The 105881-nt window shown below is 40.5% G+C and overlaps 1 protein-coding gene and 1 pseudogene across 2 annotated transcripts; one reads left to right on the top strand and one right to left on the bottom strand.

The window, feature by feature from the left end:
• Positions 1-25058: 25058 nt before the first annotated feature.
• On the bottom strand, positions 25059-27213 carry LOC100995717 (uncharacterized; annotated as a pseudogene).
• A 179-nt stretch (positions 27214-27392) lies between these two features.
• Positions 27393-94534, top strand: LOC100996179 (cyclin-Y-like protein 2). Of its 2 annotated transcripts, XM_003828190.5 has the most exons (10): positions 47998-48549; positions 51038-51112; positions 56522-56556; positions 69351-69451; positions 73547-73582; positions 75448-75499; positions 77253-77372; positions 81769-81935; positions 90844-91006; positions 92512-94534. In XM_003828190.5, exons 1-10 carry the CDS (start codon positions 48327-48329, stop codon positions 92620-92622), a joined length of 1083 nt encoding a protein of 360 aa, XP_003828238.3. In that variant the 5' UTR covers positions 47998-48326; the 3' UTR covers positions 92623-94534. The 2 variants fall into 2 exon arrangements, 1 of the variants encoding a protein (XP_003828238.3); XR_010113174.1 differs by lacking the exons at positions 47998-48549; positions 56522-56556; positions 73547-73582; ... (3 more) ...; positions 90844-91006; positions 92512-94534 and adding exons at positions 27393-27515; positions 30485-30678; positions 32458-32644.
• Positions 94535-105881: the final 11347 nt, after the last annotated feature.

The following is a 105881-nucleotide window of genomic DNA, read 5'->3' as shown; positions in this document are numbered from 1 at the left end:
GTCTTTAATTGCTCTAGTGCTGCTGGGTTAGGGTCTCCCCAACTGAGCTGGTCTTGGCAAGTGGTGTCTATCGTGGGGGCTCGAATCCAGGTTGAAGGGTTGCTGGAGCGATGGTTGGAGAATGTGGAATTAAGCAATCCCTGTGGTGAGTAAGAAGGGGAGCTCAGAAGCATCAGGGTACCAATGGGACAAGTGTGGGGTCTGGTTCATTCCACCTTGGAACTTTTTCACACTGATGAGGAGGAGGAAGGAGAGTATAACGAAGTAACAGAAGAGGTTACAAAGCATGTTTATTTACCAGCTAAAGCTAAAGTGGCAAAGGAGGGAGAGGTTCATCCCTACCATTCTGCACCCCCTCATTATTATTTTGAAGAAAATGACCCTCCAGATCTTTCTTTTCTGAGGACACTGGGTAAAAAGTAGTTGCCCCAGTGACTGAGCAGCGCCTCAAGCGACGGCTTTTAGTTCTATTCAGGGAGAAATTCAGCAAGCTAGGCGAGAGGGTGATTTAGAGACTTGGCAGTTCCCTGTTAGAATACACCCCCTAGTTCAACAGGGAAATATTGTCGCTACATTTGAGCTTTTTCTTTTTAAATTACTCAAAGAATTTAAACAAGCTATTCATACTAAAAAAGAATGGAGAAATAATCAGCAAATCAGGCCACCAGATAGGGGAAAAAAGAAAACTGCTGAGTCTGAAATATGTCCAAAATGTAAAAAAGGAAAACATTGGGCTAATCAGTGTCACTCTAAGTTTGATAAAGATGGGAACCTGATTTCAGGAAATGCCATGAGGGGCCCATCCCGGGCCTCATTCTAAACTGGGGCATTTCCAGCTCAGGCCATTCCCTCACCCCTGTGCAATGTCTGTCACCCACCACAGCCGGTAGTGCCGCAGTAGATTTATGCTGCACAAAAGCTGTGAGCCTTCTGCCTGGGGAACCCCCGCAAAAGGTCCCAACAGGATTCTGTGTACCCTTGCCAGCAGGGACAATAGGATTACTTTTAGAAAGGTCTAAGTTTAAAAGGGATACAAATACATACGGGAGTCATTGATTCAGATTACAATGGGGAAATTCACATTGTTATATCTACTTTTGTTCCCTGGAAAGCAGAGCCAGGAGAGCACATAGCACAGCTCCTGATTGTGCCATATGTGGGAATGAGAAAAAGTGAAATTAAATGAACAGGAGGATTTGGAAGCACAAATAAACAATGCAAAGCAGTTTATTGTGTAAATAAAATCACTGATAAATGTCCTACCTGTGAAATAACCATTCAGGGAAAGAAATTTAAAGGTTTGGTAGATACAGCAGTGGACATTTCAATCATTTCTCTACAGCACTGGCTGTCCGCGTGACCAATTCAACCCACTAAATTTAACATAGTTGGAGTTGGTAAAGCCCCTGAAGTATATCAAAGTAGTTATATTTTGCACTGTGAAGGGCCCAATGGACAACCTGGGACTATTCAACCAATTATAACTTCTGTACCTATAAATGTATGTGGGAGAGATTTATTAGAACAATGGGGAGCACAAGTTCTAATTCCAGAACAATTATATAGCCCTCAAAGTCAACATACAATGCATGAAATGGGGTATGTCCCTGGCATGGGACTAGAAAAAAATTTGCAAGATTTGAAAGAACTGCTTCAAGTGGAAAGACAAAGATCCCACCAAAGATTAGGATATCATTTTTGCTGGTGGCCATTGTTAAGCCTCCAGAACCTATACCTTTAAAATGGTTAACAGATAAGCCAATTTGGATAGAACAGTAACCACTAAGTTAAGAGAAACTAGAGGTTTTGGAGAAATGAGTTACTGAACAATTAGAAAATGGGCACACAGCTCCAAAATTTTCCCCTTGGAATTCTCCAGTTTTTGTAATTAAGAAAAAATCAGGTAAATGGAGAATGTTAACTGACTTAAGAGCCATCAGTTCAGTTCTTTACTATCCCTTTAGCTGAGCAAGCCTGTAAGTGGTTTGCATGTATAATTCCTGCAGTAAACAACCTGCAGCCTGCTAAGTGTTTTCATTGTTTCACAGATGGGTCTAGTAATAGTAAAGCTTCTTATTCTGGCTCAAAAAAGTAAAGTTATTCAGATGCCCTATAAAAAGCAAAGCTTGTAGCTGTAATCGAGATATTGGCTGCTTTTGTTATGCCTATTAATGTGATTTCTGATTCTTCATACGTGGTTCATTCCACAGAGTTAATTGAAAATGCTCAGTTATGATATCATACAGATAAACAACTGATGACAAAAAAAAGGGGGAGAAATAGGGATTACAGGACAGTCCATACACAATTGAATCTAGCATTATTAACTTTAAATTTTTTGAGCCTGCCCAAAGGCCAGATGTTATCAGGAGCTGAACAGCATCTACAGAAACCAGCTGCAAAGACAGGAGCAGAACAACTGATTTGGTGGAGAGATTCAATAACAAAAAGTTGGGAAACAGGTAAAATAATAACTTGGGGTAGAGGTTATCCTTCTGTTTCTCCAGGCCAAAATCAACAGCTGATTTAGGTACCATCAAAATACCTGAAACCTTATCATAAGCCAGATGCCAAGGAAGAGATTCCAGGAGGATCCCGAGGACCACCCCCCCATTGCAGCCAGGTTGATACTGATGCTGAGGAGGACTTCAACTGTCATGAGCAATACCCGTCAAACACAGCCACCCACCTGGGGACAGATCAAGAAGCTGTCACTGATGATAAAAGAAAACCTGAGGAAAGTGGAACAACCAGTCACAATGAGTAATTTAATGGTAGCTATGATAGTGATGATCACCACTGCCATGAGTATTCCTTCAGTAAGGGCTGACACAGGGAACAACCATACTTATTGGGCATATTTATCAATCTTGGCTGGCAATAATGCCTGGATATAATCACTCTATGACACAGTTACACATGCTTTCTGATCTCTGGATTTACCATAATAAATCTGCTCCTATAATTGAGGCATATCGCCCTAAAAAACCTATTTGTAAACAAAATTGAACCTGGCCAGAAAAAATGAATGTACTTGCTTAGGAAGATTGCATTGCAGAACAGACAGAGGTGCGGCACAATGATTCCTATGGAATCATTATTGATTGGTCCCCTAAGGGGATATTTAGCATAAATTGCACCTCTCAGTCTGTGTGCCACGGCCACACTATGTTCAGCTGATCTGAACAAAATGGTCAGATGGTAGACATAATAAGAAGTACAGCAAGAGTTCTTATTATCTGGAACCATGGCAGTATAGTGGCATCTCAACCTCAAATGATATGGCCTGCTGTAGGAGCTAAACATTAAGGATTTGTGGAAACTATTAATAGCTCTTAATAAGATCAAAATTGGGGGAAGAATAGAAAAGCATCTAAAAGGACACTCTACAAACTTGTTTTTGGATATTGCAAAATTAAAAGAACAAATATTTAAAGCATCCCAGGCATGCCTGGCCTTAATGCCAAGAACTGGAGTGCTGAAAGGAGCTGCAGACAGATTAGCAGCTATTAACCCATTAAAATGGATAAAAACACTTGGAAGCTCTGTAATTTTTATGATGATTGTGCTTTTAATCTGTGTCATTTGTCTTTGTATAGTCTGCAGATGTAGATCCTGACTCCTGTGAGAAGTAGCTCACCATGACGCAGCTGCCTTTGCTTTTATTGATTTGCAAATCAAAGAAGGGAGACATGTTGGGAACAGGCCACTCCCCCAAAATATGGCCATAAACTGGCCCCAAAACTGACCATAAACAAAATCTGTGCAGCACTGTAACATGTTCATAATGGCCATAACGCCCACGCTGGAAGGTGGTGGGTTTACTGGAATGAGGGCAAGGAACATCTGGCCCACCCAGGGCAGAAAACCACTTAAAGGCATTCTTAAGTCACAAACAATAGCATGAGCGATCTGTGCCTTAAGGACATGCTCCTGCTTCAGTTAACTAGCCCAACATATTCCTTTAATGTGGCCCATCCCTTCGTTTCCCATAAGGGATACTTTTAGTTAATTTAATATCTATAGAAACAATGCTAATAACTGGCTTGCTGTTAATAAATACCTGAGTAAATATTTGTTCAGGATTCTCAGCTCTGAAGGCTGTGAGACCCCTGATTTCCCACTTGGCACCTCTATATTTCTGTGTGTGTGTCTCCAATTCCTCTAGTGCTGCTGGGTTAGGGTCTCCCCGGCTGCTGGTCTCAGCAAGATAATATTTTTTTAAATTCCAGTTTGGTTTATCTATACTGTTTTAGAATCTATGGGTTTCTCTAGACCATTACTTCTGGTGTGACATTTTATGCACGTCACTTGTTGCAGCCCACTGGTGTCCACATTCTGCCATGTGATGTGCAGGATCCTCACCTCCATATAGGCCCATTTCTCCTTCTCAATTTACAACATAATTTACATGCATGAAGAACTATATCAGACCATGGAGAAATTTTTGCTTCAATCATCAAACACAGTTTAGAAAAACTCAAGAAGTCTAGCCTATCATATTTATCCATGCTTTTATTATTTCTATTTTTCTTCATCCCTGATGTTATTCCCTTCTTTTATCATTTTGTTTCTGAATCAGGAATTTCCTTTAGCCACATCTTTAAAAAGGTTGCTGTGTCCTTCCTTGAGTCCCAGGTCCCCCTGGCAGCCGGCACTGTGGATCTAGGATACACAGGGTGGGCATGGGCTGTAGGAGGTCTTGAAATTGTGGCAGGGGGTCTGCACTTGACCTAAAAGATAAGGCACCAGCACTTCTGAAACCAGACAGAATTGGATGGAAGCCATTATTTCAAGGTGATGGTCTGTATTTATGAGGATTAATCTTTTGGATAATCTGGAAGGCCTGGGGGACTCACTGGAAAGATATGGTAATCATTTCAATGGATATTTAAGGGCTAAACCAAGTTGAGGCTAGTAGGACCAGGGAGAAACAGCTCCACACTACATATTGAGTTCATCTAAAGACAGGAAGTTGATGTTTTATATGAGGTTGATTTTGAAGAGTAAGGAGGCATATCTGGTCCCCAGTCTCATCTCTGGAAAGAACTGCACCTGACCCAACCCACCCTAATTATCTGTTCTCTCCTGATTGTGAAGTCTATGAAAAGAAACACACAGGTCATTTTCAGAAAACGAAGACATGGTGTTAGTAGCAAAATCTCACTGTGGTTTGAAGGAACATTTATGAACTGTCAGGAAGGAGCCCTCCATTGCTCTGTTGTCCAGTCAAGAATGGGAGACACTAAGAGCTTGGCCAGGGCTTCAACTTAAGCTCCATGTGAATACCCTTGGCCTATGCTCCCTGGACATGCAGTTTACCATCTGCAGAGTATGGCCAGTTTGCCTGATGGGAGGAATCACATGCACTGCGAGCCACCCCTTGCAGCAAGAAGTCCACAAACAGGGCCTTTCCCTGGCAACAGTAAGTGAGGTCAGCTTGGGTCTGGAGCTGCCCAAGACTGGCCACATGCTCCAAGGATGGGAATTGTAGTGCCCTAGAGGGAGCCTCTACCTGTGACTGCCTTAGGGCTGCCGTGAGAACCATGGTCCATATGGCGCCTCTGAGCAGAGATAGGGGAAAGAGGAGACACAGAGGTCAACAGGGATATGGAAGTGTCTTTTATTGCAATTAAGTTTTCTAGTCATCAAACCTCTTTGAGGTATAGAATCAGCTCTGAAATTGTCAGTGTTTTGATCATAGTATTCAGAGATTTATTTTTTAACTGAGATTTGCATTACTATGTATTTGCAGTAATGTTTTTGTTAAAAGTTGTATCATAATGTATTTAGCAAGAACTCAGCGTCTGTGAGAAACAAATGATACTAGAACTTCTTACTACCTTCTGTGATATAAAGTTTAAAATTATATGATGTAACCAGTGACTTTCCCGTTTTAAAAAATCACATAATCAAAAAATAAACTTATAGTCTGTTTCTTATTGTTTTAATCAGTATATACTCATCCATGGGTATATTAATTTCTCTCACAGTCAAATACAATTATAAAATACATATTTTGGAATAATGTGACCCACAGATTCATGACACAGTATATTATGCATTAGTTCTTTTTCATTATAGTTGTCTAATGCTGCGTCAGCTTCTCAACAAGGGGTCAAGCCCCAAAGGACCTAATGAATACACATGGCTTGAGTATCCAGCACAGCCCACATGGGTGGCACCCCTGGACAACTGAATGTCTGCTGACCTAATTTCTGAAATGTTTCTGCACATCAATTACCTATGTCCGCTTGGATGAAGTTGAAAAAATTCAAAAATCGCATAGTAGAATCTTAAATTCTTTAATGTTTCCAGCAGTGAACCCAATGCCATGGGTGTGGTTTAAAGTACCCCCCATGGTTTAAACCAAGTCTTGTATGCAGCACCACCCAGCTGAATACCAGACTCAAGAATCAGAGGTAAGAAGGTGGCTGGAAGTTGTCCAGATTCTACAACATATGTAGTGCTGGGTCAGTTCAGTTCTAAAACAATGCATTTAGTAAAATGATGGATTTATACAGGAATTTTCCAAATGGGAGGTGTGGGAAATAGCATATGAAGATTTGACAGCAGACACATGGAAAGTTAAAAAGAAAGGCAGAAATGCAAATCCCTTCTCACTCCTTCACACCTGGGGCAGTTTTGAGCGGCTTGGATGCTAAACGTACAGGAGACAAATTCAACAGCTTTATTGACTTTCACACACTCCCCATTTCCAAAACAAAAAGAACAACAATAAAAGCAGATCCAGGGGAAAAAAGGATCGGAATGCCACAAATTTTAACAGAACGTATGGAAATAATTCTGGCTCACACTGCCTGTGACTATTATAATAAAATCAGTCACTAATATCATTTGAAATTTAGGAAGGAAACAAATTGTTTGTTAGGGTATCTAGCTCACCGTACCGACTAAGAGAGGCTGTAAGTGCTCCGAGAGTGATTTGAATTCCACATGTGTCATTTCCCTTTAAATATTTTCTTGCCAGGCATTTTATACTTTAAAATTTGTGTGGGAAATTTTTAACAATGGACCTGTTATTATTTTTTTTCACATTATCTCTACATTTTTCATATTATCTCTACATTCTCACTAGGGATCTTTTCTATCACATGAATGGAGTATAAAACTTTTGGAGTACTAGATTAGGCTTTCAAATTTGTCACTCAGGCACAATTTTCACCCTTTGGTTCATGGGACACTGCACAGTGGAAAACAATGGATGTGCCTATACAGTTCATATTGGCTGGGGGCTCAGTCACTGTAGCAGATTTACTGTGGTAAAAACTAATACCAGAAATGTTCCTCAAGAAATGAGAAAGGATCAGCTGAGTGAGAATATATCTATAAAACTGTTTTTCTCAAGGGGAGACTAAAACTGAGCTGGGCGAGCGGTGGCTCATGCCTGTAATCTCAGCAATTTGGGAGGCTGAGGTGGGGTGATCACCTGAAGTCAGGAGCTCAAGACCAGCTTGGCCAACTATGGTGAAAATTTGTCTCTACTAAAAGTACAAAAATTAGCCAGGTGTGGTAGCGGGCACCTGTAATCCCAGCTACTCGGGAGGCTGAGGCAGGAGAATCACTTGAACCTGGGAAGCAGAGGTTGCAGTGAGCCAAGATCATACCATTGCACTCCAGCCTGGGTGACAGAGTGTGATTCCGTCTCAAAAAAAAAAAAAAAAAAAAAAACCAAAAAGAAAGAAACAAAATAGACTGTGAGATAGTTTTCTTTCCTTGAAATCACTGCCTCTTATCTTGTCATAATTTGAAAAACCCAAGCAGGGAGAAGCCAGAGCCAGGCACATTTCCCTAAGATTTCACAACAGGTGTTTATTTATTTATTTATTTATTTATTTGAAACAGATTTCACTCTTGTTGCCCAGGCTGGAGTGCAGTGGCACAATCTCAACTCACCACCTCAGCCCCCCAAAGTGCTGGGATTACAGGCATGACCACCATGCACAACCCACAACAGGTGTTTTAGTAGTTTATGAGGATATAGATAAACAGCTAGATTGGACTTAGGGATAAATTAAGCCCTTGCCAAGACCAGATCGGTCAGGGAGACCCTAACCCAGCAGCACTAGAGGAATTAAAGACACACACACAGAAATATAGAGGTGCCAAGTGGGAAATCAGGGGTCTCACAGCCTTCAGAGCTGAGAGCCCCGAACAGAGAATTACACATGTATTTATTAACAGTAAACCAGTCATTAGCATTGTTTCTATAGATATTAAATTAACTAAAAGTATCCCTTATGGGAAATGAAGGGATGGGCCAAATTAAAGGAATATGTTGGGCTAGTTAACTGCAGCAGGAGCATGTCCTTAAGGCACAGATCACTCATGCTACTGTCAGTGGCTTAAGAATGCCTTTAAGCGGTTTTCTGCCCTCAGCGGGCCAGGTATTCCTTGCCCTCATTCCTGTAAACCCACCAACTTCCAGCGTGGGCATAATGGCCATTATGAACATGTTACAATGCTGCAGAGATTTTGTGTGTGGCCAGTTTTGTGGCCAGTTTATGGCCAGATTTTGGGGGGCCTGCTCCCAACATGTCCCCCTTCTCTGAGTTGCAAATTGATAAAAGCAAGGGCAGCTTTGTCACGGTGAGCTACTTCTAGCAGGAGTCAGGATCCACATCTGCTGACTATACAAAGACAACCAACACAGATTAAAAGCACAATCATCATTGAAATCACAGCACTTCCAAGTGTTTTTATCCATTTTAATGGGTTACTGGCTGCTAATTTGTCTGTAACTCCTTCAAGCACTCCAGTTCCTGTCATTAAGGTCAGGTGTGCCTGGGATGCTTTAAATATTTGTCTTTAATTTTGCAATATCCAAAGACAAGTTTGTAGAGTGTCTTTCTGGATGCTTTTTTATTTTTTCCCAAATTTTGATCTTATTAAGAGCTATTAATAGTTTCCACACATCCCTATGTTTAGCTTCTAGAGCGGGCCATATCATTTGAGGTTGAGATGCCACTATCCCACCATGGTTCCAGATAATAGGAACTTTTGCCATACTTCTTATCATTTCTACCATCTGACCATTTTTTTTTTCGATCATCTGAGCATACTGTGGCAGTGGCACACAGACTCAGAAATGCAATTCAAGCTAAACATCCTCTTAGGAGACCAATCAATAATGATTCCATAGGAATCATTGTGCAGCACCTCTGCCTGTTCTGCAGTGCTATCTTCCTTAACAAGTATGTTCATTATTTCTGGTGAGGTTCCATTTTGTTTACAAATAGGTTTTTGAAGGTGGTATGCCTCATTTATAGGAGCAGATTTATTATGGTAAATACTGAGATCAGAAAGCGTGTGTAACTGTGTCAGAGTGATTGCATCCAGGCATTATTGCCAGCCAAGATTGATAAATATGCCCAGTAAGTATAACTGTTCTCTTTGTCAGCCCTTATTGAAAGAATACTCATGGCAGTGGTGATTGTCACTATCACAGCTACCACTAAATTACTCATTGTTACTGGTTGTGCCGCTTTCCTCAGGTTTTCTTCCACCATCTGTGACAGCTTCTTGATCTGCCCCCAGGTGGGTGGCTGTGCTCGACAGGTGTTGCTCATGACAGTTGGGGTCCTCCTTAGCATCAGCCTCGACATGGCTGCAATGGCGGGGTGGGGGGTGGTCCTTGGGATCCTCCTGGAATCTCTTCCTTGGGATCTGGCTCATGATAAGGTTTCAAGTGTCTTGATGGTATCCAAATCAGCTGTTGATTTTGGCCTGGAGAAATACAAGCATAACCTCTACCTCAACTTATTATTTTACCTATTTCCCAACTTTTTGTTATTGGATCTCTCCACCAAATCAGTTGTTCTGTTTCTGTGTTTGCAGCTGGTTTCTGTAGATGCTGTTCAGCTGCTGATAACATCTGGCCTTTGGACAGGCTCAAAAAATTTAAAATTAATAATCCTAGGTTCAGTTGCATCTGTAGGGTTCCATATTTTCTGTCTCCCCCTTTCTGCTTTTGTGACTGCTGTTTTAGGGAGAGATTCATTCTTTCCACTATGGCTTGTCCTTGAGAATTGTATGGGATGCCAGTAATGTGCTTAATATTCCACATAGAGAAAAATGTAGCTAGAGCTTGGCTAGTATAGCCTGGGGCATTATCTGTTTTAATGGAAGCTGGAATGCCCATCACTGCAAAACACTGCAAAGGTGACATTTAACACAGGCAGAAGACTCTCCTGTTTGGCATGTAGCCCAGACAAAGTGAGAAAAGGTGTCCACACATACATGTACATAAGCTAGTCTCCCAAACGAGGGAACATGTGTGACATCCATTTGCCAAAAGAGATAGGTTCCAGTCCTCTAGGATTAACTCCTCCTGTAAAAGATGAGGAATGTACCACTTGGCAAGTTGGGCATCGCTGGATAATAGCTTTAGCTTCTTTCCAGGTAATGCTGTATCTGTGTTGAGACCAGAGGCATTAACATGGGTTAAACTGTGAAAGTGTCTAGCATTAGATATTGCAGTAGCAACTAGGCGATCAGCCATTTGATTCCCTTCAGTCAAAGGTCCTGGAAGATGTGTATGAGCCCTTATGTGAGTGATGTAAAATCGGTGCATTCTACTTCTAACTGCTGTTTGCAACTGGGTAAATAAAGTCATCAGTTTTTCTTCTGTATGAAATCGTAACTGAGCATTTTCAATTAACTGTGTGGAATGAACCACGTATGAAGAATCAGAAATCACATTAATAGGCATATCAAAAGCAGTCAATACCTCAATTACAGCTACAAACTCTGCTTTTTGAGCTGAAGTATACAGCGTCTGAAAAACTTTACATTTTGATCCAAAATAAGAAGCTTTACCATTACTAGACCCTTCTGTAAAAACATTCTCAGCACTTTTAATTGGTTTAAATTTAGTTATTTTGGGGAGAATCCAATTAGTTAATTTCAAAAACTGAAACAGCTTCATTTTAGGAAAATGATTATTGAGAACACCCACAAAGTCAGCTAAATGGGTTTGCCAAGTAAGACTATTTATAAAAGCTTGCTTTATTTGTGCCTTCATGAGAGGGACAATAATTTTTCCAGGATCATATTCATGTAATTTAACAATCTGAGTTCTCCCAATCCCTATCATAGTAGTGATTTGATCTAAATAAGGAGTTAGAGTCCATGAATTAGTATGTGGAAGAAAAAGCCACTCTACTAAGTCCTGTTCTCGGACAATAACACCAGTAGGTGAATGCAGAGTTGAAAAAATTAGCAAATCTAGTCTTCTCTGGATCTATTCTATTTATTTGAGCTTTATGGACTTGCTTCTCAATCAGTTGTAACTCTGCCTCAGCCTCCATCATTAATTGCCGAGGGCTAGTGAGACTAGGATTTCCTCTAAGGATAGAAAACAGGTTACTGATGGCATGGATAGGAATGCCTAGAGCAGGTCGTATCCAATTAATGTCCCCTAGTAATTTTTGAAAGTCATTTAATGTTTTTAGTTGATCCCTATGAATGGTTACTTTCTGTGACACAGTGGTAGTGACATTTACTAAGGTCTCCCAGTAGGATTAAGGAGTAGTAGTCTGAATTTTGTCAGGAGCTATAATTAAACCAGTGCAAGGAATCGATTTTTGCAAGTGATCATAACATTGAAGTAATATTTCTCCAGTGGGGGCAGCACAAAGTATACCATCCATATAGTGAATAATGTAACACTGTGAAAATTTTTTACGAGTAGGTTCAATTGCTTGCCCCACATACGTCAGGCAAATAGTGGGACTGTTTAACATGCCCTGTGGCAACACTTTGCAATGATAACACTTAGCAGGCTGCAGTTTGTTTACTGCAGGAATTGTAAATGCAAACCGTTCACAGTCTTGCTCAGCTAAAGGGATAGTAAAGAAACAGTCTTTTAAATCTATGACTATTAAAGGCCAATTTTTTGGAATTATAGCAGAAGGTGGCAATCCTGTCTGTAATGCTCCCATAGGTTGTATAACTGAATTGATGGCTCTTAAGTCAGTTAACATTCTCCATTTACCTGATTTTTTCTTAATTATGAAACAAACAAACAAACAAACAAAAAACCCTGGTGAATTCCCATGGGAAAATGTTGGAGCTATGTGCCCATTTTCTAATTGTTCAGTAACTAATTTCTCTAAAGCCTCCAGTTTCTCTTTACTTAGCAGCCATTGTTCTATCCAAATTGGCTTATCTGTTAACCATTTTAAAGGTATAGGTTCTGGAGGCTTAACAATGGCCACCAGCAAAAATGATATCCTAATCTTTGGTGGAAACTTTTCAAACCTTGCAAATTTTTTTCTAGTCCCATACCAGGGACATACGCCATTTCATGCATCATATGTTGACTTTGAAGGCTATATAACTGTTCTGGAATTAGAACTTGTGCTCCCCATTGTTGTAATAAATCTCTTCCCCATAAATTTATAGGTACAGAAGTTATAATTTGTTGAATAGTCCCATGTTTTTCATCGGGCCCTTCACAATGCAAAATATAACTACTCTGATATACTTCAGGGGCTTTACCATTTCCAACTATGTTAAATTTAGTGGGTTGAATTGGCCACACGGATGGCCACTGCTGTAGAGAAATGATTGAAATGTCCGCTCCTGTATCTGCCAAACCTTTAAATTTCTTTCCCTGAATAGTTATGTCACAGGTAGGACGTGTATCAGTAATTTGATTTACCCAATAAGCTGCTTTGCCTTGTTCATTCGTGCTTCCAAATCCTCCTGTTCATTTAATTTCACTTTTTCCCATTACCACATACGGCACAATCATGAGCTGTACTATGCGCTCTCCTAGCTCTGCTTTCCAGGGAACAGAAGTAGATATAACAATGTGGATTTCCCCATTGTAATCTGAATCAATGACTCCTGTATGTATTTGTGCCCCCCCCCTTTTTTTTTTGAGACAGAGTCTCGGTCTGTCGCCCAGGCTGGAGTGCAGTGGCGCGATCTCAGCTCACTGCAAGCTCCACCTCCCGGGTTCACGCCATTCTCCTGCCTCAGCCTCCCAAGTAGCTGGGACCACATGCACCCGCCACGACACCTGGTTAATTTTTTGTATTTTTTAGTAGAGACGGGGTTTCACTGTGTTAGCCAGGATGGTCTCGATCTCCTGACCTTGTGATTCGCCCGCCTCGGCCTCCCAAAGTGCTGGGATTACAGGCGTGAGCCACCGCGCCCGGCCTTGTGCCCCTTTTAAACTTAAACTAGACTTTCCTAAAAGTAATCCTATTGTCCCCGCTGGCAAGAGTCTACAGACTTCTGTTGGGATCTTTTGTGGGGGTTCCCCAGGCAGAAGGCTCACAGCTTTTGTGCAATATAGATCTACTGTGGCACTACTGGCTGTGGTGGGTGACAGACATTGTACAGGGGTGAGGGAATGGCCTGAGCTGGAAATGCCCCGGTTTAGAATGGGGCCCAGGAAGGGCCCCTCATGGCATTTCCCAAAATCGGGTTCCCTACTTTATCAAACTTAAGAGTGACAATGATTAACCCAATGTTTTCCTTTTTTACATTTTGGACATATTTCAGACTCAGCAGTTTTCTTTTTTCCCCTATCTGGCAGCCTGGCTCGCTGATTTTTTCTATATTCTTTTTTAGTATGACCATGCTTCCCATAGTTAAAACAAGCTCCAGGAAATGGAGTATTTCCTTTGTCCACTCTCAGTCCTGCCATTGCCTGTGCCAACAGAGTAGCTTTTTGCAGATTACCTCCGATACCATCACAGGCCTTGATATAATCAACTAAATGTGCTTTCCCTCTGACAGGTTGCAGAGCAGCCTGGCAATTGGGATTAGCATTGCTGAAATATAATAACTGCAACACTATGTCCTGAGCAGCCGAATCTGCAATCATCTTTTTAAGAAGACTCCTGTAACCGAGCTATAAAATCAAGGTATGGTTCTCTTGGTCCCTGTTTTATAGCACTAAAGGAAGGGTATTGTTCTACACCTGTAGTGATTTTTTTCCCAAGCTTTAATGCCCACTCTGTTAAGCTGCTCTGTGGCATCATCCTGCATGACCCCTTGGGCATCTAAACTAGCCCAGTTGCCAACCCCCAAAAGTTGGTCTGCAGTTATACTAATTTGAGGTTGGGCCTGGGCATTGCAAGCAGCCTGAATGGAAGTTTCATCTGCCCACCAAGTTTTAAATTGTAAGAACTGAGCAGGAGTTAGACAAGCTCGAGTAAGAGCATCCCAGTCAGTAGGAATCATCCAGCTGGAAACAGCAACATTCTTTAACAGTCCCATTACAAAAGGAGAACCTGGTCCATACTGATTTATAGCTTGTTTAAATTCTTTGAGTAATTTAAAAGGAAAAGGCTCAAATGTAGCTATAATATTTCCCTGTTGATCTGGGGGTGGTGTATTCTAACAGGGAACTGCCAAGCCTCTAAATCACCCTCTCGTCTAGCTTGCTGAATTCCTGCCTGAATAGAACTAAGAGCAGTCGCTTGAGGTGCTGCTCAAACAGTCCCTGGGGCAACTACTTTTCGCCCAGTGTCCTCTGGAAAAGAAAGATCTTGAAAGTCATTTTCTTCAAAATAATAATGAGGGGGTGCAGAAGGGTAAGGATGAATCTCTCCCTCCTTTGCTGCTTTAGCTTTAGCTGGTAAATAAATGTGCTCTGTACTGTCTTCTGTTACTTCATTAAACTCTCCTTCCTCATCATCCATGTGAAAAAGTTCCAAGGTGAAACAAACCAGACCCCAAACGTGTCCCATTGTTACCCTGACGCTTCCGAGCACCCCTTCTTACTCACCAAGGAGATTGCTTTAAGAGTATTCACATGTCCTCCAGCTAGTTTTCCTTTCCAAATGTTGCTCCGGTGACCCTTCAACCTGGATTTGAGCCCCCACAATGGACTCCACTTGCTGAGACCAGCTCGGTCAGGGAGACCCTAACCCAGCAGTGCTAGAGGAATTAAAGACACACACACAGAAATATAGAGGTGTCAAGTGGGAAATCAGGGGTCTCACAGCCTTCAGAGCTGAGAGCCCCAAACAGAGATTTACCCACGTATTTATTAACAGCAAACCAGTCATTAGCATTGTTTCTATAGATATTAAATTAACTAAAAGTATCCCTTATGGGAAACGAAGGGATGGACTGAATTAAAGGAATATGTTGGGCTAGTTAACTGCAGCAGGAGCATGTCCTTAAGGCACAGATCACTCATGCTATTGTTTGTGGCTTAAGAATGCCTTTAAGTGGTTTTCCACCCTGGGCAGGCCAGGTGTTCCTTGCCCTCATTCCTGTAAATCCACAACCTTCCAACTTGGGCGTTAGGGCCATTATGAACATGTTACAGTGCTGCAGAGATTTTGTTTATGGCCAGTTTATGGCCAGATTGGGGGGGGCCTGCTCCCAACAGCCCTCATATTTTATTGGTGAAAAGGCAGATCCCAAGAGACAATGAAAAAGATACTTGATTTCTACTGTAGGGTTGATCCTGGAACAATCTGGGCCTGAACTGTGCAGGTCCACTTACAGAGGATTTTTAAAAACAAATGCAGTAGGTCCGTATAGGCAGTTTCCACATTTGAAACGAAACGTGGCAGGAAAATACAGTATTGGTCAGGTTCCAGGCCTACATGCACAGAGGGTTGACTTTTCCTACCCACAGGTTCCACAAGGCTGATTTCAGGACCTGGGCATACATGGATATGTGCCGAGACCAGCTTGGTCAAGGAGACCCCAACCCAGTGGTGCTAGAGGAATGAAGACAAACACACAGAAATAAAGTGCAAAGTGGGAATCAGGGGGATAACAGCCTTCAGAGCTGAGAGCCACAAACAGAGTTTGACCCACATGTTTATTGACAGCAAGCCAGTGATAAGCAGTGTTTCTGTAGGTTATACATTAGCTAAAAGCATTCCTTACGAAAAACAAAGCATACTTAGAGAGGAGCAGAGAAACAGTCTCTGGCCGATTATCTGCAGCAAGAACATGTTGTTAAGGCTCAGGCCACTCATGCTATTGTTTGTGGTTTGAGCAGTTTTCCGCTCTGGGTGGGCCAGGTGTTCCCTACCCTGCTCCAGTAAACTAACAACTTCTAGCAGTGGGCGTCATAGCCATCAGGAGCACGTCACATTCGTGCAGAAATGCTGTTCATGGTCAGTTTAAGGCCTGTTTATGACAGGCTTAGGGCCTGTTCCCAGCAGATTTGGGTGTCCAAAGTGGGTCCTGGAACCAATCCTCTGGATACCAAGGGAAAACTGTGTTTGAACCATGGTTTGAGTTTGGAGAGATTAATGACAACAGTGGCTAAGCATGGGAAGGATTTCTATGGTGGGACTGCATTGGACCACCTCTGAATGTGTGTATTATGACTCACTGGAGCCTGTTGTGTTAGCCCATAAGGAGGGTAATTATTGTTGACACTTGCTCATCCTCTACAGTTTAGTCAATTGAATGTGCAGTTTAGTAAATTAAACAAATCTAAATTATTATTTGATCGGGGTTAGCGGATGCAAATAATAAGATTAACTCAGAGTATCCTAAAAATTCCCCCAGTTGTATTTAGTTTTGTGGAATTATGTCCTCTTTCCAATTTTGCAACATTTCCTTGCATGTTAAAACATTCTTCCCTGAACCCACAATGAGTCTTTTACAACTCTTCTCTGATACAAGAAAAAAAGATATTTCAATGAAAAACAGAGCTTGATTTTGTACATAAGCTAAAAACAAACAAAACAAACCCAGAGGTGTACCTGCTCTGCTCATTCCCTTTGCCCAAGAGAAAAAAAAGAACACACCATCACAGAAACTGATGCCTTAGGAAATCTTTTATTCATCACTTGGAAACTTATAACCAGCACACTGAGGGCAGTAGCCATTTCTCTCAGCTGCTTGTAGATAATTCACATCTTTGCCAAAAGACTCTCCTTCAAAAAATGTGGAAAACTGATTTCAATGAGTTAAGGAAATACAAGTGATGAGGAATGGAGAAAAAAATAACACAGAGATAATCTGTCTTGTCACATTTTATCCCTAGATATTGAGGGTATCAAGGAGATGTGTGCCTGGTGATGAATAAAGACAACCAGCTGATCTTGGAGGCATGGAATTGGGACTTGGAACTGCACCCCCCAGCTCAGATTTTCTGTTATTGACCTTCTGGAGACACAGGCATATTGGCGTCCTTGGTTTACCTACACTAAACTTCTTGCATACAGATGAGCAAACTGAGAGCTAGCAAAATGAACTGGCCCAAATTTACAGAATTAAGTGACTTTGTCACATGAGTCAGTGAAGAGCCTCAAAGATTAGTGAAGTCTACAAGATTGTGGGAGAGTCATCAACTAAGTTATGCAAGCTGTCCCATCCCCTCCCAGATTTCACATGGAAAATTTCAGTGGGAACAGAGGCAAATGAAGGGAGTTGGGTACACATATGAGGGCTGGTGTGGCCATTGAGATGCCTGAGCATTTACCAGGGGAGTTTTTATTTTTAGAAGGAAATATCTGCAGCATCTTACCAAATGCTTTGCCCGGGATCTCAGAGGCTCTGAGAACACTAAGCTCTGCCTGTGTTCCTACATTGCAAAAAACCAAGAGGGATGTCGCCCTTGTGCTTGTGTTTTACTGAGAGGGAGGCTCATGGCCCCATCCAGACAACCTCCACACCCTGCCTTTGATCCCAGAGGCTGATGGAGAATGTCTTAGCCAGCTGCAACCCTAGGTATGGTTCTAACACATGGAGGCTCCTCTGAGAAATCTATAGGGCTTCATTAGGGCCATTAATAGGGTTGTCTTGCCACACTTCTGGGACTTTCAAATTTTTTTAATGGGTAGCTTTAATATTATTATTATTTTTTTTAATGGAGTCTTGCTCTGTCACCCAGGCTGGAGTGCAATGGCACAATCCCAGCTCACTGCAGCCTCTGCCTCCTGGGTTCAAGCAATTCTCTTGCCTCAGCCTCCTCAGTAGCTTGGATTACAGGCACTCACCAACAAAACTGGCTAATTTTTGTACTTTTAGTAGAGACGGGATTCCACCATATTGGCCAGGCTGATCTCAAACTCCTGACCTCAAGTGATCCACCCTCCTTGGCCTCCCAAAGTGCTGGGATTACAGGTGTGAGCCACCACACCAAGCCATATTTGCTTCAATATTTTAACACAAAATGATACTTTAACTTATCATCCAATGTTCCCACTATTCAATAGGATGCAACTGCTGTGCTTTTTTTGAAATAACTATTTTTGAAAATAATTATTTCAAAATGTAGTCCTCCCACAAAGTCCTATTTCTATTGGGATTTTAAAGGATTACATAAAATAGCCATCACATTTCACTTAATGTGCCCTATGTAATGCAGCACCCAGCCTGCTACAGCCACTTGGGCGGCTTTTGCCCACTCTCTCCTCCAGGATCTCTCACATGCATCAAGGCTGTGATCAAATAGAACATTCTCACTCCATCCCCTCCTAACCCCCAATTCAGATTGTAGCCCACCCCTCAGCAGTCCCTATCCCCTTTCCTTCATTTTGTTCCATAAATTTTGACACCTTCCAACATTGTATGGTTGTGCTTTTCTATTTTTTTTTTGGACAAAGTCTCACTCTGTCGCCCAGGCTGGAGTGCAGTGTTGTGATCTCGGCTCACTGCAAGCTCTGCCTCCCAGGTTCACGCCGTTCTCCTGCCTCAGCCTCCTGAGTAGCTGGGACTACATGTGCCCGCCACCACGGCCAGCTAATTTTTTTGTATTTTTTAGTAGAGACGGGGTTTCACCATGTTAGCCAGGATGGTCTTGATCTACTGACCTCATGATTCACCCAATTCAGCCTCCCTAAGTGCTGGGATTACAGGTGTGAGCCACCATGCGTGGCCAGTTGTGCTTAGTTCTTTAGTGAACTATTTGCTCTTCTGCACAAAATTGCAAGTTCCACAGGGACATAATTTTTTTATGGCTTTATTATTTGTGTTATGTCCAGTGCCTAGAAAAGTACCTGGCAAGTGTTGTGAAGTATCTCCTGAATAGAGGCTGAATGTTGTGGTAAGTTTCACTGTGATTCCTCATCTTGTGCCTGCACTTGCAAGTTTCTTCTTGTCTGCCCGGGGAGGTGCACTCAGCACCCTCAGCCCCCCACCACTCAAGGTCCCTGTCTGCATCAGTGTAATTGCCATCGAGTGTCAACAGCACAATCCCTTCCCCCACTCTCATTCAGAAGCTCCTCATCTGCTCTGGGATGGTACAAACTCACTCTTGTGTCATCATTCTTCCAAGTTTATTAAAATTCAAAATGTGAGTGTCTACTCTTTTCTTTCTCTTTGTCCTTTTGTTAAAACTTCCCCTTTGAAAGAGGAGATGCCAAGGTTTAGACTAAATGGGAGAGAAATAGTGGGAAACTGGAGAACAAGGGAGGAAAACCACATTGGTTAATCTATCAAATCATTATATTTCTATATGATTAAGCATAAAATAAAATGTCTTTGAAGAAGTTATGCAGTCCAAGGGGTCTCTAACTAATGAGCAGGTCCTGAAGGACATGGTAAAGCCCATATCAAAGCCGAGTTAATTAGCATTATATCCTAATGAATCTGTGGGGACAAGCAGTTCAGCTAAACTTTCATGAAACAAGGACAGCATTTGGGGGGTCTGTGTCTGACCTTGTCATAGGTGGGACATCCTTTGAGGGGGATCCGTGAGTCTTAGCTAAGTCAACGGGGAAGGGGAATTCTTTGCGGTAAGGCAGGAACACAAGGTGGGGATTTCTTTAACCATCACAGTTTCCCAGTGCCTCAGGGCTCAAGTAGAATTCAACAGTGTCGCTATCAGTACCTGGGCATATATCATGAAAGACATAGCTTAAGACTCCAAATACATATTTGCTGTGGAACTGCCAAACAACCATGTTCATGGATTTTGAAAATATCATGGCATGCTGCATCTTGCCATCTGGGACATGTTCCAGACTCAAATGAATCCCATGGACATAAGATTAGCCACAGATAGAATTGTGAAGAACAACAAAACTCCTTCAACTACATGGGTAATTCAGAACCTAAGTGAAAAAAAAAGAAAACTGGAAGGCATGGGGCCACTCTGTGAGTTATGAGGTGCATGATTCAGGCCATTCCTTTCAACCACAACCACAGATGCAAAAGACGGTGGAACTGAGTAACTTGCAGCCTTGTCATGAGCACCAGAATCAAGAAGATTGATAAATACCTGTTTCTCTATGGAATCAATCATTCTTTTCTTTTTTCTTTTCTTTCTTTTTCTTTTCTTTTCTTTCTCTCTGTCTCTCTCTTTCTCTCTAATTTTGAGACAGAGTTTAGCTCTTGTCACCCAGCCTGGAGTGCAGTGGCGCAATCTCTGCTCTCTGCAACCTCCGCGTCCTGGGTTCAAGTGATTCTCCTGCCTCAGTCTCCCGAGTAGCTGGGATTACAGGCGCCCGCCACAACACCTGGCTAATTTTTTGTATTTTTAATAGAGATGGGGCTTCACCATGTTGGCCAGGCTGGTCACGAATGCCTGACCTTGGGTGATCCACCCACCCTGGCCTCCCAAAGTGCTGGGAATACAGGTGTGAGCCACCATGCCCGGCTCTCTATGTAATTTTCTAATCTTCAATTTTGTAATATTTAATTTTCTTCTATAGAATACTGAAGATTTTCTATAGAAATTAAAGATTTTCTGTAAAAAACTTTTTTTTTTTTTTTTAGATGGCGTCTCACTCTGTTGCCCAGGCTGGAGTGTGGTGGCACAATCTCAGCTCACTGCTACCTCTGCTCTTGGGTTCAAGCGATTCTCCCACCTCAGCCTCCTGAATAGCTGGGATTATAGGTGTGCACCATGACGCTCAGCTAATTTTTGTATTTTTAGTAGAGACGGGTTTCGCCATGTTGTCCAGGATGGTGTTGAGCTCCTCAGCTCAAGTCATCTGTCCCCCTTGACCTCCCTAAGTGTTGGGATTACAAACGTGAGCCACCACGTCCCGCCTTATGTTGTTAGTTTTTAATCTAAAAGAATGCCTCTGTCTTCATAGAGTTTTGCTCAGTGTTAATGACAAAATCCTTGCCAAAGTCCCACCAGGTGCCCCATGTGCAGTGGCAATGCCCTGAGCTCCCGCATGTTGCAGGCTGCTTCACTGGATGCTGAGACTTGGTTATTGCAGAAATGCTGAGACTGCTAATTAAGGAAGGAGGAGATTATAAGTAAATAATCTTCCTGAGGATTTTTTTTTTTTTTTGAGATGGAGTTTCACTTTTGTTGCCCAGGCTGGAGCGCAGTAACGCGATCTTGGCTCACCGCAACTTCCGCCTGCCGGATTCAAGCGATTCTCGTGCCTCAGCCTCCTGAGTAGCTGGGATTACAGGCATGTGCCACGCCGCCCAACTAATTGTTTGTATTTTTAGTAGAGACGGGGTTTCTCCACGTTGATCAGGCTGGTCTTGAACTCCCAACCTCAGGTGATCTGCCCGCTTCAGCCTCCCAAAGTGCTGGGATTACAGGCATGAGTCATCATGCCCAGTCTTTTTTTTTCTTTTCTTTTCTTTTTTAAGATAGAGTTTCACTGTTGTTGCCCAGGCTTGTGTGCAATGGTGCGATCTCAGCTCACTGCAACCTCTGCCTCCCAGGTTCAAGCAATTCTCCTGCCTCTGCCTCCCAAGTAGCTGGGATTCCAGGCATGTGCCACTATGCCTAGTTAATTTTTGTATTTTTAGTAGAGATGGGGTTTCTCCATGTTGGTCAAGCTGGTCTCGAACTGACCTCAGGTGATCTGCCTGCCTCAGCCTCCCAAAGTGCTGGGATTACAGGCGTGAGCCACTGTGTCTGACCTTCATAAGGATTTTTAAAGCTATTCACAAACTTCGATCACAAATCTACCCACAGAAGTTGTTTTCTCTGGGAAACTACATTCCCATTTGTGCATAACACAGTGTGGACATGGTGGCTGCAGCTCTCCTAGGGCCTACTGTGGAAGCTTCTTCCTCAACAGAGCCTCAGGATTTATCAAAGTAAAAAAAAATAAAAAATTCATATGGTATCTGACGGCTGCCACTGCTGAAGGAATGTGTTATTTCTCAACCACTAATAAAACACAGAAACAGTTTCATTAAAGATGAGTTGTTGCTTTTCTTTTGAGTGAGAATATCATTATTCTAAGACTTCTATAGTTGTTGATCTGATCAAGTAAATATAGTGAAAGTTTTTTTGTTTCAGGTTATGAAGCAAAGCATTTTATTAGATGCACCACAAAGGGCATATTAATAGTAAATGGCAACACAATTTTAGATTATTAGCACTAAACTACGTTTTAAAGATAATGTATAATACTTCTACACAAGGCCTGGCACGGTGGCTCAAGCCTGGAATTCTAGCACTTTGGGAGGCTGAGGTGGAAGGATTGCTTGAGCCCAGGAGGTGGAGGCTGTAATGAGCCAAGTTTGCACCACTGCACTCTAGCCTGGGCCACAAAGTGAGACCTTGTCTCAAACAAACAACAAAACCAAAAACAAAAACTTGCCACGGTCCACGGGGAAAGTGGCCATGGCCATGTCAACAGGACACTTCAAACCCATGGTGTTTGTAGGTTTGAGGCAGCCACAACATCAGATGTGTTTTCTGGGCTCTGCTGCAGGAACGGAGGAGCTGTGCTGGGCCCCTCGCCCCACTCTGAAGTTTGGCCATGGGCTGGATGTGCTTTTGCTTAGGGAAGATGCCACAGGCTCCTTCCTCCTTCCCAGAGACAGACACAGGTCCCCAAAGCCTCCCGTACCTGGCTGAGGAAGCCAGGCAGACATGTTCCCTGTCCAGAAGGAAGGCCCCAGAGCTCCTCAGGATCTGGAAGCTGAGGAGGAATGCAGAACAGTGTCCCTGGTCAACCCCACTGACCTTGGGGTCATCAGATTTGCAGAGCTGATACCCTGGCTTGTGGGGGAAGAAACATTATGTGTATTTTGAGATTTGTGTTTGTTAACACGTATTATTATCAAGGCCAAGGAAGTCTACTGAGAAGGAAGGAGGAGGACACTGAATACCAGCCCAGGCTGCAGTGAGGCCTCCAGTAGCCTGCTGTATGACTTAATAAATGCTGAGTCAATGCAGAGTTGCGCTTGAAATCATTTCCCAAATCATTCCATTTAAATGGATCTTCCTGAGTCTGAGCTTTCTGCTTTTGGGAGGGTTGTTAATAATTTGCCCACATATATTCATAATGAATTTCTGTACACATGAATTCCAGAGTAATTATTCAAAGTCTAGAGTTAACATTTTTTCCATTGTTACTTAGATACATGTGGTGTGTTACTCCCCTTCATGCCAAATATTTTCTTATGCCACATACCAACCGCAGAGCTATCAGATTAATTTTGCAGACTTCAGTATGTTTCAAAGACAAGGTATCTGACCAATTCTTATGCAATTGTTTTTTTGTTTTTAGATCTCAAGTTATAGTGTTAAACGCATAACATTTTTTCACTAGATTCAAATTACACAAAGCTTTTGGCTCAGAAAATGCTTAATCAGCATTTGATTGCAGAAAGTTAATAAGCTAATATACAGAAAGTTAATAAGGTAACATACAGAAAGTTCAGTTGCTAACTTATCCTTGCCAGGCCTTTAATTTGGATGGCCACAGTTGACACTCATGAAAGTCACCACTGATGTGGTGCTGGCTGTGTCCTTCCTGCCAATGTTTTGTGGGTATCATCCACGTGGAGACCTCGATTTTCGGTGGAGTGGCTCCTAGCTTTCTCCCCACTGGACATATCCAGCTCTGCTCCCTTCATCTCCTCTTCCAAGATAACAAGTGTGTTGTTTCACCTCTTTCTCCCTACAAAGCCAGACAGCTTACAAAGCAGGGGCTGTTCCATGTACATCTGACTTTCTCACCCAGGTCTGTGTGTGCACATCTGCATGTGCCTGTGAATATGTGTGCACATATGTGCATTCATGTGTATATGTGTGCCTGTATGTGTGTCTGTGCATGTATGCCTGTGTACCAAGAACCCTGCGGTCAGTGGCTGAGTATGAGGAACTTGAAGCTCTTACAAGTACTTTGAATACGGAAAGACACATTTGTGCCACATAGGTGCATTAGTCCTTTGCAGTTGCCTAACAGTCCATTTTATTTTAATGCTAATGTTTGTGATTGTGCGGTGGATTCACAGAATGACAGAGTCGGTGCCTCCCCAGCATCATTGCTCTACATGCATGACATTATCCAGTGTGTGCACATGTGGGCTGCTAGAGTATTTAGAGTAAACTGGGAGTTCATGGAAACCTGGCTGCTCCCAGAAGCACTCAGCACAGCCTAACATGACATAAAGTGTTACAATTAATAAATAAATTAAGCAAAGCTACTGCATACAAGATCATTATCAACCAGATTACTATATACAACTATGAACACAAAGAAATGAAACAACAAAAATCAAACTAGAGAACAAGAACCTATGACAAAAATAAGCCAATAAAGGGCTAACTTACAGATTTTAACAATAAGTCCTTCAATTTAACATAAGGAAAAAAATCCCTAAAGATAAATCAACAAAATAAGAAGAGTATATGAAGAAAAGTAAGGCACAGAGGCCAATAAATATTTTCTAAACTCTACCTCACATGAAACAGGTTACAGCAAGAGGATCTCTGCAGGGCAGGAGTCCAGAAACACTGAAAATCAATCACCTCAACTTCTTCTTTTTTTTTTCTTGAGAAGAAGTTTTGTTCAGTTGCCCAGGCTGGAGTGCAATGGGGCGATCTCGGCTCACTGCAACCTCTACCTCCCAGGTTCAAGCGATTCTCATGCCTCAGCCTCCCGAGTAGCTGGGATTACAGGTGTCTGCCACCACGCCCTGTTAATTTTTGTATTTTTAGTATAGATGGGGGTTTCACTATGTTGGCCAGGCTGGTCTGGAACTCCTGACCACCCACCTTGGCATCCGAAAGTGTTGGGATTACAGGCGTAAGCCAACGTGCCCGGCACCTCAACTTCTTTCTCAAGAATCAAGAAAGAAAAATCAAGTGCAAAGAATGCAGGATGAAGGCAATAATAAAGATAACAAACATCAATGAAATGGAAAAAAAAATAACACAAATAAACCAAGGCTAAAAGTTGTTTTTATAAACAACATAGTTAATAAACCACTAGCAAAACTGATTAAGGAAAAAAGATTAAAGAACACAAGAGACCAGTATCAGAATCAAAACAACAGCCTACGTAACAGTGTTATAACGATAATCAGAGAATTTTGTGAAATTCTCCCCGGGAGGCCGAGACTCCTGCTTGTCCTTCCTCCGCCGCCGGCACCCCAGACTCCCGGTCCACCCTCGGCTGGGTTGCCGTCTCCTCCTTTCAGAGATGGATGCCACAGGTTCCGGGCTTCTTAGGCTCTGGGAGGACGCGCAGCGGAAGGCGAGGTCGCTATATGAGGCCGCTCCAAAGTCGCCTCGCGCTGTTGCTGCCTCACTGCCTCGAGCCTCCAGCATCCAGGGAGAGTGCAGGCAAAACTGATTAAGGAAAAAAGATGAAAGAACACAAGTGACCAGTATCAGAATCAAAACAACAACTCTACATAACAGTATTATAACAAGATAATCAGAGAATTTTGTGAAATACATATGATCAAAAGTCTGACAACAGAGATCGCAACAGATGCTGAAAACCCAACTTACTAAAACTGGCACAAAAATAGCATAAAATAAGAACACTCCTATATATATTAAACAAAATTAACCAACTAATTTTAAAAATCCAACAAATCAACAATAATGCTCCACAAGGAAAACACCAGGATCAGACTTTGAAAATGTTCCAAATATTTAAGGAAGAAAAAAATATTGACACTGCTCACTCTCTCTCAAAGAGAAAGAAGAAAGGGATGGTTTTTCAATTTGTTTCGTGAAGCCAGCATTACATTAATACACAATCTGATCAGACAATAAAAAACCCAGAAATAATAGATGTTCTGTTTCACAGATACAAATATTCTAAGAAAAATGTTGTTACATGAACTAAACCAAGCAAGAAATTAAAAATGAAATTAAACAACAAAGACCAGAGTAGGAAACAACAACCTACAATAGAAATGAACCAATAAAGGACTAATCTCTAAAGTGTCTTTAAAAATGCTTCACATCAATGTAGGAAAAACACAAATGACCCAAGACAAAAAGAACACTATGAAGGAAAAAAAAGGGGGGTGCATGGGCGAATAAATATTTGCTAAGCTGTGCTATGAAGAGGGTTATTTCCAGTTCCAGATGAGAGATACCCACAGGCAGCCCGGAGGGTGGGACCCCAGGGGACAGGACCCCCAGAAGGTGATAGAGATCCTGGCAGTGGGGGACCTGGGGCAGAAGGTGACCGCATCCTCTTCCCGGGCTGCCGCTCAAGGCTCCTGCCGCTCCCGGGCTCCAGCGCCCTCTCACCGGGTCCTGATCAGGGCTCCCTTTCTCACCCCGGGTCAGGCAGAAGTCCCCGGACCCCAGTCCCAAAAGAAACGGAGGCTGCAGGGCTTCCACGCAGGAGAGAAGGGGAGGGCTCCTCTCCGACCCGGGCTCCTCCAGCGCCCACCCCAGCGGACTCTGAGAGGGCGAGGAGGAGGTCGGGGGCTAGGTTCAAGCCGCACTGGGCCCCGGATTCAAGAAAGAAACGGGCTTCTGAGACGCCTGTGCATCAGAGGGGTCCTGGCTCGGCCTGGGATGGGGCTCGGGGAGAGTCAGACGGTCTGCCAGGCTCCCAGCCTGAGGCCGCCCTCCCCGGCGCGCAACCCCCGCCCCCACCGCTGGGGCCCTCCTGCCTTTCCCGGCACGTCGCTCCCCGGGAGGCCGAGACTCCTGCCTGTCCTTCCTCTGCCGCGGGTATCCCAGACTCCCGGACTCACGCGCGGCTGGGTTGCCGTCTCCTTTCAGGGCTGGACGCCACAGGTTCCAGGCTTCTTGGGTTCTGGGAGGAGGCGCAGCGGAAGGCGAGGTCGCTGTATGAGGCAGCTCCAAAGTCGCCTCGCGCTGTTGCTGCCTCACTGCCTCCAGCCTCCAGCATCCGGAGAGAGTGCAGGCAGGCGGCACCCAGTTCTCTTCCTTCTCCTCCTGCCCACGGTGGAGCAGCCTCCAGCATCCAGGGAGAGTGAAGGCACGTGGTGCCTGGCCCTCTTCTTTCTCCTCCTGCCCAGGGCGGAGCCATACAAACCACGCTGCCTGGAGCAGGGTGAAATGAGGAAAGCCCACGGAGCAACTATTTATAATGACTCTTATTTAACTAGATATCCTGTAAGGCATGTTCGGATTGGATGAGAGCCACTGAACAAAACAACTCTGATTGGATAATATGACCCAATCAGGGCTGGCTGAAATGTTCCTTCTCGTCCTATCAGAACCAGGGTATAGATGCTGGGGTGGGGCAGGAGCCAGCGCCCCCACCAGAATCGGAAGCTGTGGGCGCACAGGGGAGGTGGCTTTGTGGCCACTTTGCCTTTGGCTTTGCCTCCTGCCATGCCCCGCAGGCCCGGAGAATGTGGCCCCAGACTGAAATGAGAAGAAGGTGGCCCTGCCGAGGGTGAGTCTGGGGAGGCTGGAGTGGGGGCTGTGAGGGGGCGCCCGGGCAGGAGTCTCGGCCTCCGCTGGGAGCAGCATATTCAGTGTGTAATGTGAATAACAGGCAAAATAGGTCTTAATTTTTTGTATTATTAGTGACAAAGACTTCCGGTCAACCGCAGGCCGCTAGGAGTTATGCTTTGGGGGAGTTGAGAGTTAAACTTGGATTTTTGACTGTGGGAGGTTAGCATCCATATCCCCCACATTGTTCGAGGGTCAGGTGTATTTTAGAGCACTGGCATGAATCACTTTGGGTCCCACTTGTTGAAAATAGGCATTGACATTTGGAGGCGCCTCCTTGTAGCGAGCAGGTACTACTGATCTCTCTCTTCCACGTACTGACCTTTCCCCAGCTTCTGTGGAACCCTGTTTCCTGGAGTTTACTTACATTCTTTAGTCAATTATTCTCTAATTCTTCTGAAAGTGGATTTGGAGCAAGGGAAGAGAAACCTGCAGTCTTGGCTGTGTCCAGGTTTTGGTTCTGATTCTTGTGTGCGGTCCACATTCAGATTGGGGTCCTTAATGAAATCCGTGGCTTCATCTCTCCTTGCATGCCAGCATCACCCAATCGTGTATAGTTAAACTCGAACTCCCTTTGCACCACAGACTCCCATCTCCAGGTGTTTAACAGGAATTGGATACTGAGCATGTGATATTTTTACCTAAACCTGAATACATCTTTTTTCCTTGTTTCCCTGTGTGCTTGTCCCCTGCCCAACCATCAGCACCACAAACCTAGACGCCTAAAATTCATCCACCTCCTTTGTAATGGCACCCAACCACCACATACAATCCTTTTAAATATCTCAGATCTGTATTTGGAAAATTACACATTTTAACTGTCTTTTCACTTCATTGCCTTTCCATTACTCTAGGCCCTGGTGGTTTCTTCACTGTTAGACTAATGAGCTATGAGTGTTTACCCTCCTAATCCTGCATACTCCTTAAAACCTCAGGCAGAAAATGGAAATTAAACTCGTGGGCATTCAAGGACACCCCCACGATTTTCAGGATAAAGTTTTTATGGCTTAGCTTAATGCCCAACGACTTTCACATTCCTCTGTTGATAATTTCAATCTCTTGAAATTCTCTCAAACAAAAATAACTAACACTTGTTAACAACTTAGTGTTTTCAGGAAATACTTTAAGCAATTAAAGTCATAATTAAAGTAACATATGCAAAAACCCTATCAGTACTGCTTTTATACTTAAAGTTTTGTTTAAACGTAACCCTGTTTACTTGTTTATGTGTTGTCTATGGCTGCTCTCATGCTGCAGAGGTCGAGTAGAATATGGAACAGATGACGTGGATCACAGCTCCAAACATGTTTACTGTTTTGCCATTTTCAGGAAAAGTTTGCTGGATGACTCCTAATCTAGTTGAATGTCTGTGTTACTAGTACAGGGAGATCCTTGCCAGCCAATGTCAGATAAACAAGTTGATTTTATGGACAATTTGTCTCATATATACAAGCACATTTCCAGTTTTTGTAACTGTTAACGATTTATTTTCCCACTTAGTTTGCTCCCTGTAACTTTGAGTGGCTCAACTATTCATCTTGTTTTGATTTCTTCATACCATTTACCCTCCTTCCAGATTATTTAATCAGGTGTTTTTATATTATACCTCAGCAGGGTTCTGAGCTTCTTGTTTGTTTACATGTCTCTATGACCCTCTTTGTTGTTTCATAAATGGATTGATGATATGTAAAATGTACATATTCATGGAAATAGCATTTGTTCCAAGTGACAAAACTATTTATAAAATGAGGATTGTAATTATGTGTGCTATTTGAATTCTGTACATGTATATTTCTGTCCTTGGATTGGAGGCAGAAAAGGGGTGGATTTTGGCTTCAGGCATGGTTTTCTCATCAGAATCCTAAGGTTAGTTCCTCTAGGCATGGGGCTGTAGGATGAATATCCCAAGGTGACAGTCATTGTTGATCCTTAGACCTTATTCTCAATGGGATTTTTAATAAGTGTACTAACATTTTAAGAGCTGTATTAGTTATAAGAAGAAATAGAATCAATTTTTATTTTAAAACGTTTCAATTTGAAATAATTATATACTTCAGAAAAATTAAAATAATATTAACAGTATTTCTGCATACCCTTCATCTATCCCTAATGTTAATGTTTAGCATAATCATAGAACAATTATTAAAGGTGAAAAACTCATACTGAGTCAGTACAGTCAACTAATCTTCAGAGCGCATCTGAATTCTCCCTCCAGTACCCGTTTTCTGTCCTCATTGCATGTAGTTCTCATTTTTCGTCAGCCTCCTCCAGTTTGCATAATTTTCTCATTATTTCTTTTGTATTCATGGCCTTGATACTTTTTAAGAATTATATTTATTTTGTAAATATTTTGTAGACTGCACCTCCATTTGGGTTTGTGGAATGTTTTGTCATGAAGTAACCTTCCATCTAATCATGAGGAAACATCAGACAAACCCAAATGAAGGTACAGTCTATGAAATAAATACGATTCATGTGGCAGGAATGTCACAGAAGTAATGTTACATACTTCTCAGGGCATTTTATCAGATGGTAAGTGATGTTGCCATTACTGGTGATGTTAATCTTGGTACAGTGGTGGCTGCCAAGTATTTTTCCCTTTTTAGCTGAAATGTATCTTACGGGGAGACATTTAGAGATATACAAATATCCTGTTTGATATTGTATTCTCCCCCATTAGTCCTAGGACCCATGAGTAGATTTTTACCTATAGCAGTTATTACGGTGGAGGTTGCCTAATGATTTCTTTCCATCATTCCTTCTGCATTTATTTGGAATGTTCTAGTAGGAAACAGCTGTTGCTTCTACACCACTTATTTATTCAATTATTTATATTATTATGGACTCATGGCTGTTTAGTGTATTCTTTGGATTATGATCCAATGCTAATATTATTTATTTTGTTTTCAGGTTGTCTCAACTGTTGGGGTGATCAGACCCAACACCTGGCCATGGGGGCTACTAAGTCTGGCGGAGTCAAAGGAATGAGAAAAGACAAGTTAAAAGAGAAAGTGGGACCATGCAGCCAATGCTAGTGTGGAGGCTGCAAAGGCCCTGAGCTCTGGGAGCCCACACTATTTATTGATGATCAAACAAAGAAACAGGTAGTGAAGATGTGGGGGTTGAAAGGAAGTGGTGTATCAAGTGAATGAGCTACAGCTGTGACGGTTTAGCATTTTCTTTGAAACATATGGCTACTTGAGATAAAGGGAGTGCTAGAAGCAAGGAGCCAGCAAGTCTAGACACATTCCAAAGGCCACGAGGGGTTTTAATCCTGGACCCTGGACATGTCCCAAGCCCTGCCTCAGCTTCTCTCCCAACCCTCAGCTTTTCTCCCAACACTTAACATTGGCCATTGAGAGCCCCTTCAGGTTGGCACCTGTTTCCTTTTGATATGCCTTCATCATTTTTGAGTTCTTCCTTATTTTTGGCATCACAAAGTGTTCCAGGCTTATCATGCATCTTCCCTGACCTCAGCCCTGAAATTAACCCTATTTCTAGGGAGCCCTGGTTCATCATTAACTGGAGAATGGTACTAGAAACCATGATCTGAGCACTAGGTGTGCTCATTAGCACTGGAATGTCATTTACTCTAGGATCTCTCCATTGACAGAGCTAAGAACTCTATGTTGGTGTACTCACACATGCATTGACATTTGTCTATACCTATCTGACTGTGTACCTACCTACCTACTTATAAAAACTGTGAGTTCTTACTGTTGCCTTTGATTCCACTCTAACACCACTGAGTTTATTCTAGCTTTTCCTTCTTTGTAACTTCTAACAGTGAGAACATTGGCTTTTATTTTCCAAAATATGTTCACTTGTTTGTTTGTTCCTGGTGTGTGTGTGTGTGTGTGTGTGTGTGTTTATGTGTGTGTATAGTAGATTGAGAATTGTGAAACTGTATGCTTGTTGAGAAATGAATTTACTAATTAGAAAATAGTATTTGTGGGACTTTTTTTTGTCTTTAGCTTTCAACAATGAAAATAGTTTTCCAAAGTTATTAGGCTAGTTATGTTCTTCCCCACCTCTTTCTGCATGCTCATATTATTAGATTTCCTTTTATTAGATTCCCATTTCATTAGGTTCCTTTTTATATATCTTATGCACAAATGAGCAGATAACATGTATAATTTTTAATATCCCCTTCTCATTATATGAAGTGTAGCTTATACCACGTGTGTGTGTGTATATATATATATATACACACACATATTCTTGCTCTGTGTTTTGCATTTTTTCTTTCCACTTAACAATATAGCCTATATTTTAGAACATATTTAAACTTACTTTCATCTTAGCATGCTGTGATAGCAAACAGTTTCATTATTTTTCAGCCACAGAATTTTGTCTATAAAATATTCACTTCAGAAATGTAGAAGTAAAGCATCAACATTAACAGAGACATTGTCTTTTTAAGGTTTTTCTTTTTTTTCTTTTCTTTTCTTTTTTTTTTTGAGATGGAGTCTCATGCTGTCGCCCAGACTGGAGTGCATTGGCGTGATCTCCACTCACTGCAACCTCTGCCTCCTGGGTTCAAGCAATTCTCCTGCCTCAGCTTCCCTGAGTAGCTGGGACTACAGGCATGTGCCACCACACCTGGCTAATTTTTGTATTTTTAGTAGAGACAGAATTTCACCATGTTGGCCAGGCTGGTCTCGAACTTCTGACCTCAGGTCATCCACCCACCTTGCCCTCCCAAAGTGCTGGGATTACAGGCATGAGCCACCACGCCCAGCCAAGGTTTTGCTTCTTAAAACTTAACATTCTGGGGTCACTCAGGTATTTTCCCACTGTAGACTTATGTTAAAGTAGTATAAATTTTTGGTAGTAATTTAAATGTCTTTATTTATAAATGCACATTTGTGTTTCATTTCTAGCTGGTTGCAGTGTTTGATAAGCAAGATCTACATCATGGAGGTGATGACACCAGTGCCAGCTCCATGCATACCCAGAGCCCAGAGAGATTTACTAGTGCTAGTGAGCTTGGCACCAACAATGTCTCAGCCTTTCAGTCTGATCAAGCAGCAAGTGAAATTGAGGTCACATCTTCAGTACTTCATGCAAGTAAGTGAAAACTCTTTCTTCTCTGCATACTTCATCTTTTTTTTTTTTTTTTTTTTGAGACGGAGTCTTGCTCTATTGCCCAGACTGGAGTGTAGTGGCACAATCTCAGCTCACTGCCACCTCTGCCTCCCAGGTTCGAGCAATTCTCCCTGCCACAGCCTCCTGAGTTGCTGGGCAGCTGCCGCCATGCCCAGCTATTTTTTGGGTATTTTTAGTAGAGACGGGGTTTCACCATGTTGGGCAGGCTGGTCTCGAACTCCTGACCTCAGATGATCTGCCCACCTTGGCCTCCCAAAGTGTTGGGATTACAGGCGTGAGCCACCACACCTGGCCACTTCATCTTCATTTGAGATACAAAGTTTTGTCATCCATTCTTGCTTCTGTGAATGCAAGGAATTCATTCCTTGAACAGATAATAGAATTCATTACCTGTTTTTATCCAGAATTCAGTTTAGAACCTTGGCAAATGTCTTTCAAGAGAAGTAGGCATATTAAAATCACATTTTAGTGAATTAAACCTACTTTAGTCAATTTTTCATGGCAGGGCAGGGTCCATCAAGGCAGGAGGATAGAGAAATACTTAAACACTGGTATGGCCCAAGTCCCAACCAGTTTTAGTATATGTTCTGCTGAAGTGAGCACCCAAGTCCCAACCAATCTGAATGAATCGTTCCACCATATCCAGCCAATATTAATATTATTCATAATAAAATCTTAATAAATGAAAGTACAGTAAATAAAAAATGAATATAAAATACCTAAACATAAATATGTCTTAAAACACTAGTTGAGGGTTCTAAACGTACCAAAAATAACTGTTTCAAGACGCTTTAAAGCATTGCAATTTGTACAACCAAAAGGAAATACATCCTAAGGAAAAAAATGAATTGCCAAACAAGGACCCTAAAACTGTTTGTTGTTGGCATTGTTCATCTTCAATTTGTAGATCGGCATTATAGGATGAAGGAGATGAGGAGAAATAATACTTTAATTCTGTCATTCCTGGTGTCATTGAGGACCTAGGATTCTTGGTATAGGAGAAAGGGGATACAGATAGAAGTTACAAAGTAATAAACAACTACTTTATAGTCCTCAATTTGGATAGGACAAGTCATCATGGATTCATGATTGTTTTTTCTTTACAACCTACACTTTATTGATTTTATAGCAGGAAATTAGAATGGAGAAGATTAAAAGCTTAAAGACATTGAACTGTCCCAGAATGATAACTTTAGAACTTGAATGAATTCAGAAATCTGAAAATTTAATGAATTTAAGTTATATTGTGGAAATTTTGAATTGCTTTAGGACTGGATTTAGTCCATGTCTTTCAATATATCAGTGTGTTGTGGTTTCACAGACCTACAACAATACACAGAAATATTTGATACAGGTTGCTATTTATAGATTTTCTTCTTGTTATTTGGTTTGAAAGTGCATATGTTATTGCACTTTCATGCAGCTAATATGATGGTTATTGGTCATCAGTAATAATTTCTTGAGCTCATGATTGATGCAAAGCATTGTGCTAGGAGTTATGGTGGATACACAGAGGTTTAGAACTACGATCCTGGCTTTAAGGAGCTTGCTATCCAGTTAGGTAGGACTGATGGGAGTTCCCCCCTTCACCCTTTGCACATTTTGCACTGAGAATTTACTGATCACCTAAAGTATATCACAAAACCTGCTGTACATTTTCTGTGTACTAACTCATGTAATCATCAAAATAAATAGTCTGAAAAGGAAACTGAAACTCAGAGGCATAATTTAACTTGATTCGTGTCATGATATGTTTTAACTCTCAAAAAAAAGAGAACCCAGAAGGAAGGAGCACTCCTGTATGTATTCACAGAAAAAGGCACGAATCAAGGACCAACTTAGTAAGGCAGCATTTCTCATATCCAGGCTGTATTCTGGAAATAACAATTTTTTTATAGAAAGAGATCAGAGTTCCTTGGAGAAATACCTGAATTTAGGTCTGGACAGAAGATGTATGAGATGATTCTGGATCAATCTGACATATCATCAAATAAGGATGCTATGAAACATAACTAGGGTATATCAGAGGGCCTAGGAGATGACACGATGCTCCTACTGTCCAAAAACAGGACAATTGGAATTTCAATTGGTATAGTAACAGCAATAAGTGCATGGATTTGTAATTATAATAAATAAGTTTACAAGCAAGAAAAAGGCTGCGAGTGATCCAATTTATTATTTGGAAAGCTGATAAGGGAATAATTCATCTATTCTGCATTTCCTGTGTGGGTGATGTCACTGGATAACTAACAGATCAAGGGGAAGTTACTTTTTATGTAAGTATTTCAGCTAATAAATGAAGGTGTAATGATAGCATTAGAATATTACTATTTTGCAACTCCTAGTGAAATAATAGATCTAGGGATTGATCATTGTATGAAAGGACAATAAAAACTGGGGACCCAATTTACTATGCCAAAAGAAAAAAAGGTAACCTGAAAGCTGAGTCATGCAAGAAGCCACCTTTCCTTGCCTTTGTAAGCAGTTACAGATAAAAGTTGAAACATTTCCACAGGTAGCTACCCCGTTCATCTTTTCTAATTAAGTGCTGATTTATTGAGCATAAGATCAGTACATAATTGACTATTTCCCTACCTGCTCCTTTTCTCTTGCAACGTGAGGATCACCACACACTTCCTATTTCCTCTCTAGGTCACTTTTCCTTTTTAAATATTGAAGCCCTCAAAATCATCTTTGGAGAAAATCAGAGACCACAGACTGTGTCTGTGATTCTGTGTTTATTTCTTCTGGGCATGTTCTTAACCTTGGCAAAATAAACTACTACATTGATTGAGACCTGGCTGGGATACTCTTTGGTTTTACAATTGCTATGGTCTTAATGTATCCCTCAAAATGTATCTGTCAGAACTCTAATCCCTAAGACAGCAGTGTTGGGAGCTGCAGCCTAATGGAGGTGTTTAGGTAAAAAAGCTACATGTTATTTGGAAAACTGATAAAGGAGAGAATAAATTATTTATCTATTCTGCATTTCCCATATGTGGGTGGTATCTACTACCCTGTAGTAGATGAGGGGGATGTTACTTTTTATATACATACAAAATAGTTACGTCTTATATAAGTATAAAAAGAGCTTGAAGGAATCAGTTTACTTTTTGTCACTCTTCTGTCATGTGAGCACATCACATCCATCCTCTCTCCCTTTCACCTGCCTCCATGTGAGGATGTAGTAGGAATGCCCTCTCCAGAGGCCTCTTGATTTCAGACTTCCCAGCCTGCAGAACTGTGAGAGAATAAATTTCTGTTCTTTATGAGTTACCTAGGTTCAGGAACTCAGTTATAGCAACAGAACACTCCCAACTGGAGTTCTTCAGCACACCCCAGTCCATCCCCTCACTAACCCCCTACCTGTCCAGTCTTATCTGCCTTTATATCAAAAGCCCACAGCTAACCTAGAGGGCTTCCACCCTGCCCTGGCTGACTTCCTAGGAAGCCCCCCTCTCCACCCACCCTGATCAGAACACTGTCTGAAGGTTCTCTCTCACCATTTTAAAAAGAAATTTGTCTGACAGAGAGGTTCTCGTGAGGAGGCCAGCTCCCACATCAGAGGGAGATTGCAGTTTGGGCTGGACCAGGATAAAACAGTGCTGTCCTGGGGCTGGCCGTCTGATAAGGGGCTCCAGAAAGTGCAGTGATGGAACCCTGGGAGGCTTTCTGCTCTCCTGTCTGCAGGTTCCTGGTGAAAGGACCTATTGGCCACTAGGGTGTCTGCATATGTGTTTGCATGTGTGTGTGTGTCTTTGTGTGTGTGTGTCAGAGTGATGTGTGTGTTCTTGGCTTGATTTCTTTCAGCACGAAGCCCACTTTTTTGCTGAATGTATCTCATTGTTTGCTGAAACTCAGTGCATTCAGCTGGCTCAAGGGTCCTGGGGCCTCGCCGTGGCATATTTGCACAAGCCTAGTGTCTGTGCAGACTGTACACTAGAGTTCAGTTGTAAGACCCTTTTGATCCCTTATCCTGACCCTGTAATAGAAAAGCCATTTCATTTAATGGAATAGAAACCCAGATCTAATGGAGAGATGGTCTAATCTGCCATACATTGGAGCACTATCCAGTGATTTGGACTTTGTGGCATTGATGGAAATTTCCAGGTTCTCTAGGTGGTGGGCAGAGACCTCACTTTTTAAGAAACTCCCCCACTCCACCCCTGCCAATGAGGACACTGCTTGAGGACATTCCTGTTAATGTTAAGTAGAAGAGATGGTTTCTTTTCTTTTCTTTTTTTTTTTTTTTGAGAAGGAATTTTGCTCTTGTTACCTAGGCTAGAGAGCAATGGCCCGGTCTCGGCTCACTGCAACCTCTGCCTCCCAGTTTCAAGCGATTCTCCTGCCTCAGCCTCCCAAGTAGTTGGGATTACAGGGGCACAACCCCACGCCCAGCTACTTTTTAAATTTTTAGTAGAGACAAGGTTTCACCATGTCAGTCAGGCTGGTCTCGAACTCCTGACCTCAGGCAGTCCACCTGCCTCAGCCTCCCAAAGTGCTGGGATTATAGGCATGAGCCACCACGCCTGGCCAAGAGATCATTTCTTGATGTTGAATTTCAGGTAGCAAAGCCAGCTCCTGCATATCAGGGTGGCGGTGCTTGGGCTGAGACAGGTCTAGACAGCATTGTCTGAAAATGGGCTCAAGGAAGTAGCTGTGAAAGGCCCCTGGGATGTTTTCTGCTCCCCTCTCTGCAAATGTCCTGGAGGGACATCCTGTCACTTTGGGGTGTGTGTGTGTGTGTGTGTGTGTGTGTGTGTGTGTGTGTGTGTGTTCATCACTTGGTTTTGTTTATGTTTTTGCTTTTCTTCATGAAATCTGCAGAGTTGCCAAAAGTACCTTGATGTTTTCTGAAAGCAGAGCCAATGACCACACTCCAGGGACTGAGTCCTCAAATCTGTGGTATTTGCTAAGGATGGGTGTATACCTACAGACAGTGTGATGGGGTTCAGGGCCAAAGAACACTAGTTTCTGTGCCCTGTTTCTATGTTAAAAAGACATTTCATTCAACTGGATAAAAGGGCAATCTGGTGGAGAAAATGTCTACTCTGCCATAGGATGGGGCAGCAGCCTGCAGTTCAGAACACTGGTGTGTGTCTGGAAATTTCCAGAGCCTCCCGTTGCTGGTAGAGGCCCAGAAGGTAGGGGGCATTTGTCTGCAGATCAAAGGTGAGGGTTCTGCTCACCCCATTATCTTGGCCGTGTTTGCACCCTTGAGTTTGAGGGTTGGATGTCCTGACTGACTGTGCCATAGGAGGGTATGAGACTGAGGGTGACAAAGCTATAGGCTGTGGGGATGATGTACATAGGGAGCTTCCCTGCTGCCTGTGGCAAGAGTAAAGAGTGAAATGCTTGGGGCAGGGAAGAGACAACAAAAGTCTACAGAATCTATTGTCCCCAGATCATCTCCCATGGTAGTCCAATCATGGCCTAACATCCTTAGCTACCAATTGCAGAGGAGACTCTGTGCATTTGTGTTCATGTGGCCTTGGATGTTGGCAAATTCAGATTGGTGCCCCAGGCACCTGTGCCTGTAACTGCAGTTTCAACAGGCTCAGGACTAGGCTAAAGAGCCTCCAAGCTTCCTCCAGTTTCCTGGTGCATGCATGTGCAATATACTCCCCTGGCCTGGGTCTTTTCTGCCTCTTCTTGCCAGTTGGGTCAGAGCTAGCTTATTAACCAGTGTTTTCTGAGATTTAATAGAACTGGCTCAGACCAGTTGGAGACTTGAAAAGGGCTATGTGATAGTAATAGATTTTTAAAGATACATTATTATTTTAGAGTAGATTTGAGTGTACAGCAAAATGGAGTGCAGAGTCCAGAGTTCCCATATGCCCTCGATTCCTGTACACTCTTGGATCACTCCACCAATGACCTCCTACACCAGAGTAGACTATTTATTATAGTCAGTGAACTTACATTGACACATCATCATCACCCAGAGCAATACTCTTGGTGGCACACATTCTAAGGGTTTGGAGAAATGTATAATGAGAATGAAATGTATAATGAATGTATCATTATAGCTGTTATGATATCCTGCAGTGTATTTTCATTACTGTAATAATCTTGTGCTCTATTTATCCTTTCTTTTCCTAACCATTGGAAACCACCAATCTTTTCATTCTCCATAGTTTTGCATTTTTCTGAATGTTATATACTTGGAATCATAGTGTAGATAACTTTCCAGATTGGCTTCTTTCAGTTAGTAATATGCATTTAGTGTGTAATACACAGTTAGTAATAGCTCATTTCTTTTCAGAGGTGATTAATATTTCATTTTCTAAATATATCACATTTGTATTTATCATTAAGCTACTTAAGGACATCTTGGTTCCTCCTAACTTTTGGCAGCTATTTTAATAGCTGCTATAAACATCTGTGTGCAGGTTTTCGTGTAGACATAAGCTTTCTGGTCATTTGGATAAAGACCTAGGGAGTGCAACTGCTGGATCACATAGTAAGAGTGTGTTATAGTTTTGTAAGAAACTGCCCATATTAGGAGAGTCTTTAGAATGGTAGAAGAGAACGTGTTCACATACTGAGAATCAGTCCCATGAAGGAGGTAGAACTTGAAAATCCAGAAACAATGACATAACCATGAGAGCTGTTAAAAGATACAATTAGGCTCTTTGAAACATTAGGAAGTATATTTGAGCATTCAGAAATGTATAAACCAAGCAGCCCGAGACTGCAAACATCCCAGAGCTCCAACAGAGAGGCTTAGGGAGGGTGGGGGAAGGCTTTTATATGGTGAATATGGAAGAAAAAGAAAATAATTGATTGGGTAAAGTGCAGCAGTGGCCTCATTTGGAACATTACGGTGGAAAGTCTCTGGTTAGATGATAGTTGGTGGCTTGATTGGTTAAGCTTAAGTTTCCTTTTATTATTTAATTGAGTCAAGTTTTGGTTTGTTGAAGGAGGAACTGAGCATACTGGAGCCACCTCAGCCTCATAGCCATCTGTTTATTTGATCATTTTTAACAGAGAAGATCCTTTTAAAAATATCTGTTGCCCCACCTGGAGTGTGGTGGTGTGATCACGGCTCACTACAGCCTCAACCTTCCAGGCTCAGGTGATCCTCCCACCTCAGTGCTCCCCACCCTGAGTGGCTGGGACTACAGGCATGTGCCACCACACCACCATGCTCAGCTACTTATTTGTTTGTATTTGTTTTAGAGATGGGTTTCCCTAAGGTGCTTAGGCTTGTTTCAAAATTGTGGGCTGAAGTAGTCTGCCTGCATTGGTCTCCCCAGGTGCTAGAATTACAGGCCATCTAACCTTTTATCTCAGATTTGCCTTGTGAGAAAAGGAGAGGTGCTTTTTCTGACATGATGAATCAGAGAAAGATGAGGTGGTTGCATCCTGTGCATATTATTTTCTTAGGTGATGGGAAGATGATCGGCTCTTGCCTAATGGGATATATTTTCTCCTTGAATGATATGGCAAGATATTCAGGTGAAAGAAGTAGAATAAAAGTTAGAGGAACATAGAAAAGATTGGTTATACATGTTGGGTTTCTGAAGAAATGATGTCATTGGAGAAACAAAACTTTTATTGATTTTTGGAAATATTTAGGGCCAATTTGTTATGTAAGTAATTTGAATTTATGATGACACCTCTGACCACTTTTTGATATTTTTCTGGTTCAGCTGAGTGGTGTCATTGAGCCAACACAAAGTGGTGCTCATCCAGGGATGAGATTTTGCCAGAGAAAAGACAAGCATTGAGTCAGGGAGCTTAAAGTAATTAAGAGAAAGTGACTATCTAAAATTGCTTAGGTAGGAGAGAGATTGGATTTTTGTGTATTTGGTATTTGGGAGAAGAGGGGTGTGGGTGTGTACATGAGATGTGTTGTTTATTCTCTTAAGAGAGAAAATGAGGGGATTAATGGACTGTAGTTCTGGACAAGGTGGAAAACTCTTAAAGTGGAAGTATTGGTGCAAGTGCTGTGACAGGCTGGAATGGTGCAGTCAGTCCCTTCATCCATAAATCAGTAGAATATTAGCAGTTCAGACTCAAACCTTGTAAAAAATAGGTGGAGAAAAGGAAGTCCCTCACAGTAACTGGCACCATAATCAAGACAGAATGTTTCTAGAATAAATGGAGTTATCTGCTTTCAGCTCCAGGTTGTAGCTATTGTCTGCCCTGATGACATGTGATAATAATTTGTGATCCCGATGTCTTAAAATGGGGTCACTCATCTCCAGTAGAATTAAGTCCACAATGAAGTTGTCCCCTCATCCCCAAAGAGATAAACATATATGATTGGACTGAGACGATAACAACTACTGCTGCCTGGGATCATGAGAGACCTGAAATGAACTGATAGGAAGTGAAAGTTGGCTGAGAAAATGAGAATGGACCCATCTGCATAGGATCATGAAGCCAGCAAAGATAAGGTCTTGTCCAAGATGCCTTCAGAAGCTTTGTCCATGAGAACTCTAAGGACTTCTCCATACCTGGTGGCTGCTGCTGTGATCTCTGCCCAAAAGGAACCTCTGACCAGTATCTAAAGGGCTTCTGGACCCACTGGACTCTTCTGGAGGTACATTGGTCTCCCGAGTCATTGTTGTGGTTTTTTACTCCCTTTATTACTGCCTGTGTGTAGAATGATATTGCCTAATTGATTATGTGAATAACTCTTGATACATGGTACATCTGAGCATATGTAATTGGCTGCCATGTCATTGTGAAACCTCACAGCTTCACTCAGTGTCAGCACAGCTAGGCAGCCTGCATCTAATGCAAATATCAGTGGGCATAGTCTGCAGGCACCTAATGACTCAGGAACTTTGACAGTCACTAAGAGTGTATCTCCAAGGAATAGTCCAACAACACATGGCTGGCCTGACCCAAGGTAACTATATGTCCAATCCAGGGTCATACTGAGTGGACATCTGCCAAACACAGGTCATTCCCCCTGCCTGCCATTGAGCATTCAAAAGTGACTGGTGTAAGCAGACATGAGTGAGCTTGTTCAACTCAGTATTTGCTTCTTCCGATGGAATCATACTCAGGATCTAGGTCATTGTGCCTTGTTGGAGTCCTACACATTTCACTTGTAAATTATATTTGAAAATTAAATTACCATGTTGCTAGTCATTCACAAAACATTTTTAAAAATTGCATTCTAGAACCCGTGTTAACATCCTGTGACCTGTAGAAAACAATAGAGAAACGTATTAGGCAAAAAGTTCTGGCAAAGACCAGTCTGATACTGGCCTGATTACTCAACCTCAGGCATTGGTCACATTAACTCACAGAGCTAACAAAAATAAAAAGTACTAGTCTTGTTACTCAAGACATTAGGAACTATCAATTTAGATAGATAAAAGATTTTACCTAACAAAATATTATAATGTCATCCTGAAGAATATGTCCCTCTTCCAGAGAACCTAGGAGGTTATCATCATGTCTGGAAAGCCCGACCAGCAATAACAGTGAAAGTTACATAGCTGCCTGAGTGCAGAAATATAATCTCTACTGAAAATAAGTTTTATACTAGGCACAAATTTCAAGACATCCATAGAATTTTTGCTCACAAAGTCAAATCACATGTACAAATTCCATATGGTTTAGAAGTTAATGGTGGTAAATTCATTATGCTTAAGGGAAGCAAAGTAGGACAAATGATTGGAATAGAAAATAACTCCAGGATTCATGATGAATTAATTGCTAGAGCACAAAATATCCAAGACCTTCATGACTTATGCTGCGGATGGGTAACAGAAGTTGGATAAGACAATACCCAAAAGTGATTCCCAGGTTTACCTAAACTAAACAATGGAAGACTGTAGAAGATGCCATTAAGATATCTCATGAATATGGAAGATTATTATTCACTTCTGATGGGACAGGACTTTATAGGGCACCTGGAAAAATTCTCATGAAAAACGACTTTTACAAAATGTCAAGTTATGATATCCAAGATGAAACCAGTGAGTCACAACATTCACATAATATACTGTACAACCCTGATCTCTTGACTGTCATCAAATGTTTCTTACCTCTAAACCGAAGTTTCACTTAATAATTTAATTTTTCTCATTTTTTCTGTCTTCTCAGCTTAAGAAAAGATCATTACAAACTTTTTTGTATGTTTTCATATATGCTTGCAAAGGATTGTAAAATTTTATTGTGATTATTCTTGCTTTAAGCCAAAACTTCCCTAATCTTTCTTTAGAGATTGTGGAATGGCATGCTAGTTTCCTTTCCATATCCAATTGTTTCTTCTGTATTCATTACCCTAGCTATATGATTATGTCTTTTGAACCTCCCCTGCAGCTAGGTGTGGTCTTATGACTAAGTTTTAAGCCAATAATTTGTAAGCACTGTGCTATGAGTACCTTCTAAAAAACCTTCCTTCTTCTTTACTCCCTCTACCCTGTTGTCTGGAATGAAGATCCAATAGCTGGAGATCAGTAGCCATCCTAGGTAAAGCAGGCAACATGGTCTGTTAACTCCCTTACTGGAAGATAAGTTTTACAAGAATAAGAACCTTGTTTATGTTGGTCCAAGCAATAGCCCCAGAACTTACATACAGTGTGCGGCATGTTTGCTAAGGGCTCAGGTACTAAATAGGTATTGAATGAATGGATGAATTAGTTTACTTTGAGCCATAAAGAAACAAGGTCTCAGCTCATTTCACAGAATCAAGCTCCTGATTAATTCAAATCACAGTACTCCAACTTATTTCTCTTTGCTCTCTCAGACTTGCCAATGTCATGGTAGGATAGGATTTTTCTTAATGTACTTCAATATTGTCTTCAACCAAAATGTTTTAAAATCTATTTTCATAACAATGCTTCCCAATATTTTCCTGTTTAGAGAGTTTAAAATTCTTCCTTTTTAGAGTCATGGATATCTGTGGGCCGGGTGCAGTGGCTCACGCCTGAAATCCCAGCACTTTGGGAGGTTGAGGTGGGCAGATCACGAGGTCAGGAGCTCAAGACCAGCCTGACCAACATGGTGAAACCCCGTCTCTACTAAAAATACAAAGATTAGCTGGACATGGTGATGTGCGCCTGTAATCCCAGCTACTCAGGAGGCTGAGGGCAGGAGAATCGCTTGAACCCAGGAGGCAGAGGTTACAGTGAGCCAAGATTGTGCCACTGCACTCCAGCCTAGGGGACAGAGTGAGATTGTCTCAAAAAAATAAAAAGTAAAAGTAAAGTCATGGATACCTGTTTTTGAGTGTGTCTGTTGTTAAGTGCAGGCACTATTTTGTAACTTTAAATAGACATCATTTCAAGTCAACAAAAATTATCCAAAATGGTATCTAATGATATTTCTAGGTCTTCAGATGCTATTAACGCAGATTGTAGCCACTAGGTCCTGAGGGTTTTACTAGATATTGGTTACTGAAACTGAACTTTCTTGAATTCTTTTTTTTGCCACTGTGGTTTCCCACATTTCAACGTATCACCTATTTTTGTCCTCGAACTTAAATATTTTCAAGAAAATTAAATTACATATGAATCATCCCTTCTTCCCTGATTTTTGAAATTACCCATTGCTTCCTATGATGATGATTCTTCTAGTCCTTTTTGTAGTGAACTTATGTTAGAGTTTGTAAATATTCACACATTTTGGAATTGCATATAATTTTCTTCTTCTTTTTTCCTCTTCCCCGAAAGTTGTTGTTACTTCTTTTAACTCTTTGTGGGAAAAATTAAACCCATGTTTCACTTTTTTGATATACTTATTGGTAATTGAACTCCTTGGTTTATGCTCAAATTGCTTTTCCAGTTATCCACTTTTAGGGAAGACATTATTTGGGTTTTGTTTAGTGTATCAAGCTTTTTTGTTGTTGTTGTTGTTAGATGTATCAAGAATTGTAGACTTTTCTATACATAGTATCCTTTTTCCCACAGTAGTTTTTTGAAAAGTCTATTAAAATAGAGGTCATCAAAAGATCTCTTCCTAAACCTTTCCTCTACCAGAAATATCTCTGGAATGACATGGTCCTTTCTCCCATCTTGCTTTTGTAGAAATCCAAAGCTAATCTGCCCTGATCCAGATTGCATGCACTTGTGCCTTTTGGGGGCCCTTCTGCATTTGTTCTTCCTTCTCTTCTAAACTCAAAAATGTATTTTCTCTGTTGACTCTTTCCCTTTAACATAGAAGTATACTCATCCTTTTTGTTGAATCTTGGAATAAAAGACTTTCTTTACCATATTTACCCTTTAACTACTACCTACATCTCTCTTCTCAGCCACATACTTGGAAAGAGAAGCCCTCAGTTTGTGTCATTGTTTTCTCACCTCCAGTTCAATACTTTACCCATTACCTGACATCCAGCTCACTCACACACACACAAGCCCAATCACTAAGTTATCATAGCCAATTTGTAGCTTTCCTGCCCTCCTGGCAACATTTGACTCTGCGCATTGAGATAATACATGTTGAGTACCTATTGACCAGGCACTGTGTTAGGTGCTGCTGTTATAGAAATGAAAAGCAGACATCATCTCCTTTCTAATGACTTACAGAGGCAGCCATTCCTGATTTATATGCAGGTCTCTTGACTCCCAGTGCTCACTTTGGCAAGCTTCACTTAATGCCGTGGAAATCACCCCATTCTCCAGGTTTTTTTTTCCTCCCAATTCTTCTTACTGTACACAACTTCTCAAGGTAATCACTTCCATGCCCATGGCTTCAGTTGCATTCTCTGTTCTCTGAGGACAATAGAATTTTAAATGTTTTGTTTCATGTAGTAGCTTTATTTTATACAAGGTGCCTCATTTGCTATAACCATAGATTCAGAATTGCTCCATGAAAGTAATAAATGAAAAATGGTGATATTATTAGCATGCAAATTTTAGAAAATTTCCCCAGTTACTCTTAATGGTTTGATTTAGTATGTGTGTTATTTTTGAAAACATATGTTGGGATGTCACAAATGAACTTAGCCTACAGAGATTTATATTCAACTTTTGACCATAGAATTCCATTTTATGTGACACTGAGAATAAAAAACTATCTTTTCCTCCTTACCTATTTCACTTCCTACATTCTCTGCCAGGAGGAAGGCACTGCTACATACCCAGTCTTCCCCAGCAGAGCCTGAGCAGCTCTGTTTTCCCTCTACTTCCCCTCTTCTTTCACATCTCTTGACCACACACTTCCTATTCCATCTCTGAAATGAACGGAAAATTTTTCCTCGACTTTTGTCACTGCCACTGCCTTTATCATTATTCTTCTTTTAGATAAAGTCTCTTAATTGGTCTTGTTACTTCCTTCAGTCCTTTCTTATTATACAGACCACTATACACACATCTGACAGAGACTCTTCACCTTTGTATGGTTCAGTGACTCAAATTTTCAGAATAAAATTAAAACCATCCCAGCATCAAATCTGGGGTCAAATAGAGGTGAGTCTGTATCCCAGGTTTATACCCTGTCCAGCAGTGTGGTCTCAGACAACTGAACTCCTTAAGCCTTTGTTTTTGTATCTGCCTATGAGCATTAAGAGTTAGGACTGTTTTGGTCTGGCGCGGTGGCTCATGCCTGTAATCCCAGCACTTTGGGAGGCTGAAGCAGGCGGATCACAAGGTTAGGAGATCGAGACCATCCTGGCTAACACGGTGAAATCGCGTCTCTACTAAAAATAGAAAAAATAGCCCAGTGTGGTGGCAGGCACCTGTAGTCCCAGCTACTCAGGAGGCTGAGAAAGGAGTATGGCGTGAACCTGGGAGGCGGAGCTTGCAGTGAGCCTAGATCGCGCCACTGCACTCCAGCCTGGGTGACAGAGCAAGACTTCGTCTAAAAAAAAAAGAAAAGATGTGAAAGGACTGTTTCACACATACAGTGCCTGGCATGTAGAAGGGACTTAATCAATGTTGAATGAAGGGGAGGCATTTTAAAATCCACATCAAAAAAATGTTTTTCTTTTAAAAATGTACTAATCTACTATGTCACTTTCCCTCCAAGCTTGACTTCTACCTTTGCTTTCTGATATGGTTTGGGCATGTCCCCACCCAAATCTCATCTTGAATTGTAATCCCATAATCCCCACGTGTTGAGGGAGGGACCCAGTGGGAGATGACTGGATCATGGGGACAGTTTTCCCCATGCTGTTCTCATAATAGTGAGTGAGTTCTCACGAGATCTGATGATTTTATACGTGTTTGACAGTTGCTCCTTCACACGCTCACGCTCTCTGGCCTGCCACCATGTAAGAAGTGCCTGCTTCCTTTTCCACTGTGATCGTAAGTTTCCTGAGGCCTCCCCAGCCATGTAGAACAAGAGTCAATGAAGCCTCTTTCCTTTATAAATTACTCAACCTTAGGTATTTCTTTATAGCAGGGTGAAAATGGACCAATACACTTTCTGATAATCACACTTGAGTAATTGGAGAATTCATACTACCTGGGATCAAATCATGGCCCCAGCCTGAGCAGTCGTGTGACCTTGGGGAGATAACTTACCTCTCCATTTCAATGTCTTCTGTAAAACCTGTAAAATGAGATTGTTCTGAGGTTTAAATGAGCATAGCATAGTTAGAACACTGTCAGGCACATACTGATTGCCAGATATTGAATATTCATCTTTATTGAATTAGGACTGTGGTACCCCACTTTACAGCTCTCTATTTTGTATGACAAAATCATGCTTAATGCTTTTTAGTAAAAGAGAGAAAATCTGAAAGTCCTTGCCAAGGAAGGAAGAAACAGGGTAGAAAAGGCAGTTGGTAAGTTTCAGCATTTCAGAACTTGGAGGGACAAGTTAGGTTTCTATTTTATGGAGAAGGAGGTGGAGGCAGGATGGGTCCTAAGGTGTGATTCAAGACACACAGCCATAATTCTTTATTGAGAGTAGAGCTAGGGCCCCAGGGACCGCTATGGTCAAGTTGCAGACAAAAACTACCACTCATTGGAAGACAGGAGAGGAATATTTAGTTACAAAAGCAGTCAACAATTCAGGTGTGTCTACATTAAGTCAGCAAATAAAAGTTGTTCAACTTGGTTGCTAATGGGACCCACTCTACTAACTGAGGGTTTGTATAGAACTCATAGAGGAAGATGGCTTCAAGTAAGGAAACACCTTATGCTTTTCTTAGGACTAAAAAGCTCAGGAAGCTGGTGATGAGTGAAAATCTTAGTCCCACTGGCACTGCATGAGGGGCCAGGAGAGCAGCAGCAGCATAAGTCACAGGGTGGGGCAGCCCAGGCAGGGACATTTTGAGCTGTGGGGGAGGGGTGGCAGCCAGGGTGGGGCATTGTGAGCTGTCAGGGAGGGCACTGTGAAGTGTGGGGCGGGGCATTGTGAGCCACAAGCCTGGGCTCCCACCTGGGCCAGTGGGCTTCAGTCTGTAGGTGACTGCAGAAGGAGGAGGAGCTCCATCTGTTCTCTCTTCAGGCAGTTGTTGTGTGTCTCAGCGCTTGTTGGGTTCACAACCTATTAAATAAGCCGGCTGGTCTTCACCCTCCCAGACAAGTCAACTCAGGGGAGTCAGCAGGGCACGGGCCTTGGCCCGCAGCCCCAGCTGGGGCCATGCCTGGGCTGTGAAGTGGGCAGGCGAGCAGCAGGCAAGACCATCTCTGCAAGTGCAGCATAGCCTCAGCCTAGGGCAGTGGGAGTGTGTGGCCCAAGCTGTGAGCAAAGGCACAGATGGTGACAGGAGTAGAGGCACCCCATGGGAAACATACTGACCTGTTGTGTGTGCCCCAGGGCCAGCCCTGGGTTGCACCAGCACCAGGGGTCGGTGTGTCACTGTGAGTCTGAGATCTATGAGGCAGCAGCTGGGGACCTGATAGCAGGAGTGCCTGTGGCTGCTGCTGTAGAGCCTGGTGAGGTGACTTTTGAAGCTGGTGAGGGCCTCCACATGCACCACATCTGTGAACGGGAGATGCCTGAAGGTAAGGAGGTGACAGGTGCCTTCTGCCCTCAGCACACTTCTGGCTGCTGCTGTCCCCAGGGTCCTCTGGGAGGCATCCCCCACCTCAGGCTCCTTTCTGCCTGTAGCCAGCTATCCTAGGCCTGTCCAGGAACAAAACCTGGCTTGCCTTGCGTTCCCACCCCTTAGTCTTTCCCCACAGACTCCAGTTAGTTTATTTTTTCCTTCCCTCCAAAACTCCCAGTTCTTGCTCCCTCATCTCATTCTCCCCTTCTGGCATGGGACCATTTATTTATGGCTGTTCTTGTCTGTAGCTCTATTTAGTATCCTGTGGGACTTTGTTGAGGCTTCTTTGGAATATTCTCTCCCTTTTCTCAATAAAAACTCAAATATCCCAACTTTCCAGTACCCATCTCATTCTCTTTATACCTATCCAGGTGGTACCTAAGTGAAGGAACCAGGTAAGTGCCTAATTGTTTCCTTTGTTAAAGTAGCCAAATCTCAGGACAATTCATACTGAAATATTTGGGGATTTCTTATTTAAAATCAGAATGCAGGTTGCCATAGGAGAGACTATATGGGTTGCTTTAAGTCACCTTGATAGAAGCTGCTTAGTTTCTTCTACCTAAGTTGAACACAGAAGGAAAGAAAATGGAGGGTGCTTAAAATAATTGGGAAAGGTGTGAAATGTCATGGCCAGGGCTCCAGAAAAATGGGTGTGGGGGGGTTCCCCCAAAGGAGTGTACCTATGAGGCTCTGATTACTTTAAAATTCTTACTTTAACACAAAATGTGTCTGCAGATTTATTCTGGCAACTTAACAGACATTATTTACCTCCTCGTTCTAAAAGAGAGGTGGGGATGATTCGTGGTCAAAACTTTCAAAAGACATAAAACGTAAACGTAGACTTTGAATGTGTAATATAAAGATTGAAGGTTAAAATGTCAGACCTTGCCTGTGTAAGAGTGTTTGTTGCCATGGCTTCCCCTTTGTCCTTCCCCCTCCTGACAATAACATCTTGTTCAAAGATAAGAAACGTAAGAGTTTTTCAGTCTCTACACTGCTGGGAGAGGCGGGGGATGGGAGGGGGTAGAAAAGAGAAAACTCTTAGTTGGTTTGCCTCTAAAATTTTGCGAAGAGGTGAATCTAAGTAAAAAGAATTCTGAGTAACAATATGGTTCTTGAATAAAAACTAAATTTTTCCAAATAGAAAACATTGTATCATAAAGATATTAAATCCACTGGCTCTTTGGTTTCATTTAAATGCCAGAGATTTATTACTGTAGAGGAAATGTCTTATAGCTCTTCTATTTAAACTTTGATTGGGCTTCGTGTAGCCAAGGCAATCCTAAGCAAAAAGAACAATGAGAACACATGGACACAAGGAAAGGAACATCACACACTGGGGCCCATCGGGGGTGGGGGGCAAAGGGAGGGAGAGCATTAGGACAAATGCCTCATGCATGTGAGGCTTAAAACCTCGATTATGGGTTAATAGTTGCAGCAAACCACCATGGGACATGTGTACTTATGTAACAAACCTGCATGTTCTGCACATGTATCCCAGAACTTAAAGTGAAAAAAAAACAAAAGAAAAAAAACAAAAAAAAAAACAACTTTGGTTGGGCTTTTATTTTTTTCAGAGGTAGAATAATTAAGACTCATGATGTGTGACTTTGTAACTTGGAGTACTGTACTCGCTTTTCAAGATATTAAAGAATTTAAACAAATATGTGAATTAATTCATTATACTTTTATACACAAAGCATGTAAGTACTTGTGTAAACATACTCCACTTGGTGGTGTAAGGAAAGCCTCTGAGTGATTTTACACACCAGTTAATAGATGGGTAGTGTTGGATGAGAGCCCAAAAAAGGCTCTTTATTGTCATTCTTTAGGATTACAGCACAGTTTATGTATGTCTCATTTGGCTCTTTGCAATACAAATAAAGGCCTATATGTGTTCTCCCTACATTTTGCTAATGAAGAAATGAGGACTTAGAGATCTCATGTGACTATGGAAGACAGCTACTCAACAGAACTAAGGTTCTGTGTCCTCAGAATGACATGGAAGAGATAGATATGCTGAATTTACTTTTTTAAAATTTTAAAAACTCCAGATTACATCTTATATTTTGCCTATAAAATAGACCTGTCTTTTAAAACATATTGCCATCTTGTTTTATTCTATGCAGTTGATTTTACACAACTTAAAGGCAAATTTACCTTTTTTTTTTTTTTTTTTAAATGAAGGAGGTTCTCACCATGTTACTCATGCTGGCCTCAAATTCCTGACCTGGGCTCAAGTGATTTTCCCATCTCCGCCTCCTGAGGAGCTTGGACTACAGGCCTGTGCCATCTTGCCTGGCTCTATCTTATGTCTATACATTCATTTCAATGGATAAGAATAAAAGTAGAGGTAGTGAAATAGCCTAAATGCAGCAGTCAAATAAATGAGTTGATAAATTTTTATGAATGATCACATCTTTTTTTCTTCTCTCCCTCTATAGATATACCTTTGGAGCCCAACCCTTCTGACCATCCAAAGGCAAGCACAATATTCCTGAGAAAATCTCAAACAGATGGTGAGACAACATTGTTTTTTCTGCCAAGAAAAAGATAGAAAACTCTTGTTGTTTGATCAGATGTATTATAGAAAGTATTTAGAAAAACTCATATTGGTTTAATTTTTTGAACTTTTCACATATTCGCTTGTCTTATTTTAATATGTGATATACTTTTTTTAGTTGTTACTGTGTTAGTGAAATCATGTACATTTTTTATTTATACATTTTGCCATCTTTTTATCAACACAATTTGTCATGTGATGGAGGAGTCATAGATTTATCTTTATTTATAATTCTTTGCCCCTTTTTCCTTGCTCCTAAGGGTGCATTTTAAAGATAGAACTTAGGCTTCAGCTTGGTTTCCATTTAAACAAATAAAAAAAAAAAACTGTTGTTCATCAACAGAGATTGAATCTGTGATTTTGGCCTCCTCTTGCACAGTCCTCTGATCACATGCATTTATCACATCCAAGTTTATACTTCTCGGAACTTTTAAGTTATTAACCTTTTCATCTGATGTAAATTTAAACATGCCCTACTTCTGCTTATTTTCCTTAATGTTATGTTAAATCCTTGTTTGTTTGCTAAAAAGCCATACACAGCCAAGTTTTTCAGTTGATTTAAGCAACAAGAATACAAGTGAGGATCTATATTAATATGGGAAGTAATGCAGTGCAGTAAATTATGGGAGTTTATAACTTTTTTTTTGTAGTTTTGAGTAGACTTTGCCTGTCTTGAGTAAGTTATTTCTGGTTAGAATTTGTGTTCATTTTTGTGTTACTATAAAGAGGTACCTAAGGCTGGGTAATTTATAACAAAAAGAGGTTTAATTGGCTCATAGATCTTCAGGCTGTACAAGCATGGCTTCAGCATCTGCTTCTGGTGAGAGCCTCAGCAAGCTTACAATCATGATGGAAGGCAAAGGGGAAGCAGGTGGTTCCACACAGTGAGAAGGGAGGGAGAGGCAGGTAGAGGGAAGGTGTCACACTCTCTTTTTTTAAAATTTTTTATTTATTATTATTATACTAAGTTTTAGGGTACATGTGCACAATGTGCAAGTTAGTTACATATGTATACATGTGCCATGCTGGTGCGCTGCACCCACTAACTCGTCATCTAGCATTAGGTATATCTCCCAATGCTATCCCTCCCCCCTCCCCCCAACCCACAACAGTCCCCAGAGTGTGATGTTCCCCTTCTTGTGTCCATGTGTTCTCATTGTTCAATTCCCACCTATGAGTGAGAATATGCAGTGTTTGGTTTTTTGTCCTTGTGATAGTTTACTGAGAATGATGATTTCCAATTTCATCCATGTCCCTACAAAGGACATGAACTCATCATTTTTTATGGCTGCATAGTATTCCATGGTGTATATGGGCCACAGTTTCTTAATCCAGTCTATCATTGTTGGACATTTGGGTTGGTTCCAAGTCTTTGCTATTGTGAATAATGCCGCAATAAACATACGTGTGCATGTGTCTTTATAGCAGCATGATTTATAATCCTTTGCGTATATACCCAGTAACGGGATGGCTGGGTCAAATGGTATTTCTAGTTCTAGATCCCTGAGGAATCACCACACTGACTTCCACAATAGTTGAACTAGTTTACAGTCCCACCAACAGTGTAAAAGTGTTCCTATTTCTCCATATCCTCTCCAGCACCTGTTGTTTCCTGACTTTTTAATGATTGCCATTCTAACTGGTGTGAGATGGTATCTCATTGTGGTTTTGATTTGCATTTCTCTGATGGCCAGTGATGGTGAGCATTTTTTCATGTGTCTTTTGGCTGCATGTGTCTTTTGGCACTTCTTTTGAGAAGTGTCTATTCATATCCTTCACCCACTTTTTGATGGGGTTGTTTTTTTCTTGTAAATTTGTTTTGAGTTCTGTGTAGATTCTGGATATTAGCCCTTTGTCAGATGAGTAGGTTGTGAAAATTTTCTCCCATTTTGTAGGTTGCCTGTTCACTCTGATGGTAGTTTCTTTTGCTGTGCAGAAGCGCTTGAGTTTAATTAGATCCCATTTGTCAATTTTGGCTTTTGTTGCCATTGCTTTTGGTGTTTTAGACATGAAGTCCTTGCCCATGCCCATGTCCTGAATGATAATGCCTAGGTTTTCTTCTAGGGTTTTTATGGTTTTAAGTCTAACGTTTAAGTCTTTAATCCATCTTGAATTGATTTTTGTATAAGGTGTAAGGAAGGGATCCAGTTTCAGCTTTCTACATATGGCTAGCCAGTTTTCCCAGCACCATTTATTAAATAGGGAATCCTTTCCCCATTGCTTGTTTTTCTCAGGTTTGTCAAAGATCAGATAGTTGTAGATATGCAGCGTTTTTCTGAGGGCTCTGTTCTGTTCCATTGATCTATGTCTCTGTTTTGGTACCAGTACCATGCTGTTTTGTTTACTGTAGCCTTGCAGTATAGTTTGAAGTCAGGTAGTGTGATGCCTCCAGCTTTGTTCTTTTGGCTTAGGATTGACTTGGCGATGCGGGCTCTTTTTTGGTTCCATATGAACTTTAAAGTAGTTTTTTCCAATTCTGTGAAGAAAGTCATTGGTAGCTTGATGGGGATGGCATTGAATCTGTAAATTACCTTGGGCAGTATGGCCATTTTCATGATATTGATTCTTCCTACCCATGAGCATGGAATGTTCTTCCATTTGTTTGTATCCTGTTTTATTTCACTGAGCAGTGGTTTGTAGTTCTCCTTGAAGAGGTCCTTCACATCCCTTGTAAGTTGGATTCCTAGGTATTTTATTCTCTTTGAAGCAATTGTGAATGGGAGTTCACTCATGATTTGGCTCTCTGTTTGTCTGTTGTTGGTGTATAAGAATGCTTGTGATTTTTGTACATTGATTTTGTATCCTGAGACTTGGCTGAAGTTGCTTATCAGCTTAAGGATATTTTGGGCTTAGACAGTGGGGTTTTCTAGATATACAATCATGTCGTCTGCAAGCAGGGACAATTTGACTTCCTCTTTTCCTAATTGAATACCCTTTATTTCCTTCTCCTGCCTAATTGCCCTGGCCAGAACTTCCAACACTATGTTGAATAGGAGTGGTGAGAGAGGGCATCCCTGTGTTGTGCCAGTTTTCAAAGGGAATGCTTCCAGTTTTTGCCCATTCAGTATGATATTGGCTGTGGGTTTGTCATAGATAGCTCTTATTATTTTGAAATACATCCCATGAATACCTAATTTATTGAGAGTTTTTAGCATGAAGGGTTGTTGGATTTTGTCAAAGGCCTTTTGTGCATCTATTGAGATAATCATGTGGTTTTTGTCTTTGGTTCTGTTTATATGCTGGATTACATTTATTGATTTGCATATATTGAACCAGCCTTGCATCCCAGGGATGAAGCCCACTTGATCATGGTGGATAAGCTTTTTGATGTGCTGCTGGATTCGGTTTGCCAGTATTTTATTGAGGATTTTTGCATCAATGTTCATCAAGGATATTGGTCTAAAATTCTCTTTTTTGGTTGTGTCTCTGCCAGGCTTTGGTATCAGGATGATGCTGGCCTCATAAAATGAGTTAGGGAGGATTCCCTCTTTTTCAATTGATTGGAATAGCTTCAGAAGGAATGGTACTAGTTCTTCCTTGTACCTCTGTTAGAATTCGGCTGTGAATCCATCTGGTCCTGGACTCTTTTTGATTGGTAAGCTATTGATTATTGCCACAATTTCAGCTCCTGTTATTGGTCTATTCAGAGATTCAACTTCTTCCTGGTTTAGTCTTGGGAAAGTGTATGTGTCGAGGAATTTATCCATTTCTTCTAGATTTTCTAGATTATTTGCGTAGAGGTGTTTGTAGTATTCTTTGATGGTAGTTTGTATTTCTGTGGGATTGGTGGTGATATCCCCTTTATCATTTTTTATTGCATCTATTTGATTCTTCTCTCTTTTTTTCTTTATTAGTCTTGCTAGCGGTCTATCAATTTTGTTGATCCTTTCAAAAAACAAGTTCCTGGATTCATTAATTTTTTGAAGGGTTTTTTGTGTCTCTATTTCCTTCAGTTCTGCTCTGATTTTAGTTATTTCTTGCCTTCTGCTAGCTTTTGAATGTGTTTGCTCTTGCTTTCCTAGTTCTTTTAATTGTGATGTTAGGGTGTCAATTTTGGATCTTTCCTGCTTTCTCTTGTAGGCATGTAGTGCCATAAATTTCCCTCTACACACTGCTTTGAATGTGTCCCAGAGATTCTGGTATGTTGTGTCTTTGTTCTCGTTGGTTTCAAAGAACATCTTTATTTCTGCCTTCATTTCGTTATGTACCCAGTAGTCATTCAGGAGCAGGTTGTTCAGTTTCCATGTAGTTGAGCGGTTTTGAGTGAGATTCTTAATCCTAAGTTCTGGTTTGATTGCACTGTGGTCTGAGAGATAGTTTGTTGTAATTTCTGTTCTTTTACATTTGCTGAGGAGAGCTTTACTTCCCTTTCTCTCTTAAACTACCAGAATGAGAATTTGCTTCTTACCATGGGGATGGCACCAAGCCATTCATAAGGAATCCACCACCATTACCTAAACACCTCCCACTATGCCCTTTCTCCAACATTAAGGGTCATATTTTAACATGAGATTTGGAGGGGGGAAAATATCCAAGCCATGTCAGAGTTGTTTTTCCCAGTTCCTTCCAGAGCTATGGGCTTCTCACACATAGAGAGCATAGAAGAGGTAAAACAAAAGCTATTTCATGTCCCTCACTCTTCAGTGGTGGGAATGTTTGCCTGCAAGGCCCTTCCAGCATCAAAGGTGGAGGCGGTGTAGGAAACAAAGCATGGCCCAAGTCCTCTTGGAGCTTTTATTATGCTGGCCTTTTTTTTTTTTTTTTAGAAAAAAATGATTTTTTGTGCTGCAGACACCATGTCCAATCAGGTTTGTATAGTCATTTTAAAATTTAAATTTAAGATAAGTTACTTTCCAGTTGTTTTGTTTTTAGTGACGTATTAGTAGATGATAACTAAGTGTGGTTCGAGATGCTTACAGGAATTCTGGTGCATCCAGAGATAGGTGCCTGGCCAGAAAGTAGTTCTTAGAGCTGTTAACTCTCAGATTCTGGCAAATAAAGTAAGCTATGTGTAAATGCAGAATGAGAAAATACTCACGGCTCATATATGCAACAGTTAAATTTTTTATTAGCTAACTTTTTCATCTGTCCTCATTTTTTTTTTTTGCCCTTTTCTTTTGTGCACAAGGATTCTTTCATTTGTATGTAACAGAAACAAAAAGTAAACTAGGTCAAAAAGTAAAACTAAGTTATTAGATTTTACTCTATGAGATTTATCATGCCAGATAATTTAAATATAAATTGTTGAAAGTAATTTTTTTAAATGGAATTTTTCCTCATTTAGGAGTAATTAGTAAGACATTAACTACTACTCTTATTTTATGGTATTTTTATCAGAAGTGACCATTTTCTTTTTCATTCTTAGTACAAGAAAAAAGAAAAAGCAACTATGCAAAGCATGTATGTAAACAGTCAAAAGGTTAAGAAATTGATAGTTTGATATAAAAATATGTCTCTCTTGATTCCTTGAAATTATAGTGGGGACCCTGTGGTGATAGCATGGACCTCTTTTTGTATTTTCCTAAGTATAAAATTTATTCAGAGAAGTCTTCAGCTTAGAAATTTTAAGAATTTCTGACATTTAAGTTAAATTTCAATACTCTGGTTGTGGTATAAAGATCTGCCTTAAATATTTAATCATATTCTTAATCAAATAACAAAAATAGAATAGCTAAGAATTAACAAATAACAAAATAACAAATACAGAGTAACAAATAACAAAAATAGAATAGCTATCAGCACTGTCTATTGACTTTGTCGTAGCGGGTGAAAGCATTCCTTCCTCACTACACCATGACCTTATTTTTCTCCCTCTGTTTCTTCCAATTGTAGCACACTTTTTAATTAAATCAGTAATATTTACATGATTATCACTATGCAAATTCTATTCACTGCTAAGTCATATGATGTTTTCACTGTGCCTCTGCATTATATATCCTTCATTCTTTCTCTGAAACAGTTCTGAAATCTGAGCATTTCTGCACTTTTTCTGGATCATCTCTTTTTCCCTAGCCTATGTTACTTTACCCAGCCAAATGCAATAAGTAGCCCCTGGCTGGTCTGTTTGCTTTCACATCCATTTTTTTTTTTTTAGCCTGAAGCTAATTTTCTGACTATATTCATTTGCCTGTTTTCTAACAGCTGTTTTCCCCCCAAGTGTTGCAGCATTTATCACATACGTTTCAGAGATACTTTCCATCTGCTAAAACACATATATTCCTTTTTTTTTTTTTGCCAGGGGTGGGGGGTAACTTTCTTTGGCATTTTGTCATCCTAGTTCAATACAGAGTGGCTTTCCCTAGATATGCTCAATGTCTGCTTTTCTGTGCTAGCTCCTTGAAGTCTTTTGGGATCTCACATAACTGCCATCTTGTGTGGGATCACCTGAGTCCTAGATTCTGTTTCCTTCTGTCCTGTTATCCTCACTAGTTGTACTTGAGCACATTTTCCTGGGCAGAGATGTTTAGGGATCTGGCCAGTCTTAAAATCCCTCCTTTTTGATACAGAGTAAACTTCTAGGTTGAATCTAAACTTTATGGTTCTGAAGATGTTTTGCAATTGTGCTCTCATTACAGTGTTGTTCTTGACTCTGTTGCCATTGTGAGATACATTATTTGTAACCAGGTTTTATGTCTCTGTGGAAGCTTTTTAGCAGCTTCTCTCTCACTGAGATTCTGAAATTTCATAACAGCTTGGTGGGAATCTTTTCATTTTATTGAGGCTACTAAGTCTGAAGACTATCTCTTCTTGAGAATTTTTTTATTTTCTCTGTTCCTTTTTTTCTGATAGTCTTGTTATTCAGACACTCAGCTGCTTAGACCAGTATACCTGCAGTGGTTTTTAATTTTTCCCCTTCGATTTTTCAGTTTCTGTGACTTTTTACTCTAACATTTCTATTGAATTTTATATCTTTTTTAGAGTGTTTTCAGATTTTTTTTGTAAGTTTTGCTCCTGATTTTGACTGGTCCCATGAATCCCTTTTTTCTGTTGTTTTGATGTCTCTTGTTGGAGGCTTCCCTCCAATGTGTGGTGGTCCCTGGCTTTATTTGGAAGCAGGACTTCTGTTAACTGGTGGCACTCAGTGTGAGGTTTTGGAAGCCAAACTAGCTTTTCATTTGTGGGACTTCAGTGTATTATCTGAGGATCTTTATTCGAGCCAGTTCAGTTTCTTCTGAGAAAGGATCTCCCAATTTTTCTGCCTGGGAAGTAAAAGAATGGCTACTTGCTTTCCAAAAGCAGAATTAGGGAAGCAAGTTGGAGTTCTATTTTTGGTGTGCAGTTTTCTTTATATCTCAGGTTTACGCCGTGGTATTTCTGAACCTAGAAATTCTCAGGTTTGGTATATCCAGAGAACACACATCTAAGTTTCTTATCAGATGGGTCGACAGGTGGCCTTGGGGTTCTAACCACAGATTTTCTGACCTTGCTGGCTTTTGTTTTATGTTTTACCCTACTTTCCAAAGTTCCATTTGCCTGTAAATTCACAGCCTGCCTTTAGTTCTACAAGACAAACTGGCTTGCTTCTCTTCCAGTCACTTTCTGTAGGGACCAAAGTTGTGCTTCTGTGTTATTTACCACTCCTTTATCTACTTTTTATGTCCCAGCATTTATTAAAAATCATCTCTGTCAACCTTCTCTCTTGATCCTGTGTGTAACCTGTATTTTATGTATGACTAACGAGACTTCCAGAGGCAGAGGAAATAAATTTGTGGCCAATCTATTATACTTAATCCAAATTTGGGACCTATATTTACATGTGAATCAAAGTTTAATTTCAATATAATTAATGGTATTAACCCAGACAATTTTTTTAGTGATGTATCTATAATAAGCATATTATACTTTTCTCCTAAGGCCTTATTTAATATTTTTATTCAAACTTTCACTGCCATATTATCCCAATACCTCACAACATAGATGGAGCTGTTTTCATGAATGCCCAAAGTGTTAGAAATATTTAAGTTAATTAAAATTTGTTTATTTTTAGCCTGGTCAACATAGCAAGAGCTCATCTCTACAAAAACATGTACCCTAAAACTTAAAGTATAATAATAATAAAATTAAAAAAAAAGTTAAATAACAAATTAGCCAGGCTTGGTAGCATGTGCCTTTAGTTTTACCTACTCAGGAGGCTGAGGCAGACGATCGCTTGAGCTCAGGAGTTTGAGGCTGCAGTTAACTATAATTGCACACTGCACTCCAGCCTAGGCAACAAAGGGAGACCCTGTCTCAGAAAAAGAAAAAAGTTATTATTTAAAAACATTTCTAAAATTTGTCCTGCCAAAAAGGAGAGAGGAAAACGTAAACTTGAGTTTTCATTTTATTTTATATTTGCTGAGAGGAATGCCGTAGTTTATTTATTTATATATTTTTATTTCCATAGGTTTTGGGGGAAACAGGTGGTATTTGGTTACATGAGTAAATTCTTTGTGATGATTTGTGAGATTTTGGTGTACCTGTCACTTGAGCAGTATCCAGTGAACCCAATTTGTAGTTTTTTATCCCTCACCCCCGTCCCACCCTTTTCCTTGTGTCCCCAAAGTCCATTGTATCATTCTATGTGTTTGCATCCTTATAGCTTAGCTCCCCCATATGAATGAAAACATAAGATCTTTAGTTTTCAATTCCTGAGTTACTTCACTTGGAATAATAGTCTCCAATTCCATCTAGGTTGCTGGGAATGCAATTAATTTATTCCTTATTATGGCTGAATGGTATTTCTTAATCCATTTGTTGATTGATGGGCATTTGGGCTGATTCCATATTTTTATAATTACAAGTTGTGCTGCTGTGAACATACATGTGCAAGTATCTTTTTTGTATAATGATTTCTTTTCCTCTGGGTAGATACCCAGTAGTGGGCTTGCTGGATTGAATGGTGGGCCTACTTTTAGTTTTCTAAGGAATCTCCACATTGCTTTCCATAGTGGTTGTACTAGTTTCCATTTTTAACAGCATTGTAGAGAAGTGTTTTCACCTTTTCCACACCAACATCTATTATTTTTTGATTTTTTGATTATGGCCATTCTTGCAGGAGTAAGGTGGTATGGCATTGTGGTTTTGATTTTCATTTTCCTGATCATTAGTGATGCTGAGCATTTTTTCATATGTTTGTTGCCCAGTGGTATATCTTCTTTTGAGAATTGTGTATTTATCTCCTTAGCCCACTTTTTGATGGGATTGTTTGTTTTTTCTCTTGCCCATTTGTTTGAGTTCCTTGTAGATTCTGTATATTAGTCCTTTATCAGATGTATAGATTTTGAAGATTTTCTCCCATTTTGTGGGTTGTCTGTTTACTCTGCTGATTGTTCCTTTTCCTGTGCAGAAGCTCTTTAGTTAAGTCTCACCTGTTTATCTTGTTTTCATTGCATTTGCTTTTGGGTTCTTGGTTATGAAGTCTTTGCCTAAGCCAATGTCTAGAAGGTTCTTCTGATATTATCTTCTACAGTTTTTATGGTTTCAGGTTGTAGATTTATGTCCTTGATCCATCTTGAGTTGATTTTTGTATAAGGTGAGAGTTGAGGATCCAGTTTCATTCTCCTGCACGTGGCTTTGCCAATTATCCTGGCACCATTTGTTGAATAGGGTTTACCTTCTTCACTTTATGTTTTAGTTGGCTTTGTTGAAGATAAGCTGGCTGTAGGTATTTGGGTTTATTTCTGGGTTTTCTATTCTGTTCCATTGGTGTATGTGCCTATTTTTATACCAGTACCATGCTGTTTTGGTGACAATGGCCTCACTGTATATTTTGAAGTCAGATAATGTGATGGCTCCAGTTTTGTTGTTTTTGCTTAGTTTTGTTTTGGCTATGTGGGGTCTTGTTTGGTACCATATTTTAGAATTGTTTTTTCTAGTTCTGTGAAAAATGATGATGGTATTTTGATAGGAATTGCATTGAATTTGTAGATTGCTTTTGGCAGTATGGTCATTTTCACAATATTGATTCTACCCATTTATGAGCATGGGATATCTTTCCATTTGTTTGTGTCATCCATAATTTCATTCAGTAATGTTTTGTAGTTCCCAGTGGCATATCAAAAAGATAATCCACCATGATCAAGTGGGTTTCATACCAGGGATGCAGGGATTGTTTAACATATGCAAGTCAATAAATGTGATACATCACAGAAACAGAATTCTTTTTTTTTTTTTTAATTATACTTTAAGTTTTAGGGTACATGTGCACATTGTGCAGGTTAGTTACATATGTATACATGTGCCATGCTGGTGCGCTGCACCCACTAACTTGTCATCTAGCATTAGGTATATCTCCCAATGCTATCCCTCCCCCCTCCCCCCACCCCACAATAGTCCCCAGGGTGTGATATTCCCCTTTCTGTGTCCATGTGATCTCATTGTTCAATTCCCACCTATGAGTGAGAATATGCGGTGTTTGGTTATTTGTTCTTGTGATAGTTTACTGAGAATGATGATTTCCAATTTCATCCATGTCCCTACAAAGGACATGAACTCATCCTTTTTTATGGCTGCATAGTATTCCATGGTGTATATGGGCCACATTTTCTTAATCCAGTCTATCATTGTTGGACATTTGGGTTGGTTCCAAGTCTTTGCTATTGTGAATAATGCCGCAATAAACATACGTGTGCATGTGTCTTTATAGCAGCATGATTTATAGTCCTTTGGGTATATACCCAGTAATGGGATGGCTGGGTCAAATGGTATTTCCAGTTCTAGATCCCTGAGGAATCGCCACACTGACTTCCACAATGGTTGAACTAGTTTACAGTCCCACCAACAGTGTAAAAGTGTTCCTATTTCTCCACATCCTCTCCAGCACCTGTTGTTTCCTGACTTTTTAATGATTGCCATTCTAACTGGTGTGAGATGGAATCTCATTGTGGTTTGATTTGCATTTCTCTGATGGCCAGTGATGATGAGCATTTTTTCATGTGTTTTTTGGCTGCATAAGTGTCTTCTTTTGAGAAGTGTCTGTTCATGTCCTTCGCCCACTTTTTGATAGGGTTGTTTGTTTTTTTCTTGTAAATTTGTTTGAGTTCATTGTAGATTCTGGATATTAGCCCTTTGTCAGATGAGTAGGTTGTGAAAATTTTCTCCCATTTTGTAGGTTGCCTGTTCACTCTGATGGTAGTTTCTTTTGCTGTGCAGAAGCTCTTGAGTTTAATTAGATCCCATTTGTCAATTTTGGCTTTTGTTGCCATTGCTTTTGGTGTTTTAGACATGAAGTCCTTGCCCATGCCCATGTCCTGAATGGTAATGCCTAGGTTTTCTTCTAGGGTTTTTATGGTTTTAGGTCTAACGTTTAAGTCTTTAATCCATCTTGAATTGATTTTTGTATAAGGTGTAAGGAAGGGATCCAGTTTCAGCTTTCTACATATGGCTAGCCAGTTTTCCCAGCACCATTTATTAAATAGGGAATCCTTTCCCCATTGCTTGTTTTTCTCAGGTTTGTCAAAGATCAGATAGTTGTAGTTATGCGGCATTATTTCTGAGGGCTTTGTTCTGTTCCATTGATCTATATCTCTGTTTTGGTACCAGTACCATGCTGTTTTGGTTACTGTAGCCTTGTAGTATAGTTTGAAGTCAGGTAGTGTGATGCCTCCAGCTTTGTTCTTTTGGCTTAGGATTGACTTGGCGATGTGGGCTCTCTTTTGGTTCCATATGAACTTTAAAGTAGTTTTTTCCAATTCTGTGAAGAAAGTCATTGGTAGCTTGATGGGGATGGCATTGAATCTGTAAATTACCTTGGCAGTATGGCCATTTTCACGATATTGATTCTTCCTACCCATGAGCATGGAATGTTCTTCCATTTGTTTGTATCCTGTTTTATTTCATTGAGCAGTGGTTTGTAGTTCTCCTTGAAGAGGTCCTTCACATCCCTTGTAAGTTGGATTCCTAGGTATTTTATTCTCTTTGAAGCAATTGTGAATGGGAGTTCACTCATGATTTGGCTCTCTGTTTGTCTGTTGTTGGTGTATAGGAATGCTTGTGACTTTTGTACATTGATTTTGTATCCTGAGACTTGGCTGAAGGTGCTTATCAGCTTAAGGATATTTTGGGCTGAGACAGTGGGGTTTTCTAGATATACAATCATGTCATCTGCAAACAGGGACAGTTTGACTTCCTCTTTTCCTAATTGAATACACTTTATTTCCTTCTCCTGCCTAATTGCCCTGGCCAGAACTTCCAACACTATGTTGAATAGGAGTGGTGAGGGCATCCCTGTGTTGTGCCAGTTTTCAAAGGGAATGCTTCCAGTTTTTGCCCATTCAGTATGATATTGGCTGTGGGTTTGTCATAGATAGCTCTTATTATTTTGAAATACATCCCATGAATACCTAATTTATTGAGAGTTTTTAGCATGAAGGGTTGTTGAATTTTGTCAAAGGCTTTTTCTGCATGTATTGAGATAATCATGTGGTTTTTGTCGTTGGCTCTGTTTATATGCTGGATTACATTTATTGATTTGCATATATTGAACCAGCCTTGCATCCCAGGGATGAAGCCCACTTGATCATGGTGGATAAGCTTTTTGATGTGCTGCTGGATTCGGTTTGCCAGTATTTTATTGAGGATTTTTGCTTCAATGTTCATCAAGGATATTGGTCTAAAATTCTTTTTTTGGTTGTGTCTCTGACTGGCTTTGGTATCAGAATGATGCTGGCCTCATAAAATGAGTTAGGGAGGATTCCCTCTTTTTCAATTGATTGGAATAGTTTCAGAAGGAATGGTACCAGTTCCTCCTTGTACCTCTGTTAGAATTCGGCTGTGAATCCATCTGGTCCTGGACTTTTTTTGGTTGGTAAGCTATTGATTATTGCCACAATTTCAGCTCCTGTTATTGGTCTATTCAGAGATTCAACTTCTTCCTGATTTAGTCTTGGGAGAGTGTATGTGTCCAGGAATTTATCCATTTCTTCTAGATTTTCTAGTTTATTTGTGTAGAGGTGTTTGTAGTATTTTCTGATGGTAGTTTGTATTTCTGTGGGATTGGTGGTGATATCCCCTTTATCATTTTTTATTGCGTCTATTTGATTCTTCTCTCTTTTGTTCTTTATTAGTCTTGCTAGTGGTCTATCAATTTTGTTGATCATTTCAAAAAACCAGTTCCTGGATTCATTAATTTTTTGAAGGGTTTTTTGTGTCTCTATTTCCTTCAGTTCTGCTCTGATTTTAGTTATTTCTTGCCTTCTGCTAGCTTTTGAATGTATTTGCTCTTGCTTTCCTAGTTCTTTTAATTGTGATGTTAGGGTGTCAATTTTGGATCTTTCCTGCTTTCTCTTGTGGGCATGTAGTGCTATAAATTTCCCTCTACACACTGCTTTGAATGTGTCCCAGAGATTCTGGTGTGTGGTGTCTTTGTTCTCGTTGGTTTCAAAGAACATCTTTATTTCTGCCTTCATTTCGTTATGTACCCAGTAGTCATTCAGGAGCAGGTTGTTCAGTTTCCATGTAGTTGAGCGGTTTTGAGTGAGATTCTTAATCCTGAGTTCTAGTTTGATTGCACTGTGGTCTGAGAGATAGTTTGTTATAATTTCTGTTCTTTTACATTTGCTGAGGAGAGCTTTACTTCCCAGTATGTGGTTAATTTTGGAATAGGTGTGGTGTGGTGCTGAAAAAAAATGTATATTCTGTTGATTTGAGGTGGAGAGTTCTGTAGATGTCTATTAGGTCTGCTTGGTGCAGAGCTGAGTTCAATTCCTGGGTATCCTTGTTGACTTTCTGTCTCGTTGATCTGTCTAATGTTGACAGTGGGGTGTTAAAGTCTCCCATTATTAATGTGTGGGAGTCTAAGTCTCTTTGTAGGTCATTCAGGACTTGCTTTATGAATCTTGGTGCTCCTGTATTGGGTGCATATATATTTAGGATAGTTAGCTCTTCTTGTTGAATTGATCCCTTTACCATTATGTAATGGCCTTCTGTGTCTCTTTTGATCTTTGTTGGTTTAAAGTCTGTTTTATCAGAGACTAGGATTGCAACCCCTGCCTTTTTTTGTTTTCCATTGGCTTGGTAGATCTTCCTCCATCCTTTTATTTTGAGCCTATGTGTGTCTCTGCACGTGAGATGGGTTTCCTGAATACAGCACACTGATGGGTCTTGACTCTTTATCCAATTTGCCAGTCTGTGTCTTTTAATTGGAGCATTTAGTCCATTTACATTTAAAGTTAATATTGTTATGTTTGATTTTGATCCTGTCATTATGATGTTAGCTGGTTATGTTCCTCGTTAGTTGATGCAGTTTCTTCCTAGTCTCGATGGTCTTTACATTTTGGCATGATTTTGCAGCGGCTGGTACTGGTTGTTCCTTTCCATGTTTAGTGCTTCCTTCAGGAGCTCTTTTAGGGCAGGCCTGGTGGTGACAAAATCTCTCAGCATTTGCTTGTCTGTAAAGGATTTTATTTCTCCTTCACTTATGAAGCTTAGTTTGGCTGGATATGAAATTCTGGGTTGAAAATTCTTTTCTTTAAGAATGTTGAATATTGGCCCCCACTCTATTCTGGCTTGTAGGGTTTCTGCCGAGAGATCCGCTGTTAGTCTGATGGGCTTCCCTTTGAGGGTAACCCGACCTTTCTCTCTGGCTGCCCTTAACATTTTTTCCTTCATTTCAACTTTGGTGAATCTGACAATTATGTGTCTTGGAGTTGCTCTTCTCGAGGAGTATCTTTGTGGCGTTCTCTGTATTTCCTGAATCTGAACATTGGCCTGCCTTGCTAGATTGGGGAAGTTCTCCTGGATAATATCCTGCAGAGTGTTTTCCAACTTGGTTCCATTCTCCCCATCACTTTCAGGTACACCAATCAGACGTATATTTGGTCTTTTCACATAGTCCCATATTTCTCGGAGGCTTTGCTCATTTCTTTTTATTCTTTTTCCTCTAAACTTCCCTTCTCACTTCATTTCATTCATTTCATCTTCCATCGCTGATACCCTTTCTTCCAGTTGATCGCATCGGCTCCTGAGGCTTCTGCATTCTTCACGTAGTTCCCCAGGCTTGGTTTCCAGCTCCATCAGCTCCTTTAAGCACTTCTCTGTATTGGTTATTCTAGTTATACATTCTTCTAAATTTTTTTCAAAGTTTTCAACTTCTTTGCCTTTGGTTTGAATGTCCTCCCGTAGCTCAGAGTAATTTGATCATGTGAAGCCTTCTTCTCTCAGCTCATCAAAGTCATTCTCCATCCAGCTTTGTTCCATTGCTGGTGAGCAACTGCGTTCCTTTGGAGGAGGAGAGGCGCTCTGCTTTTTAGAGTTTCCAGTTTTTCTGTTCTGTTTTTTCCCCCATCTTTGTGGTTTTATCTACTTTTGTTCTTTGATGATGGTGATGTACAGATGGGTTTTTGGTGTGGATGTCCTTTCTGTTTGTTAGTTTTCCTTCTGACAGAGAGGACCCTCAACTGCAGGTCTGTTGGAATACCCTGCTGTGTGAGGTGTCAGTGTGCCCCTGCTGGGGGGTGCCTCCCAGTTAGGCTGCCCGGGGGTCAGGGGTCAGGGACCCACTTGAGGAGGCAGTCTGCCCGTTCTCAGATCTCCAGCTGCGTGGTGGGAGAACCACTGCTCTCTTCAAAGCTGTCAGACAGGGACATTTAAGTCTGCAGGGGTTACTGCTGTCTTTTTGTTTGTCTGTGCCCTGCCGCCAGAGGTGGAGCCTACAGAGGCAGGCAGGCCTCCTTGAGCTGTGGTGGGCTCCACCCAGTTCGAGCTTCCTGGCTGCTTTGTTTACCTAAGGAAGCTTGGGCAATGGTGGGCGCCCCTCCCCCAGCCTCGCTGCCGCCTTGCAGTTTGATCTCAGACTGATGTGCTAGCAATCAGTGAGACTTTGTGGGCGTAGGACCCTCCAAGCCATGTGCGGGATATAATCTCCTGGTGCGCCATTTTTTAAGCCCGTCGGAAAAGCGCAGTATTCGGGTGGGAGTGACCCGATTTTCCAGGTGCCGTCCATCACCCCTTTCTTTGACTCAGAAAGGGAACTCCCTGACCCCTTGCGCTTCCCATGTGAGGCAATGCCTCACCCTGCTTCGGCTCATGCACAGTGCACGCACCCACTGACCTGCGTCCACTGTCTGGCACTCCCTAGTGAGATGAACCCGGTACCTCAGATGGAAATGCAGAAATCACCCATCTTCTGCGTCGCTCACGCTGGGAGCTGTAGACCGGAGCTGTTCCTATTTGGCCATCTTCGCTCCTCCCCAGAAACAGAATTCAAAACAAAAATCACATGATCATCTCAATAGATGCAGAAAAAGCATTTGACCTAATCCAGCATCCTTTTGTGATTAAAACCCTCAGCAAAATTAGCATACAAGGGACATACCTCAATATAATAAAAGCCATCCATTTCAAACCCACAGCCAACATAATATTGAATGGCAAAAGTTGAAAGCATTCCCCCTGAGAACAGGAACAAGGCAAGGATGCCCACTCTCACCACTCCAATTCAATATAGTACTGGAAGACCTAGCCAGCCAGAGCAATCACTCAAGAGAAGGAAATAAAGGGCATCCAGATCAGTAACTAGGAAGTCAAACTGTCACTGTTTGCTGATGATATGATCGTATACCTAGACAACCCCAAAGACTCCTCCAATAAAACTCCTAGAACTGATAAATGAATTCAGAAAAGTTTCAGGATATAAAATTAATGTACACAAATCAGTAGCTGTTATACCCCAACAGCGACCAAGCTGAGAATCAAACCAAGAACTCAACCCCTTTACAACAGCTGCAAAACAAACAAACAAAAAACCAGCTTAGGAATCTAACTAAGCAAGGAGGTGAAAGACCTCTACAAGGAAAACAGCTTTAGTGTTTTTAATGGGTTAAAATGAGAGGCAGCAGGTACAGCGGAAGAAGTCAGTGGTTGGGCATTGGTGTCCAACAGGTACTGGACCTTTGATGGTAAAGCCTTTGGTTTTGACTTACTAAAATATGAGGTATGATTATTTTCTAGTTTTTGTCATAAAACCTTAAAACCACTAAGTAAACCCTTCCATTTCTTGTTAAACATTGTAAAATTTCATACTCTGTGATTTATGCTGACTGAAGTTAGATTTGTTTCTATTTTGTGACTACCTTAAATAATACCTATAAACAGTAAACCGTTAATAGTGTTTTTGCTGTAATTAAATGTAGTAAGACTTACCTTCCAAATTATAACTGAATTAATTTGTCAAACACTTGAACTTTTTGATTTATTCAAAATTTTATGCTGAGCAGCTAGAGGTAGGAACAGTTAGGGCTCTCCCTTACTCTTATGGAGAGGCGTACTTTCTCATGAGGGGAATACTCTGCTAGAATTAGTATCTTGTAATCAGTTAGTGTACAAAAAAACAAAACATGTGAGGCTGAGGCTACTGGCAAAGAGATCCAAGAGGGTAGATGGAGTCAAGCTTGTTGAAACAAGGAAGGAGAAAAGCATTATTCCAGACAGAGAACAGGGGTAGAGCAGGAAAATGCCTAGGTGCAGGTCAAATGATGTATAGAATAAAATTAATCAAATTTTGAAATGAACAGAAAGTATTCTCTGAGGGTCTCATTTGAGTCATGTCATGGCAGTCTTATTTAAACATGAAGTGAAAGTTAAATTTTTTAAGTTGTCATCTGTTTTCAGGGTGTGAGAGAATACTTAAGTGATACTCTTTTTATCCTCCACATAAGAAAACAGGACTAGAGAAACCTATGTCTTCCTCACTTGTTGGTGGCCTAGCAGCCCTGGTACACGAGCCTCTGAATCTGAAACACTTGTTTTGTCACAATATCGCCTGAAATAATACATTTAGGATTAGTAACTTAGTAAATGTGTTAGTCTTAGTCTTGTATTCATTGCAGTAAAATGGTCTTATACCAATATTATTCAATACATTACATTTTACTGTAGCAAATAAATAACAGAAATAGAAATTCTCAGCTGTTTTATGTCACTATAAAGAATTAAATCTTATTTTAAACTTTTCTCATTTTTTACAAAGGGAATTCATAAAATCCTTGTTAGTTTTGATGATAGGTACCACATTAAGGGCAGCATTTTATAACCTGTATCTCAAACATCCTCTGTGGAAGTTAAGAGCCTCTGATGGGTTTTCTATAGAGTGCTCATGATACCACACTCAGGCATTCATGGAGTGTAAGAAATATCCTAGTGCTTTGAAAATTTTGACATTTTAACCAATGAAAAAGTATACTTTGATAAGTTTATCTTATACTTCCCTTCCCCTTCAGGTATCTACTGAGCATTTTACTCAACAATACAGTTCATGTTCGACAATATTCCTTGATGACAGCACAGCCAGCCAGCCTCATCTTACAATGACACTAAAATCGTGAGTACAACTATAATGCCAAGGGATAGACTCCTTCATTCAAAAATTATTTCAGCCATTTGGTTGTCCTCTTCAGCAATCATTTTAAGAAATTGGAGTCAACTATATATTGATATCCAGATTTTAAATATTAAGTATCAGTTTCTCTTTTAATCTTAGACATCATGGTGGAAGGAAAAATCAGCAAATAAGCAATCCCAGAAAAAGTGCAGCTATTTGTTTGATGCCTTTATGCCTTAAGACAATGCTGAACTCAATGAGAAGGATAGGTTCCCTTTATTGAATGATTTTTGTGAAATATTAGTTTTTCAGTGCATTGCAGGCCTAAATCAATGCGTACTTCTTTGGACATTAGTCTTGGAAGAAGGAACAGCTTTTTCTCTACTGGCACCACAGTGTATCTGCATTTGATTTTCTCCCATTGTGCATGAGAACCTCATGGGCCACAAAGATGCTCTTTGAGAGCACCCAGAGATGAAGTTTATTTTAAAAGGAACAACAACCAACACCACCACAAGCTCCATTGGGTTTGTCCAGTGTACATCATTATCACTTCCTTGGATTATGAGTATTGATTTTTAGAACACAGTTTGGAAAGTGCTAATTTAGAATATTAATGTCTTCTGACGAAGGCCTAGTATCCAGAGTCTACAAGGAACTTAAACAAATTTACAAGAAAAAAACAAACCCATCAAAAAGTGGGTGAAGGATATGAACAGACACTTCTCAAAAGAAGACATTTATGTGGCCAACAAATATATGAAAAAAAGCTCATTATCACTGGTCATTAGAGAAATGCAAATCAAAACCACGATGAGATACCATCTCATGCCAGTAATAATGGTGAGCATTAAAAAGTCAGGAAACAACAGATGCTGGAGAGGATGTGGAGAAATAGAAATGCTTTTACACTGCTGGTGGGAGTGTAAATTAGTTCAACCATTGTGGAGACAGTGTGGTGATTCCTCAAGGATCTAGAACCAGAAATACCATTTGACCCAGCAATCCCATTACTGAGTATATACCCAAAGGATTTTAAATCATTCTGCTATAAAGACGCATGCACATGTATGTTTTTTGCTGCACTATTTACAATAGCAAAGACTTGGAACCAACCCAAATGCCCATCAATGATAGACTGAATAAAGAAAATGTGCCACATATACACAATGGAATACTATGCAGCCATAAGAAAGAATGAGTTCATGTCCTTTGTAGGGACATGGATGAAGCTGGAAACCATCATTCTCAGCAAACTAACACGGGAACAGAAAATCAAACACCACATGTTCTCACTCATAAGTGGGTGTTGAACAATGAGAGCACATGGACACAGGAAGGGGAATATCAAACACCAGGGCCTGTGGGGAATCGGAGGCAAGGGGAAGGATAGCATTAGGAGAAATACCGGGTTGGTGGGTGCAGCAAACCACCATGGCACATGTATACATATGTAACAAACCTTCACGTTCTGCACATGTATCCCAGAACTTAAAGTATAATTTAAAAAAAACATGGCGGCCAGGCATGGTGGCTCATGCTTGTAATCCCAACACTTCGGGAGGCCAAGGCAGGCTAAACACCTGAGATCAGGAGTTCGAGACCAGCCTGGCTAACACGACAAAACCCTGTCTCTACTAAGAATACAAAAATTAGCTGGGCGTGATGGCAGGCACCTGTAATTCCAGCTACTTGGGAGGCTGAGGCAGGAGAATGGCTTGAACCCAGGAAGCAGAGGTTGCAGTGAGCCGAGATCGCACCATTGCACTCTAGCCTGGGCAACGAGAATGAAACTCCGTTTCTAAAACTAATAATTACAACAACAAAGAGGCAAGTTTACGCTCATAATAATGTCACTTCCTCTCTCCCTTATCACAGTAGTAGAGATGAAATTGTGTTTCAGTGAAAACTGGATTCAAACCCTGTCTCAAGTCCTGCGCTTTGGGACCTATTGCGTAATCACTAAATGTCTGTATTCAGCCAAGCCTCTAAATCCTTGAGCAAAAAAAGAAAAAATCACTCTGGTTTGTATCCCTGGCTTCTTTTGAATTCAAAAGTTTTGATGTGTTAGCATACAATTTAAAAGTAGTTTTAAACATTAATCTTGTTCAAACAAATTTCACGCTTTTTTCCTCATTATTCTAATTTTTAGAAGTCTACTTTTGAAAGTAAAGTAAGTTTTAATTTCCCATCAACAAGTTTGAGAAATTATCATTTGATATATTCACTATTAGTGAAATAAAGGTTTATTGAGCAAATTAATAGGGCAAATTCGCTTCAAGAAAAGATTTTGAAAAATGTTTATTATGGGTTAGTAGTACACTGTTGTCAATGGGGTAGATGGAACTTATTGGGATCACTTTTGCAAGGTTTTTTTTTTCAAAATGCATGTCTGCAAACATTTGTATCTTCCCACCTCAACCTTCCCTCTGTCTCTAGGCACTGAGAAGCCCTTTAGGAAAATAGGAATCGATGTGAGGCATCTTCTTGTGAAGAAAAGCATCCCAGAAGATTCTGATTTTCACCCCAACTCAATCACTCCAAACTTTGCTGCACTTTGAAGTCACCAGGGAAATTTTTAACAACAACCCTAATGCCTAAAGTCCTACCCAATGCTAATTAATTAAACTAAAAAGTCTCATGTTGAAAATGAGGCAGTTATTAAAGCTCCTCAGTTGATTTTAATGTAAAGCAAAGTTTGAGAGCACTGCTTAATTTGAGTTTAGGATGAGAAACTGCTCCTATTTGGTGGGACCTTGGGCAAGTCAGTTTTAAGGTTTGTTTCCCTGATCTGTAAAATGAGTGTTGGATTAAATGTCATGTAAGGTCATTGGTCCTTTCCAGCATGTAACTTCAAATTCTGTGATCTTAAAATGATTTTAGAGGTGAAAACTACTTGAAGCACTATAGACATATCCATCTTAAATGCTAATGTTATAGGCTTTTTAAAAAGTGCTAATATTGTATAGACCTATTATTAACTGAGGGATTTTCCTTCCCTCAGTTATTTTGAGTCTCATTCTAGATGCTGAGAGCAAATGGAAGCACATAACTTATGTAAGAGAACCTCTTGTTTTGTGATACACAGCATCTGTGAGTAACTTAGGAATATAGTTACATGTATCTGAAGAGGTGTATCTGTTCATAAATATTTCAGTTAAACTAATTGAAGGTACCTGCCATTCATATTACACTGTGTCATGGTATACTGCCTTGTCAGCACTGCATATTTTGGGATCACTGCACCTATCATTGATTTCCTGTGTGCGTATGTTTACTAATATATTTTTTAATAATTATGCAAAAGTGATTTCAAATAATTTTTTTATAAAGCACTTTCATTATGTATTTTTAGGGAAATAATTAAAAATGGGTGGTAGGAGATAGTGAACTAAACTAAAATGCAGGGCCTAACATCTTAAAAAGAAAACACTACCGTATGGCTTAAACATAGGGACACATAGATGTAAACTGCATGAAGCTGTGTGCGGTGGCTCATGCCTGTAATCCCAGCACTTTGGGAGTTCCGAGGCAGGTGGATCACTTGAGGCCAGGAGTCTGAGACCAACCTGGCCATCATGGCGAGACCCTGTCCCTACTAAAAATAGAAAAATTAGCTGGGCATAGTGGTGCAAACCTGTAGTTCCAGCTACTTGGGAGGCTGAGGCATGAGAATCCCTTGTACCTGGGAAGTGGAAGTTTTGGTGAGCCAAGATCGCGCCACTGCACTCCAGTCTGGGTGACAGAGTGAGACTCTGGGTCAAAAAATAGATAAATGCATAAAATAAATTGCATGGGATGAAAGGTTTTGTGGGTAGAAGAGCATATAACAGGGAAATATGTTGTTATTTATATATTATAATCACAACAGAAACATGTCTTCTAAAAGCATACTGCCTTGCATTTTGGTTCTCATATTTTTGCTAAAAGCCAAGAAATGAAAATAAGAAAGTGCCCTTATGGTACTGTTCTGAACTATAAGATTTGAATTTCAGAGCCGCTAGGAGAGTTTCCTCTGCCCCCCTCTTAAAAAATGTCTTCAAGCCTAACAAATGATAACATTTATTGTTATGAATATTTTTTTTCCTTCCACAGTGTGACCTTGGCAATATATTATCATATCAAGCAAAGGTGAGCTTTTTTAAAACCTGTCTTGTTATTCTGGCTAATTACTTTGCATGATATTAAGCTCAGCGTTAGATCATAGCTCTAGACATCATAAGTTGTATTGTGCCTACTAAAATATCGAAGCAAATTATTTGTGTTTTCTTTGGTCCTTGAGACTTTTTAAATTCTTAAATGATTAAGTATCCCAATGAGTATGATTTTATATTGATTATATTGATATTTACTCTGATAGAAATATAAACTTGAGATTTTTTTCAAAATCTATTTTTAGTTTAGATTTCACAGTCTTAACACTATTGATATTATGAGCTAGATAATGCTTTGTTGTGAAGACTGTCCTGTGCATTACAGAAAATTTAGCAACATTGATGGCCTTTACCCACTAGATGTCAGTAGTAACCCATGACCCAGGTTGTGACAATAGAAAATATTCCTTGAGAACAATATTGTTAACATAAAATTTTAAAAGAAAATATAACTTTTCTATGATGAAAAGTTGAGTAAAAAGTGTGTCATGTATCTATATTATTGATAATCTGTAGTGTTGCGCTTAATAGAAGGCAGCTGGATTCTCTAGCTCTTTCTTTGCAGTTTGCTTTAAAGAAGCAATAAGATGACCTAGCCTCATGCAAATATGTAGTTGGTGAAAGGTGTATTTTTAAAGCTTTAAGACAGTTGTGGGTATTCTTTAATACTAAATCAAAACTTCACAAGTGCTAGTTTCTTAAATTAGTTACAGTGGCATTTTACATATTAGCAAATGTATTCTCAGTACTCACCGATCTTTCTTGCACAATAAATGGTTCTTTCCCCACATACTTGCATTTATGATATTATGCATTAGTTATTTGGAAAATATTGGTTTATGTTTTATTGTATCAAAAAGGACTTTTTTAATTTAACCACCAATTTTATTTTAAAACGTCCTTAAGTATTGAGAAGCTGTCAAGCTTACAGTAGAAGGAACAAGTTTTTCAAAGTCCTCAGGAAAGCTTAAATTCTATCACTGGAAACAAATACTTATTTTCCTTGTGACATGAGTGACACATTTCCTTGTGAATGAGTGACAGCTTCATTTATTTTTGAGAATGATAGTTGTACCTTTTTTTTTAGACCGAGTTTCACTCTGTCACTTGGCTAGAGTCCATTGGCATGATCTCAGCTCAAGCAATCCTCTCACCTCAGGCTCCTGAGTAGCTGGGACCACAGATGTGTGTCAGCATGCCTGGATAATTTTTTTGTATTTTTGGTAGAGACAGGGTTTTGTCATGTTGCCCAGGCTGGTCTCGAACTCCTAAAGGAGCTCAAGTGATCTGCCTGTTTTGGCCTCCCAAAGTGCTGGGATTTTACAGGTGTGAGCCACTGCGCTGGCCCGGTTGTATTTTTAAATGAAACTGATGTTTCTCTTTAGTTCTCTGTAGTATATTCTCATGATGTATTTATTATTTTTAGTAGTTTAAATTAAAGGAAGCTAGCAAATCTGAATCAGATTTACATTTATTAAAGTTCTAAAGAGATTATTGCCCACCACTACTGCTTTGTAAAACGTTCTTGTGTTTCAGTGTGTGGTTCAAGGAGTGAAAATGTGTTTGGTTTATTGCCATTGCCTGTGAGGGAGGGTCAATACTTACAGGCAGTTCTGACTGATTATGGTATAAAAGACTTCACAGTACAGGACATGCTATGCTGAGGAAGAAGAGGTCAGGAAACCCTCCGCAAGTCAGTATCAAGGAGAATTTGTAAAAACTGTTTGCTTTGGTGAAGTAAACACCAAAGCACATAGGCACATAGGAAGCATTATTTTACTAAACAGATATTATACTAAGATATTAACAGTTTTTGAAGTAATACACATTCTTATTTTATAGAGATGCAGATAGATCTTTGGGCATATTTGATGAACGGTTACACCCACTTACAGTGTCACTTTTTTTTTTTTTTTTTTTTTTGAGATGCAGTTTCAATCTTGTTGCCCAGGCTGGAGTGCAATGCTGCCATCTTGGCTCACTGGAACCTCTGCTTCCCAGGTTGAAGCGATTCTCCTGCCTCAGGCTCCCAAGTAGCTAGGATTACAGGTGCCCGCCACCACGTCCGGCTTATTTTGTATTTTTAGTAGAGATGGGGTTTCACCATGTTAGCCAGGCTGGTTTTGAATTCCTGACCTCGGCCTCCCAAAGTGCTGGGATTACAGGCGTGAGCCACCGCACCCGGCCCAGTAAGTGTCACTTTTATTGAGTTTGTATTTTCTTTCTTGTTTTTTTTTTTTTTTTGAGATGGAGTCTCACTCTGTTGCCCAGGCTGGAGTGCAGTGGCGCAATCTCGGCTAACTGCAAGCTCTGCCTCCTGGGTTCATGCCATTCTCCTGCCTCAGCCTCCCGAGTAACTAGGACTACAGGTGCCTGCCACAACACCCAGCTAATTTTTTGTATTTTTAGTAGAGACAGGGTTTCACCATGTTATCCAGGATGATCTCAATCTCCTGACCTCATGATCCACCCACCTTGGCCTCCCAAAATGCTGAGATTACAGGGGTGAGCCACCACGCCCAGCCTGAGTCTGTATTTTCATCATAGATTTGTATCTGTTTCATGCCCGCAGTCAAAGGCATCTTTCTTTAAGTCTTGTTCCCCGTTTCATGTGGCATCTAGTCATCTTATTTTAAAAGTGTTGTAAAAAGAACGTGCTGGAATAAGAACTGATCTGCAGGTATGTTTAATTAGTGAGCTAATGTGAGTAAATATACTATCCGAATAACAGAAAACATATCTTTTTAAAAGATAATTGTTAATAGTATCAAGCAATATAAGTATATGTAAATACTTTTAACAAAGAAGCATGATTTTTATGAAGAGGGTTAAAAATAATTTAAGTTCGCTGGTTGTGGTGGCTCACACCTTTGTAATTGCAGCACTTTGGGAGGCTGAGGCGGGCGGATCACCGGAGGTCAGGAGTTTGAGACCAGCCTGACCAATATGATGAAACCCTGTCTCTACTAAAAATATAAAAATTAGCCGGGCATGGTAGCATGTGCCTGTAAACCCAGCTACTCGGGAGGCTGAGATAGAAGAATCGCCTGAACCCAGGAGGCGGAGGTTGCAGTGCACCAAGATCACATCATTGCACTCCAGCCTGGGCAACAAGAGCGAAAATCTGTCTCAAAAAATCAAACAAACAAACAAAAAAAGAATTTAAGTTTATATCAACTTACATGGTGTAAAAATTTAAAAATGTACTTCCTTAGGTACATAATAGCCACATGTGGCTAGTGACTATTGTATTTATCAGCACAGGCTTAGAGCCTCATGGTTACAGGTAACTATATTTTTTCAAAGTTTATTGCAGAGAAGTATGACATACAGTCAGTAAGACATTAAAGCTTACATTTGGATGGAGTAGTTTACATTTGGATGGAATTATGTGAGGGAAAGGGTAAAAAAGAATATAAACATTTTCTGAGCTTAAGCTCATATTATTTTTAAGTGAATGTGGATGAGTATTAAATCATTATGGTATTTCAGGATCCTGCTGTTCATATTGTAAAAAACTAAAAGACATCTCACCAATCAAAATTATCGTAAGTGACACATGGGCACAAATGTGAACACTGCTGTCTTAAGAGCACCTCAGGTTTTTTCTTCAATGGATACTTACATTGCATCCTTTCTTCTTTCAGCAAAAAGAGGTTTTGGAGGAATATTTTAAGTATGATCCTGAACACAAATTGATTTTCAGATTTGTTCGTACTCTGTTTAAAGCCATGAGGCTAACAGCTGAGTTTGCAATCGTAAGTTTGGTAAGATATTTTCTATTTATAAAGCAGCTTTAGAAATTCTTCTTGTAAACAGGGTGGTATGGTCCTGTTTTTTAATACAGTAGGTTTCTGAAGTTATCTCAGAATTTTAAGAGAAACTTTTGAAAGCAAATACACACATTTTAGTTGAATCATCATTATGGCTTAAAATGTCACAGTTGCTTTTCTCATCACAGAACAATTGCTATTAAAGGCAGCAGGAGGGATTTCTGATTTCTCCCCCAACACATCAATAAACACATGCACACACAGTGCACACACATCCAGGGCATGTGGACAGCTTGGAATGGGGAGCAGTAACAAAACCATCTGGCTGATGGGCAGGAAGGGATGCCAGTGTAGGTCTAAGCTGAGTCCCAGGGTATATCCCCAGGCAATTCTGATGCATGTTGTCATTGACAGCTGCTGCCCTCAATTCTTTGTTCCTTGGATGATGTGTGTTTATCTATCCCTGCTGATCACCTGTGCTTGCTCATGAAGTTGCCCAGGAATGTGGTTCCAGTTGGTCTACCAAACCATAGCTGTGTCGTTACATTTACATTATCCCTACAAATCCCTTTTGTAAACCTATCATTTTAAATAATAAATTCTGCTCAAATTGTTAAAAATAGTCTTACTCCTCCCCACAACAAACCTATAGAGGAAAGTCAACTGCATGGCCAGGAATGAAAAAATACTTAGGTCAATACTTCTTTAGCAACCAGTTAGATTCTAGGGGAGAAGGCTACTGCTGTGCACCTGAATCAAAGCCCTCAAAGGGCACTGGACCAGATACAGTCCTCTCGAGAAGCTGCAAGTCAGTTGGAACTGTTAGCACATGCTAGAGGGAAGCAGGAGTGGTGTTTCCAGATGTAGAGATAGGTGATGCAGGAGGGAAAGCTGGATTGGAAAAGGGAGAGTTTTGTACATAGGCTAAGCTTGGTGTGCCTTTGAGAGAGCAGAGTAGCACAGTCTAGTCATCATTTGGATATACAGGACTAGAGCATGAATTGGACATAGAGCTACAGAATGAAGAGCAACGGCAGCTGTTTAAATACCAAGAAAGTGTGTAGAATGAAATTGGACAAGCCGGGCATGGTGGTTTCATGCCTTTAGTCCTAGCTACTTGGGAGGCTGAGGTGGGGGAATTACTTGAGCCCAGCAGTTTAAGTCCAGCCTGGGCCAGATGATGAGACCCTGTATTTTTTTTTTTTTTTTTTTTCTAGACGGAGCCTCACTCTGTTGCCCAGGCTGGAGCGTGCAGTGGCGCAATCTCGGCTCACTGCAAGCTCCACCTCCCAGGTTTACGCCATTCTCCTGCCTCAGCCTCCCGAGTAGCTGGGACTACAGGCACCCGCCACAACGCCTGGCTAATTTTTTGTATTTTTAGTAGAGACGGGATTTCACCATGTTAGCCAGGATGGTCTCGATCTCCTAACCTCCTGATCTGCCCGCCTCAGCCTCCCAAAGTACTGGGATTACAGGTGTAAGCCACTGCGCCCAGCCGAGACCCTGCATCTTAAGAAAACAAAAAGTAAGGCCAGGTACGGTATCTCATGCCTGTAATGCCAGCACTTTGGGAGGCCAAGTTGAGAGGATTGCTCAAGTGTAGGAGTTCAAGACCAGACTGGGCAATAAAGTGAGACCCATTTCTACAAAAAAAAAAAAAAATTAAGAAATTAGCTGGACATGATGGTACATGCCTGTGGCACCAGGCACATGGCAGGCTGAGGCAGGAAGTTCACTTGAGCCCAGGAGGTGGAGGCTACACTCTAGCCTGAGCAACTGAGTGAGACCCTATCTCAAAAACAGATAAAATGGACAGAATATAGGTTGGTAAAGACTATTATCATTTAAGGGACAAGCCCCCAGAGGAGTGTCTACTAGAGTGGGAAGAGGAAAAGCAGAAGAGGATAATAAAAGGAGAAAGAGTTCAAGATAGGAGAAGCTGTAGTCACAGTGCTGAATGCTGCCAAGCAGTGACTGATTCGTGAACACTCACTGGATGCTGACCCTGTGCCGCTCTTCTAAGTGCGGGGGTAGAGGAGGGGACAGGTGGAACACGGTTCTTGCTTTTATGAGCTTATATTCTAGGAAGATGGAACTTAAGTGTATGAAACAGCAGGAAGAGGAAGCAGGATAAAGGGATACAGAGTGACTGGGGGCTATTTTAGGTAGACAGATAAGGAAGAGCCTCTCTAGAGAGCTGACATTAGAACAGTGACCTGACTGAAGGCGCGACGGGAAAGAGTGCTGACATTACAGGCAGCAGGATGACTGCCAAGACAGACAGAAATGCGTTTCATGTGTGTTTGAGGAACAAACAGCAAGGTGACCAGCATAGTCAGAGTGAAGAATGAGGGAAAGAGTGGAGATGAGGCCCCTCAGGCAGTACCATAGCTCACAGGGCCTTTTGGCTTGTAGGCTGTAGGAAGAAGTTAAGGTTTTACTCCAGTTTGATGGGAAGCTCGTGGGGAGATCTTGAGCAGGGGAGTGCCATGCTCTAAATGAAGAGGTTATGCTGGCTGCTTTGGGGACAGTAAGCTATAGTTGGGAGGCAGAGTGGAGGCAGTGAAGAGGGTTAAGAAGCAACTGGGTAATACAGGTGAGCAGTGATAGACTGTGGGTCACCATCAAACCATGCAGACCACCAGTGAAGGTAGACGTAAGAGGCATTGCACACAGATTGGAGCAGGGGAACTGAAATGCAGGTATTTGGCCCCAACACCTAGGCAAATGGCAATGTATGCAGAGCTTTAGTTTGTCAGCGTGAAGACACAAGAGACAAGTGCCTGTTGGCAAGAGGAGCCTTGGGAGAGTCATGTCAGCAGGGGCAGGCAGTGTAGCTGAAGGAGAGATGGAAGATGAGGAGCTGGTATGAGGGTATGGTGCTGTGAGCATCAGTGAGAGGACACAGTTGGAGAGGAGTGGGGAGTGAGATGGGGACAAAGGAAACACAATTTGGAGGAAATTTCTGGTAGAGAGGAAGAAAATCTTCAGAAAGAGGTGATTGTGGGAACAGTGTGCTGCAAAAGTGAGATGGGATCAACTGCACTGAGGGAAGAGTTGGCATCAGTGGGAATAAAGAATTCTCAAACTCACCCAGAAGGGCACGTGGCATGGATGAGTGTCAGCAGGTCTGCAGCTTAGCAGGAAAGGGGACAGGAAGTAGAGGGCTTGCCATGTTGTTTCAGAGGTCTCTGATTCCTACGCAGTTGAACCCTGGGAGGGAGGTTCACTCTTGAAATACTTGAGAGTGCAGAGTTTGGGAGAAAGGGAGTGGAATCTGTAAAATGTCATGTTCAATAGCCATTTGTTTTTGAAAACATACTTGAGTTTGGCAGTGTTCAGATCAGTATCAGATCTGGCAGTGTTCTGCAATCTGATACCCTTCAGACAAGAAATAAACTTGCTTATTTATATAAAGTTTTTTCCTTTTGTTTCGATGTAAACAGTTCAAGTAGCTCACAGACATACTGTTCTGCAGAGCACCCTCTGAGGTAACAACACCTTACAGCTCACCTTTAATATTTACTCAGCTATTCACTTTGCTCAATTCTTTGTAGGACAGATGTTTGATAGATGTAAAGTAATTCAGGGGATTGTCTCACCAACTGCCTGGCAGGTGTAGAAGAATCCCAGGGATACAGAGACTGGCAGCTGTTTCCACCTTAAAACCAACAGAATTGTCTAAGTTGCAGATGATGTAAGACAGAATAAATTTTTTGAAGTGATCATGAAGATGTGCAAAATAGGGGCTGTGAGAAGGACCATCCTTTATACACATGTGTTTCTTACCAAGTGAGCAACTGAATATGGGGAATGTTTTACAACCCCACAGACCTGCTCCTGCCATGCTGCTCTACACAGCAGCTGCTGGGAGGCTCTCTTGATCAGCAGTTTTTAAAGCTAGTGCCACAGAAGGGTGAGTTTTTGTGAGAAGAAGGTTAACATTTGCTCACTATTACATGGGTTTTACATATTCAAGCTTGACGTACTTGTAAAATTCCCATCTACCTACCAGCTCCGTGTGAGACATTACATATGTAGGCACTTAAGGATTTATTGAATGACTTTATTCCACACTGGGCCTGTATGTCTGCTGTCTTTTATGAGTGTGAAGGTGACAGCACTGCCTGGCTTCATGATGCCCTTGGCTGAGATATACGGTCATTCTTGTGACCAAAATTGGGCTGTGAATTTCTATGGGCAGAGTAGGTAGCAGAAGTATCTGACCTACAATTGTGATATGGCCACTTGTTTGGTCTGATCAAGCAAATCTCTGTAGAACATAAGCACTTACTTTCTGGTCAAAACCAGAAGAAATCTGTCATTCATAAGAATTCTTAACACAGCACTTAAACTGAGCTAAATCAAAGGCCAGTGCTCTGTTTTGCAGATTTACATAGAAAGACTTGTAAGTTATGCTGATATCGACATTTGTCCAACTAACTGGAAGAGGATTGTCTTAGGAGCCATTCTTCTTGCCTCCAAGGTTTGGAGTGATATGGCTGTGTGGAATGAGGACTACTGCAAGCTCTTTAAGAACATTACAGTTGAAGAAATGTGAGTTTGTATGGTTTTTGTGAACTTTGTAACCATTTTTCAGTACTTTATGTGGTCCCATAAACTTAAATACTTTAAGAAATACTTTTAAAGGTTACGTTGTGCAGATAATGAAAATGGGCCTAAACACCACATATTTTTCCATCCAGCTTTAGAACAATAGTTCATATTTTTCATTGTTTGCTGGTAGGTCTTGGTAAATTGATGTTTTAATAATCTGCTCATAAATTGAAAAGTATTTTTCTGGTGAATATTTTTGGCATTATCTTACCAGTGTACTACCAGAACATAATAGTACAGTAAATATCTTATGGCTTTTTCAAAGCTGTGTGCAAGTTCCAGTCTCTTTGTAAGGAGCACATGTGTGGCCTTGGAAATAATTATTTGGCCAGTGACAGGTCTAAGGCCTCTGGACTGTGAAAACTGTGTAGTTTCACCCTGAGTTACACATTGTGAATTTGCCTTTGCTGGTGTTCCCCCTGCTTTAACTGAAGTTCTGTTTTATAGAAACCTCAAGATACAGAATAGCCACAGATCCCTGTGCCCCTGTCCCATCCCAGTAGGAGTGTTGCATGTGTTTAGAAATTGGGCTGATGAGTTAGAAGTTCCAGTGTTCCACTCAGGCAGTCTGAGAAATATTGCTGGAGCATCACCCAGTGCTCACCACACTCAGGAGGTTCCTGGGGCACTCATAAAACCACAGCAGCACTTTGGGGGCCCCGAGTTACCTGTGAGAGTGCAATAAATCTTGCTGAGTCATGGGGTTGCTCACAGATGGCACCAACATGATGCTGAAACAGAAGCTTCATGGGGTCTTTCTTCCAGTCTGGCCTCATGACTGTTGTAAAGGGAAGGGCCTTGGAGCTGGTAGGCAGAGTGAGCCAGGGAGGCATTTCCAGCAGAGGCTGTCACAGTGTCCACTAGACAGCGAGAATGGCTTTGTGGGTGACATTTAGGGAAATCTGAAGGAATACCTCTTGATGACATTGAGCACCATATGAAGATCAAGATCATGACAGGCAGTGGCAAGAGGTTTTGGGTTTTTGTTTTTCTTTTTTTTTTTTTTTTTTACATTTTCCTGTTACTCCAGTTAAGACTGTCTTTCAGAATGTATGCATTCACAGAGGTGGAGCCTGATGGCTGAATAGCAGTCTCTGCCAATTGTGCTCCCCGCAGGAATAGCAAATTTAGCAACTGTCTAAATAAAAAAAGCACCTGCATAGGAACTAAAAATCAGGTAAGCATTCATAGTACCTTGTTTTAACTTCATATCACTGAAAGAAGCACTGAATAGTGTAGAAAAGACAGTCTTGAATTGCTGATGCCACTCCTCCCCCATGTCCTAGCAGTGGACCTGTGGTGAGAAGAGGGGCTACATGCTTGGGGGATGGAGAGCACAGCAACTGTGGGACTTTGCACTAAATTCAGCGCTGCCTTGTCATAGCAGAAAGCAAAACAAGGCTGCGCTCATCCAATGCCCACCCACGGAGGAAGCATTTAGACTAGCCCTAGCCAGGGAGGAATTGTTCATGCCAGTGGTTGGAACTTGAGTTGTGAAAGGCTACTGGCTACTGTGGGATAAAATACTCTGGGGTCCTTAATAAACCTGAAAGTCTGTCTAGGCCACAAGGACTGCTGTGCTGCCCTTGAAGCCAGTGTATTTAGGGGCATGTGACCTACAGAGACAGCAACTGGGGCAGCTAGGGAGTGCTTGCCCACCCCGCCTCCAACCCTAGACAGTGCAGCTCACAGGTCTGACAGAGACCTCTTTCTTCTGCTTGAGGGGAGGAAAGAGGACTTTGTTTTGCAACTTGGATACTAGCTCAACCACAGTAGGAGAGGGCACTGGTCAGAGTCATGAGACCCCCATTTCAGGTCCCAGCTTCAGGATAGCATATCTAGACAAACCTTGGGCCAGAAGGGAATTTGATGCCTTAAAGGGACTCAGTAATGGCAGGATTCATCACTTTCTGATGAAAGAGCCCTTGGGCCCTGAAGAATCATCAGTGGTGACCAGGTAGTACATGCCATGGGCCTTGAGTGAGACTCAGAGATGTGCTGGCTGCAGGTGTGGCCCAGCACATTCCCAGCTGTGGTGGCTGTGAGGAGAGACTCCCTCTGCTTGAGAAAAGCTGAGGGAAGAGTTAAGAGGATTTTTCTTGAGCTTAGATACCAGCTCAGCTACAGTGGAGAAGAGCACCAGGTGGACTGTTGGAGTCCCCAGTTCAGGCCTTGGCTCTTGGATGGCATATCTGGACCTACCCTGGTCCAGAGGGGAGCCCACTGCCCTGAAGAGTGAGTTTCAGGCCAGGCAGCATTCACCACAGGCTGACTGAGAGCACTTGAGCATTGAGTGAGAATCAGTGGTGACCTGACAGTAATCCCCATGGGACTGTGTTGACGATATATGTGGGGACAGACTACTCTGCCTGGGGAAAGGGGAGGGAAGAGTGGGAATGGATTTGCCTGGTGGATTCAGTGCCAGCTCAGCCATGGTAGAGCAGAGCACCAGGTAGATGTCTAAGGTTTATGACTCCAGCCCTGGCTCCCAGACAGCACCTCTGAACCCATCCAGGGACCAGGAGAACTTACTGCACTTAAGGGAAGGACAGAAGCCTGGCTGGCTTCACTACCTGCTAATTGTAGAGCCCCTGGGCCTTGAGTGAAATAGGTGGCAGCGGGTAGGTGTTACAGTGGGCCTTGGCCCGCCACAGTGCTGTGCCAGCTTCAGACCTAGTGCTGTCACAGAGGTGGTGGCCACAGGGGTGCTTGCATTGCTCCTCTCTGAGCCCCAGGCAGCCTAGCACAGAGAGAGAGACTTCATTTGTGGGAAAGTAAGAGAAGAAGTGAGTCCCTGTCTGCTAACCCAGAGAATTCCTTCAGGTCTGATCTCAGACCACCAATGTGGTACCTCCACAAGTCTGCAAAAAAAAAAAAAAAAAAAAATGACATTCTTTACAGAAATAGAAATAAAAAATGAATTCTAAAATTTATATGTAACTACAAAAGACTCAGAATATCCGAAGCTATCCTGAGCAAAAAACAAACAAAACTGGAGGAATCACATTATCTGATTTCAAATTATACTCTATAGCTATATTAACCAGAACAGCATGACACTGGCATAAAAACAGACACATAAACCAATGGAACAGAATAGAAAACCCAGAAACCAGTTTATACATCTACAGTGAACTCATTGTCAGTGAAGGTGCCAAGCACATACGATAGGGAAATGACAGTCTCGTCAATAAGTGGTGCTGGGAAAACTGGATATTCATATGCAGAGGAATGAAACTAGACCTCTATTTCTCACCTTATACAAAAATCAAATCAAAATGGATTAAAGATTTAAATCTCAGCTGGGTGCGGTGGCTCATGGCTGTAATCCCAGCACTTTGGTAGGCCGAGATAGAAGAATTGCTTGAGCCCGGTAGTTCAATACCAGCCTGGGCAAACCAGTGAGATTCTGTCTCTATTTTTTAAAACATTAAAAATTAAAAAAATTTAAATCTAAGACCTGAAATATGAAACAAAACATTGGGAAAACTCTCTGGGATACTGGACTCAGCAAATATTTCTTGAATATTTCATAAGCACAGGCAGCCAAAGCAAAAATGGTCAAATTAGGTCACATCAAGTTAAAAAGCTTCTGCACAGCAAAGGAAACAATCAACTAAGTGAAGAGACAACACACAGAATGGGGGAAGATATTTGAAAACTATCTGACAAGGGATTAATTACCAGAATATTTAAGAAGCTCAAAGAACTCCATAGAAAAAAATCTAATCTGATTTTTAAAATGGGCAAAATATCTGAATAGGCATTTCTCAAAAGAGGACACATTAGCCAGGCATGATGACACGTGCCTGTGGTTTCAGGTGTTGGGGAAGCTTAGGTGCAAAAATTACCTGAGCCTGGGAGGTTGAGGCTGCAGTGAGCTGTGATTGTGCCACTGCACTCCAACCTGAGTGACAAAGTGAGACCCTGTTTCAAAACTAAGAAAGGCATACAAATAGCAGATAGGTATATGAAAAGATACTCAACATCAATATAATTGATCTTCAGAGAAATGCAAATCAAAATTACAATGAGAGATCATCTCACCCCACTTAAAATGGCTTTTATTCTAAAGACAGCCAATAACAAATGCTGGTGAGGATACAGAGAAAAGGTAACACTCATACATGGTTAGTGGGAATGTAATTTAAGTACAGCCACCATGGAGAAACGTTTGGAGTTCCTCAAAACTAAAAATAGAGCTACCGTATGATCCAGCAATCCTACTTCTGGGTATATACCCAAAAGAAAGGAAATCAGTATATCAGAGAGATACCTGCACTCTCATGTATACTGCAGCACTGTTCACAACAGCCAAGATTTGGAAGCATTCTGAGTGTCCATCAACAGATAAGTGGCTAAAGAAAATATGGTACATATACACAGTGAAGTACTATTCAACCGTAAAAGAGAATGAGATCTTATTATTTGCAAGAACATGGATGGAAAGGTTGAATGAAATAAGCCAGGCACGGAAAAACAAACTTCACATGTTCTCACTTATTTGTGGGAAGTAAAAATTAAGACAGTTTTTTTGTTTGTTTGTTTGTTTTTTGAGATGGAGTCTTGCTCTGTCACCCAGGCTGGAGTGCAGTGGTGCTATGTCGGCTCACTGCAACCTCCACCTCCTGGGGTCAAGCGATTCTTCTACCTCTGCCTCCCGAGTAGCTGGGATTACAGGCTCATGCCACCATGCCTGGATAATTTTTGTATTTTTAGTAGTGATGGGGTTTCACCATGCTGGCCAGGCTGGTCTCGAACTCCTGACCTCGTGATCCACCCACCTCGGCCTCCCAAAGTGCTGGGATTACAGGTGTGAGCCACTGCGCCAGGCCTCAAACAATTTACCTCATGAAGATATAGAGTAGGAGAACTGTTAGCCAGGGCTGGTAAAAGTAGTATGGGGGATGAGGAGTAAGGGGTAATGGTTAATAGGTACACACATATAGTTAGAAAGAATAAACAAGATCTAGTATTTGATAGCACAACAGGGTGACAACACTCAAGAATTATTTAATTGTACATTTTATAGTAACTAAAAGAGTGTAATTGAATTATTTGTAAAACAAAGGTATGCTTGAGGCATGATGGACACTTCATTTACCCTGATGTGATTATTACACATCATAGTCATCAAAATATTTTATATACCACATAAATATATACACTTATAATATACCCCAAAAACATTTTTAAAGACTTTCATTCAGAATTACTACACTGTATATTTACCAGTGAATTGAGGATTCTTGTGACTAAGAAGAGACTCACTAGTGATGGTCAGTTGGTTTTGAAATGGCTGCTAAATTACTGCCTTGCTAGTAGTAGAAACTGAGTTGTCACGGTGATATTGCTAGTAGCCATTTTAGCAAAGGATGTAACAGAAAATGAATTTGAAACAAATAGAAGTACTTTGAAAGTTGCAGAAGCTAAAGTGCTCTTAATCACTACTGTCATCAATCTGTAAACTGGTTTCTTGAAGGCAGCAAAATTTGTAATTATGAACACTTAGCTCCACTATAATGGCAGCTAAATTGTTCTCAAAACCTGCAGCTAATCCGGTGGGGCTCTAGTTCTAGTTACAAGGTCAGAGAATATCCAGAGAAATGTGCAGGTTTCCACAGATGTGAGCTCCAGAAGCAGTGGTGGCAGAAGCCAGCTCCAGTTCTACACAATGCTGTTTGTGAATGCAGAAGCACCCTGATCTATGCTCTGAACAGGAGCTATGTTCACAATTTTTAGAAAATGTAAAACATTGCAACAAAGTGTGTAATGTACATTTATCTTGTCCCTCTACTGTTGATTGTAAAGATCTCTTTTGGACTGTAAATTGAACCATTTAAAAATTAGTGTTTATCAGATTTTTCTTAAAACTTTTCAACATCTGTTTGTCTTCTTAGAATATATTTTCCTTCAGAAACATCACTAATTATCAGGGAAATGCAAATGAAAACCACAGTGTGATACCACCTTACTCCTGCAAGAATGGCCATAATTTAAAAATTGAAAAATCGTACATGTTGGTATGGATTTGGTGAAAAGGGAACACTTACACTGCTGATAGGAATGTAAACTAGTACAACCACTATGGAAAACAGTATTGCCATTCAATCCAGCAATCTCACACTAGGTATCTACCCAAAGCGAAAGAAGTCATATGAAAAAGACACATGCACATGCATGTTGATAGCAGCACAATTTGCAATTGCAAAAATATGGAATGCCCATCAATGAATGGACAGATAAAGAAAGTGTGGAATATATACACCATGGAATACTGCTGAGCCATAAAACAGAATGAAATAATGGCCTTTGCAACAACTTAGTTGGAGCTAGATGCCATTATTCTAAGTGAAGTAACTCAAGAATGGAAAACCAAATATCATACGTTCTCACTTATAGGTGGGAGCTAAGCTATGAGGATTTTATATGTATATATATATATGTATATATACATACATATATATATACACACACACATATATATATATACACACACACACACACACATACACACATACATACATACATATAAGTTAAACTGAGCAGCTCCTATTCAGAAAATTTGCTGCGCCGGTAAAGGGTATGCTATTAGCCATTTAAAAAACAACAAAAAACTAAGAAGATACATATCCTGTAGGCATAATGGTTTTCTTCAATAACTAAGCTTCTATTAATAAACATGTTAATTATATAAAATACTGTATTTTACACATTTAAAATATGTTTGTGGAAAAACGTAAGAGATTATGAAGTGCATAGATTCCTATAGTAAATTAACTCCTGATTAGCTGATTATTAAAGCATTATCTGATTTACATTCCTATAGTCTTATGGTTATATGAATAGGAAACTAATGTTAGAAGTAGTTTCAGTGGGGTTTTCAGTTAAACAAATGAGAAAGCCATATATCTGCTTATATCCTAACTGCTTTCCATACCGGAGAACATTTGTTGACTTAGCCAATGGATAAAACTTTAAAACCAAGAAACCAAATATGTTGTTGAGGTATTAATTGCTTTTATACAGTTAAGTCTTTATGGGGATTACTATGAAAGTGGTAAGATTACTCTAGTTTTATATTTATTTAAACATTTGACAAAGTGCTGGATACAGTGGCTCATGTCTGTAATACCAGCACTTTGGGAGGCCAAGGTGGGAGTATCACTTAATCACAGGAGTTTAACACCAGCCTGGGCAACAAGTGACAGCCTGTCTCTACAAAAATAATTTTAAAAAAAGAGCCCAGCTAAGTGGCATGAACCTGTAGTCCCAGCTACTTGAAAGGCTAGGATCATGCCACTGAACTTTAGCCTGAGCGACAGAGCAAGACCCTGTCTCAAAACAAACAAACAAACAAAAATCTTCGGCCGGGACAGCTGAACAATCATTTGGCAGAGGGCTGCTCCCAGCCTGTTCCCTTCTCACTGCATTCAGTTCATCCGGCCAGGGGTGACAGGTGCTGAGCACCTTGGGGTTTCATTTCCAACTTAGGAGAAACACTGTGTAAGGCCAGCACCCTACCAAAAGGCTTGTCATAAAATGGGTTTAGTCTAGCCAAGGTGTTTCTCTTTGATCTTTCTACCATCTGAAGTGTAAAGAGTATTCCTGCCCCGTAATAGTGACAGCTAATAAATGGCATCCATCATTTCTGTCATCTGATCACTATTGTGGTGCCTTGGGAGTGACCATGGAGTCTGAGTTGTGCAATGGAACCCTCAAGAATGAGCCCTGAGTCAGCTGCACGAGTGCAGAGAAGGCTGTCCCCTTTCTCCTCATCCCAAACTTGGGGTGCTGGATGCAGAATGGACTGCAAGCAGCTGTGCCCTGTTTGGACATTAGTGTAGGAATCCACCTGCATAGCCTGTATTTGTTTTAAAAAAGAATTTGGAGCTATTCTAGTAGCTCAGTGTGATATTCTTAAATAAACAGAGAAAAATTTTATTAACTGACTTAACAAAAAAACACTGCCTATTAAATTCATTTAGTATTGTTTGAGGAGTATCTACAAAATTTTGACCTCAGTGTTTTCTTACAAAAGAAGTAGAAGTAAGGACAGAGACCCTTTCAAATGAAGAATCACTGAGAAACAAAATATTTATAAGTAGTATAACATTTACTTATGCACCTTTTTTAAGATTATGCCATAATCAGTTTGCATCAGGCTCTCCAATTTCGAAACACTGAGAGGATTTCCCTGTAGGGGAAATTTTCATATAAATGTTGAAGAAATTGTTAAAACTGAAAACTTTTCTGAATTTGGTAATCTACTAGGGTTCCAATCCAGTGTGATTTCTTATATTTGTAAGGTCTGTCTACAGTGTGTGTTATCATGGGTCTTGGAGCAAATATCATGTACATGAAGGCATTTCCACATTCTATACATTCACAGGTTTTATTTCAGAAATGAGTTCTGTTCTTCATGTGGAACTGGAACAACTGAAGGCCTTACCTTGGATGTTTGTATTTATAAGGGTTTTCTCCATTGAATCCTTTCATGTTTTCAAAGAAATGAAAAAGCTGAAGGCTTTACCATGTTTCTTAAGATTAAGTCGTTTTTCCCCATATTAAATTCAAATATGTCTTTGAAAGCACGTGAGATAATCGAGTTATTAACCCAGTTTTTACATTCATGTTGTTTTTGTTTTTCTAAGTTTTCAAAGAGAACTGGGAAAGTTGCATGCTTTCTTGTATTTCTTAGATCAATAGGGTTCTGTACAGTGTGAGTTCTTTCATGTGTTCTAATAAACTAGAGCACATGATGACTTTACCACATTTCTTACACGAGAATAATGTTTTTGAACTAACATTGTCCTGTGTTGGTTTTGTTGTGTTTCTCCTTCCCCAGGAATGAGTTGGAAAGGCAATTCTTGAAGCTAATTAATTATAATAACAGCGTTACTAACAGTGTTTATAGCAGATTCTACTTCGATCTTCGCACCTTGGCACACAACAACGGCCTGTATTCACCAATTTATCTTCTTGACAGAGAAAGAGCTTGGAAGCCGGAGGTAAGGCTACGAAGTTACTAAGGTGGGTTTTCAGTCAAACACCAATGCCAACATCTGTGACTAGGTCATATTAAGTAGTGATTAGAAAAATGGAAAGCTTCAAAATTAACTAACATACTGAAGAGCTTATTACCTTTTTGGCATTCTGTTTCCTGTATCTTTTATGATTTTTACAAAGATCCACATTATTTGAAATTATAGATATTATCTTCTCTTTTGTGAGCATAATTCAGAATATTTTAATCAAATTTAATTCATTTGTAATCTTTCCCTTTTGAACTTTTACCCTTTCAAATCATCATATATAAATGATTTCTTGTTATTGTATTCCAAGCAATGTCTACATACATAATGCACTTACCACTCTTGACTATTTTTTATTACTCAGTTTGCAAATTTATGTAATTTCCTACTGTATATACCACAGTGCAGTCAGTCCCATGGGTTTGTTAGACAAAGCATTAGTGCCTAAGCCAAGAGACCTGCACTTAGACTGTATAAGGTGTGCGCATCTCAAATACTGGATGCAGGAAATACATGGGATTTTACTGGAAATGATAACTTTTATGAGACAAAGTAATATTTATGGTTTGTGACTTTTGGTAAGTACACAGCAGAGTTACAGCTGACAAGGATGAACATTTAAAATAGGCACGTTTTGTGGTACCTTGGAAGTATTTTAAAATAATACATTTTCTATCATAATTAATGTACAAGTGAAGTAGTGCCTTTTGATGCTTGAGTCATTAGACTTCTTTGATGTTTCAATACAATCCAGCACATGCCTGCATCGTTAAAATTTGCTTAAAGTATATAATAACTACTGTAGATTGGGTAGAGTTTAAGTAGATTAATAAACTAACTTTTTGCAAAAGTGTACATTCATTATGTTTAAGGAACAAGTGCACAGGTAACATGATACTGCTCTTAGAAGCCTGTCACAATACTGTGACATCTTTGGGAGCCCAATTTTTAAGTAACTTAATAAAACAAGTTCCCCTTTGCTCCAGCAATCTAATTCTAGCCCTGAGATTACCTTAATGAGTTGACAAAACTTGGCAGTGTAAACCTCAGCCAAAGTAGCTATAACTGGGCCGGGTGCGGTGGCTGATTCGTATAATTCCAGCACTTTGGGAGGCTGAGGTGGGTGGATCACAAGGTCAGGAGTTCAAGATCAGCCTGGCCAAGATGGTGAAACCCCGTCACTACTAAAAATATGAAAATTAGCTGGGCATGTTAGCAGGCGCCTGTAATCCCAGCTACTCAGGAGGCTGAGGCAGAGAATTGCTTGAACCTGGGAGGCAGAGGTTGCAGTGAGCCGAGATTGTGCCATTGCACTCCAGCCTGGGACTCCTTCTCAAAAAAAAAAAACCAAAAAAAAACAAAAAGTAGCTGTAACTGAACTATCTAAAGGAGTCTGCATGTGTGGCTTATCATCAGTGGTGATTGTTAAAAGATTGGAAACCTTTTTAAAATTGTACCTCTTTTCTATTTGACATTCTTAGCCTTTTTCAAGGATGGAACAAGACAAAGTTTTCTACAGTGCTGCCAAGAATGGGTCTCTGAGTGCAGATGATTTAATTCATCTTCAGCGTGCTAAGGCCATCCTCTTCTGAAGGAAGAAATGAGGAGTAATGTAACATCTGAACCCCTCATCAAAAAAGACAGGAAAATATCACCTCTCCTGCTAAAGAACTAGAAAAGTTGGTATTTTCAAAAGAAGAAACACCTCAATTCAAGTTAACTCAAGGACAACTAAGATTGCACTTCGTAGTAAAGAATGGGACCTTGTCAGGGCAACAACACACTCTTACACTCTTCTGTCCTGTTTAATGTAAACAGAGTTATAAAAACCACTTCAAAGTGAAGACTCCTGCCCACGTACAGATATTTGCTTAGTGTGTGGGCTGATAGCTGTGAACTATGTAAGGCTTTTAAAACAATAGTTTAACTTTTTAGATTTTAAAGATAACTTTTCTGTTTCTTTTATGTTTTTTTCTTTTCCCCAATATTCCTGCATATGCATTTGGAATCAGTGCAGTATCACTGTTAAAACATGGGAGTCTAACAACTCCTAAAGCCACTAGGAGCAGTCCCAGCATTGTCAGGTATGGAAGGGCTCTTTCTTCCTACTTTTACCATGGAAGCTACAGTTACTGGCGATCATCAAGCAAAAGCTGCCAAATAACATTTGCCATTCATATCCTTTGTAAGCCCTTCTTATTAGCAGTTTAGCATGTTTGGGGGTCATAAAAAGAGAAAGTATTGGTTATTGATTATCTACTTTTATGAAGCTCTATGGTATATTTCTTATGAACTATAATGGTTCTCATTTGCTGATAAATTTTCTTATTAAGTAAATGTATTCAAAGATGTTTTCATAGTGCCAAGCAACGTGGTGGTCCAGTGGTTATATAAAAATAATAAAATACAAGGTGTCCTGAAAGTTTCAGGGCAGTTTTTAGCTTTAATGTAGTGTGCCTGGGCCCTCCAGAGGACTGCAGCATATGTATACATGCTGTAAATCTTTACAAAATATCATTTGAAAGTGTAATTGTATTTCTTCTTTTTATTTTTAATAGATGATGCCTCACTATATTGCCCAAGCTACAGTGCAATGATTAATCAGAGACACAATCATAGCACACCACAGCCTGAAAATCCTGGCCTCAAGCAATGTTCCCATGTCAGCCTACCAAGTAGCTGGGACCATGGGTGTGTACCACCGCCTCTGGCTTTATTTTGCAGAATTTGAATGTTAAACTTTTAACCTTTTGTTTCAGTCAATATCTGCTATCTTCAAGAAGGACTGAAACAATAAATTAAAAGCTTAATACTCAGGAGCTAGGCATGCTTGTAGTCCCAGCTACTCATGAGGCTTAAATGGAGGATCACTTGAGGCCTAGCCTTGGAGGCTGCAGTGCACTGTGATTGTGCCTGTAAATAGCTATTGCACTCCAGACTTGGCAACATAATGAGACACTGTCACTTTAAAAAATGGCAAAACTAAATAAATGTAAAAGAAATACAACAAGCTTTTCAATGATGTTTTGTAAATGTTTGTAGCATTGTTACTTCTACAAGTATCAAAGCTTAAAATTTCACTAAGACTTTTGGAATTCTTGTGTTTTTATAAAGTGCCCTTTTCTCTTGTAAAGTAGCTCTTTGCAAGGCTTTTATCTGCATTGATCACCTCAGATTATTTTCCCTAGATGTGATAAAGAGGGGGATCCATGTTAATTCACATGTAACAAATTAGAAGGAATTGGACCCTAATAGTAGTAGGTGATGCAATACATTTTATTATCCCACATGTTAGCCTGGATGCAGGTATCATATTTCATGTCCTGCTATTTAAAAAGAACTTCCATAAACCTTAGGAATCCTACCTCCTGAAAAAGTATCATTTATGGAATGCAGAGCTTAGAGATTGGAGTATTGATTGCAGTTTTATTTTCAAAATAAATGCTACAATTGATGTGGTTTTCATTTCTCATGTTTATATTAAAAGAAAACCTAGTAAACTAATTAAAATGTGGCTAGTGTGTTTATAACACTTCTATTCACATAGTGTTGCATCTCTGCCTAACTTAAATGGTTTATATCAGTCTTGATATGTCTTAAAGCATTTTTGTAAGTTGCCTTGACCATACACAAGTTGGTTTAATTCATGCCTGTATTTAAGATGTAATATTTGTTTTCTCTTTTTTTTTTTTTTTTTGAGATGGAGTCTAGCTCTGTCGCCCAGGCTGGAGTGCAGTGGCGCGATCTCGGCTCACTGCAACTTCTGCCTGCCGGGTTCAAGCAATTCTCCTGTCTCAGCCTCCCGAGTGGCTGGGACTACAGGCGCACGCCGCCACGGCCAGCTGATTTTTTGTATTTTAGTAGAGACTGGGTTTCACTGTGTGGCCCAGGCTGGTCTCGAACTCCTGAGCTCAGGCAATTCACCCGCCTCGGCCTCCCAAAGTGCTGGGATTACAGGCATGAGCCACTATGCCTGGCCCTCAATTTTAAGATAATTTATTACACTTAAAATAACTCTCTGGCCACAATACTTAGTGGCATAGTGCATTAGATAGCATCTTTGAATAGTTGATTGTTGTGTCTGAAAGGAAAAACACATTAGAATATGAAATTAGATAAATATACCAAAGAGAAAGGATTTCCAGGAATAGTGTAGAATTAGAATGAGAGTGTTTGAAGTTTTCAGTTACACAGAAACAAAATGGAAGTACAGAAAGTAGATTTAAAGTTGCTGTGCAGAGGGTGACTTAAACCACATAATTTGACTTTAGCACACTGTTTTCAAGTTTACATTTTAGTTAAAAATAAATCACTGTTGGTTTTTTTTTAGAATTAAAATTCTAGCCACTCAGCTTCAGTGATCCTCACTAAATCCTGATAATATTGCTGTATTTTTATCCATTTTAATTATTTAGTACCTAAGGCAAAATCTTCAACTTATCACCTTATCTTGATAAATTGCAAACTAGAATCAATGATCTGTGTTAAACTTAGAAGAAAAAACGTATGATGAATCCTTGTTTATAAGATGGTTTGCACCTTATAATATGCCATTAACTAAGTAGAAGTCCTGACATATATGAGTGGTCAAAGATTTAAAAACCAGTTTGACAGAGGGACACTGGACATAAATTCATGACTTCAAGAGTAAGTCAGGGCTGGGTGCACTGGCTCACGCCTGTAATCCCAGCAGTTTAGGAGGCTGACGCAGGCAGATCACTTGAACTCAGCAGTTGAAGACCAGCCTGGCCAACATGGCAAAACCCCCTCTCTACTAAAAATACAAAAATTAGCCAAGCATGGTGGCAACTGCTTATGGTCCTAGCTCCTCGGGAGACTGAGGCATGAGAATTGCTTGAACCTGGGAGGCAGAGGTTGCAGTGAGCCATGATCATGCCTGCACTCCAGCCTGGGGCGACACAGCAAGACTTTGTCTCAAAAAAAGAGTAAATCAATAGAATAAGGAACACTAACATTGTTCTGTCCTTTGGCTTGAATTCTAGAAGGGAATACAATCATTTAGATAAATGAAAAATTGGGTCAACTTAGAATAAGAATATAAATGTCACTGAAACTGGGCAGGTTCTCTGACAAATGTTATGGGGCAAAGAAACTAAGTTGCTAGTAGGTGGTAACTATAGCAGTTTTCTTAGAGTTTGATACCTGGGAAAGATAAGTTCTTTAACATAAGACTATGAAAACGATTATCTGAGTACCAAAGCTCAAATTTACTTTGACTTTTTGGGTTATTTTAACATTTGTAATACAGACCCCAGTGAAATTTTACTCTGGTATAGTGTGAACTAAAACTTTTACATCTTCATTACAAGGAAAAGACAAAGATCTGAAATATGTATTTGAGCCAAGTGAAATGGCCATTTTTGTAGCACAAAAGCAGTTGCCTATTGGCAGTTTTATATAGTTTATTCCAAGATGAACTATCTAATCTTAGGGCTCAATGTTTCTAGAGAAATTTTATTCTGGTCTTTTATTCACATTTCTTTTATTGTAACCTAGATACCCATATATCACTGAAATCAAGCAACACTAAATCCTGATTTTATTACAACTCAAGGTTCAGTTTTTTGATGTAGTTTTCCCACATTTCCAAATACACTATTCCTTGGTTTAAAAAAAACATGCCAGCTGGGCGCGGTGGCTCACGTCTGTAATCCCAGCAATTTGGGAGGCCGAGGCAGGTGGATCACCTGAGGTCAGGAGTTTGAGACCAGCCTCAACATGAAGAAACCCCGTCTCTACTAAAAATTTAAAATTAGCCAGGCATGGTGGTGCATGCCTGTAATCCCAGTAGTCAGGAGGCCGAGGCAGGAAAATTGCTTGAACCTGGGAGGTGGAGGTTGTGGTGAGCCGAGATCGCGCCATCGCACTCCAGCCTGGGCAACGAGAGAAACTCCGTCTCGGAAAAAAAAAAAAAAAAATGCCAAAGCCAATCTTAACCAAAAGCCAAATTACTCTTGATTCTGTATTCAGGTTATGCAGTGTTTCTGGAAACTAATTTTGCTGCAGTGTGCTGGTTAGCTAGAATCTTCATCACCCAGCCCTTTCCCTAACCACATTTAAGATTTCTGTGGCTTCATTATTTCCTCACACAGGACCGTTGAATATGGAACTACATTTTTGACAGCTGGCAGAGAAATCTCCCAGGTAAGTGCTAGTTTCTATGCAAATTTGTAGAGAACACCCAGAATCTATCAAGTTAAGGATTAGATGACCTTAAGTCTAATGGCCAGACACTTATTACCCAGTTGGGCCCAACAATGTGCCAGCGAGCAACGCAAAAGATCTAGGAGCCCTTCATTGAAGCCTGCCCCATAGGACACAGGTTTCTAAGGCAATTTCTACTGAAGTCTATCCTTTTTTTTTTTTTTTTTAGACGGAGTCTAGCTCTGTCGCCCAGGCTGGAGTGCAGTGGCGCAATCTCAGCTCACTACAACCTCTGCCTCCCGGGTTCAAGCGATTCTCCTGTCTCAGTCTCCCGAGTAGCTGGGACTACAGGTGCCCACTACAGGCTGGTCTCGAACTCCTGACCCTGTGATCCACCCACCTCGGCCTCCCAAAGTGCTGGAATTACAGGCATGAGCCACTGCACCTTGCGTCTATTGAACTCTTTTAAATGCATTTGGCAAGTGACAGAACATGTACTTAATGCGAAATTTAAAGAATATCAGCTTGTGGTTTAGGATTTCTAGGGTACAGAAAGAACAACTAACTGGGAAAGAAAAATGGTATAGACATTATAAGAATCTTGAGTCCATTGGAAAATGGTTAACATTGTCTAAAAAAGAACAGGTTAGGTGACTTTTATAACTGGTGTTAGGAAGCTGAGCAATTGGACTGTGATTAGGAAAACTCAGTGATAGTCCCAGAACCCAAGGTCTTTAGTAAAATATGAGTAGTATCTACTACAAAAGACCTCCATGGATTCCCAAAATAGGCTGCTTGCTTCTTAAAAAAATATATTGCTTCATCTTCACCTTCTCAATTCTACAAACCTTTACCTGTCACCTCAAGCTGGTGACTCCTGTGTCTCCTCAGTGTGACAACTGACTCACAAGCAGAGCTTCAAGTGTTTTATACACCTCTTCTTCCAGTCCCTGTTTCACCCAAGACCCTTAGAACCCTCCTTAAATAAAATTGATTATCCCAGCCTCACCCTTACCTTTTCTGCTACTTTCCAATGTGGCAGTGCTTGATATTTGTCATCGTGACCCACTGCCAAAGCATTAGCACCAGGTTCTGGAACATGCAGGTTGTATGTAGCTCACGAGCTAACTGACCCCTTGTAATTCCCTTATGTGAGCCCTCTGTGTGCGTTCTCTGAAACACCTGTTCCCAGTTTGCTGCACTTGCTGATTCTGACCTACTCACAACCCTACTCGTGTATTCTCAATCTAGCCTGAGTATGAGGTTGTACCCCTTCCTTCCAAAACCTATTTTCTGTGGCATTAATGCCTTGTTCTGAAGGTAACACCCTCTCATCTAATGGAGAGGATTCCATCTCTACCTCTAAAATCAGCCTTCTATATTCATCTCCTCCACCAATTCTCCTCTTCAAAATTGCATTTCACCTCCCCAACTTGGGGATGCAGCAATTTTGCGTCATTCCTGTAAAGGTCCCAGTGTTTTTCAAGATGTGATCCCCACCCACCTCCCTCTTAGCAGCTGAAAGAGCTTGTGAAAAATGCAGCTTCTCTAAATGCAGTATGGTATCCTGGATTTGATCCTGGGACAGGTAAAGAACATGAGTGGAAAACCTGATGAAGTCTGGAGTTAGTAGTAATGTGTCAACCTTGACTTTTTAGTTTTAACAAATGTACCATGTCAACACGAGATGTTCACATTAGTGGGGAACTGGTAAGGGCATACAGAAACTGAGTTATTTTGGTGACTTTTTCTAAGTTTCTTTTTATAAAACAGCCTTTTGGGCCCCAGAACTAATGAATCTCAATTCCTGGGGCTGAGGCCTGGGAATCTAAAATTGTTAACAGATACCCTAAATGATTCTTAGATTCAAATTGAAATCCTTGTCTTGTCAATTTCCTTTTATTTCTTGTCTGAACAGTTGCTTCTCCCTTGTTTCACTTACTTAACCTGAGTTAATCCTTGAACTCTTCTGAATCCTAGGATTTAAGTACTGTTATCTGTTTTTCCCAGATGAGAAAACTGAATAGTAAGAGGTGAAGTGTCCAGGATCATAGAGCTCATAAAAGGTGAAGCTGGGACTTATATTCCCAATCAGCCTGGCTCCCAAGTCTATGCTTATAGTCGCTCTGCATTAACCCTATTTCTATTCATGATGAGCTCAAAAGCTCTGTAACTAAATCAACCAAAAGCAGCCTTCTCACCAATGTTATCCTGGGCCCACCTATTTCTCCACCTTTCTAAGTCCAGCAGTCCCTCTTGCTTCAGCATGTGAACTTTGCCCTTTCCTTTCTTTCTTTGTTTATTTGTTTTGTTTTTTTGTTTTTGCTTTTTTTGAGATGGAGTCTCACTCTGTTGCCCAGGCTGGAGTGAAGTGGTGCGATCTGGGCTCACTGCAAGCTCCGCCTCCCAGGTTCACACCATTCTCCCGCCTCAGCTTCCCGGGTAGCTGGGACTACAGGTGCCCGCCACCATGCCCAGCTGATTTTTTTTTTTTTTTTTTTGCATTTTTAGTAGAGACAGGGTTTCACTATATTAGCCAGGATGGTCTCGATCTCCTGACCTCGTGATCCGCCCACCTCGGCCTCCCAAAGTGCTGGGATTATAGGCGTGAGCCGCCACGCTGGGATTACAGGCATGAGCCACCGTGCCTGGCCCCCTTCTTTTCCACTGGAGGAATATGAGCAATGGGAAAGCATGGGGAAGATGTGCTGATGACAGTCCTGTACGCGGAAGGTGGAAGGTGCAGTTGCCCTTCTCTCAGGACTCAGCTCAACAACTATATTTTCTGGTCTGCCTCTCTCAGCTGCTTTAACTTACATACTAATGTAATCAAGTTCACAGCACCCGCCTTAACATGAAATTACTTGCTCTCGTATATTGCTGATTCACTTCTCACTAGATTTACGTGGTCTCCCTGAAACACTTTAAGCTCCTAATTACAGAGTCATGTCTCCCACAGGCTATGTCTCAGAGTATGATGGAGAATGCTGACATACCAGGCCTTAAAGTGAGGTGGTGTTGGTAGATTCGTGGCCAATCTTTATTTTGCCAAAGCAGCAGTCAGCAGAAGGTGGTGGGAAAATAGCATTTCAGGCTCAGTAAGCATCTGTTTAGATTACCAGGGAGAAGCCAACTCTCAGTTTGTACCTGGGCTTCCTGATGTGGATTTACAGCTCAGCAGCAAGTTGTGGATCCAACAGCTGAATAGAAAAGTTTGGGGAGTTTCTGTCCTCCAACCAGATGCACAAAAAGCACCGTGTCTATTCAGATTGTTTCAGCATAAATGGAGCATTTATAAAATGGAGGGCAATCTCGGGCAATGACTATTTTTCCACATATCTTCATTTCTTCAAGTGGATCATGAAACAATAACAGGATTGCTAGGAGAAACCTAGGAAGTATATTCAATTAAAACATGTTTTAATTAGTTCTGCCTCTGTGATTGGAATTTGCTTGAGTTTAAGATTAATAAAATTTTTGCTGCTTATATTTTAAGTACATTTGAAAAATCTGATTCTAAAATTAAAATCCACATCTCTCCTTACATATCCTTAGGAAGCAGTGTATCTCTGCATGCAAACATGAAGAGAAAGAGATTTCTATGGCATCTCTTTATTTTCTTTGCTATTGCTTTAATGCATTTTAAAATTAATGTACATTAATTGGGAACAAAGAAACAAAAGCACATTTCTTTTTATCATACATAACTAATCTCCATCTTTAACAAAAAAAACCATTTTACCTTTCTACAAATACAAGCAAAACTTTTTTTGCAAATAATAAAGTTAACAGAAATATATGGGACTAACATAACAAAATACAGCTGCCATTCTACTGACTCTCAGGAAGAAAATAAAAACAAGACTTACCAAGATGCTCTGGGTTTTCTTTTGTTAGTGTTAAAACCTTAGATTTATAATCTCATCTATATTATATAGACTTTAGCCATGATAATGTCCATCTGTGGTACATTGTCAAAAACAATGGGACTTCATGTTGATTCAAACTATTTGTATAGTATGTACATTTTGTAGTTGTGTATCTACAGAATATATATAATGTAGACGAGAGATTTAGTGACTTTTGATATGAGTTTGGTGCAGGTGGATTACTGAGCCAAGTGAGGTACATGCTAATTCAGTAGTTTAAATGCAGGCGTTAAATACTCTTTGTGGTGTCCAGATATGTATAGTACCTGTCCCATGCCGTGTATGCACTGTCATGTTAAATCCAGAACTTACACATCAGAGCCTGTGATATTTTATTTGTAGATAATCAACTTGAATCTTCAAATTATTACTGGTAGATGATTATAAATCTGCTTTACCCTTTATCTAAAAAGCTAACTCATTGTGGCATAAAAATTTTCTTTTTCCAACCCCAGTTTCCATTACTTGGAGACACATTGCTGGTCAGCCAATTGAGTGGTGATACTTAGGGGAAAGACAGAAATAATTCCTACCATCTGGATTTTTTCAGAATTGGGAAGGGAGAAAAACTATCCCCAAAGACAATGAAAATCCATTCTAGCAAGATGATGCAATGACCTGCAAAGAAAAATGCACTCCAGGCACACTCAGGGCCACAGTGAAGAGGCTTTCCAGAGGGTGGTCACTGAGTACTTCATTGAGCAGAATAGAGGTGGGAGGATCCATATGATAGGATATCATGACTTGACACTAGAATCAGGCGTATTAATATTCCAGCCAGTACTGCCACACCCTGAGTGTGTCATCTTGAAAAGACTTGTTTTCTTATTTCAACTTGCATTTTTATTAAGTATTCAATGCATTTTATTGACAGATCTTGAAAGATAGGAAAATATTCTCAAAAAAAAGTGACTATCACAAAAAATCGAATGATATATTTAATTTGTTAAAAATTCTTATTTTTATTTGTTCTTCTCCTGAGAATGTGTAATAAATATCTGAGGTCTGTACCTTCCAGGGGTGGTTTCAAGCAGAATCTCAGAGCTTAGTTTTAGGGATATTACTGGGTGAGAAGGAAAAATTCTTTTCCTTTATACCTGCAGAGAAATTAATATAGTTCCACAAGAAATTGTGGTAGGTCAATTGGTGATTTACAAAAAAAAAAAAATTAGTTTCTCTTTTTGTACAGTGGAGTATTTGTGACAGTGGATAAATCTATTCTGTAGGTGGGTGCGGTGGCTCACACCTGTAATCCCAGTGCTTTGGGAGGCCGAGGCGGGTGGATCACCTGGAGTTGGGAGCTCGAGACTAGCCTGACCAATATGGAGAAACCCCGTCTCTACTAAAAATACAATATTAGCCAGGCGTGATGGCACACACCTGTAATCCCAGCTACTCGGGAGGCTGAGGCAGGAGAATAGCTTGAACCCGGGAGGCGGAGGTTGTGGTAAGCCGAGATCACACCATTGCACTCCAGCCTGGGCAACAAGAGTGAAACTCTGTCTCAAAAAACAAAACAAACAAAGAAAAACTAAATGAATAACCTTGACTGGAAATCAGAGACATGAGCCCATTGACTGCAGGCTAAGGCCAATCTTGACCTGTCAAAGGAGTTCATGAATAGCACAGTCATTTCTTCCTGGGGAGCTTCCCCTGGAGCTATCCCAGCCTGCTCAGAGCAGCCATTGAAGGAGCCTTTATACTGAGTGAAGCTACAGAGCCCTGGAAAGCTGGGAATCCACAGGCAGACATTGTGAGAGTTGAGATGGGAGGCGGGTTGTGATGTCCTCTGTGAGGGTGTAATTGTTATTATCCTGAGGCTGTTTCTTGATACTGTCAAATAAATTCAGATGTAGGTAAGAAGTGACTTTATTCGAGAAGAGTATTGCAATGGGGAAAGCACCAAGCATCACATCTACAATCATCTCAAGAGAGAAAAGGACTGTGTTTCATATGGAGGAGCAAACAAGATTAGAAGGAAGGTGGGAGAAAGAGAGGAGAATGGAGAATGGCAAAATCAGATTGAAGGGTAGAGAATGTTCCACCCTAAAGTCAGCCTTTTCTTAGGAGGGGCATAAAGGTGGGGTATATGTTAGCTCAGACTGAAGGTGGACCAGAGTCTGGGAGCCTGAGGAAAGGAGAGAAACTTAAGCAAAGTTTGTTTAACAAGTATTTTGTTCTGAACACTGAAGACAAAATTATTTGTTTATGAAAGAAAAATGAGAATTTAGAGAGTCTGTGAATTTATGATATCTAAAAGAGGAAGCATCATCTAAGTCATAATGAAAAGGGTATTTATTTTCAGTAAGCTGTTCCTACAGAACACAAAGGATGGAGGGTTCTTAATCATGGCTGTTTATCAAGATTTACTACCCACCCCATTTTTTCCCCGCCTTACTTTGTCCTATACATTTTTTTTTCCATTTGGTTTTCCTGAGTCGTATCCTATATAATAACCTGATAAACATAGGTAAAGTTTCTCTGCTAAGTTCTGTGAGTAGTTTTATCGAATTATTAAACTTGAGCAAGGGGGTTATGGAAGTCCATGATTTATGGACAGTTGCTCAGAAATATAGACGGAATTCCTGGAACCCAGGAGGCAAAGGTTGCAGTGAGCTGAGATCACACCATTGCACTCCAGGGTGACAGAGTGAGACTCTGTCTCATAAAAAATAAATATTTTAAATAAAATCTTGTTTTAACCAATTATTTTTTGTATTCATGTAATTTTGTTAATATCAAAGACCCACCTCTAGAAAGACCATTATAATTCTTAATCACACCCAACTGAAGTATACAACCTCATTTTCTAAAAAAAACACAAAGTTTCTGTTAACTAACCTTTCTACAACCTATGTAGATGATGCACAACGTGCTTAAACTTTCTGTTTTGCCTAAATATTTCTTTCTTGAACAACCTAGTCATTTTAGGACAAAAAATTTACCACACAAAATGTCTTCTTATGTAAAATTGTTTCCTTTTCACCTTTACCAAAAATGCCTCTTTATAGCTTTAACTTTCTTACATCTCTTATTTCCTGGTTTCTTTTACCTTGTTTTATACATAACTTTTAAAGAAGCTTTGAATTAAACAGAGATATTTACCTTTTAATAAGAACATTTAAAAAATGTTTTCCTGTGTTTTTAAGTTGGAAATTACCTACTTAATATCTATTAATAATCTTAGATCCCTAATCATATGGCAAGTCTCTTTACAAGCATTTAGTCCATTACACTTACCAGATGATTTAATATTTTACCTAGGTTTTTTTTTTTGAGTTAGTTTCACTCTTGATGCCCAGGCCAGAGTTCAATGGCATGATCTTGGCTCACTGCAACCTCCGCCACCCCAGTTCAAGCGATTCTCCTGCTCCAGCCTCCTGAGTAGCTGGGATTACAGGTGCCCGGCCACCGTGCCCAGTTAATTTTGGTATTTTTAGTAGAGATGGGGTTTCACCATGTTGGCCAGCCTGGTCTCGAACTCCTGACCTCAGGTGATCTGCCTGCCTCAGCCTCCCATAGTGCTGGGATTACAGACATTAGCCACCTTGCCCCCCCTTTACCTAGATTATTTATGAAAACTTTGATAGTCATTATTTAAATTGAATTCCCTGTTAATCATTTTTATAGCTGTGAATTTCAGATGTTTATTGAAGTGAGACTCTTAAGGTTAAATATAAGGGTATTTTTACCAATAACTCAGAATTTAGCTGTTTTCATTAAACCAAGATATTCCATGTCCTATTTATCAAAAATTACACAAGCAAAGATCATTCTGTCTTGGGCTGGGTTTTATACTTTTATAACCCTTATGGCAAATCTTCCAGTATTCTTCAGGAATAATCATGAAATCACTTGATCAACAAATGCAAACAAAAATGCTAATAATTCTTACAACATTTCTAATATTATTTTGCCAATAACTTGAAAGCCAGCTTATTTATAAAAAAATTTACTTAAGTCACATGAACTTGAAAAACTATTTGACTAGTCTTTTTTATTGATAAAATGGTTGATTTATGCACTTGTATTTTTCTTTAAGACAACGAATTAGAGCTCTCTGTTTATAGTAGAGAAACATTGTGCACACAACACATAAATACGTAAACCTATTAGGCACGCTGACAGAAGTATGTCTTATAGATTCATAAGACCTCTTTTTTTTCCTATCCTAGACTTTTAAATTTTTTTGTCTCTTTATTTTTGTTTTTTATTTAAATGGGTTTTTGGGGAACAGGTGGTGTTTGGTTACATGGATAAGTTCTTTAGTAGTGATTTCTGAGATTCTGGTGTACCCATCATCTGAGCACTGTACATTGACCAATGTGTTGTATTTTGTCTTTCACCCGCTTCCTACCCTTTCCCCGAAGTCCCCAAAGTCCATTGTATCATTCTTAACGCCTTCGCATCCTCATAGCTTACCTCCCACTTATCAGTGAGAACACATGATGTTTGATTTTCTGTTCCTCAGTTACTTCACTTAGAATAATGGTCTTCAGTTTCATCCACGTTGCTATGAATGCCATTATTTTGTTCCTTTTCATGGATGAGTAGTATCCATGGCATAAATGAGGTCTAGGGAATGCCAAGGCTACTGAGAGTAGGTGGGTTAGAGACATGGGTGAGAGTAGATAATTCTTATTCTCTAGGTCCTCCCTGCTTCATGGGTGCAAGCTGCTTTGGCACCTATGGGTGGCATCTGCCAAAGTTGCCAGCACTCAGGGATCCAAGGATGGAAGTGGGAAAGGGGACACTCT

This window comes from Pan paniscus, chromosome 8 (assembly GCF_029289425.2).
Source record: "Pan paniscus chromosome 8, NHGRI_mPanPan1-v2.0_pri, whole genome shotgun sequence".
NCBI lineage: Eukaryota > Metazoa > Chordata > Mammalia > Primates > Hominidae > Pan > Pan paniscus.
This window is presented reverse-complemented; position numbering and strand designations above follow the sequence as displayed.

Bases quoted from the DNA above. Each gene is read 5' to 3' on its own strand.
- LOC100996179 (XM_003828190.5), top strand. From the start codon at position 48,327: ATGGGAAACATACTGACCTGTTGTGTGTGCCCCAGGGCCAGCCCTGGG. The intron at 48,550-51,037 runs GTAAGGAGGTGA...CTCCCTCTATAG, and splicing joins TGAACGGGAGATGCCTGAAG to ATATACCTTTGGAGCCCAAC. The intron at 77,373-81,768 runs GTAAGATATTTT...TCTGTTTTGCAG, and splicing joins AGTTTGCAATCGTAAGTTTG to ATTTACATAGAAAGACTTGT.